Source organism: Dermacentor variabilis, chromosome 8 (assembly GCF_050947875.1).
Source record: "Dermacentor variabilis isolate Ectoservices chromosome 8, ASM5094787v1, whole genome shotgun sequence".
NCBI lineage: Eukaryota > Metazoa > Arthropoda > Arachnida > Ixodida > Ixodidae > Dermacentor > Dermacentor variabilis.
In genome coordinates, this window is record NC_134575.1 from 4,836,330 (window position 1) to 4,980,508 (window position 144,179).

General features: G+C 46.3%; 2 protein-coding genes across 3 annotated transcripts; both read left to right on the forward strand.

The window, feature by feature from the left end:
- The first annotated feature begins 7,057 nt into the window (after positions 1-7,057).
- On the forward strand, positions 7,058-80,629 carry LOC142590855 (uncharacterized). 2 transcript variants are annotated; one of them, XM_075703253.1, is made up of 14 exons: positions 7,058-7,255; positions 7,947-8,004; positions 17,333-17,450; positions 20,094-20,156; positions 33,310-33,474; positions 47,371-47,422; positions 62,740-62,874; positions 63,504-63,655; positions 63,791-64,046; positions 68,759-68,922; positions 69,606-69,697; positions 75,803-75,961; positions 77,459-77,528; positions 79,285-80,629. In XM_075703253.1, exons 4-14 carry the CDS (start codon positions 20,111-20,113, stop codon positions 79,434-79,436), a joined length of 1,443 nt encoding a protein of 480 aa, XP_075559368.1. In that variant the 5' UTR covers positions 7,058-7,255; positions 7,947-8,004; positions 17,333-17,450; positions 20,094-20,110; the 3' UTR covers positions 79,437-80,629. The 2 variants fall into 2 exon arrangements, with proteins under 2 accessions (XP_075559368.1, XP_075559370.1); XM_075703255.1 differs by lacking the exon at positions 17,333-17,450.
- Positions 80,630-129,352: 48,723 nt separating this feature from the next.
- On the forward strand, positions 129,353-130,405 carry LOC142590857 (uncharacterized). The gene has a single exon (XM_075703256.1). The coding sequence runs from the start codon at positions 129,386-129,388 to the stop codon at positions 130,352-130,354; it is 969 nt and encodes a 322-aa protein (XP_075559371.1). The 5' UTR covers positions 129,353-129,385; the 3' UTR covers positions 130,355-130,405.
- Positions 130,406-144,179: the final 13,774 nt, after the last annotated feature.

Below are 144,179 nucleotides of genomic sequence, written 5' to 3' on the forward strand. Positions count from 1 at the left end.
CCACCCACCACCCCGTTTCAAAGAGGACGCTCACAGCATCCACACCCGCGGCAGCGACGGCGCCTGCCGGGCGAAGGAAAGAAAACCAAAAGAGACAGAAAGCTCGCCTTCGCGCATAGCGTTCGCCGCAAGGGTTCCCGTAGAGATTATTTATTGATTTATTTTTATTTATTTATTTATTTATTTATTTATTTATTTATTTATTTATTTATTTATTATACATGGAAAAGCATAGAAAGAGCACTGGACATCAATGATTGCTAATATACAAAATAAATTCATCGAGTGGTAAAGATCTTGCGTAACCAGGCAGAGCGTTCTACAATTCTATAGAACGGACAAAAAACTGTATTTAAACGTACCAGTATGATCGTGAGAAGTGGACATATTAAAGTCATGGTGTTGTCTGGTGAGTGCGGGTTTAGCGAGTGCGATGTATTTGCTAAGTAGGGAAAATCGTGGGGAGTTCATTAGAGTATAAATAAACATCAACGATTCAGTGTGACGACGAGAAGAGAGACTGGTATGTTGAAGGCTAAGAAGATGGGAACTGGGTGAAAAGTAGCTGTCAAAGCGACGATAAATGAAGCGTACAGCTTTCTTCTGGACAGATCAATTTTGTTGATGTGAGATATTTTGTGTAGGTACCACACGACAGAGCCATAATCCAGTATTGGATGAACCAGTGTTTTATAAGTGAGGAGTCGTGGGCAAAGTGGGGCCGAACGTAATGTGCGTTGCAAGTAGCCTAACCTTCTAATCGCACGGTTGCACATGAGTTCGATGTGATGCGACCAAGATAAACCCTGAGTGAATAGAAGACTTAGATATTCATACTGTGAAACATCTCCTAGAGGGTAGCCGTTATACGAATAGGTAAACGGAGAAGGGAAAGAATGTTTGGTGAATAACATAGATACAGTTTTCCGGAAGTTTATTTGCATATGCCAAGTCTCACACCATGACTCAAATGATGCAAATGAATCATTAAAGATAATGCGACCATGAGGAGTCTTAATCATATGGTACAAAAACAATCATCTGCGTACATGCGGATTTTAACAAGAATATTACTTGGTAGACCATTTATGAAAATAAAAGCTAGAAGCGGACATAATATCGATCCTTGGGGCCCGCCAGACGTTACGTTGCAAGTGGAGGACTGAGAAGACCTAAAGAGTACGTACGGAGACAGATTGGATAAAAAAGAAGAACTCCAGTTAACTAATGCTAGGTTGTTAAGAATAACCGTGAGCTTTTTCAACAAGTTGGAGTGACAGAGTGTCGAAAGCTTCTGAAAAATCAATAAATATTGCAGCAATTTGATCACCTGCATCGAGGGCCCGGATGATATAATGGGTGAGTTCACTAAGCTGTGTTCTGGGGCTGAATCTGCGCCGAAAACCGTGTTGAACATCGGATCAAACATTATTAGACTCTAGAAATTCATTGATATGTTTGTAAATTGTGTGTTCAAGTATTTAAGAAGAATGAGATGTGATAGAGATGGATCTGTAGTTTAGTAAGGACTGCTTATTCCCAAACTTTAATAGTGGAAAAATTTTAGCCGTTTTCCTGGCAGAAGTAACAACAAATGTCGAGAGAGATTTTCGAAGAGAAATTATTAAATATTGGCTAGTCCATAAAGAGTATATGAAGAGAAATGCATTGTCTATATTGTCGGGACTACCTTTCTTTTTCGTATCCAGTTTTAAAATCAAATTCAGCACACTCTGGTTCGAAACCACCATGTTGTTAATAGAACTATGCCTCTGCTCTATAAGAAGAGGAACAACGGAGGTATCAAGTGTAAAAATAGATTTAAAGTAACTATTAAATGCATTTCCAATTATAGAAGTATCACTTGTAACTGTGTCGTTTACTTCAGAAGTATCAGTGGTCGAATCTTTAGCAGACCACAGCTCCAAAATTTGCGTGGATTATTTCTAATCAGACCTGGAAGTGTTACCTGGAAGTAAAAATCATGAGCAGCATTAGTTTAACTTCGAAGTTACTCCTTAAGAGCAATCAATTATGCAGTAAGAACAGAGTCACCAGTATGTTTAACGCCGCAAACGTCCAAGTCGTCGCGACAGGTGCAAAGTTTCCCATGTGATCCAAGGCAGCTCTGAATTCGTCTTTTTTGTTTTAACGGTACAAAACACGTGATGCAAAATGCAACGAGATCACTAAAATAAGTAGTTAAGGAAGGTATCTACATCATCAAAAAGACTAATTGCTTCAAAATGGCGAATGGAAGCACTAAATGTATCAATTAAACCAACATGATCAGCATGGTTCATATAACGAAAAGTAGAATAAATTTATCGGGCTTTCGGTATAGGGCACGAAATGGATGCAAAGACCGCTTCATGACCTTATATGCCATGAACGACAGCGCATTCGTAACCATAATCACAGACCCTAGGGCTAAAAAAAAACAAGATCTAAAATCGCCGTGCCTCCTGTGGCATCACTGACTATTTGCTTTAGGCCGGCAGTCTGTGAAAAGTTGAATGCATCTCTGTACAGTTGGGAATCATGGCCTAGCCGAAATTACGACGACCAGTGTATATCGGGGACATTAAAATCACCCATGCATATTAGAATTGGCGAATAAGGTGCAATTTCTTGGATGAATTCATTCAAGAAAACTAAAGGCTCTGCGATCAAGTTAGGTGAACGGTAAAAGACACCAACAACAAAAATCAATGACTCAAAATAAACTTTACATCTAACCCACTCAGTTTGAGAAGGAGCATCAAGCACAGAAAATTTTAAGTCGGAGTGTAAATATAAGGAAACGCCGCCACCTCTACCTTCTGTTCGATCAGTTCTTGTAACATTAAAGCCTGGTAGCAATACTTCGGCATTGTAAATTTCACTATGAGACCACGTTTCCGTGACTCCAATGATATGGGAGAAGTAGGACAAATTTTATGACAAGAAATCAAGAAACTTGCTGACTAAACTTCCCGTTAACGTTTAAAATGCGGAGGTTTTCGGGGAAGCCACGCAGGCGTCATAGACAGTTAGAAGCAGTAGCTGAAGGAGACACCCTGATATCGTGATTACGAGACTGCACGATCGTATTAATCTGCGCTTCCTAGTTACAGCGCACGTTATCAATAAGGTCGCATACTATGCGCGCGGAGGAGCCGCTGTTGCGGTAAGCTCTTATCGCCTCCCAAAGCTTTCTTCTGATAGATCGTATGTTGTCTGAATAATCCTCAGATATGTGTTGACCGGAGCCCTTTAGCTTAGACGCGTTTTTAAGAATTTGAGTTTTCTCCCAAAAATCCAGAAGTTTCAAAACAATGAGGTGGATGCGGCCTGTCTTACGTCTACCAATCCTATGACACCTTTCAATTTGTGGGCAGTCCATGCAAAGGGTTACTGTGAAAAATTGTATAACAACGTCGACTAATGCCCCATTATCATCTGGAGATTCGGGAATTCCGTGCAGAATCAAATTATTACAGCGCCGTCTACTTTCTAGGTTGTCGTTCTGAACCGAGAGCTTAATCACCTTCTCATCAAGAGAACTAACTGTACTTTTTAATTCATCCACCATTTTTTTGCTACACTAGATGCAGTACTGGATGACTCAAGAGCGGTAAGACCCAACTCAACAGCCTCGCAACGCGAATTAACAGGAGAATCAGCAATGTCCTGTGCTATTTTATTTTCTACAGCCAGCAGTCTGGAAAACATGGCAGAAACGGAAACTTTGCTGTCAGTGGATGCTGAGTCGCTATCGGAACCGCCCACATCTCCACTCGGTAATAGCGCAGGTGTTCCAGAGCCAGTGCCAGAATTTCCGCCAGAAGTACCCTTACGGTCCCACGTTTAGCTCAACGTCTCCACTTAAGCACAAGCAACTCACACAGTGCACAAGCCGAGTATCAAAGGAAACAAATAAAGAGACAACGGTATGTAGGCAAGTAAACAGCAGCAAGTGACGGTTATCTGAAGGGATACAATGAGCGTTGTCTAAGTAACATACCTGCACGGTAAAGAAGCACCACGTCAGCATTGTAGTGCTGCTGCCTCGCCCTGAAGCTGCACTCCGGCTGGGGGTCTTTTGTGTCCAATGCTGATGACGGCACCAAGTTGGCCTTGACAACGATTTGTTGACACGGTGGAGAGTCAGCATAGACGATTGAGAACAGCGCAGGCACAGCCAACAAGCCTAGATTATCACTCGGCAGAAAGACAGGAAGGGCAATGCGTATGCATCCACGGTGATCGGCAAGTTGGTTTGCATCGGTTGACACATTCCGGACCACCACGCTGTCCAGGCAGTGCGCCGAGGAATCCAGAAGGCTGGAAAAAAACGGCACGAACAAAATAGCACGTGAGGCCACATTGTCGCGGCCGTGCCGTGCCACCGTGTCAAGTGAAAATCGTTGCTGGCGCTGCCTCTTTTAAGCCTAAGAGCCGGGTAAGCCGGTATGGACCTCGTGACGTCAAGGTTCCCGTAAATGGTGCGCAGTAGATGCTGTCCGTGTGCAGATTCAGCCACGGCTTGCAGAAAATGGAGCTTGCGCCGTGAAGACGGCTGGGTTCGCTGTAGGAAGCCAAGACCAGCGGTGCATGCACGAAGCGGTGCCCGCCATCGGTCCCTCCGCCGGATCTGTGATCGATGAAGCAGCTCCCAAGCAGAATCTGCACGAAAAATAGTAATTGAGGCGACATTGTCAAGGCCTTGTCGCCGTGTCCACTCTGTCCACAGACTCTGGTTGCATAAGCTGCAGTTGTGGGGTAGCGGCAACTGTAGCATACGAAGCAGGTAGTGACGTAACTACGCTTTCGTATGCAAAAGAAGAACCCGCCTAGCAGCTGATTTCATTTGTGTTCTGACAGTGTTATAGAAAGGCCACGCATAGTTAGAGCTATGGGTGACGTTGATTCAATTACTATACATCCCAGGAACACTAGCCCTCTCACCTATAATTTTCCGAGGGCCCAGTGAATATCAACGTTTTAGTAAATGTCGCGATGGATAATCTGAGTCTTTTTTGATATCTTGAATCATACAGATAACAACAGACACCGATAAGAAAATGAACAATGCAGTATTGCATCAGCGTTACACATCTGTGTGCACTGAATGCATTCTTGCAGATTACAAAAACGCAGGCTGCATTTGAAACGCCGTGCTGGAAATAAAATCTGTATCCTATGTTGGCTATTATTGCCCAAACTTATCCTCTGCCAGCTTTACAAATTTTCAAGTATACGCGTGATCTCCAAAACGCTCTCAAATTTACCGTGTGTCAACGCCAGCTTCACGCAAGGCCGTTCAATCCTACCATCATCATCAGCGTATTTATTGTACACCGATTTTATTGTTCTTGCGATGCTTTGCATGAAGTATATCTTTCAAGCGACTATATGCGGGCTTTGTAGGTATGCTAGGCATGTAATAGTTATATAGGTTTTTATATCTCATGTTTCTGCAGAGAGTTCTCGCATGCTGAGCATCGTGTAAACATGACAAATCCCCGTGAATAATTTCTATTAGTCTTGACATCATTTCATTTCTCTCAGTTTCATGTCTTAAGACACAATAAAATGCGGTAGAACTACGTTTTCCACGGAGAGAAGTAATTAAATTTCATTAATATCACAGCTTAGGGCAGTGTCTTGCACATTTTTAGAAAGAATCAAAATAAGACAATCGGTTACTTTTTTTTACTTTCATTTGCAAGTTCTGCTGCGAAAATTCAGTATTTTAGCATCACCACTGCCGCAATTTATTATCTACATAAACAGCAAGGATACACCTCATCAACCCGCACTCATACCCGAGCCCTAAGTGCCCGGCATGCCCGGCCAGAGGTACGGCCGAACATCTTCTGTGGAGCTGCTCTGCCCTTGACACGGTCCGAGAAAGGACACTACGCTCCCTGGGCGGGAACCGACCTGGCACCCTGCAGGAGTGGCTCGACCCGCCATCGCACATCGGGCTCAAGGACTGAGTCCAGCTTTGGAGTGCTTTTTTGGACTTTTTCAGGGACAAGGAAGGGCCTGGCCGCCTCTTTGCAGAGCCGACCTCGGGACCACTCCACCTCGAGGAAGAAGAGAGCACCGGTCCCCCTCCCCCTCTCCCATAGAGCACCCATTTTCTGCCGCAAGGCTTGGCCTATTCGACGCAGAAATAAATACGTATTAAAAAAAAACTACAAGAGGCGCTGGTCTATTCCGCCAGCACTGTACAAAATAAATAAAAAGAAGGTGCCCCAATTTTGTTTGATTTTTTTCACCCATCATTGATCACCCGAGCGAGTGACCGTTCAAGATGAGGCACAACATAAAAGAACTAAAAAAAGAAACGTGCACATGAACTTCTGCTTTTTTTTCTTTTTCAACTAAAGGGGAGATTGCCGTTTAAGGGCGATATTTCATGCTCGTTGTACAAGGCTCACCTGCAGAAGTCTCGAGAATAGCTGTGCAGCTGTATCTCGGCATTGTCATCCGCAATGTCCTCTTTTTTGGCTCCGACCTCACTTCAGAAACACTTTAGTGGCAACATCCGCCAGACGCGTCAGCTCTGGCCAAGTGTTTCACGATGGCCATTTCGGAATGAGCTCTCAGACGCTTTGTGACCACCTCACGACTTCGCATATGGAAAGGCGGCTCCTGAAAAGGGCCATCCTAGCATTCGGAGTCACGGATTCCGAGAAAGAGGCCGTACAACTCCTCGAGCTGCTGCTGTAGACACTGCGTCTCCCCTGTCATGCCAGCTTCCGAAGGAGTAACTCACTGCTAAGTTAGTCGCACATATAGTATAGGTTCGTTAACACAAGGCAACGCACTGCGAACATTTTCTTGACAGTTTGTTTGTTTGCTTCCTCGGGCCCCTCCTTCGTTGTCAACTGCTCCCAACGCAAGGCAAAGAACAGGCAAGCACGCGCCTGATTCTATTCCCTCGCGAAATGTGCCTCAGAATGCGAGGCGAGTAGGACAAAGCCTCGCCACGAGCCGCAATGCTAACGCAGCTGTGGCTCCGCCAGGGCCGTTTTTCCCCGTCGCGTACGTCATGAGCGAATCGTGGCTGCGCCGTCGTGTCAGGACACCTGCACGCGGTTGCTGCGATGAACGACATCCCAGAAGCAACATCGTGACTTGATGGCATTTCATCGCCAGCTCGTCTCGCCGTTGTTTTCAACCCACGTGCTCGCTTTAAGTAGCAGAACAACGCGATGTATCGTCATTTGCATGGCACACGTACGCGACAACGAGGAAACTGGTGAGCGACTCTCTGCTTTACGAATGCGAAGCCTTCAATAAACGATTGGGCAGTTTAATAGTCGAGTAGAACTTGTTGCTGGGCGAGTTGGTTGGGATCAGTGTCAGATCAGATCAATGTGGATAGTTTTATGGCAACTAAACCAGGTTTGCTGATTGATTTTCATTTCGATGACGTTCACAGAAGTCCTCTCAGCATAAATTCTGCAAAATCATGTGCATTCCGTGTCAGCAGATCCTATTTCGCGATGTCATGCGTACCTCGAACAATTGTAGAACAGAGCGCGGTTTTTGATTAAATGTTTTTATTGACGTTATTGAAACGCATTTGCCCAAATATAGCACGAACAATGAGTGTTATGTAATGCAAATTGCAGAGAGGCTAGCTTTTCATAAATTTACTTCTACCTAATAAATTCCCAAAACTCATTCCCTTCGTAAATACTATTACATGACTCATTGCGGAACGTAACCAGTTTATAGCCATTGCACGGAGCAGAATTATAAGTACTTCATTCCAACACAGGGCAGTTTTAGAAACCCTGATGTCAAAATACTGACTGCCACAGGAAGGCGTAGAAGTGCACTGGCCTTCGCATGCTATTCGTTGAGCCCACACTTTCCCTCAACTGTAAGACGTGCATGCCTGTGCCAAAGCATGCTACGCATTGATTCTCAATTTTCAAGCGCAGGGTCTTCTACCATCTTCCTGGTCTGCATATGCACTTCTTGACAATTAAGAAACTTCGGGTGAGTACACAAGAATTCCATTTGTACTTTCACCTGTATTTCAATTCTTTTTTCTTTCCTTTTTTTTTTTCCTGCTATAGCCGATGTGCATGCGCTTGGTCGAAAGTTAAGGAGACCGATGCAGTTAAGAGGAAAAGAAGTAGCTGCAAAAATACACCCATAATAAGATTTCAATCCAAGGTAACAACGTTTAATTGGGTTCAAAGTTAATCGTAGGTTTTACACCGTTGTCCATCGCCTAAAGCGTGGGAAGCAATACCCGGGACCCGAGCGTGGAGGTTCAGCTTCGGACCATTGAAAGAGCAGAGGAGGTGGCTGTAAGGCATTGCCTGGTAGCCACCCCTCACTAAAACAATTTTATCAAATAAAGCTGTTTCCTCTTCCTCCCTTCACCGGTTATTTGTTAGAGCTAAAAGTTATAAGAAAACAGCGTTTAAAATGAAATTCATGAAGTGCACTTGCGCGCACTTCGGGATAGGAATTGATCCCTGTTGCGTATCATGCCAATTGCCGACGCCCGCTGACTGGCATTGTGCACGAAAAAGTCACCTTTTCGCGCAACAGCTGTTACGTGTAGTCCATTCAGTTTTTATGTCGGGTGTTACAATTAATGTCACGTACTAGTGACGGTGAAGAAGGCAGCAAAGCCGTGAATCCGGGCAGCTGGGGTGCCCTCATAACGCTTACTGGAATCTGCACGGCCACAATTACCGTTAATGACCCCAATCAAAGAACAACGCTAGCGGCGAACACAGTCGGCGATCGTCGAAAATTTGATCTGTTGGTCAAGCTTGTCCGCTTTTATACATATGTCATCGAAGGTTCCAGAACTATCGCTCATGTCTGCGTGTCTTCCAGAAAGTTGCACACAATTCTCGTCGCAGATGCAGTCAGATTACGCAAGCTTCGGTGACAACAGACGTCACATAGAGCCATCGAAAACGTTCGAGAAACTTCAACAGATGCAGGGGCGTCCTCCACTGAGCGATAAAATTTGTTAAACGGTGAAAAGCGGTCAGTAGGCGCACATGCCAAGAATCTATCTACGCATTGCCTTCTTGTCGACGGGCGGCTGTAACTTTGCGATGGCAGCTGTCTTCCGCGGATCGGGGCGTACTCCAGACTTGCTGATGACGTGTCCCATGAACAGCAGCTCTTCGCACCCTAAGTGACAATATTCCAGTTTCAAAGTGAGTCCGCAAGACTTTATTGTCTTTAGTACTGTTTCAAGGCGTCTCAAGTGCTCGTCGAAACTTGCAGAAAGAACGACGACGTCACCTAAGTAGACGAGGCAGGTCTGCCACTTCGACCCTGCTAACATCATGGCCATCACGCGCTGGAACGCTGCAGGCGCTAAGCACAGTCCGAATGACATGAATATAGAGAAAGGATTCAACAAGAGCGGACACTCCCACAGAGCCCAGCGGCCGAATTGACTGCAGTGCACCAAGCCGCCGGCGGTTTTGGGCGCACGCCTTTTGTACGCTAGCTGGTACGCGTTACGCCGGCTGTGCTGATCGACGCGTCCTTTTTTTTTTTTTTTTTGCTTCTACAGCATCGACCGCGCACGGTTTTCGTGCGAAATCGTTTTATCATTAGGTAAAAATGATTGCGAACGATCTTTACAAGCTTCCATTGAATATGTGCCACATGTAATTTCATAAAGACGCAAGACGCCTTGTGAAATGACGAAATTTTTATTTTAGCCTATATAAATGCTCGTTGCGGGCTTTTTGTGCATTCATCCAACGTTGTGGCACCAGGTAAGCAGCATTAGTTCCCGTACGAAGCTCCACCGAACGACGTCAGCTGAAGAAAGTAAATTACAAGCATGTACGTGTCACTTTTGTAGTAACACACACGAATAATGCGTGTAGAGGCGAACCGTGCGAAAGTGGTGAATGGGCGGCACTACGAACAAAAGCAGTTCGCTCTTACATATATGGCGTAAAATACTCGACTCTCATCCTAAACAATACCTCACACCACGAAAACATCCTATTTCCAAGCACTCGTCTCTTCCCGGGACTATACTTCCTGCACCTCAAGAGCACGAATACACGGGCTACTGCACGTTTCAAAAAGAACTTTGCTGCAATCGACGCGATAGTACGCTACGAATACACAGAGGTGGCGACAACACAGGCTCTCAACCAGACCATGCTGGACGCTCGCAGAATTCCTTCTACTCGCAGTCAAGACAAATGTGTGGGTGAAAGCCCGTCTTTACTCGTTCAGAAGACATAACTATCGATTTACAAGTTCCTGGTGTTTGAGCTCCTTCGCGTTATCTTTTGTGCGTTCTGCCGGCGCAAGCAACACACTCCCGTGTGATTACTCTTGACAATTGCTTGTCGCGTTTTCGATAAGCGTGAGTATCGAAAGAAGGTTCAAGTTGTTGCGGGGTAATAAATATTGTCCCAAACTTGTCGCAATAAGATTCAGTACACGCCAAACTAACTTTGTCACCATGACCGAGCTGCTTTCCGACGCGTCATGACAGGCGCGGTGAGTGTGCCTCAATATTATGCGAAAATGCAGCGAATTCCAGTCATGTTGGGAGTCAGAGAAAGCGTCATGAACTTGTCCCAGTAACATACAGTACGCGCGAAAAAACTGCGCCGTACAGTCGAGCTGCTTTTCGCTAACTGCGTCACAGGGCACGGCGTGGCGAACGTGCCTCATAAGTAACAAAAAAAACTACCCAATCTTCAACAATGTTGGGCGTCAGAGAAAGCGCCACAAACTTGTCTTGTCAGTGCATTAAAGCGCGAAACTATACGCGCTATAGGACCGAGCTGCTATTCGCTAACCGCGTCAGAACGCCAGGCGCGGCAACTGCACTTGAAAAGCACCCCAAAAAGTAACGAAATTAGTTACAATAATGTTGGGGGTTAAAGAAAGCGCCAAAACTAGTCCCAGTAAGATTCAGTGCACGCGAAACTGCGTGACACCGCCCGGTGCGACCAGCGTGCCCAACAAACTACCGAAATAAGTTGAAATAATGTTGGGTGTATAGAAAGCGTCGCAAACATCTCCCAGAACGAGTCATTAATTCAACTTAACTGTGCCACGACGGCCGAGCTGTTTTTCGCTGTGTCACAAGTCTAGGTTAATTGCTTGAAATGCGTCGCAGACTGTCGAGCAAAACTTCTCACCTTGCCGTAGCCCAGTAGTGCAATGGTGCCATGTCGAAGTTCAGAATGAACGCAAGAATTCGCCGGAAAGCCCCCAAACCAGGCTAAAGCCAAAAACAGAAAAACAGACAGACGGGTCGCCGAACAGGCCAAAGCTCAGACGCGCAGCCGGTCTCACTCGCTTCGGCGGTGTGCCTGAAGAATGACGCATGCATCCGGCTGATCATTCACCGATTCGCCTGTCGCTAGGCAACGAAAGTAAGCCGCAAAGCTTAATTTATTTTATACGCAGATATTTTTACTTTTGCCGGGAAAAAATAAAAAAAAATGAAACAATTTCTGTTAACATACCCCCCCCCCCCCCCCATTTCAAGTTCTGTTTCTTTTTCGATGCTCGCGGCAGCAAGCGGTCGGCGTTACTTCTAGCGGGACGTATTTTCTGTTGCCAGTTTTCGCCGAGTGTCCCCTCTTCTTGAATTTATTTCTCTATGACATGACCTTGAACTCATAGAGGCCGTCTGGCGTGATGAAGGCAGTCTTTTCGCGATCCCACTCGTCGACTTCTATTTGCCAGCGGCCAGTGTTGAGATCCATGGACGAGAAGTATTTATCCTTTCATAGCCGGTCCACTGCGTCGTCTATCCGTGGATACTGAGCCCGAGGTCGCGGGACCGAATACTGGCCGCGGCGGCCGCATTTCGATGGGAACGAAATGCGAAAACATCCGTGTACTTTGATTTAGGTGCACGTTAAAGAAACCCAGGTGGTCGAAATTTCCGGAGTCCTCCACTACGGCATGCCTCATAATCAGAAAGTAGTTTTGGCACGTAAAACCCCATAATTTAATTTTTTATCCATTGGAGGTGTATACGTCTTCGTAACCTTGTTCAATTGACGATAATCGACGCAGAAACGTAGAGTTCCGTCCTTTTTCCTTACCAAGACTACAGGAGATGTCCACGGGCTTTTCCACGGCTAGATAAAGTCGTCGCGCAGAATTTTCTCGACTTGTTCTCTTATAGCTTCACATTCTCGCGTCTAAACTCGGTATGGGCTCTGGCGGAGTGGTCGAGCGCACTCTGCGGTTATTATGAGATGTTTTGCCACTGGTGTTTGTCGAATCCTCGATGACGTCGAAAAGCAGTCTTTGTGTTGTCGGAGAAGACCTCTGAGCTGTTGCTGATTACTCATGGGGAGACTTGGATTTATGTCGAAGTCTGATTCGGGAACTATGGTCGTCGAGGTAGATACCGCAGACACCGAGGGGACAAACGCATTGCTGATTTCCTGAATTTCCTCGACGTATGCGATCGTCGTGCCCTTGTTGATGTGCTTGAACTCCTGGCTGAAGTTTGTCAGCAACACTTTCATTTTTCCTCCGTGTGGTCGAGCGATACCTCTTGCGATGCAAACTTCCCGGTCGAGCAGCAGACGTTGGTCAGGCTCGATAACGCCTTCTACGTCTGCAGGTGTTTTGGTGCTGACGGAAATGACAATGCTAGAGCAGGCCGGGATGCTGACTTGATTTTCGAGCACACTCAAGGCATGGCGATTACGAGGGCTCTCTGACGGTATCGCTTGGTCTTCAGATAGCGTTATCGACTGCGAGGGTTCGCCGTTATTTAACGCGCCGCGACAGCAGCTTGGCGAACGCCCTTGCGATATCGCCAACTACCTCGCCGCCACTCAGTGGAACCCTCGACAACCGTCCCGTTAGCCGTCACCAGGCCGCTGCTTGTAGCCGCAACGCCTACCATGCAGTGGCCCAGCTCGGGGCCGGTCTGCGAGCCCAAATCCGGAAAACTAAAAGCAACAACCTATGAACTTGCGGTTGCTGTTCTTCGAACTGACGAAGATCCTCCGCCACCGACAAAGACGCCGAAAAGTCTTTCTCGACAATATATCAACGAGACGCCGCCATTCCGACGAAGCTTAATTAGAAGCAAAGAATACGTCGACAAAAGAAGACCTCACGACGCCACGCTCCAGGCACACATCAACATGACGCAGCCGTGATCCGAAGCCAAGAGATAGCTGCAACGCATGAACCACCGACCTCAACATGCTTTTCGATGGCCACGGAGTCACCGCCTTAGTGGACACAGGAGCCAGCTACTCCATGATGAGCGGACCCTTGCCGCCCAGTTGAAGAAAGTTAAGACTGCATGGGAAGGCCCTCAAATCCGGACAGCTGGGGACATCTGATAACACCGACTCTAACCTGCATGGCCAGAATTACCGTTAATGACCGAATCTACCGAGCACTTCCGCCAGATGCCACGTAGTAGTGACTGTGAAGAAGGCAATGGAACCGTCAATGACGAAACTACCATTCTTTTCTTTTTATTGGGGGGGCCTGTGCCCTGAAAAGTAACCCCGAGGGTTGCAATGTCGGCTTGTTGGTAATCCATCTTCAAGGGGTGTACGGTAGCGCGATTAAAAGATGGGACAAAAGAAGACACGCAGAGGGACACACAGCGCTTTGTGTGCCCCTGTGTGCCTTCTTTTGTCCCGTCTTAATCGCGCTACCGTACACCCCTTGAAGCTGAAAAGCAAGTTACATTCAAAGAACAATGATAGCGGCGAACACAGTTGTCGATCGTCGAAAATCTTATCTGAAATCTGAAAATCTGAAGCGCGTCGGCTTTTATAGATGAGTCATCGAAGGTTCCAGAGCAATCGCTGTTGCCCGCCTGTCTTCGAGAAAGTTCTACACAATTGTCGCTGCACATGCAATCAGATTACATATGTTTCGGTGATAACAGACAGCACATAGAACCATCGAAAACATTCGAGAAACTTCAATAGATGCAGGAGCGCTCTGCACTAAGCGATAACTTGTTAAATGGCGAAAACCGGTCACCCGAAAAACATAAGCAAGTACACGTACCAACATCATCATCATGCTTCCGCGGCCTAAGAACATGTTATAAACGTGATTTGTAGCTGCACCCACCCATACAGTTTTCTGTAATTACCTAGATGCAAAACTGGCACTGCTGTGCTGTTGCATGCGTGGGAGTTATGAGATGTAATAGCTTCGGGTTTGAATCTTTCTCGGAGACCCAAGACACCATGAATGCGCGTCTAGCCAAGAGGGTTCCGTCTATAACAGCGGTTCTTTCTTTTTTTACATGAACAGCGTGTAAAATTCCGATGCTTCTTTATCATCTAAAAACCATTCTTTGTTCATTATGAGTACTCCTACTAGTTTCAGATACAATTATATCGAACGTGAACAATCCGGCGGCCATTGAAATTGAAAGAAAAACTATAGGGTCTGCGGTCCTTTTAGTTCCAATCGCCTGTTTTTGTTTCCTCTAGTTCTTGTTGTATTAAATATGAGTAAGCCTTACCAGAAGACGTATTACTGACAAATAGAGTATTTATGATTATTTCATTCTAAAAAAGCATTGTCTATGTTCCGATACGTTCCGTAGACGACGAGGTGAAGGGCTAAGCGGACAGGGACCTCTTAAAGGGACACTAAAGGTTAATATTAAGTCAACGTGGACAGTTGAAATACCATCCCAGAAACCTCGAAACGCTTGTTTCGTGCGAAGAAGAGACTTATTTTAAGAGAAAATGAGTTCTGAAGCGTCCGCGTACCTCTAGCGCAGTTCGAATCGCCCGCCCTCCGATCGAGCTCGAGTATTGACATCATGGTCTCATAGTGATGTTGCACCGTTGGTGAGTAAAACGGCTCCCGCAGACGGCGCTACGGCTTTTCTGCACAAAACGCAAACTCGCGGCCAGAAACAGAGCCAAGACAGAGCCGACAGCAGCGCGAAAGCAAAACTATGGTGGCTAGCGGAAGGGAAAGCGCACGACGATAAGCTGGTTCTTTATTTTATGACGTCAACTTCGATGCTCGTTGCAGTGGATGACCCTGACATCGAAACATTAGCTCGCGATGCTTGGCTCGAGTTCAGCTGTTTAAGCACTGATGAACGTGACCTGCTGTTGAGGGCTCGCGCTGCCGGCGTTGTTGCGTCGACGACGACGGCGTGCTTTGAAAGGCCCTTCACGCGACTTCAGTAAGTCGGCGTTGAACTCGTAATCCTCTGGACGAATGTTTAGCGAGCACACTAGGTTATCTTGCGGCTCTTTGCCAGCGCGCTGTGGCAGAGATACGGCACTTAACCACTTCGAACGGCGAGTTTCACTCGTTGGCACACAGTGATAAGTAACGTTGGATTCGCCGCTGCAACTGCCCTTGGCCAAGTTCCACGCACCGTTCGCGCATCCCACGACATCACATGGACGTGGGATTCTCGCTGCTTTTTCCAAATGCAAGTTTCGCGAGCCAGCAGAACCACCGCAGCACGACGCGATAAAGAAACGAATGAAACTCCAAAGCGCGCGCGGTGTGAAGTCGAGCGCGCAGAGTCGAGCGAAAACGAAACCTTTCGATCGCCCATACTACTCAAGGGTAACGTCAAAATGTTATTCTTTTCTTAGAATCGAATAGAAGTAGACAAGTAGCATTTTCTTCCGTCTTATAATCTAATGAAAGGATCTTTTTAATACGAGTAGTTGAGTTCTAGTGAGATAAATTATGATGAGGAGTGCTTTCGTCATCGGGCTAGTACCGGAATGTCGCTGGGGGGTCTCAAATCGTGTCATGCATTAACCTCAATTTCTCGGTTACTAAAGTTCACGATTATATTGACGCCTTACACGTTCTAGAGCATTGCTTTGTCACTTTAACTTGACTTTCTGGTAACCTTTAGTGTCCCTTTAAGAGGAAGCTTTAGCTCGGGCCCAACTCCGACGCGGCCTATTCAAATACATGTAAAACGCAAAAACGTTTTTATGAGGTAACCCCTGGACCGATTTTGATGAAATTTGTTGCATTTGAAAGAGAAAGTTAAATTCTAGTGACTGTTGGAAGCGGAATTTCGATTTAGAACTTCAATTTTCTTAAAACGTTTTTCAAATATTTGACCGTTTGAAAAAAATAGAAGCGCGAAGTTTACAAATTCATAGCTCTGCATCAAGAACTGATATCGCGGTTCTGTAAACGGCACCCGTTAGATCATTCAAAGCGGACAAATTCAATATGTCATTTTACATCTTACGTGAATGTGTTACGTTGGTTACAATGGTTTTGCAAAAGTTGTATTTCCCTATGATTACATTTTTTTTTATATTTATGTGTAATATATCAATTTTGTCCGCTTTAGATGTACTATTAGATCCAATTCACAGAATTGTATTATCATTTTTAGTGGTTAAGTTACGGAGTTGTAAACTTGATAGTTTAGTTTTTTGAAACTTTTCGATTTTTGCCAATTTTTAATAAAAAATTGACGATCTAACTCAAAAATTCGAAACCAACAGTCACTAGATTTTAAGTTTGTCTTTTAAATGCAACAAACCTCGTCAAATTTGGTGCAGTGGTTGCCGAGAAAAACGAATTCTCCTCTTACATGTATTTAGATAGGAGCACTCGAGCTAAAGGTTCCTCTTAAGCCTCGTTCCTATTCTGACAAAGGCGTTAGAGAAGACAGTTTTTGCGAAGCGCCGAAGCATATAATTAAAATGATGCCGAATACCTGGTTACAAACGAGGACAACTGAAGGCTACAAACGCAGGCTATTTTGCTACAGACAGCATGGCAACTGAGCGGAAGGCTAGACGAGATGGTTGTCTGTTTACAAGAAAAGGTAGCATTTTCATATAGGTTCGTACAGGTGTTAAAATACAGCTATGATATGCTCATGTCCTAGCTATAAACTCGTAAACATGAGGTCGCGTCACGTCGCAAAGACGTACTCCAGATGATTCCAGGCGCGCTCCATTACTTGGGCTCGAAACTGTCTTCTTAGCTGTCTACGTAGACTCTATCTGGTGCTGGCCAGAATTAAAACATACCCACCATATGCGCGTAAATGAGTATGTTTTAAGACAAATTACGTTCGAGGCACGCTTCGCACGCCCACGTAATGGCATTCCAATGGTGGCATAGTGCCCGTTAGAAACGCGCACAGTTCCTTCTAGGTAGAGTATTCTAAGAAACTCTGTATTCACCTAGGATGCGAACGCGGGTTGGCAACATCTTATGAGTCGTGCCATGACAATCGTTTTGTAGTCGTGGAGCCTTAGTGCCTATATAATCATCTACGTGCCGGTGTCATCAACGTGCTGTCGTTTCTGACGTGGTTGTTGCAATTGTCCTTATATCAAAGGTTGAAGTTCATCTTACAACACATGATACATTCCAAAATTGTACTTCAGTGGCAAAGACAGTGGAGGAAGAGCTGCGTCACCGCAACTTCACTGGCCGCCCCACCCCTTTATGAGAAGGCAAGTACAATCAGCAGCGAAAGAGCTTACACTTTCACAATATAGAGTATCAAACCGGCAGCGTTTGCAAATGCACATGAAAAACAACCCTATTTCTCTACAATATACAAGAAAGTCGCTAAACAGTGCACTTTCAACAGAGAAACATTATTATTATTATTATTATTATTATTATTATTATTATTATTATTATTATTATTATTATTATTATTATTATTATTATTATTATTATTATTATTATTATTATTATAGCATTTTTGGTAGAGCACGTAATGTTTCCTCCATGAATTTAAGACTCTTCACTGGGTAGGAGATACTGCAGCAGCTGGAAACCGTAATTCGCATGAGGTCAAAGGACCAGCCATTGCAGCTATTCGGGGCCCTCAAGACCTTCTTCATCGCGCTGCTCTAGCACTTTTCTCTCTGAACTTTCTCCGCCAGCGTAGGTGTCCTTCAGTTTCCGCTGAAGTTGTAAGCGTATGGGATCCACCTTCGAACAAAGTGGCCCTAACATGCTGCGAGAGATGGTTTATGTTATAATAGATTGCGCAGAGCTCGCAGGCGCCATTCAGCCGTTCTCACGTCTGCCACTGCCCGAAAATAGTGTGCGCCATTCGTTGGCTCGTTCATTTGGAAGACGAAGCCTATCGTCACGACGCGACCTTAACCGGAACGCGCGTCGCTCGCGTCAGGGCGGCAGAAATTGTGACGACGGACCCGTCGAGCACGGCACGCGCAGCGGCTGAGGCAGAAAGGAGGTGCATGCGTGCGTTCAGCACACCACGTGATTTACTCTCGCAAGCAAGAACGCAGCACTTACCGAAGCGCTCGCTGCGCGACAGCAGCGGCCGTTCCGCTCTCACGCTGTGCTTCGTTGGTGGCAGCTTGCCCGCTTTTGCTTGCCAAGGCGAGTGGTTGGTCGAAGGCGGCCTTAGTTTAATAGAAAGCACGCTTCTTCGGGCGTTCTTTACGATTATTTATCGATTATTTATCGATTTATCGAATACGATTATTATTTACCAAAAGTGCGTAAATTAGCGTAAGAAACCCGTTAGTATGCAGAAAAAATACTATGAATAACCTCATCCTTTAAGAGAAATACGCTATTTATTGACGCAATAATTTCTTCGAGCGTCGTAGACAATCGAAAATGCTGTTTTAGCGGAGTTTCTAGCGGGAGCACAAAAACAAGTATAAGTCAATAACTTTGACTGGTATTTAGCTGTGCCTAATAATGTCGTAAAAAGTGATAGAGAAATGTGCAGAATATAACCAACCCTTATATATAGCTTTCATTGATTACGAGAAAGCGTTTGATTCAGTCGAAACCTCAGCAGTCATGGAGGCATTACGGAATCAGGGTGTAGATGAGCCATATGTAAAGATACTGGAAGATATCTATAGCGGCTCCACAGCCACCGTAGTCCTCCACAAAGAAAGCAACAAAATCCCTATAAAGAAAGGCGTCAGACAGGGAGATACGATATCTCCAATGCTATTCACAGCATGTTTACAGGAGGTATTCAGAGGCCTGGAGTGGGAAGAATTGGGGATAAAAGTTGATGGAGAATACCTTAGCAACTTGCGATTCGCTGATGATATTGCCTTGCTTAGTAACTCAGGAGACCAATTGCAATGCATGCTCACTGACCTGGAGAGGCAAAGCAGAAGGGTGGGTCTGAAAATTAATCTGCAGAAAACTAAAGTAATGTTTAACAGGCTCGGAAGAGAACAGCAGTTTACGATAGGTAGCGAAGCACTGGAAGGGGTAAGGGAATACATCTACTTAGGGCAGGTAGTGACCACGGATCCGGATCATGAGACTGAAATAACCAGAAGAATAAGAATGGGCTGTGGTGCGTTTGGCAGGCATTCTCAAATCATGAACAGCAGGTTGCCACTATCCCTCAAAAGGAAAGTGTATAACAGCTGTGTGTTACCAGTACTCACATATGGGGCAGAAACCTGGAGGCTTACGAAAAGGGTTCTGCTGGAATTGAGGACGACGCAACGAGCTATGGAAAGAAGAATGATGGGTGTGACGTTAAGGGATAAGAAAAGAGCAGATTGGGTGAGGCAACAAACGCGGGTAAACGACATCTTAGTTGAAATCAAGAAAAAGAAATGGGCATGGGCCGGACATGTAATGCGGAGGGAAGATAACCGATGGTCACTAAGGGTTACGGACTGGATTCCAAGGGAAGGGATGCGTAGCAGGGGGCGGCAGAAAGTTAGGTGGGCGGATGACATTAAGAGGTTTGCAGGGACAACATGGCCACAATTAGTACATGACCGGGGTAGTTGGAGAAGTATGGGAGAGGCCTTTGCCCTGCAGTGGGCGTAACTAGGCTGATGATGATGATGATGATGAATAATGTCGTTCACAACACACAACCCAGCCTTGTTCTTTTTTTTTTCTTGAGATAAAAGTGAATAGAGGAGGTGCTGTCGCCGTTTGCTGGTAACGGCTATTGATACGCCTTCTCACTTTGTTAATAATGTAGGGTAAAAGATAAAGAAGAGTAAATTCGTTCATTAGCTGTCAACATAATTGAACAGAAGTATATTTAACCGTGCTAGGAATAAAATTCCCCATTAATATGTTCTCGCTGTAACAAAATCTTTTCCCGGTCTCTATTCTAGGTGGAAACATCAGCGTCATGACAACCCTTGCTTCGTTCATGGTGCCGGCCATCACCATATTACGTAAATGTGACTAAAATACCTCATCTTTTGGTGTTTGTACAGGCTTTCCTTAAGAAAAATAATGGCGTAAGAAATTGGGGTAGCTGACCAAGTCAAAGTGGAAAACACAGAGGGAGCCTGTGCGAGCTTTCTTTTTGGGTCGCATCCACAATCCTATGTATAGGAGGTGACCGAGGAACTCTGAAACGTCTCTGTGTTTTTCAATTTGACTTGGTCAGTGGCTGCAACTACTTGATCATCATGTTGCCCAAGAAGGCGAATTTTCGTCGAACACTTGAATAAATGAGAACTACTTAAGGAACCTGACTTCTGTTAACCTGTCTTTAATTGAGCAGTCCTTATCTCATTGAATTCCGTAATTCTAGCGACGACGTTTCATTTACGTCTTCTATTGTTTTGCTACCTCTATATATTACCATAACTAATATCCTATGACTCTGAAAAATATTTATCGTACTGTTAAGATATTCTTACTGTACTGAAGATAACGTTTACTGCATATATAATTAAAATATTAAAGCATACAAACTATTAGGAACACCCGAGCCACCCCAAAGACCTCGGTATAAAATCAAGACTACATTGAACGATTTTTCTGCCTCGCTTCTAAATGTTAAATTGCGTTCGAACGTGAATGCAGAAATCTAAAGAAATTTGTTTTAAGTTCAATGGTATCGGGATGCCTTGAGCCCATTTTGTCTCCTAATTGCTAGAAATTCACGTGTCAGTCGGTTTAAGTGAAAGCAGTTTTCAACTCGACATTTATTTATTTATTTTGTAATGCGGTTTACTGAACAGTCAGGAACGCGACCGTCTCAGTCGAGCGTCAGACAACGAGAGCGCGAGCCCCTCTTCGTAGGCGGGCCGCTGATGATAGTGCGTCCATAGGGCGCGCCAGTCTTCTTCGCTACAACTGCCCCCTGGAGAAGAAGGAGCCATCCTGGCGACTCAAGTAGAAGCGAGGACAAGGGGGGTCGTAATAGGGTTTAAGCCTCTGGACGTGCACTGTCTCGCGTCCGCGACGCCTCAAGTCAGCAGACAGCGTTAGCGGCTCGACGACGTAGTTGACTGGCGTCGTCTGTTGGACAGCGTCTGTTGACTGGCGTCGCCTGTTGGAAACAGCTGTCGCTGTTTGCAGTGCCGCAGTTTCTGCATAGCGGGTGAGGTGGTCGACAGCGACAATAATCCGGCGATTGCCAGCTGCTGTGCAGGGAAGAGGACCGTAGAGATCGATGCCGACGAGGTCGAATGGTCGGGACGGACAAGGAATGGGCTGTAAAGGACCGGAAGGACGAGGGGCAAGAAGCTTGCGTCGTTGGCACGCTGTGCATGAGCGAATGTACGTTGGCAAAAAATTATACATGCCACGCCAATAAAAGCGGGAACGAAGCCGCTTTTATTGCGGGTCTGAATGGAGAGCGGAGCATACATCTGTGCGCATATGGCGGAGGACGACTAATAACCATTTGCGGCCATCGGAAGCGTAATTTCGACGATAGAGAACACCATCTCGTAACTCAATATGACAAGCTTGGCGGCGGACAGCGCGTGAAGGGCGTGTTGTTGAAGTGTCAGAAACGCAATCCATAAGTGCTGCAATCCAGGGATCTTTGCGTTGCTCCACAGCCATGTTGACGTGCACAAGCGACGAAAACACCGATTCAATGACTGAGATGCAAGTCATGTCACTTGGTGTGGGCGACCGAGAGAGGGCATCCGCGTCAGTGTGCTTACGGCCAGACCCGTAAATGACGCGTATGTCGAAGTCTTGTAACCGTAGAGCCCATTGCGCAAGGCGGCCATACGGACCTTTAAAGTCGATAACCAACATAGAGCATGGTGATGTGTAACGACGTCGAAGGGGCGGCTGTACAGGTAAGGTCGGAATTTTCCAAGGCCCCAGATTATAGCCACCCACTCCTTTTCGGTGACCGAGTAGTTGGATTCCGCTTTCGTTAGTGTTCGGCTTGCGTAGGCTACTACGTATTCATCATGCCCACTTTTTCGCTGTGCAAGCACGGCAGCAAGTCCTACGCCGCTGGCGTCGGTTTGGAGTTCCGTGGGGGCCGTGGGGTCGAAAGGGCGCAGTACGGGAGGCGAAGTGAGCAAACGCCGCATTGTTTCAAAAGCATCGTCGCAAGCTGTGGCCCAAGTAGAAAGTCGTGTGTCGCCGCGAAGCAGCTGAGTCAAGGGAGCAATGATAGAAGCGAAATTCCGGATAAAACGACGAAAGTAGGAGCAGAGCCCGATAAAGCTCCGAAGTTCTTTCAGGGACGTGGGTTTCGAGAATTCGGCGACGGCGCGAAGTTTGGAAGGATCAGGTAGTATGCCATCTTTCGATACGACGTGTCCAAGTACTGCAAGCTGCTAGGCTCCAAAGCGACATTTCTTCAAGTTGAGCTGGAGGCCTGCCTCGGTGATGCACTGTAGGACTTGTTTGAGACGGTACAGATGTGTGGGTAAATCTGGAGAAACGACGACGACATCGTCAAGGTAACATAGGCATGTCTTCCACTTTAGCCCACGAAGGAGATTGTGCATCATTTGTTCGAATGTAGCAGGGGCGTTGCAAAGCCCAAACGGCATAACGTTGAATTCATATCGGCCGTCTGGGGTCACGAAAGCTGTCTTCAGGTGATCGGCAGGATCCATAGGCACTTGCCAATAGCCTGAGCGTAAATCGAGCGAAGAAAAATACTCTGCGCCTTGCAAACAATCCAGAGCATCGTCGATGCGCGGTAGAGGGTAGACGTCTCTGCGAGTTATGTTATTAAGACGGCGGTAGTCGACGCAAAATCTAATTGAGCCATCTTTTTTCTTAACCAGGACTACAGGTGACGCCCAGGGACTATAAGAGGGTTGAACCACTCCACGCTCAATCATTTCGCTTACTTGATTTCCGATAACACGGCGCTCTGTGGGTGATACACGATAAGGCATCTGGCGCAGTGGTGCGTGGGTGCCGGTGTCGATCTTGTGACGTACAGTCGATGTGCGGCCTAGTGGTGCTTGTTGACAGTCGAACGTAGATTGGTATTTCCGTAGAAGGCTGAGAAGCTGCGAACGCTGCATAGGGCTCAGGAGGGCGTCTACTGAGCTATGGAAGACGTCTTGCGTAGGCTGGGGACAAGGCAAGCTATTTATCAACGAGCTCACGCCTGAACAGCTGTTCTCAAGAGGTGCGTCAAAGATGGTCACTGAGTCGGCAGGCTCAAGACGTCCAAGGCACTCGCCACGACGTAAGACAAGGGACGTGGCCTTAGTGTTGGTAACGCACAATCGCGTGCAGCCACCGCTGACAGTTAGGACAGCGAAGGGAAGGGAGCCCCGTCGGCGAACAAAAATGACCGATGGGACAAACAGGGCAGTGGTGTCAGTGGCGAAAGTAAAGCAGGCACTCGCAATCACGGAAGAGTGCGGGGGGATTGTGGTGTCTTCTGCAACGGCCAGTTTGTCACCAAAATCGTCAAAGTCATGTAAACGGGTATCGGGAAGCGGAGAAAATTCAACTTCGGCGCGAGAACAATCAATGATGGCCTGATGATCGGAAAGGAAGTCCCACCCCAAGATGACGTCGTATGAACAGGATGAGAGGACGACGAACTCGACTGTATACGTGTATCCTTGAATGACGATGCGGGCGGTACATCCGGCAACAGGGGTAATGCACTGGGAACTTGCTGTCCGGAGTGACAGCGCAGATAAGGGCGTCATTACTTTTCGAAGCTTGCGAATCCGAAGTTCTTCCGTAACTACTGAAACGGCGGCGCCTGTGTCGACTAATACCAGTGTGACGACTCCTTCTACAGATACTTCGATTACGTTCGTCGGAAGAGAGCGAGGATTTGTGTGGTTGGACTGGAACGCAGTTCTCGCCTTTTGAACTGCGGTAGCTAGTTTTCCTGCTCCGATGGGCCCGGACGCCGCCGCATGGGGGAAAGTGAGCGGTTTCATTCATTGGCTCTATGTCATCTTCATCTCTCTGTTCTAAGGCTGCATATCTGTTAACAAATATGCAACGAATGTTGAGCGTTATCACTGGGCGCTAGAAACGGTGCCATGTACCAGAACATTCTCGATCATTCTAGGTGATTCTATCTATTGCCTGTGTTGTCGCCGAACATTGTAATCAGATTGTATTGTATACGCTACGTGAGTAGTGTTGTACTTTCTGGAAGGTTTGCGACCACCAGCGATTACGCTGGAACCTTCGACGAAATCATGTTTAAAAGCCGACGCGTTTGAACGGCTCGTCAGATTTCGACGATCGATGAGTGTGCTCACCGCTATCCTTGTGCCTGTGTGTTACTTCTGTCGCTGGAACCATGTTCTAAGGAACATGTAAACTGGTAGCAAAGCTTCCGTGGAAGCCCACATGTCAAGAAAATGGTGGTTCGTTGCAACCTTCACCATCTACGTATCAGGGGGACAGCCAACAGCAAGTAAAAAATAAAAAAATAAAAAGCGACGTCACAATCTGAAATGGTTGTGCCGTCAAGATTTTATGCTGCTTGGCGCGTATGTTTGTATTTCTTTAGCGTTAGGCATTTGGACCGCTACGCTAGCAGTTATTTTTCATTTGAACCTGAGGCGAGCTTGCAACTCGCCTCAGCTGAAGCGCCAGCGTGTCATTAAACTGCAGGAATGGTCCATCTCTTATTGTGAACATAACTGATGGCAATTGCTCCAGAAGGTCCCTTAGGAAGGTGAGTGAATAGGATGGAATTAAATGACAGTGCCACAGAAGTTTCAAAAGCAAGTTCACTTTTGTTCTTCTAGAATAATGCAACCAATATAACTGACCAAACAAAACATGTCTGAATTGATGAAAAGTACTATAGCAAACACACAGTCGAAATGTATAGCAACACATGCGAAACCTTTTCACAGAATAATTCGCAATTACGTGCTACATCGTGTATCCATATCCTACAGTGATCAGACAACACTGCCCCACATTATTCTTTAGAGAACATTTGACTTACTAATTTTACTGACCGTCGGACATTCAGAGCCTGTCTTACGGAGAGCAAACGAGCATATAGCACGACGTTTTCTCGCGGGGCGCTCCGCATTTATCGTCACGACGAGAGACAGCGCGTCGGGTGCCGCAGCGTGAACTTGCACGATAACAAAATGCCTCCACTCACGCCTTTAGCCAATGAATGCCTTGCGCTACGTCACGCAAAATTTGAAGTGAAGCGCAAGCAGCGCTTTGTGCAAACACGCAAGTAAATAAAAAAAAAATTCGGATGAAACCGCCGCGTTGAATTGAGAAACGCCATTCCGCACGACAGAATAGGTGGTTTGCACAGTATTGCTAAGCCTTGCGCCATGTTGCGTTTCGCCTGCGACACGTGGTTTTGCCGGCGCGACTGCGGCGGGCGGCAGACATTTTGGCCCGATCGTCGTCGCCGCAACACTCATCGCCAGGTGTTTCCAGGCGCGTCTGCGGCGATGCGACCGCCTAGGGATCCTCCTCGCATTCCAGTCATTGTGCCCGAAACAGGCGATGCCAAAGCAGGGATCTCATTCCAGTTATTGGGCCCGAAACAGGCGATGCCAAAGCAGGGATCTCGTTCCAGTCATTGTGCCCGAAACAGGCGATGCCAAAGCAGGGATCTCATTCCAGTTATTGGGCCCGAAACAGGCGATGCCAAAGCAGGGATCTCGTTCCAGTCATTGTGCCCGAAACAGGCGATGCCAAAGCAGGGACCAGCCTCTCATTACAGTCATTGTGTCCGACCGGCAGCGCCACGACAGGGTGCTACGAGATCGTGCGCAGCGCCACGACAGAGTGCTACGAGATCGTGCGCAGCGCCACGACAGAGTGCTACGAGATCGTGCGCAGCGCCACGACAGGGTGCTACGAGATCGTGCGCAGCGCCACGACAGGGTGCTACGAGATCGTGCGCAGCGCCACGACAGTGTGCGTCACCATTAGCCCATTGTACATTCACGTGCTCGTCTTTTGAGGGGTTCCTTCTTGCCCTCAACTGCGAGAGTATAAAAACAGCTGCCCCCGGACGCCAAAAGGAGGGCTCCGATTTCTTCTGTTGAGTGAAGTGCTCTCCCGTCTCTCTACTTCGGTCAAACCTGACCGCCAACTCTTTGCGTTGTTAAAATAAACAAGTTGTTTCGTTGTTACCAGTCGACTCATGCTTTGCCGGGACCTTCGGATGCTTCGAGTTGTACCCCAGGCCGCCAGGCCAACGCTACCCTTGGGGCTTGCGACCCAGGTACAACCACGGGCGTCAGCGCCGAGTCCCCAACAGATCGTACCAGCAGTCGGATCCCAAACATCTGGTTGCCAGCGGTGAGATCGCCTACGACTTCAAACAACAGTCTGCCAGCGGTGAGATCGCGACAACGGAGGCCAGCAGCAAAGAGATGCAGTTGACTGTATGCTGAGCAGCTCAACGACGATCCGGGAGCAGTGCAACGAGCCCTGTGTGACGACTGGTTGCCTGCAGCGGAACGACTGCGCGGAATTCCTGCCTGCGAGGTTTGGTGAGTGCGGGACTTTCTCCTTCTGAGCTTTGCCAGGCTTTTGTTAGTGTCAGAAACAGAGCTGGTAATTGTGGTTGTCGTTGCTGCCGGGTTAGTTTGCGGCAAGACAATAGTAAGCAGTAGAGAAAGCAGCATTCAGAGCAGCCATGGATTTGAAGTCGTTGCGCAAACCGAAATTGTTGGAGCTTGCAAGAGAGTTGGGTCTGGATGTCTCAGACAAACTCAGAAAACCGGAACTGATAACGGCTATTCTTGAGTTAGAGGCTGAGGATGACGAGCTGTCGGAATGCCTTGAGACTATTGAGGAGAGGTCAAAAAGACAGGAGCGCGAACTTAAAGAGCAAAAAGAGAAATATGAGCGCGAACTTAAAGAGCAAAAAGAGAAACAGGAGCGCGAACTTAAAGAACAGAAAGAGCGAGAGCAACAAGAGCGTGACCGTCAACACGCTTTGGAAATGAAGCGTCTTGAGGTAGAAATGGAACGCGCTCGTAATGGAAGTCAGGCACACGGTGCAGGAGAACGCGTATTGTTCAAAATGACTGACCTGATGCGGCCGTTTAAGCTTGGAGAGGACATTGGTTTGTTCCTGGTTAACTTTGAGCGAACGTGCGAGAAGCAGGGGTTCTCTCGGGAAACGTGGCCACAGCGCTTGCTCACTTTGTTACCCGGCGAGGCGGCCGACGTAGTCGCTCGCTTGGATAGAGAGGAGGCAGAGGATTTCGACATAGTGAAATCGAGTCTTCTAAAAAAGTACCGGCTGTCTGCGGAGGCGTTCCGTCGGAAGTTTCGGGAAAATGAGAAAGGCAAAAGTGAGTCATATACAGAGTTTGCGTATAGGCTTATGTCGAACATGCAGGAGTGGCTCAAAGAAGAGAAAGCGTTTGGTGACCACGATAAAGTTCTGCAGTGTTTCGGGCTAGAACAGTTTTATAATCGGTTACCGGAGAACGTGCGATACTGGGTCTTGGATAGGCCAGACGTTTGTACGGTGGCTAAAGCCGCTGAGCTAGCCGAGGAGTTTGTGACGCGTCGAGCTCGCGGAGCTAAGGACGGTCAAAAGGGTGAATTTGGCTCGAAGTTTGAGAGGCCGAAGTTCACACCCATGAGAGCAAAGGGGAACACGCGTAGTGCGGATGCGAGTGGAAGCAGTGCGACCGAACCTAAGGAGACGGCGGCAGCCGAAGCCGAACGCAGAAAGCGGTTCGAGATGAGGCGAGCGGGCGTTTGTTATTCGTGCCAGAAGCCGGGTCACTTTTCGGCGCAGTGTCCGGAAACAACACCAAAAGTTGTGTTTTTTTCAATAGGCAGCACTGACGAGAACATGAAGCTTCTCGAGCCTTACATGCGAGACCTCCTCGTAAACGGGAAAGAGTGCCGAGTGCTTCGCGATTCCGCAGCTACGATGGATGTAGTTCACCCATCTTACGTAGAACCCCATATGTTCACGGGCGAGTGCGCGTGGATCAAGCAAGCCGTGGAAGCTCATAGCGTGTGTCTGCCGGTAGCAAAAGTGCTTATTGAAGGACCTTTCGGAGCGCTTGAGACGGAGGCCGCAGTGTCATCTATGCTGCCACCCCAGTACCCGTACCTATTTTCAAACAGGTCCGATCACCTCCTGCGCGAGAAGGGGCTTTTGTTTGGTGAAGCTAGTGTTCAGGCCTTAACCAGATCGAAGGTTCGGGAGCTCGCTGCAAAGGCGGTAGTTGCGGGGCCGACGTTATCAAACAACGAAAAAGGGTCAGAGGCGCAGCAAGCTGATATTCAGAGCACGCCCGAACTGAATAAACTTGAGTCTGTAACGTTAAAGGCGCCAGATACTGGAGAGGAAAATCCCGATTCGGGAAAGTTAGAAGAGCTATCTACTGATTTGCTCATCGCGCCTACGTCAGACGGACTTGATAGGTTGCTAAAAGTCAGCCGGTCGGCTTTGATAGCCGAGCAAAAAAAGGATGGCAGCCTGGAAAACGTGCGCTGCAATGTCAAAGAAGGTATCGCCAGGAAAACTGCGCGTTTTGTGGAAAGAGGGGGAGTCCTGTACCGGAAGTATCTAGACCGCAGAGGAGTGGAGTTCGATCAGCTGGTCGTGCCTCAATGCTATCGTCAGGATCTGTTGCGCTTGTCACACGGGGGTTCGTGGTCCGGACACCTAGGAGTTAAGAAAACTAAGGACCGTCTCTTGCAAGAGTACTATTGGCCAGGGTGTTTTCGGGACGCAGACCATTTCGTGAGGACATGTGACACTTGTCAGCGGGTGGGCAAACCAGGGGACAAATCGAGGGCGCCGTTGAAATTGGTACCTATCATTACGGAGCCTTTTAGACGGCTCGTTATTGATACTGTGGGACCTCTGCCGGTAACAGCCACGGGGTACAGACACATTTTGACTGTGATCTGCCCAGCGACAAAGTTCCCTGAAGCAGTGCCGCTTAAAGAACTCAGCTCAGTTGAGATAGTTAATGCACTACTGTCCATATTTGCGCGAGTTGGTTTTCCTGCAGAAATTCAATCAGATCAGGGCACAGTGTTTACTAGCGCTTTGACGACAACTTTTCTCGAAAGGTGTGGGGTAAAGCTGTTACACAGCTCAGTGTACCACCCACAGTCGAATTCCGTTGAGAAGCTCCACTCCGTCATGAAGCGCGTGTTGAGAGCGTTGTGTTTTGAACATCGAACTGACTGGGAGCTGTGTCTGCCTGGGGTGATGTTTGCTTTAAGGACCGCGCCGCATGCGGCTACGGGGTTTTCGCCAGCTGAACTGGTGTACGGTCGCTCGCTTCGATCTCCGCTTCGCATGCTTCGAGAATCGTGGGAAGGTAGGGGCGACGACCCAGTCGTGGTGGAGTACGTGCTTAAGCTCCTCGAACGCTTAAGAAGGGCACAGGAGTTGTCAGGTGAAGCAATGACAAAGGCCCAGCAGAGGGCCAAGGTTTATTATGATCGGACAGCCAGGGCCCGTCGTTTTGAGGTTGGCGATGAGGTCATGATATTGCGCACATCGCTAAACAACAAACTAGACGTGCAGTGGGAGGGCCCAGCACGAATTGTTCAGAAACTGTCGGAAGTTAACTACGTGGTAAGTCTGCCAGGAAAGCGGAAAGCACAGCAAGTTTACCACTGTAATCTGCTCAAACCTTATAGACAACGGGAAGCAGTGGTGTGCATGATGATAAACGTTCCTGAAGAGCTTCCAGTCGAGCTTCCGGGACTAGGCTCAGTGACGAACAGGGAAGACACCGGTCAAGTCATTAGTGACCTTATCAGTAAAGCACCGCTGTCGCCCGAGCAGAAAACCGAACTACACCAGCTATTACAAGAGTTTCAGGGTCTGTTCTCTGAGAGGCCTGGTAGGACTTCTGTACTTACTCATGATATAGAACTTACCTCCACAGAGCCAGTACGATCCAAGGCGTATCGGGTGTCACCCCGCCAGAGCGATATTATGGAGGCTGAGGTAAAGAAAATGCTACAGCTCGGTGTTATTGAGGCAGGTGAGAGTGATTATACCTCCCCTTTGATTTTAGTTGAGGTACCGGGCAAGGAACCTCGTCCTTGCGTCGACTACCGCAGGCTTAATTCCATCACTAAGGATCAAATTTATCCGATCCCTAACATCGAGGAGCGCCTTGAGAAAGTTAGTAGCGCTCAGTTTATTTCCACCCTAGATCTTGTCAGGGGTTATTGGCAGGTTCCACTTACAGAAGAGGCTAGTAGGTATGCGGCGTTCATTTCACCAATGGGAACATTCCGTCCTAAAGTGTTGAGTTTTGGTTTGAAGAACGCGCCATACTGTTTTTCAAGCCTCATGGATAAAGTGTTGCGGGGACAGCAAGAATTCGCTTTACCGTATCTAGACGACGTAGCGATATTCTCCGCATCCTGGTCGGAGCATATGACACACTTGCGGGCAGTGCTAACCCGCCTGCGCGAAGCGGGCTTGACAGTCAAGGCTCCTAAGTGCCAGATAGCACAGGCCGAGGTTGTCTACCTCGGTCACGTGATTGGTCAGGGTCGTCGCCGCCCCTCTGAAATAAAAGTGGCCGCTGTGCGAGACTTTCCGCAACCGCGCACAAAGACCGATATTCGGTCGTTCTTAGGTGTCGCCGGCTACTATCAGAGGTACATCCCTAGGTACTCTGATATCGCGGCTCCCCTGACGGATGCTCTAAGAAAGACAGAGCCTCAAACAGTCGTCTGGGACGAGACCAAGGAAAGAGCTTTTAGCGCCCTAAAGAGTGCCCTAACAAGCCAGCCTGTGCTACGATCGCCAGACTATACAAAAGGGTTCATTGTTCAGTGCGATGCTAGTGAGCGAGGCATGGGCGTTGTACTGTGCCAACGGGAAAATGGAGAAGTAGAACACCCCGTCCTGTATGCTAGTCGTAAGCTGACCAGTCGTGAGCAGGCGTATAGCGCCACCGAGAAAGAGTGTGCATGTCTCGTGTGGGCCGTTCAGAAATTGTCATGCTATCTAGCCGGCTCGAGGTTTATCATTGAGACGGATCACTGCCCTCTCCAATGGCTGCAGACCATCTCTCCCAAAAATGGCCGCCTCCTGCGCTGGAGCCTCGCTTTACAACAATATTCCTTTGAGGTACGTTACAAAAAGGGGAGTCTCAACGGTAACGCCGATGGCTTAAGTCGAAGCCCCTAACGTAGGAATCAGCCTCAAAATTGTTTGTTACTGATGTTTTTCTTCCTGAGGCAGGATTTTTTTTTAACATATTGCTTTTGTTTAGTGTTTCAAAGTGATGATATGCTTTCTAGTGCAATTTTTCAATTTGTGGACGCGTTCTGAGTGATGCTAGACTACTGTAAGGAACTAGGCAGTGGTCTAAAAAGGGGAAAGAGCCTGGCAGGGCTTAGTGAGGGTTGTGCCGTGCTTGCTGACTGAGCGGTTGAGTTTTCAGCGTAGTTCTAACGCTTGCCGGGAACGAGAACAAAAATGTGAACTCTCCCGAAGTCACTTTGCAGTGTCCCGTGCGAACCTGAACGAGAGAACGAGGCCTTCTCTGTGCGCTGCGCTCAAGAAACGTCAAGGGACGCCCGACTTCGGTTATGAGCATCATCGAGCGACATCCCTCCGGACAGCGGATGCAGTCCCCTGTCCATCGGGATCTCCTTCCCCCGGCGGGGCGGTCTGTTGCGTTTCGCCTGCGACACGTGGTTTTGCCGGCGCGACTGCGGCGGGCGGCAGACATTTTGGCCCGATCGTCGTCGCCGCAACACTCATCGCCAGGTGTTTCCAGGCGCGTCTGCGGCGATGCGACCGCCTAGGGATCCTCCTCGCATTCCAGTCATTGTGCCCGAAACAGGCGATGCCAAAGCAGGGATCTCATTCCAGTTATTGGGCCCGAAACAGGCGATGCCAAAGCAGGGATCTCGTTCCAGTCATTGTGCCCGAAACAGGCGATGCCAAAGCAGGGATCTCATTCCAGTTATTGGGCCCGAAACAGGCGATGCCAAAGCAGGGATCTCGTTCCAGTCATTGTGCCCGAAACAGGCGATGCCAAAGCAGGGACCAGCCTCTCATTACAGTCATTGTGTCCGACCGGCAGCGCCACGACAGGGTGCTACGAGATCGTGCGCAGCGCCACGACAGAGTGCTACGAGATCGTGCGCAGCGCCACGACAGAGTGCTACGAGATCGTGCGCAGCGCCACGACAGGGTGCTACGAGATCGTGCGCAGCGCCACGACAGGGTGCTACGAGATCGTGCGCAGCGCCACGACAGTGTGCGTCACCATTAGCCCATTGTACATTCACGTGCTCGTCTTTTGAGGGGTTCCTTCTTGCCCTCAACTGCGAGAGTATAAAAACAGCTGCCCCCGGACGCCAAAAGGAGGGCTCCGATTTCTTCTGTTGAGTGAAGTGCTCTCCCGTCTCTCTACTTCGGTCAAACCTGACCGCCAACTCTTTGCGTTGTTAAAATAAACAAGTTGTTTCGTTGTTACCAGTCGACTCATGCTTTGCCGGGACCTTCGGATGCTTCGAGTTGTACCCCAGGCCGCCAGGCCAACGCTACCCTTGGGGCTTGCGACCCAGGTACAACCACGGGCGTCAGCGCCGAGTCCCCAACAGATCGTACCAGCAGTCGGATCAAAACAGCCAGAATCACTGGTTGGTAGGCGTCCCCAAGAACGAATTAATAAATTGTGAAATAGAAAAAAAAACATTTTTTTTTTTCGTACAGCAAAAATATTTTAAATGGAATATTTACTCGTATGACAGTATCCTCACAAAAATTTCTAATATTTATTTTTGACATACGCTTTTCTAGTTTCATTGTTCGTCCCCCCCCCCTCACCTAGTTGCGCTTAAATCGTGCACCACTAACTGACATCTCTGGCGATGGGCTTTGGCACGCTTTTCGTTCCAAGCTTCGCGATCTATTCAGATGGACTTTGCATGGTCCCCCATTAAAAGGGTTAGTTTCGTGACTTGCGTTGTGCCACTGTGACTGCTCACCGTCACTACAACGTGACAATATGATACCAGATATGGCGCTGAGACTTTCAAACTAATAATTAACCACACTTCAATAGCTCTTCGCCTTGCTGGGATTTATTCAAGCTGTTAACTGTTCACTTAAACTGAATAGCGTAGAAACCAAGCCATGCATTCGTGATGACTGCTGTATTTCAGATTCAGCAGGAGGCGGCATGTGCTATTCACCCGGAAGAGATTTCAAGAAGGCCCACGTCGCCGTGTACTATCCGGACGAATCTGAACTTGCTTTCAAGATGCCGTCACGCATATTCAGATGGCGCCCTTATGCTGCTGTCACTAACAGCATGACAGAAGCAGAGGGTAAGTGAATCCAAGACCGAAGACGTGCGACAAATCATCAAAAGTCGAGAAATTTTATGTGGAAGATGTCGACCGATACACTCTGTAGGTAACCTAAGTCATCTTTTTTTGGGGGGGGGAGGGGGAGGGGATTATTCAAGAGAACTGTGTCTGACCATTGTTCACGCACACCAAATCTCTAATTTGTTGATTGCGTATGCTACATAATAAAGGTTAGACCCCACAATAAATCTGCCTGCGCTGGTCCGAGGGGTTTGATGCGTCGATGAGGCTTTCGCGCAATCCTTTACGGTATATGGGGTTTGGATGAGGCAAGAAAAACAGGATTTCGCACTGCCATATATGATAACTTACTGATTACGAAATGAAGTTGTACGAGGGGCAAGAGCGTGCGCTGGCGGCTGCCACTTATTCTCAAATGCGGTGCTTTTTTGTGTGCATATCAGGTGGGCATGTATAGAAGTGGTACATCTCTGCCGGAGTTCGTCACGAGGCGGGTAGGATGTACGAACAGCCGCCCCTTTCATCGTCCTTTCGAGCTACGTATTTAGTGTCGGCTTTGCTAGCCTACAAACAAACCTAACTAGCACGATTAAGTGGGTCAGTCCAAAGGCAAATAGATATTCAAGGTGAAATCTCACTGAAAGTGCAAACACGCAATGAATGTTTCAGCTAAGGCAGAGTAAGCTTTAAGAAATGTTTCATTTCGGATTAACTAAGTCAGTGTGTTCTGCTGCATGCATTCGCGTGCCATTGCCTGCCGCATGCCACGGTTTCAAGGCTTGATGGAGCGAGAAATTGTGCGCGAAGCGTGAAATGATAAATTATGTCATTATTTACTTGTTTATTAGTTTATCATGGTTGCAGCCCGAGCAGGCATTACCATGGTTATTAACAGTATGATTGCAATCTTAATTAAACTGACTACAAACATCTGCGTGTCTCATCTCATCCGAGTGTCTGCTTTGGCCCTGTATATTTTATTTACCCCACAAAGCCCAGCGTTTCACTTTGAATGCACTGAATTTCAAGCTCTTATTTAAGCTCTGCCTATCTAAGCATATGCGCTCCGACATATCAAAACAGTCATGTTTTTCATATTTCGGAGGGAGTCTTTAGATGTGGATAGTTCAACAAATCAATTATCTGCCGTACTAATTAATGCTTAAACAATTATTATTTCACTGCTCTCTTCGTATAAATATGCCCCCCATAGTCATTAATAATTGTAAACAAACTGTTTTAATTTCTTTTTTTTTTGTGTGTGTGTGTGTGTAATGGCGTTTGGGCTTTGTAGGGTTGAGAAAATATACTTATTTATGATTGCCTTAAGGCTCTCAGGAAGGTATTGGATATGGGGAAAACTATATCTGCATAAACGTAAAACAAGCCTTATGCAACAAAGCAAAATAAGCATCAACGTAACAAAAGCTTTATTCGCAGAACGTAACAACACCCGCCGCGTTCGCTTAGCGACTATGGTGTTCCGCTGTTGAGCACGAGATCGCAAGATGACATCTCTTCCGCGGCGGCCGCATTTCGACGGGGGCGAAATTCGAAGACGCCCATGTCCCATGCATTGGGGACACGGTAAGGGCGTGCTGGCAGCCGAAATTAATCTAGAGTCCCCCCACCACGGCGTGCCTCCTAACAAAGACCTACAATGCGGCTATTTCCATATCAATTGCTGAATTCCCTCAAGTGAACTGCAAAAGAAGAAAAGAGAAATGAGGTGAGACAATGCAACAACAATTAAACTATGCCTCGGCACAAAGCTCCAGGTTCAGATGCAATGAATGGTGTGTGAACCCTAACATGATTTGTTAAGGAAAAGTATTAAACATGAGTACTAAAATACCTGTGGATAATAATACAGCGAAGTACTGGAAAAAATAAGGGCACTAGAAGACTAGATGGTTGAAGCATCAAAATGTACGAGGCAGAGCAGAAAAATTGCCTTGGGTATACTGTGAAAACCTTGCGTAACACGTGAACAGACAGGCAGGGTGCACGTTGAGATCTCGCGCCGTCTGCCTTCTACGGCCGCCGTCGCGTGCGCCGGATGGATGGATGGATGTTATGAGAGTCCCCTTTGGAACGGGGCGGTGGGTTGCGCCATCAAGCTCTTGCTATTATACTGCCTAATGTCCTACCTAGGCTAAAGAAAAGAAGCCCTATTAACTCCCGCAACCAAATTTTCTTACCCCTATTGCGAACTTTGCTTTTGTACGTTTCCGTTTTTTTGTCGTTTTCTTACTTTTCTTCCACCAATCCTCCAATCGCCTCTTACTAATCCTCATTCCTGACATGTTTACTTTTCCACTGCTCTCGCTGAACCCAAGGGCTTCAAGGAGGCCAGTGGTGCCTAAATCGACCGCTGGACAGACGTCTTCACGTTCTATTAAAACATGCTCCATAGTTTCCCTAGCTTTACCGCAGCGAGCACATGCTTCTTCTTTCTTCTTATATCTCGCTTGATAGGTGCGTGTTCTAAGGCATCCCGATCTCGCTTCGAAAAGTAATGAGCTTCCCTTTGACTTATGAATTCTTTCTTTCCTGATTTCGTTTTTTCCTCTTAAGTATAGTTACTCTTGGCAGGTTTCTTTTCCATTGCTGCCACCCATGAGATTATTTCAGCCTCTCTGACCTTTTGCTTGATGATCTTTGTTGCTGTGTTGCCCACCCTACAGGCCGCGTACTTGCTGGTAAGCTTCCTAGTCCTTTTCGTCCCCTGTGAATCAATGTTTTTCCTGTACAGATACGTCAACACTCTCCCAGCCCATTTACTTTCTTCCATATTCCTCAGTCGTTCTTCATACTCAATTTTACTGCGAGCTTCCCTCACTTCAAAACTATTCCAGCCCATATAACCCTGCACAGCTTCATTTGTAGCCTTCCCGTGAGCGCCCAATGCGAGGCGACCCACTGACCGTTGGTTCCCATCGAGTGCTGGTTGTACCCCTGATTTAAAGCAAACAACCGCATTTCCAAAAGTAAGTCCTGGAACCATTACACATTTCCACATACCTCGGAGCACCTCGTACCTATTGTATCCCCATAGCGCCCTGTGCTTCATTATGGCTGCATTTCACCTTTACTGTTATTGTTTTTTCCTGTGTTTCCATATATCTATTGCGTTCGTTTATCCATATACCAAGGTATTTATATTCTTTTACTCGCGGTATTTCGTGGCCCTGTATTGCCGCTGTCTGTTCACTGTTTTCATTGAATACCATAACACCCGATTTTCTAACACTAAATTTCAAACCTAAGTTCTCGCCTTCCTGTCCACAGATATTAGCCAGACGTTGCAAATGACTTTGCTTGTTAGCTAGCAACACAATGTCGTCCGCATAAAGTAAACCTGGGAGTTGCTGCTCTATTACTGTACCTGCCTGTTTGTATGAGCGATTAAACCCGATATTACGTCCTTCTAGCGCCCTCTCCATCCTCACCATGTACATCATAAACAGCAGCGGGGATAAAGGGCACCCCTGCCTCAGTCCCTTATTGATATGAACTTTCTCCGTGCTCCTCATCCCTTCCCATTCAACGCAAACGGTATTTTCTAGGTAAATCTCTCTCAAAAGCTGTAGACAATCGTCGCCTAAGCCTTTCCCCTCCAGAATATCTCACAAAATGTTGCAGTTTTCATTGTCATACGCTCCTGTAACATCTAAAAAGGCCACATATAACGGTCTGCTTTCTGCTTTTGATATTTCAATACACTGAGTAAGAACGAACAAGATATCATCCAAGCGGCTGCCTATTCTGAAGTCATTCTGAAGTTCTCCCAAAATGTCATTATTCTCTGCCCATGCTTGAAGCTTTAATTTGATTACCTGCATTGTTGGCCTGTATATTACCGATGCAATGGTCAACGGTCTATAAGAGTGAATTCTGTCTTTCTCCCCCTTACCCTTATAAATTAAATTCATCATACTTTGTCGCCAACTGTCTGGTATTCGTCTATCTCTTAAAGTTTTTTCCACTGCTTTGAACAGAGCTTCCTTACTTTTTGGTCCTAGTTCATTTATCAGACTAACGGGAACCTCGTCCAGCCCTGTGGCTGTGCGCTTAGGAATTTTCTCTTCCGCTTTCTTCCAGTTTAAATTTGTCAGCAACAGCTCCTTTTCCTCTTGGGTCTTTTTCATGCTCTTTTTTTCTCCAAATACAACCTCGTCATTGCCTTGGAAATATTCGGCTGTTATTTTTCGGATATAATTTATTGCCACTTCTCTTTCCAGTCTGTTTTCATATTCCTCTAATATATGTTGTATTGTTTTGACTTCCTGCCTAATAATTTAATGTGGTTCCAAAATATTCTAGGTGCAGCCTTCTTTTGCCTACGTATTTCTAACAACCAAAGTTCACTATCCCCTTTTAATTTTGCTTGCACCAGTATTTGAACCATAGACTTTTTCTCCCGGTATCTCTACTTTGTTACCACTTTACCTCCCCCTCCCCTCTCTCCCCAGTGTAGGGTAGCCAACCGGATCTTTTTCTCTGGTTAACCTCCCTGCCTTTCCCCTTTCCTCTCTCTCTCTCTCTCTCTCTTCTCCCGGTATATTTCCCCATTTACCCGTTACTTTATCCTGCGGCAACTGCGCCTTTGATTGTTGTGTTCATAGGAGGTTGTGGCCAAGTACTGCACCAGGGTGGCCAATCCTGCTCTGGTGAGGGAGTGCGTTACCGGTTCTGGTCACCGGGATCAGGCCACACTCCAGGCCTGTTTGTGCAATTTTATCAACACGCGGATTGTTTTTTTTTTTTTTTTAATCCGGTAGAAAATTGCCGGCACCGGGATTCGAACCACGGACCTCTTGCACGCGAGGCGGGTGTTCTACCTCTACGCCACCGCTGCACTGGAAGATATCTATAGCGGCTCCACAGCCACCGTAGTCCTCCATAAAGCAAGCAACCGAATCCCAATAAAGAAAGGCGTCAGGCAGGGAGATACGATATCTCCAATGCTATTCACAGCGTGTTTACAGGAGGTATTCAGAGACCTGGATTGGGAAGAATTGGGGATAAAAGTTAATGGAGAATACCTTAGTAACTTGCGATTCGCTGATGATATTGCCTTGCTTAGTAACTCAGGGGACCAATTGCAATGCATGCTCACTGACCTGGAGAGGCAAAGCAGAAGAGTGGGTCTAAAAATTAATATGCAGAAAACTAAAGTAATGCTTAACAGTCTCGGGAGAGAACAGCAATTTACAATAGGCAGCGAGGCACTGGAAGTCGTAAGGGAATACATCTACTTAGGGCAGGTAGTGACGGCGGATCCGGATCATGAGACGGAAATAATCAGAAGAATAAGAATGGGCTGGAGTGCGTTTGGCAGGCATTCCCAAATCATGAACAGCAGGTTGCCGTTATCCCTCAAGAGAAAAGTATATAATAGCTGTGTCTTACCAGTACTCACCTACGGGGCAGAAACCTGGAGGCTTACGAAAAGGGTTCTACTCAAATTGAGGACGACACAACGAGCTATGGAAAGAAGAATGATAGGTGTAACGTTAAGGGATAAGAAAAGAGCAGATTGGGTGAGGGAACAAACGCGAGTTAATGACATCTTAGTTCAAATCAAGAAAAAGAAATGGGCATGGGCAGGACATGTAATGAGGAGGGAAGATAACCGATGGTCATTAAGGGTTACGGACTGGATCCCAAGGGAAGGAAAGCGTAGCAGGGGGCGGCAGAAAGTTAGGTGGGCGGATGAGATTAAGAAATTTGCAGGGACGGCATGGCCACAATTAGTACATGACCGGGGTTGTTGGAGAAGTATGGGAGAGGCCTTTGCCCTGCAGTGGGCGTAACCAGGCTGATGATGATGATGATGAACTGCGCCTTCTTTGCCTGCATGCGCTCTTGGGTTGCTTTCTGTCTTTCGGCGATCGCTTCTCGTACCTCCCTGTTCCACCATCTTTTCGGTTTCCTTTTTTCTTTCCAACCCGAACATGTTTCTCGTTCCGTATTTCTGTCGTTATTACACTTAGAAGCTCACTAAATTCCCACTGTTTATTTGGCCATTTGCCGAGTTCTTCCTCGACTCTAGTGACTATATTGGTCATTTGTTCAACGTTCAAATTTGGACTGGCCATTTTGCACTCCTTGCTCTCTTTGCCAACTACATGTACCATTTTGAAAATAGCTAACAGCGGAGCTCTAGGCTCCGCTGTTAGCCGGAGCCCTCGGCTATCAGCGCCATCTGGGGGCGACTGCGCGTGCTCGCCGCATTTCATTTCTTTGTTCGGGAGCGCGTCGAATGGGACGGTCGGAGCAAAGCCTGCCAACACGCGCAGTCTGTGAGGCCATGGCTACACGAATTGCTTCATGCATGTAAAGCCAGAATACGCAACCACCGTCTGACCTTCGCACCATGCTCATGCTGTCGATACACTTGATTCTTTCCAAGATCGCGCCCCTAATTACGCGTATTTATCCAGTTCCTATGACGCTAACATAACAGTCCTAAAAGGAAAATATATCTCCTCAATTGTCACTAGCGCAGCAGTAATAGCATTCGTCTTTCTTTAATCCCGGAATCACGCGGCAGACTTCAGTAAGCCCGACCGCACGAAATCACAACGTGCAACATTGCACCGGTAAGCGTCTTCAAGTCACACAACAACGCTCACGCGCGACTCCCTTAAATAGCCTTCTTTTCTAGTTACATAATTTTTTTTCGCTGAAGGACATAAGACTGAAACATCTTTCCCGATCATATTTAGGCCATCGCCTGCAAATAAAGACACGCCTTTTATTTCTCTCCCTCAAATATATTACTCGGCGCTTCGAGCGAGAAGAATATGCATGACCCAGGGTTCGATTCTTTCTTAGTTACAATCACATGAAGAAAGCAGACTATGAAGCTAGTGAAAGAATGGGCGAAGTTAACTGTTATGTTTAGTTGAAATACAGAAATAATGAGGTATAAAGAGAAATGAAGGAGTACGAAAAGATAACTTGCCGCCAATGGGAGCCGAAAACACAAGTTTCGCATTACGCGTGCGACGCTGTGGGCACACCACTGAGCTAACGTGGCGGACGCATGTACTCACGTGCAATTTCCCGGGTATTTGCGCATGCGCACAAGGTTGCCCCTAGGAGTGTTAGTAAGAGCCACTCGCGGCGACGGCACTGGATCATCCTTTTAACCGCAGGCTTCACGTATAGTACACGACCTCAGGAGCAGGCGTCAGTCCAGTAAGCCCTCGTATATGCCACCTCATTGAGTTACCGCTGCCTGTTATTTCTTTTGTTCGTGGGGTTGTAACTCTGCGCTTAAGGGCTTTTTCTCGCTTTGCCCTCTTTTCTTAACCCGAAAATGTTTACGCCGGGCTTTACCGAAAATCTGACCCTTTATCGTACGTCAAGCCATCATCATCACGCAAATTCGCAAGATGACGATACTTTGCCCTTCTGTGTCCACCTAACGGTCAGGAAAGTATAGGCATATAAAGATTAGAAAGGTTCGCATTTTTAAGTGAACTGTGTTCTTAATGACGTAAGACATAATTTGTTGCAGCAAGGATATTAAAGTATCATTTGGATTGCCAATGAATAGTTTCGTTGAAAATGTAACCGGCAGACTAGCCACCTATAGGGGCAGTAAATATGGTAGTGCTTGAAAAAGTCTTGCGGCCATACCTTAGCAATGTGGCAGTCTGAGCACGTTGGTATTCCATTCTGAAGAACTGGTTCAAGCGCACAAAATACAAGGACGAAAAAAGACGATGAGCAAAACATGAACAAGGCGAATGCAGGAGCCAACGTTTCGACAAGTGGACTTGTCTTCTTCAAGGCGACGTGCGCTTTCCTCGCCACAGTATGTATAGGTGGGGTTCTTCTAAAGGGGAGAGGGTGTGAGGCGGGAGGACGCGGAAACGAGGGAAGGTGTGTTAGCGTGTCGAATTGAAAGTAAAGGAACGCTTTGCACAAGGTCAAAGCCGGGGCCACCCCTCCCCCCCCCCCACCCCATTTGTCAACGCATGCGTGTTAGCCGGCGTGTCAAGGGTGTCTGACACACCGGCTGAAGAAAAAAAGAAGAGGAAGAATGAAAAAAAAAGTAAGAAAAGAGGGGGTGGGGGGATGCGCCAAGAAATCAAACTAAGTGTTGTTGCCTATAGGCTGTTTCACATGGCGCGATTGGGGCGAAAAAAATCGTTCTGCCGCGCACGTCGCAGAGCGATTTTCGCTCACAGCTTTCACATGCGTTTGCGGCAGCGCGATATCCGTCGCAGCGATGCGCAAGGTTGCCTCTTGCTCACAAAGTATCCATGTCTGCATCGTTAAATAAAAACAACATGGAAACTAGTCAAATATTCGAATTTTCCTATTATTATTCGATAATAGAATAGGTACACCATTTGTAACGTTTAAAAAGGTTGAGACTTTACGGCAGCTTGCAGATACGGTGAGTGAGGCGCTGCACAACACCGCAAGTATGAGCGTGCGGCTTGCGCGGCGCCGGTGGGTGGTTCCGTTTAGTACACTCTAGTTTCGTTGTTACTATGGAAGCCGCAACTTTTTGCCCTGGATGATTATTTGCTTTTGCGAAGAACAAACTAATGTTGAGTGTGCATGTATATAAGCAGCTGGCGCGATTTGTAGGGATTAAGAGCTTGACGACGGCGGCAATCAAGTGGGTACGTGCCTTGTGTTGAAGTAGCGTCCTTCTGCCGATCTGGATAGCGTGCGGCTTCTCCTTTCAAACGAATTGTGTAAGCGAAAGAAAAAAATATATGAAGCTCCTAAGCCGTAAACGCTGGTGGGTACGCCCTTAACATAGCTAGAAATGACGCGGGACCTTGCTCCACAGAGCTACCAACGCGCTGTGAAACGCACATTGCCCCTCCCACATCGCGCCGATCGCTGCGACAGAGCGACGGCGCGACCAACTTGTTGGAATCCAGTCGCGGAGAGCCCACGACGTCGCGGCGGTCGCTGAGCGACGGAATTCGCTGTGTCACTGACTGAAAATCGCTCCATGTGAAACAGCCTTTTAGCTTGAAGTTTAGCATAGCGAATAGATTCTAAAGCTCCCTTTGAAACGTTTATGCCTATTGGTTGCAATGTCTTGAACATATGGATAAGGTATGATTCTCTGTATTTTCTTTCTCGTTCAGAACGGAAATTTGACTGTAAGATGTAAAGTTTAAGTTCATCAAAGTTATGACCTGGTTGGTTGAAATGCCCGGCAACGGCTTTGGGAAACTTTTTAGCTGTGTCCGCGCGATGTCCGTTTAATCTGACGTTCATTGATTGTCCTGTTTCACCGATATATTGTTTCTTGCAGAAGGAACATTCAAGCATATAAATCACATCCAAACTTGTACAAGTGAAGCTAGATTTGACTTCATCTGTATAACTATTTGCGGTGCTTTTAATTTTAATGTCACTTTGAAGGTGCCTGCAGGTTTTGCACCTAGGGCGACGACATGCTTTTATTACGGGGGAATGCTGTTGGCTGACTTTTGCGTGCACTAAGATGTCTTTAATGTTCCTGTTTGGGTGATAGGTAACCCTAGGTACATCCGGGAACGCTTTTCGCAGACGCTCGTTACTTGATAATATTGGGTGGTATTTTCTTAGGATGTTGTTTATGTTTGGGAGTGCATTAGAATATTTTGTTATAAAGGCCGCCAGTCTGTCAGATTCTAGTGTGGGCTTTCTCTTCGCCAATTCCGACTGTGTCTCCAATCTTGACGCGGCATCATAAGCACTATCGACAGCAACTTGGGGATAGTTTCTTTCTGCTAGCGTTGTTTTAAGGTCATTTAGGCGGTAGATATAATCGTAGTCTTCGCAGCCGATTCTTCTTATACGTTTCGCTTGTCCGACAAAAGTTCCTTGCTTGCAATGTCGCGGGTTATGACTGTTGTAGTCTAAATATTGCTGGCTATCTGTAGGCTTCCGGTAAAGTGTCGTTCTCAGTTTTCCGTTTTCTATGTAGACCGTCGTGTCCAGGAAGTTGATCTGACTAGGAGAGTGGTGAGCAGTAAATTTAATACTCGGGTGAAAGCGATTGAAATGGCTAATGAAGTCGGTTAAGGCGCTTTTGCCGTGTTCCCATATCATGAATATGTCGTCAATGTAACGTAGATAGGTGTGGGGTTTTAAAGGGTAGGATTTCAGCAGGTCTGCTTCAAGCTGTCCCATGAAAATGTTCGCATGCGTAGGAGCGAATGGCGTACCCATGCTAGTGCCGAAAATTTGCAGGTAGTGTATAGAATCGAATTCGAAATAGTTGAGCGTGAGAACTAACCTAAGGAGCGATAAGTAAACTTCAGGAGCGCGCGCTTGGGGATTGATTGCGAGGGATCTAGAAACGGCTTCAATTCCTTCACTCATGGGAATGTTGGTGTAAAGGTCAGAAACATCCAAAATGACTAGAATAGCGCGGTCGGAAAGGATTTCGTTGGCGTTGATGCCGTCGATAATTCGAAGGAAGTGCGGCGTGTCTGGAACGAAAGATGGGAGGGTGGTGAGTATCTTTGACAGGTGGTGATTTAAGAATTTAGATAGTGACTCAGTAGGTGTGTTGTTATTAGAAACTAGGCCGACCTGGGATTTCTGCTGTAAATATTTCTCCGACCGGAACTTTATGTATTTTAGGAAGAAGACAAAAGCGGCATGCTGTTTTGTTCTTGGGCATCATGAAGCGATATTCAGATTGCGTGATTAGTTCCCTGGACCGGAGCTCCACCATTGTGTTTATTACAATATTGCTGTAGTCTGAAGTTGGGTTAGAGTCGAGTTTTCTGTAATGGGTGTGGTTGCTCAGTTGTTTAGAGGCCTCATTCTTGTACTTTTCTATAGGCCAGATTACGATACTGCCACCTTTGTCTGTTGGTTTTATTAGAATATCATTCCTTTTCGCAAGTTCTTTAAGTATTTGGTGTTGTTCGGGGGTCAAATTTTTGCGTTTCCGGCAATGCCGCGTTGACTCTAGAATTTCCTTTGATATCAGTTTTATGTATAAATCGAGGTCTGGGCACTGTTCGGTTTCCGGTGTCCACGTGCTAGGTGGTCTAAGAGAGTCTCTGTCTTCTTTTCCTATATCTGGTCTATCGAAAAAGAACTCCTTGAAGGACAAAAAAGAACTCCTGGAAGGACGAAAAAAGACACACATACACACATACGAGCAAGTGTGCGTGCCTTTTCTTGTCCCTGTTTCCCGTGCGCTTGAAGCAGTTCTTAAAAAGGTCCTAATTCATCTTTTAAGCCTACCTACTGGTCAAGAATGTAGGCGTTGAAAGGTTAGCAAGGTCTTTTTTTTTATCAATTCTGGTCTTTGTGACGTATATTTGTTGCAATGGGGACATTTTGGTGTCGTTCGTTTCATCACTGAGAAAACGTGGCCGCCAGCCCGTATACAACTATAAGATCCGACAGGATGGCAGTGTTCGGGAGGGTCCTGCGGTCTAACCTAGTCGGCGGCCACGGGCGGATTTTCAAAGATGGAACCGGACAACGGCGCTGCTCGCTGGCACCACGGCGGTTCGCGACGCTTTAGGGCGCCTGCTAAGCTGTGAGCACATTTGTATGAACGCTCATGCGCGTTGGCACCGGAACTCTAACGATGCAGTTTTGTCACATAGGTACTCAACGTCGCGTCGGTCATCAACAAAGCTCTTCAGGGGCAAAGGGGTTGGAATAACCCCTTTCCCCCTGTAAGAGAGAGAGAGAGAGAATCTACTTTTATACTGAGCCCTTAGTAACGGCTGGTGCGCGCTGGCACCAGATGGGGTGGAACCTTCTTCTCAGGTCCCATATGTGTCCAGCAGTTCCTGGCCCCTAGCCGCCAGCGCGAGCTGGGTCGGTAGGTCGGGGCTAGACAGCAAGGTCTCCCATCGCTCGGGGGGGGGGGGAGGGGGGGGAGGGATGGTGGGGGGTTCTTAAGTTTAGTGAACTCTGCAAGCATGTGTGCTAGAGTACCTTTTGATCGTCTGCAAAATGGGCATGAAGTGTCATGCTCTGTTGGGAACATCTTGTGCAAGAGCACCGGATGCGCTAGCGACCCCGCTTGCGTGCGTCGCACGATCGTTTGCTGCGTTCGACTGAGTTGCGGATGCGGACGGGGAAGCCTACATCTGCCGCTTCTATACATTTGTGTGATTTCTTTGTAACTTGTAACGGGGTGCGATAGCTCTGGCTCGTCCTCGGCCCGGATTGACAGTTCTCGGGCATAGTGGTCGGCGAGTGCGTTGCCTTCCACTTGCGAGTGAGCCGGGACCCACACGAGCTCAACAGCCCGCCCCGGTGATTTGCATTTGGTGAGGATCGCTAGTGCCGCGGGAGAGACGTTCCCCTTGCGGTAGCTTGCGTAAGCGGTCTGGGAGTCTGTCACCACGGTGCTCCTTTTTTTTCCCCTGTAAGAATGCTATCTTATACTCGAATCTGATACGGTTGTCACACGGTGCATTTTCGGCATCGAATTTATAGGCGATTGATTCTTCCCTGCCTCGAAAGAAACAAATGTTCCGCTGGCGGTTTGTACGTGGCCAACGAAAAGTGCCCAGCGATTGAAATGCGATACTAGGAGCGAGTGGCTGCCGGCACTTCTTGTGCCAGCAAGAAGGCACGTCAATCGTTAAACCAATCCAACCAATCGTCAGAATGATCGCAGCGCCCGCATCTCCAGTGGTGGGCCTTGCGCCCAATACACGGAGCTGTGGATTAGCGGTTCCGAACATTCCATTCCATCTACGACTATGGAAAGACCACGAGCAGTGCGTGCTCCTGAGAAAGAAGCTGCCTACCGCGAGCGTCAGCGAGAGTTAGCGACGACAGGCTCGTCGTCGTTGGGCCGACCTCGAGCTGCGCGCCAAAGAGGCCGAGTTAAAACGCCCGAGCGCCGAGCGAGGTGAAAGAATGGTGAAGCAAAATATTTACAATATACACTGCTTGCGAAGTTTGACTTGCACTGTGTATAACACTCGGTGGAACTAACACAGCTTCGTTGTTCGACCATCTTCACGGACTGCAAAGGGGTCGCGATTTTTTTTTTTCATTTTGCCTGGATCATACAGCACGTATGCCAACTTGCAACACTCAGACATCATTCTTTTTTTTTTCATTACGGGGTTTTACGAGCCAAAATCACGATCTAATTATGAGGCACGCCATAGTGGGGGACTCCGGAGTAATTTGTACCACCTGGGGTTCTTTAACGTGCACCTGAATCTAAGTAGACTGGTGTTTTCACATTTGGCCCCCATTGAAATTCGGCCCCCGTTGCCGCGATTTGATCCCGCGAACTCGCGATTAGCAGGCTCACACCATAGCCAATAAGCAACCACGGCGGGGGACATCATTCTTCATTATTTTCTTATGTGTGTATAGAACTGTAGAATCGCATTAACAGAACGTGTTGCTGGGATAGTTGGTTCATATTTGCAGGTTTAATAAAATCACGCACCTTAGACGGGACAGTCGCGTGCCTATTCACTGTCCTGTTTAAGATGTGCGTGGTTTTTATACCTGCAAGTAGAGTCGCATTCCGATCAACATCACACTGCTAAATGAACGTATTTGTACTTCTTTTTCTTTTCAAATCTCGTCTGAAATTTCACCTCTGGATTGATATATCTACAATAAGCGTAATTGTTGTCAAATGCTTGTAGTTCCACGTGCATGTTAGCGCTTACCTTAATTTACTCGTTTACTTGCATCATGAGTTGAGCTAGTTGTTTACCTTAACATTAGCGTTGTCACGTGTCATTCTTTTATTATTATTCTCGTGCTTCCTTGTGACCTATATGCCGACTGTGCGGCTCTCAGTTGCGCACTGCGCTTGCAGGCACTGTGAGCGAAGAGACAGGGGTAGAAGTTTCACGGTTACCACGAGGCGGGCTGCTTAAACAGCTGACATTTGCCGCATTGCAGGCAAGCAGCCGGCCACTCCCGCCCATGACGTTGCGGTCAACCATTCCACGAGGTATGCGTAGTGGTAATGCAAGCCACAAAACCCACCCTACACAGAACTCACTGCCGTACGAGAGATGCACTCAATCTTCTGCGCAAATGATGCAGGCAACAAGCGTACGGACCTAAAATTATGGTCAGCTTAGTAAGCGAGAGAAAGCTTACTTAGGTGATATTCATTCAGTCTTCTTTTGTGCAATCCAGGCTTTACGTTCAATAGCAAATAAAATGGAGTAACCATAAACATGCCGCTACAAACCTTAGTTTTGCTCAACAATGCACAGGCCAGACCAAGAAAAATTTGCTCGAGTCAAAGGCGTACTTCTTCGGCTTCTATACAGGCCTCCAAAAGGACTAAATCGTCTATTTAATTACTTGCTGTTCAGTTCTCGTTTAAGTTATTTCCAACTGGTACGGGGTATAATGATGGTTATTAATCTTAATCAAGACTGTTAAGTTAAAATGGCCATCTTGCTGCTCTACAAACCTTTTATTTTATATTTCAGGAATAGTTAAGGCGATACCTGCCAACCTGCGACCTATGAAATTCGTAAACTTCCCGCAGATGAGACAGCAAAGAGAGAGGGGGAACAGGAAGGACTCCATTTTTAATGTTTTCCCTGGGAACACAACTTTTATGAGGTACATATGCACCTTACTTTATCCACATGTAAACGCCAGCACGACAGCAGCAGTAAACATTAAAGAGCCGACTCATAATGTGCACCTTGTTTTAGAAAACAATGCGACATTTTGCTGGACTTCGCAGTTGCCGATTTGACTTCCTGTAAGAACTTATCCGAATAACCTTTTCCAAAGGAAGTGCCCTTCTGGAAATATGACATATTGGGCTACCACAAAACAGCTCTAAAGTACCATCACAATTTTATATGCTTTTTTAATCGTCTGCCACGTAACCTTACGAAGACTTATTTTTCGTACAAGTTGACGTAACGTTATTTAAATCATAGAACGACTGCAAATGCGTGAGCTTTACGAAAACTCTGGAGATTTTGCATGTATGATTAAGGCACACCCGATACACAATTACACATTGAGTAGAACATTTAGCCTATAAATAGAAAGTCGTAAGAACACAAATATTTGCACACCTTAGCAGACTTACGAATTTGTCATTTAGGTTATCCCACTGGACAAGGAGAAAGTTTGGTGGCAGGCACAACACTTTTGAACTTGGGAAAAGAGCGTCTATTTTACACTCTTCAATTGCTCCTAACTTACTGTCATCAAACAATTTGCATGTCTTCAGTAGCTCATATGACGACCTCCGCAAATAATATAATGTAAACTCTAACGCCTAATCAGAAAGCACTTAGCATTTCGTGCTTTTTCATGCATTTCGTTTTGTTTCTTTCTTAAGTGTTTTTTTTTATGTATTATCTGCTCAGTCTCAGTTCTGTATTCTCCTTGTCCAATACATTGGTGGTGATGTTCCTATTAGTATCTATATATTATTTCTTTATCTGTCTGGCAAAAGACGTTGCTTGTCGTTTTTCATTTTGTTCATTACAATCTATTGATCGCAAGTCTTTATTTCCTGTAAATTTTCATATTTTAGTGTGCATCCACCCACGCCTTAAAAAAGTTTGGTGGCTGCTAAGTATTTGCTTTGCGAAGTGTTGCCACCACTTCTATATTTATTCATAGGCTTCATACCAGTCAAACAGTCCTTCAATCTGTACCTATATAAGCAGACAAAAAGAGAAAAGCAAAAAAAATATGAATTTCGAGCTGATATGCTATGAAGGCGGTGCCACAGGGCGACAGAGAACAAGAGACTACACTCACGTGCAAAGGCGAATAGCTATAGGGGTGGAATAATGGAACTTGCCCACGAATAGAACGCGAGCAGCAGAATGGCATAGTCTGAAATACTGGTCCAATTATGCAACATTTACGGTTTATCTTATTTTTATTTTATTTTTATGTATTTTTTTGATACTGCAATCCCCACTGGGATTTTAGTAGGGTGGGATACAATACATGAGAGAAAATACAACATAATGGCAAACAAAATATATGTACATGCCTAGGTCACAGTCAAGAAAGAACACACAAAAATTTAAGCAAAGCATTTATCATATAGCTATCATATATTATATAGCTATGATAGCTTAGGATTACAATCTGTGATGAAGTCATTATACGTTCTACGTGCCAGAGGTTCCTTGGTGTTACGTTTGAAGGAAACTTAAACTGGTCCAGTCATGTCGGCAACATTAAAAAAAGCATTGCGAGATCCACCGGTGTGATAATAAATTAAAGCCTCCATTACCTTCTAGATTAAAAAAACAATTATACTATAGCCTAGTGCATTCGCGCCTCCAATATTGTTTATCTGTGTGGTGTACCACGACGAAAACCAACATCCATAGTTTACTAACCTTACAGAAACGCATGATTCGGGTAATTGAGAATGCGCCCTATGGAAGCCACTCCGCTCCGCTTTTCAAGAAGAATTGTATTAGAACATCATAAAACCTTATTAACAAAAAAACAGCCATTGCAATATTTAAAGAGGTAAGACTCAATGAAAGCGCCTTTTTTAAAGCATACCACCCGAATGAACATAAGTAAAACACAAGGCAATTAACTTACAACAAGGGCAAGATCCGTACCAATTACGGCGTGCAAAAGCAGGCATTCATAGTTGCAGATTTTCTGAATCATCACCCTGGCTTACTCTCTATAATAAATGAATCAACGTCCCTAAACACTTTTAAAAAAAATTGAACATGTATTTGCTGTCGCTTCAGGTATGACTGTTCATTCTTTTGTACACAAATCAAATTCAGTATTTCTGTTACGTATTTCATGTACTTTTCATTTTCTTGTGTATGTATCCACTTTGTGCACCATGCTTGCCCTGTGTGCTTGAGTGTTTTGTGCACTGGGAACGGGTCGGGGAAGGGGACTGACACTTAGTCGTGCCTTTTTGTCAGCCTCTTTGACAGAGATTCTTTGTATTTTGTTTCTGTCAAAATAAACATTCATTGATTCATTCATTCACTCATATGTACAAATGAAACAGAGGAACAATCAACGGATATATCATATAGACAGTCACTATAAAATAACCAATTATGTTTCAGCCATCAAGAAGGGATGCGAAAGCAGACAAAGAGTCTGCTTGAACGATACAGCTGCTGAGGTTCTTCCAGTCTCTGACTGTTCGTGGAAAAAATGAATACTTGAAAGAGTCATTATGCGAACGAAAAGGTGTTATTGTTAGTTCATGTTCTTGGCGTGTTGAAGAACCGGAAGAAAATGTAATCCATTCGCTAACGGTGACTTTGTAGTGCCACTTAATAAATTGATATAAAAATTTTAGTCGTGATGAGCGGTTCTATCGGATAACGGGGTTAGGTTAGCGCGAGCTTGTAGTTCAATCACTGAGCTGCGTCGAAAACTGTTATAAATGTACTGTACAGCTTTTTCTTGGACATTCTCTAGTTTCAGAATATTACCTTTTGTATAGGGGTCCCATATTATAGCAGCATAATTTAAGACTGGGAGGACAGAAAGTGAGAGAGGCATAAGGAGAGATGCCTATGGCTTTGCATGCTAATCTTCTTACAGGAGGGGTAGCCAGAGTTAACGTTCTTCTTAAAAAGAATAACTGTCTATAAGCATTCGCTGTAACGTAGTGAATATATTTATTCCACCTAAGATTGTTTGAAATCCATAGCCCAACATATTTGTATTCAGACACTTCAGACAAAATCACATTGTTAAAATTATACGGAAACGATAAGGGCCCCTTCTTTCGAGTGATCCGCATGAAAACGGTCTTGTCGAAGTTTACACACATCTGCCAGAGCCGGTATGTTGTAGCGATGCCTTTCCCCATTCTATGCTTTTTGAGGCTTTTCGCGCTTGGCCAGTGGTCAGAGCGACGGCCTGCCCACATTATCAACGGGATCAGGCGGCCACGTGTGGTGGATGATAAGAATAGCATAGAATAAGGCATAAGGCATCGCTACAAGATAGCGGCCCTGCCACCGCTTACACCAAGAAGCAACACGCTGAAAATGATTGTTTAACAATGCCTGATGCGATTGATCATTAACCTCCGTATATAGGACACAGGCGTCCGCGTACAGTTTTACTTTGACAGATATCTTCTGCCATGTCGCTTATATACATAACAAAAAGGAGTGGCCCTAGGACCGAGCCCTGCGGGACACCTGATTTCACTGGTAACTGGTTAGATTGATGGCCCTTGAATGCAACAAACTGGTGGCAATTGTTCAAATACGCTGAAATCCAGTTGGCAAGTTGAGAGTTTCTAAGCAGGCTATGTAATTTAAATAACAATTTACTGTGTGATACCTTGTGTGATACTGTGTAATACTCCGATCTGCCTACTAATAATCATCGCCTATATAGTAACATACTTTATTTTAGAAATAATGACTTTCTTGGAAAGTTACCACCCCTCTTATGTATCGGTTGTTTGCCTGTCGCCTCTTTTGTGGGCCGATCCCGGAGGTAGTGCAGCCTAAAGCCAATCCTGTGATTATGTGCAGTCTAAAAATGTAGACCAATGCTAGTATTACCAGCGCTACTGATGACACCAGTCGTACCCGTGGCCCCTGTGGTACCGGTAGTACCACCGGCACCACGCAACAACGCCGGTACCACCGGTAAAGATGGTACCGGGGTAAGCAGAACGCTCTCGCATTCTAACCTCGTGACACCTAGCGTTTTGAGACGCGGTCACTGAGGCCTGCGCTTCTGGCCAAATTATAGTCCGTTTCACACATCAGGTGAAACGCTGTGGAAGGTGGGGGCGAAATGCGAAAACAGCCGTGTACTTCGATTTAGGTGAACGCTAAAGAACCCCCGGTGGTCCAAATTTCTTGAGTCCCCCACGCGGCGTGGCTCATGATCAGATCGTGGTTCTGGCACATAAAATCCCATAATTTATTGTATTCTTTAACGCTGTGCAAGCTGCGCAAGAAGTTCGGTGATGAAAATTTATCACTCCGCCCGTTCCGTCCATGACTCGCTGCACGCCAAAGCTGTATGCTCGCGCGAGCGAGCACGTGAGGCTACCGCAACGGGCTGCCAGCAAAAAAAAAAAAAGAAAGGAAAGAAAGAAACTGAAAAGAAGCGCAATGAAAAACAATTTCATCTAAAAGATCAGTGCCCTTTGACTTTGTGAAGAAGGATGACCAGCGAAGATGTGCATGGGCCCTTTAATGGTGAATTACACTTCCACCGCAGGTCGGCCCGGTATTGCACAATCTTCGGGATCGGCTCCCGTACGGGGAGTGATTAACGCCTGCTTCACCTCCGCCGCGGGTCGGCCCGGCATTGCACTATGTTCGGGATCGGCCCACGTATGAAAAATTGTTGGCCTATGTCCACGGAGACGACATCCGCCAGAACGTAGCCATAAGCAGCTTCGCTGTAAAACAACGCATTAGATAACCGTGCACCACCTTTTCTTTGTTTCTGACGATTAAAAAGTTTTTCATTCAATACTAAGCCTCTATAAAGAGCAGCCCCGCACAATTACGATCAAGCACATCAAGTACGCAGCCACTGCAAGAAGTCTCTCTAGCCGCCACAGCGTTGCGCCTGATGCCTGAAACGAAGTATTGGGTGCCTCGACGGTCTCCTCGTCCGCCGCTGTGAGGAGACACCTCCTCACGTTGCTGGAGGACACGGACTGTTGCCTAACTTGTAAATGCGCCGCCTGGCTACCGCGGAGTGCCACGGGCTCTGTAACCGCTTCCACCATCGCTCTCTTCTTTCTTCTTTATGTCCTCCTTCCCTAGAGCACTGAGCCGTGCTCCCTAAAGGGTTGCAGAAAATAGCGCGTCTTCCTCCCTACAGTCACTCTCTCTCTTTGTTTGCTTGCGTTCGTCTGTCTTGTCTGTCTGTCTGTTTCACTATCCGTGCGCACATACCCATTGTAAAATGCAGCAGCATTGTGTGTAGCTGCGCATAGCTGTGAGTTATGCGTCCGCCCTGTTTACTACCATGTACTCGTATTGTTTGGAGCTGCGGTGCTCAAAATGAATCATTGCCAATTAGCCAGGCTACCAGTTTTATTGCCTACAAGTTCTGTGGTTCTCACCCCTAAATCCCGCGCGAGGGCACTGCCTTTCAGAAGCAACTAGAGGTTGAATCGGCTTGCAGCTTTCTTAACGCGACAGCGTTAAGAAAGCTGCAAGCCGTGCGCTATCTGCAAGCTGCAAGCCGTGCGCTATCTGCAAGCTGCAAGCCGTGCAAGCCGTGCGCTAGCTGCAAAGCTGCAAAGCTGCAAGCCGTGCGCTAGCTGCAAGCTGTGCGCTATATATCTCCGGGATCGGCCCACGCAAGATGGCGCGTTTCTACCAGAAAACTCGCCTTCGTGCATAGCGTTCACCGCTAGCGTTTCCCGGTAAATATTACGGTTACATAAGGTGCAGTCGCCAGGAAGCGTGAGAAGCAGTCGGGAATCTTTGAATGCTATCGCGGCCCACTCTTAAAGGCGAAGCGTAAGCGTCCTCCATATTTTTTTTTGATACTACACCCCGGTTCTGGCTATCCACGGCATGCCCGCATCAGCGTGGCGAAACATTTCTGAAAGGAAAATAGCCATCGTCATCATCATCATCAGCAGCAGCAGCCTGGCTACGCCCACTGCAGGGCAAAGGCCTCTCCCATAATTCTCCAACTACCCCGGTCATGTGTTAATTGTGACCATGCTGTCCCTGCAAACTTCTGAATCTCATCCGCCCACCTAACTTTCTGCCGCCCCCTGCTACGCTTCCCTTCTCTTGGAATCCAGTACATAACCCTTAATGACCATCGGTTATCTTCCCTCCTCATTACATGGCCTGCCCGTGCCCCCCCCCCATTTCTTTTTCTTGATTTCAACTAAGATGTTATTAACACGTGTTTATTCCCTCACCCATTCTTTTCTCTCCTTACACCCCCCTCCCCCCTCTTAACGTTACACCCGTCCTTCTTCTTTCCATAGCTCGTTGCGTCGTCCTCGATTTATGTAGAACCCTTTTCATAAGCCTCAAGGTTTCTGCCCCGTAGGTGAGTACTGGCAGGACACAGCTGTCATACACTTTTCTCTTGAGTGATAGTGGCAACCTGCTGTTCATGATCTGAGAATGCCTGCCGACCGCACCCCAGCCGAATCTTATTCTTCTGATTATTTCCATCTCATGATCCTGATCCGCGGTCACTACCTGCCCTAAGTAGATGTATTCCCTTACCACTTGTAAATTAGCCAGCACATAGCGCTAAATAAAGCAAGTGTTCGTAAAAAATGACGATATTTAATGTTGAAGGACAACGTCCCCGCGGTGTGACTGGCGATGAGTCTCGTTCCCCGATTTCTCTTTGACGTATTGATTCTACCACTATCGATAGTCTGATCAACTGTACTTAACTAGTAGATTATCTTGCCACGTCGACCCATGTAACTTTATGTAAAGCCATGTAACGCAATCGCATAGTCGCTGCCGCCAAAGTGTTGATTTTACATGGCATCAACTTTTGTGAAAACATTACTCTTTGTATTTCCTTGAGCTGTAAAATGCTTTAATTCACAGTCGCGAAAAAAAGTCTAAAACCCACCGCATCAGCGAAAAATTGTACGTTTCCTCTAGCACAGCCGTGTAACGTGAATTGTCTGAATGCATTACGTTGGTCGAATAGCTCCCCGTGGTATTGTTGCGTTTCGCCTGCGACACGTGGTTTTGCCGGCGCGACTGCGGCGGGGCGGCAGACATTTTGGCCCGATCGTCGTCGCCGCAACACTCATCGCCAGGTGTTTCCAGGCGCGACTGCGGCGATGCGACCGCCTAGGGATCATCCTCGCATTCCAGTCATTGTGCCCGAAACAGGCGATGCCAAAGCAGGGATCTCATTCCAGTTATTGGGCCCGAAACAGGCGATGCCAAAGCAGGGATCTCGTTCCAGTCATTGTGCCCGAAACAGGCGATGCCAAAGCAGGGATCTCATTCCAGTTATTGGGCCCGAAACAGGCGATGCCAAAGCAGGGATCTCGTTCCAGTCATTGTGCCCGAAACAGGCGATGCCAAAGCAGGGACCATCCTCTCATTACAGTCATTGTGTCCGACCGGCAGCGCCACGACAGGGTGCTACGAGATCGTGCTCGACATGGTGCTACGGCATCGCTACGGCAGTGTGCGTCACCATTAGCCCATTGTACATTCACGTGCTCGTCTTTTGAGGGGTTCCTTCTTGCCCTCAACTGCGAGAGTATAAAAACAGCTGCCCCCGGACGCCAAAAGGAGGGCTCCGATTTCTTCTGTTGAGTGAAGTGCTCTCCCGTCTCTCTACTACGGTCAAACCTGACCGCCAACTCTTTGCGATGTTAAAATAAACAAGTTGTTTCGTTGTTACCAGTCGACTCATGCTTTGCCGGGACCTTCGGATGCTTCCAGTTGTACCCCAGGCCGCCAGGCCAACGCTACCCTTGGGGCTTGCGACCCAGGTACAACCACGGGCGTCAGCGCCGAGTTCCCAACAGATCGTACCAGCGGTCCGATTCCAAACATCTGGTTGGCAGCGGTGAGATCGCCTCCGACTTCAAACAACTGTCTGCCAGCGGTGAGATCGCGACAACGGAGGCCAGCAGCGAAGAGATGCAGTTGACTGTATGCTGAGCAGCTCAACGACGATCCGGGAGCAGTGCAACGAGCCCTGTGTGACGACTGGTTGCCTGCAGCGGAACGACTGCGCGGAATTCCTGCCTGCGAGGTTTGGTGAGTGCGGGACTTTCTTCTTCTGAGCTTTGCCAGGCTTTTGTTAGTGTTAGAAACAGAGCTGGTAATTGTGGTTGTCGTTGCTGCCGGGTTAGTTTGCGGCAAGACAATAGTAAGCAGTAGAGAAAGCAGCATTCAGAGCAGCCATGGATTTGAAGTCGTTGCGCAAACCGAAATTGTTGGAGCTTGCAAGAGAGTTGGGTCTGGATGTCTCAGACAAACTAAGAAAACCTGAACTGCTAAAGGCTATTCTTGAGTTAGAGGCGGAGGATGACGAGCTGTCGGAATGCCTTGAGACTATTGAGGAGAGGTCAAAAAGACAGGAGCGCGAACTTAAAGAGCAAAAAGAAAAAGAAGAGCGTGAACGTAAAGAACAGAAAGAAAAAGAAGAGCGTGAACGTAAAGAACAGAAAGAAAAAGAAGAGCGTGAACGTAAAGAACAGAAAGAGCGAGAGCAACAAGAGAAAAAAGAAGAGCGCGAACACGCTTTGGAAATGAAGCGTCTTGAGGTAGAGATGGAACGCGCTCGTAATGGAAGTCAGGCACACGGTGCAGGAGAACGCGTATTGTTCAAAATGACTGACCTGATGCGGCCGTTTAAGCTTGGAGAGGACATTGGTTTGTTCCTGGTTAACTTTGAGCGAACGTGCGAGAAGCAGGGGTTCTCTCGGGAAACGTGGCCACAGCGCTTGCTCACTTTGTTACCCGGCGAGGCGGCCGACGTAGTCGCTCGCTTGGATAGAGAGGAGGCAGAGGATTTCGACAAAGTAAAATCGAGTCTGCTAAAAAAGTACCGGCTGTCTGCGGAAGCGTTCCGTCGGAAGTTTCGGGAAAATGAGAAAGGCAAAAGTGAGTCATATAGAGAGTTTGCGTATAGGCTTATGTCGAACATGCAGGAGTGGCTCAAAGAAGAGAAAGCGTTTGGTGACCACGATAAAGTTCTGCAGTGTTTCGGGCTAGAACAGTTTTATAGTCGGTTACCGGAGAACGTGCGATACTGGGTCTTGGATAGGCCAGACGTGAGTACGGTGGCTAGAGCCGCTGAGCTAGCCGAGGAGTTTGTGACGCGTCGAGCTCGCGGAGCTAAGGACGGTCAAAAGGGTGAATTGGGCTCGAAGTTTGAGAGGCCGAAGTTCACACCCATGAGAGCAAAGGGGAACACGCGTAGTGCGGATGCGAGTGGAAGCAGTGCGACCGAACCTAAGGAGACGGCGGCAGCCGAAGCCGAACGCAGAAAGCGGTTCGAGATGAGGCTTGTTTGTTATACGTGCCAGAAGCCGGGTCACTTTTCGGCGCAGTGTCCGGAAACAACACCAAAAGTTGTGTTTTTTTCAATAGGCAGCACTGACGAGAACATGAAGCTTCTCGAGCCTTACATGCGAGACCTCCTCGTGAACGGGAAAGAGTGCCGAGTGCTTCGCGATTCCGCAGCTACGATGGATGTAGTTAACCCGTCTTACGTAGAACCCCATATGTTCACGGGCGAGTGCGCATGGATCAAGCAAGCCGTGGAAGCTCATAGCGTGTGTCTGCCGGTAGCAAAAGTGCTTATTGAAGGACCTTTCGGAGCGCTTGAGACAGAGGCGGCAGTGTCATCTATGCTGCCACCCCAGTACCCGTACCTATTTTCAAACAGGTCCGATCACCTCCTGCGCGAGAAGGGGCTTTTGTTTGGTGAAGCTAGTGTTCAGGCCTTAACCAGATCGAAGGTTCGGGAGCTCGCTGCAAAGGCGGTAGTTGCGGGGCCGACGTTATCAAACAACGAAAAAGGGTCAGAGGCGCAGCAAGCTGATATTCCGAGCACGCCCGAACTGAATAAACTTGAGTCTGTAACGTTAAAGGCGCCAGATACTGGAGAGGAAACGCCCGACGCGGGAAAGTTAGAAGAGCTATCTACTGATTTGCTCATCGCGCCGACGTCAGACGGATTTGATAGGTTGCTAAAAGTCAGCCGGACGGCTTTGATAGCCGAGCAAAAAAAGGATGGCAGCCTGGAAAACGTGCGCTGCAATGTCAAAGAAGGTATCGCCAGGAAAACTGCGCGTTTTGTGGAAAGAGGTGGAGTCCTGTACCGGAAGTATCTAGACCGCCGAGGAGTGGAGTTCGATCAGCTGGTCGTGCCTCAATGCTATCGTCAGGATCTGTTGCGCTTGTCACATGGGGGTTCGTGGTCCGGACACCTAGGAGTTAAGAAAACTAAGGACCGTCTCTTGCAAGAGTACTATTGGCCAGGGTGTTTTCGGGACGCAGACCATTTCGTGAGGACATGTGACACTTGTCAGCGGGTGGGCAAACCAGGGGACAAATCAAGGGCGCCGTTGAAATTGGTACCTATCATTACGGAGCCTTTTAGACGGCTCGTTATTGATACTGTGGGACCTCTGCCGGTAACAGCCACGGGGTACAGACACATTTTGACTGTGATCTGCCCAGCGACAAAGTTCCCTGAAGCAGTGCCGCTTAAAGAACTCAGCTCAGTTGAGATAGTTAATGCACTACTGTCCATATTTGCGCGAGTTGGTTTTCCTGCAGAAATTCAATCAGATCAGGGCACAGTGTTTACTAGCGCTTTGACGACAACTTTTCTCGAAAGGTGTGGGGTAAAGCTGTTACACAGCTCAGTGTACCACCCACAGTCGAATTCCGTTGAGAAGCTCCACTCCGTCATGAAGCGCGTGTTGAGAGCCTTGTGTTTTGAACATCAAACTGACTGGGAGCTGTGTCTGCCTGGGGTGATGTTTGCGTTAAGAACCGCGCCGCATGCAGCTACGGGGTTTTCGCCAGCTGAACTGGTGTACGGTCGCTCGCTTCGATCTCCGCTTCGCATGCTTCGAGAATCGTGGGAAGGTAGGGGCGACGATCCAGTCGTGGTGGAGTACGTGCTTAAGCTCCTCGAACGCTTAAGAAGGGCACAGGAGTTGTCAGGTGAAGCAATGGCAAAGGCCCAGCAGAGGGCCAAGGTTTATTATGATCGGACAGCCAGGGCCCGTCGTTTTGAGGTTGGCGATGAGGTCATGATATTGCGCACATCGCTAAACAACAAACTAGACGTGCAGTGGGAGGGCCCAGCACGAATTGTTCAGAAACTGTCGGACGTTAACTACGTGGTAAGTCTGCCAGGAAAGCGGAAAGCACAGCAAGTTTACCACTGTAATCTGCTCAAACCTTATAGACAACGGGAAGCAGTGGTGTGCATGATGATAAACGTTCCTGAAGAGCCTCCAGTCGAGCTTCCGGGACTAGGCTCAGTGACGAACAGGGAAGACACCGGTCAAGTCATTGGTGACCTTATCAGTAAAGCACCGCTGTCGCCTGAGCAGAAAACCGAACTACACCAGCTATTACAAGAGTTTCAAGGTCTGTTCTCTGAGAGGCCTGGTAGGACTTCTGTACTTACTCATGATATAGAACTTACCTCCACAGAGCCAGTACGATCCAAGGCGTATCGGGTGTCACCCCGCCAGAGCGATATTATGGAGGCTGAGGTAAAGAAAATGCTACAGCTCGGTGTTATTGAGGCAGGTGAGAGTGATTATACCTCCCCTTTGATTTTAGTTGAGGTACCGGGCAAGGAACCTCGTCCTTGCGTCGACTACCGCAGGCTTAATTCCATCACTAAGGATCAAATTTATCCGATCCCTAACATCGAGGAGCGCCTTGAGAAAGTTAGTAGCGCTCAGTTTATTTCCACCCTAGATCTTGTCAGGGGTTATTGGCAGGTTCCACTTACAGAAGAGGCTAGTAGGTATGCGGCGTTCATTTCACCAATGGGAACATTCCGTCCTAAAGTGTTGAGTTTTGGTTTGAAGAACGCGCCATACTGTTTTTCAAGCCTCATGGATAAAGTGTTGCGGGGACAGCAAGAATTCGCTTTACCGTATCTAGACGACGTAGCGATATTCTCCGCATCCTGGTCCGAGCATATGGCACACTTGCGGGCAGTGCTAACCCGCCTGCGCGAAGCGGGCTTGACAGTCAAGGCTCCTAAGTGCCAGTTAGCACAGGCCGAGGTTGTCTACCTCGGTCACGTGATTGGTCAGGGTCGTCGCCGCCCCTCTGAAATAAAAGTGGCCGCTGTGCGAGACTTTCCGCAACCGCGCACCAAGACCGATATTCGGTCGTTCTTGGGTGTCGCCGGCTACTATCAGAGGTACATCCCTAGGTACTCTGCTATCGCGGCTCCCCTGACGGATGCTCTAAGAAAAACAGAGCCTCAAACAGTCGTCTGGGACGAGACAAAGGAAAGAGCTTTTAGCGCCCTAAAGAGTGCCCTAACAAGCCAGCCTGTGCTACGATCGCCAGACTATACAAAAGGGTTCATTGTTCAGTGCGATGCTAGTGAGCGAGGCATGGGCGTTGTACTGTGCCAACGGGAAAATGGAGAAGTAGAACACCCCGTCCTGTATGCTAGTCGTAAGCTGACCAGTCGTGAGCAGGCGTATAGCGCCACCGAGAAAGAGTGTGCATGTCTCGTGTGGGCCGTTCAGAAATTGTCATGCTATCTAGCCGGCTCGAGGTTTATCATTGAGACGGATCACTGCCCTCTCCAATGGCTGCAGACCATCTCTCCCAAAAATGGCCGCCTCCTGCGCTGGAGCCTCGCTTTACAACAATATTCCTTTGAGGTGCGTTACAAAAAGGGGAGTCTCAACGGTAACGCCGATGGCTTAAGTCGAAGCCCCTAACGTAGGAATCAGCCTCAAAATTGTTTGTTACTGATGTTTTTCTTCCTGAGGCAGGATTCTTTTTTTTAACATATTGCTTTTGTTTAGTGTTTCAAAGTGATGATATGCTTTCTAGTGCAATTTTTCAATTTGTGGACGCGTTCTGAGTGATGCTAGACTACTGTAAGGAACTAGGCAGTGGTATAAAAAGGGGAAAGAGCCTGGCAGGGCTTAGTGAGGGTTGTGCCGTGCTTGCTGACTGAGCGGTTGAGTTTCAGCGTAGTTCTAACGCTTGCCGGGAACGAGAACAAAAATGTGAACTCTCCCGAAGTCACTTTGCAGTGTCCCGTGCGAACCTGAACGAGAGAACGAGGCCTTCTCTGTGCGCTGCGCTCAAGAAACGTCGAGGGACGCCCGACTTCGGTTATGAGCATCATCGAGCGACATCCCTCCGGACAGCGGATGCAGTCCCCTGTCCATCGGGATCTCCTTCCCCCGGCGGGGCGGTCTGTTGCGTTTCGCCTGCGACACGTGGTTTTGCCGGCGCGACTGCGGCGGGGCGGCAGACATTTTGGCCCGATCGTCGTCGCCGCAACACTCATCGCCAGGTGTTTCCAGGCGCGACTGCGGCGATGCGACCGCCTAGGGATCATCCTCGCATTCCAGTCATTGTGCCCGAAACAGGCGATGCCAAAGCAGGGATCTCATTCCAGTTATTGGGCCCGAAACAGGCGATGCCAAAGCAGGGATCTCGTTCCAGTCATTGTGCCCGAAACAGGCGATGCCAAAGCAGGGATCTCATTCCAGTTATTGGGCCCGAAACAGGCGATGCCAAAGCAGGGATCTCGTTCCAGTCATTGTGCCCGAAACAGGCGATGCCAAAGCAGGGACCATCCTCTCATTACAGTCATTGTGTCCGACCGGCAGCGCCACGACAGGGTGCTACGAGATCGTGCTCGACATGGTGCTACGGCATCGCTACGGCAGTGTGCGTCACCATTAGCCCATTGTACATTCACGTGCTCGTCTTTTGAGGGGTTCCTTCTTGCCCTCAACTGCGAGAGTATAAAAACAGCTGCCCCCGGACGCCAAAAGGAGGGCTCCGATTTCTTCTGTTGAGTGAAGTGCTCTCCCGTCTCTCTACTACGGTCAAACCTGACCGCCAACTCTTTGCGATGTTAAAATAAACAAGTTGTTTCGTTGTTACCAGTCGACTCATGCTTTGCCGGGACCTTCGGATGCTTCCAGTTGTACCCCAGGCCGCCAGGCCAACGCTACCCTTGGGGCTTGCGACCCAGGTACAACCACGGGCGTCAGCGCCGAGTTCCCAACAGATCGTACCAGCGGTCCGATTCCAAACAGTATGTACCACTGATTGCAGCCTGCGGGTTTGGCTGCAAAAAGAAAGAAATGTTTTTTTTTCTTTTCTTTTTCCTGTTTTTTCACGGCATCTTTAGTATCCAGACATTTGCACGTTTTCTTCGAATCACCCCTGCGCACTTTCGGCGCGCAGGATGCCGTACGCAGATGGTTATTGCGTGTTCAGACTACCACAAATGATTTTAGAAGCTGTGGCATCGTAATAATGACGATGATTGGAATAGTGCGATGAAATCGAGCGATGTCGCTTTATCGTGCGTGCTCTGGTTTGTGGTATGTTCGTATTATGACTCTACATGTCGGGCTTTAAATTTGACTTAGTCAGCCCGGTGATGAATGCTAGAGAAATGTAAACGTAGCTCCGTTCAGACGAACCAAATGACCGAAGCAACCTTCCAAGCTTAAACCCACCTATAATGTTACTCTACCACAAGCAGTGAAATCATACTTTGCGGCCGTATTGTGTGGCACTACCTATATTGACGAGGTTCTGACTGTAGCACACGAGCACAAATTCCTTGCAGAGACTTGGCTGCGGTGACCATAGCAGACATAGAGCGAATCGCCAACGCGAAGCTGGAGCCGGGCGTCCGGTGGTACTACAACAGCGGTGCCGACCAGGAGGAGACGCTCAAGGAAAACAAGGAGGCCTTCAAGAGGTCAGTAACCTGAAAACATTACAAACGCAAATGCTGTGTATTTCGCTGAACCATTGCTCAGAATAGAAGCCTGAATATGATTCCTGAATTTACAGCGCATTGCAGAGTTCTCGAATATACAATTAATCAGAAGATGTTTTGACTGTGTCTCTATTGACTGCCAGGCCACTCGTGCCAGCCGCCATTGTGCCATTCGTGCCAGCCGCAGCTGACCTTTGAACCATTGAAATGTCTCCCGAATCCCGTCAACTAGAGAGGTCCAAGTAAACAAGTGCCCTACAGCTTTGTCGTTGGTTTCACTTTTCGCACCGCCTGAGTACTCTTTCTTCTCAATTTTTACATGGTCCTGTAGTTTGGTCTCACACCTTGCCTTCTCTTCAACACGGGTGCACTCTTGCGTCCTTCAGCGAGCTCGTGCTTTGTGACATTCTGCATAGCGACATGTGTTCCGACTTGCGAGGCGTCATGCTTCCCCTTGCAGTCCTTGCAAAGCGAAGGCTTAGTACAGCCGCTGCAGCTTCCCGTCCCGTCACACGGTCATGAATCTCCCCCCCGACAGACGTACAATTCGCAACAGGTAGCACCACTTACGCGTCGCTCTCTCCCTCCCTCGCTCCACTCGTGTGCAGACTGCGCTTCAGGCCTCGCATGCTGGTGGACGTGTCTCGGGTGAGCACGACGACGACTCTGCTGGGACAGTCCGTTTCCATGCCCGTCGGATTCTCGCCCTCAGCGATGCACCAGCTAGCGCACCCTGACGGCGAAATTGGCACCGCTAAAGGTATGTTACACCTATCAACGCTGTTTTGCATGAGCTAAGCAGGAAAGTTAAGCAATCTTAGTCGATTTAATGGTTGCCTCTAGTGGCCCACTAAAGCACACCGATCAGCCAACTAACTTGTGCCCTGCTTCGTAGCCGCCGAAGAAGCTGGCACAGTGATGATACTGAGTTCGATGAGCACCATCTCTCTGGAGGAGATTCGCCGCAGCGCCCCCAACTGCATCCTGTGGCTGCAAACGTACCTCTACAAGGATCGCGCCCTCACTGAGTCTCTGGTGAAGCGGGCCGCCGCCGCGGGATTCTCCGCCATCGTGCTCACCGCCGATTCGCCAGTTTTCGGACAGAAGGTCATGGCCAACAAGTACCGCTTCCACCTGCCCACGCACTTGAGGTTAGCCTCGATCGTGCCTGGAAAACAACCTTTCTCTTTTTCACACTTGCGACAGCAAGTTGTACGACTAATCTTTGCGATAGTTAGGAAAGTGTCTTCTATGAAGCCTCTTGTCGGTTATAAGTGACTCCAAGTGTGCAGGGAAAACACGGGGAATGCGGGAGATGGAAATTCAAGACGATGAGCAAAACGTGAACAAGGTGAATGCAGGAGCCAACGTTTCGACAAGTGGACTTATCTTCAACGACAAGTAGACTTGTCTCCAAGTGTGCAGACGCACACAAACTCTCCTCTGTATGCTTAGTTGCACTAGCTCGCGCGATTCTGTCTAAAGCCCATTGTGTGTCGTAATCAAGCAAAATAGCATAAAGAAGGTTAAAAAAAGCAAAGATGTCGACTGTAATCGCAGCGGCAACAACCAACAACAACGATAACCACCACCCGTCGCCGACTGCATGCTAGGTGGCGCCGCGATAACGCACCACGGCAAAAACACAGCTTTTGCCAAAGCAAAACCTGTGTTTATTAAGTTCTTAGATTACGTTCTTTGATGCGCTCTTCACGCGACAATGTTGAGCGAGATCACATACGCCAGCGGTGCCTTATGCAAGGCAGACGTCAGTTGAAATAATGTAAGGTTTCTTTAGCACAATTCTTATGCTTTTCGCGTTTCACCATTAGTCCGAACGGCGCTCCGTCTACGTTATCACCAGAGATGGCGGCTTATGAGTGGCGCATGATAAGAAAGGAATAGATCCGAGCGATAGGAATGGTTGCCTTATGCCGGCACTAAATTTGCTATTCCACGCTCTTTCAGTCACGGTTAAACTGGAGGGCACACAAAAAGCAGAGGACAGAGGAAGTTAGCAAAGAAACGCTGACGCGCAGCTGAGTTTATTTTTGGAAAACATGGTACGTATATACCCCGGCTAACCGTAATTCATGAACATTCATGAACTGTTAAACCTAAAAAGAATTCGCTTTTCCTAATACATGACCCGGAAGCTCTTTGTTGATGTTGTTTAACTGTCGTTGAGTCATTCCACACATTGGAGCTCATTGTAGTAGGCTGGGGCATATATGTACCATGTTTTACAAAAAAATAACCTGATTTGTGAGTCACCGCTTGTTTCTCTTGTGCGCGTTGCAGCTTAACCATGAATAATATCAACTGTTTAGCAATACTGGTGATGAATTGCAACAAATTAATGAGGACCTGTGTAAGAGTAGGGTTGAAGAATGATATGCAGAAGACAAAGGTACTGTTCAAAAGCCTGGCAAGGAAACAAGAATACATGATTGCCAGTCAGTCTCTAGAGTCTGTACAGGAGTACGTTTATCTAGGTCAATTACTCACAGGGGACCCTGGTCATGAGAAGGAAACATACAGAAGAATAAAAATGAGTTGCAGTGCATCCGACAGGCATTACCAAATCCTGACTCGGAGTTTACCAGTGTAGTTGAAAGAAAAGTGTACAATCATTGCATTCTGCCGGTGCTAACAAATGGGGCAGAAACTTGGAGGTTAACAAAGAAGCTTGAGAACAAGTACTGCGCAAGGAGCGATGGGACGAAAAATGTTAGACGTAACGTTAAGAGACAGGAAGAGAGCGGTGTGGATCAGAAAGTAAACGAGGATAGCCGATAGCGTAGTTGACCCAAAGAGAAAGAAAAGTGCTGACCAGGCCATGCAATGCATAGAGTAGATAACCGGTGTACCACTAGAGTTACAGAATGGGTATCAAGGGAAGCGCAGTCGAGTCGAGGACGGCAGAAAATTAGGTGGGGTGATGAAATTAGGAAATTTGCAGGCGCAAATTAGAATCAGCTAGCGCAATACAGGAGTAATTGGAGATTGCTGGGAGAAGCCTTCGTTCTGCTGCGGACATAAATGGTGAAGCTAATTATGTTTATCAACTCATCCCACTTTCGGTGCTGTTGTAATTCCTTTCAGTCAGTTGTAGTTTTACTTTACGATCCTTTAACTTTTTCCTTCTTGTTACGGCTTGACTTCCGATAAGGTCGAACGTGGGTTGCCAGTAGATACATAATGTTAATGATAACTACAGATCCTGCACCGCCTAAAGCCTGGAACTTAATTTTGTGGAAAAAAAAGATTCGTCAGTGCCCTTTTTGAAGGTAAAACAATTTCGGTTCCACTTGAAAAAAACAATATGAATTGCCTCAAAATAACGCACCAGGACAGCGCATCACAGCAAAACGATGGTTAATTAATGGCTTCGCTGTTCGTCCGCTGCAGCGAGGCACCAGCTTTGTGTGGTTTCCCGTAAAGCAGCTGGCACCTTATTTTTCCTAAACGAACAACTCTTAGACAACCGTTTCAAATTCAATGCAGTCAAGGGTCTGCCCAACCACAAAACGCTTGATGTCAGCTGAAAGCTCGCCTGTGAGTGCAGCAGAACGTCACTAAAGACAGTAACCGACTTCAGTCGTGCAAATGACGACACTATTCTTGGTGTACTGGCAGCATCTTTTGATGAATTGTTATTCTCTAGTTATGATAGTAGTGTTGATGAGTTGGTTGATAAGTACTGCAATATACGCGCGCAAATGCATAGCTAAATTTGTCCCAAGTAAACGTGTTAAAGTAAACATCCATCGTATACAAAAGAAATTATCGAGACACTCCATCACCTTAAAGGTCTTCGACGACGTAACTAGACTGATAAAAGCCGTAGCTATTTGCTATTCTCGCTTAAACTCACGTTAAAAAAAAGACGCCTCAGGCCAAAGAATTTTACTACAACAAAACCTGGTTGTTTCCAGTGAGACAAATCCACCCAAATTTCAGAAATCAGCCAACCACCCCTTGTTCATCGTCCCCCTCATTTCTTATTAGCAATAAATCGTGCTTCAACCCTCTAATCATTGCCGACGCTTGTAATGAGTGCGTTAAATTCGTCTTTGGACGGGACAATGACAATAGCCCTGTTTTTAATGTTTAGAGTCTGCTCCTACCATTACCAGGCATTGTAGTAAATTGTGCGGGCTTAGAAAATTTTTAACTGGAAATTGACACGTCTAAATGTTGTGGACTAGACGGACTAGACGGAACTTTCACAACGCTTAGTTCGAAAGAATGTAGTGAAACTGAATATCTATAACGTTTCTGATACTCTGAACTGAAAAAAAAGGAAACTCGAACATTGGGAGACGCTGCCACTGCTCCACCTCAAAACCGTGGTCTCCGAAGCACTTTTTGACATGTTGCTTTTTCTGCGCTATTTCTTTTTTCAGCCCTCGGCCTGTTATGATACCTTTTCTCTACTACTCACACAAGTTATACACGAAAGCTTGCTCACTCACCAATGCAGAACCGGCGGTCGATGCTAAAAGTGCCTTTCTTTTCAAAACTGCGTGTGATTGCTGTAGCAAGATAGCAAAGTGGGCGAGTTGGTTAGGATTCATCGTACTTTTAGCAACAATGCAAAAGCAACGCGGAAACAATTATTGATTTATGGTGTTTTACGTGCCAAAACCACTTTTTGATTATGAGACACGACGTATAGTGGAGGACTCCGAATATTTTGACCACCTGGGGTTCTTTAACCTGCACCTAAATCTAAGTACACGGGTGTTTTCGCGGAAACAAGGAAGAAACACTCCAAAGAAACGGCGTTGTGTTTCTTCCTTTTGTTCGGGCTGCTTTCGCGCTGCTACCAAAAGTACGAGTAATTGCTGTGTTGACATAAGCGGGGGTATAAGTACATCATCGCGGATCTCGTAAATGCTTGCTTAGGCGTACAACTGAATAAATTATAATTGTCAGTTGGCTGAGTATGAAAGTTGTGCGCGGAGTATGGCGGTATTTGTTTGATTACTCGAGCATGCAAGCAGTACGCCTGTTTCACTTTGGCCGAAGCCGAAGGGACCGATTAAACGTCTTTATCTATTGCGAAATAAATAAATAAATAAATAAATAAATAAATAAATAAATAAATTGATAACACCTCCGCGCCTACGGCTGACATCTTATTCATACGAACGACCGACCGCATTGAAATCTAATACACATGCGTTCCAAGGCTTCCTCACCGAAGCGCCCCTCTCATTGTATGTGCCATCGCCCGAGCCCGGAGAGATCTACGCGGGCGCTGATTTTCGTGTCACCTTTTGTTACCTGAAAGTAGAATCGACGTGACGATAGGGTTCTGCAGGCTCACGTCACCGTCACTGACCATGTTATATGCTCTCTCACACAGCAACTTGCATCGTTGTTGGATAGTGTAACAGCTACTGCCATCGACGCTTAGACCTCACATTACTTTGGGTCTCCTATTCCCATAATATAGGGCAAATTATTTTTACTATAACCTATACTGAAAAGTGGAAAACGTGCACATTTGCAAATTTTCGTTACTGTGTCTTGGGGGTGTGCTCAGTAATTCGGTCTTTCGGGGACTTCTATGGGAGCCGAACCCGTCAAATATGTTTTAAATGTGGCGTGGTGACAAAGAGAATAACAGATGCCAGACAAGCGTCCGGTTGCGCCTGCGTGGCACTTCGGTTCCCACATGTGCACTTCATCTCGAGCATCCAGTTTCACTAAAGAAACAGCTTCTTTCAGTATGAACTGCATGTTCTTTCACATAAAGCTTGTTACTTGCGCCCATGTGTTGTCTTTATTGTCACGTCCCCTAGCGATGTTGCAAAAATGTTCGATAGAGAGCCTGCCTCCATTTGCCGCTTAGGTTCGGCACATTGGAGGGCTCGCTTCCCACGGCGACTGTCAAAAACCACCCCGACTTCGACGCATTCGTCGATGACCTCATCTCGCCCAGCGTAGCCTGGTCAGACGTTGCCTGGCTGCGAAATCTTTCCGGGCTGCCGGTTGTCATGAAGGGCGTCCTCACGCGTAAGTCGCAAATCTCCTCGCAGGCCGAGGGACTTTCTTCTTGCGTAGTCCTCAAAAACTACAGGCACGAACACACACAAGCATGCGCAAGCTGTGCTCTAGAAATTGCATGGCACCGCAGTTGTTGCAACATGCCGCAACTTGCACACAATACCAACACCAATATCCACTGAATATAAAAAAGCTCGATCACGGACGTTTAGAGCTATTATATATATATATATATATATATATATATATATATATATATATATATATATATATATATATATATATATATATATATATATATATATATATATATATATATATATATATTGTCACGAGCTCACTACGTGAGTCAAGCTGCCTCGGGACCGATCAAAGCGCGCCTATCAACCAGATTCATCTGGTTCTGCATTAAACACCGTGTGCGTAAATATATATATATATATATATATGTGTGTGTGTGTGTATGTATGTGTGTGTGTGTGTGTGTGTGTGTGTGTGTGTGTGTGTGTGTGTGTGTGTGTGTGTGTGTGTGTGCGTGCGTGCGTGCGTGCGTGCGTGCGTGCGTGCGTGCGTGCGTGCGTGCGTGCGTGCGTGCGTGCGTGCGTGCGTGCGTGCGTGCGTGCGTGTGGAGGTTTTAACGGCGCAAATTTACATTACGCACGTTGTGCCAACGCTGGTAACTGCCGTTCCAGCTGCAGCCGCCATAAAGTGCCACCAGAGCGGAGCTGCAGCCATCATCGTGTCCAACCACGGCGGGCGCCAGCTGGATGGCACCCCGGCTTCGGTGCGTTATTTGATAAACTACTGCGTAAACTATAAGTTTTGCTAACACCTCACGATTAAGAATCGATTAGGAATCGATTGCATTAATGAATAGTTAACAGAGCGAGCGAACAACGGCACAATTGTTGGCTCGGTGAGCACATACCGGAGGTAAAAAGTGCTCCTATGCGAGTGAGATGTGAAATTACTACCGACACTATTACTTTCTAACAGCCTTCCTAAGAAGATAAGGAAACGGAGAGGTTCCAGTTTTTGCTATAGTTAAAAGCAAAAATGCAGCCAGTAGACCAGACAGAACAACAAACGTCTCCCTCATTTCATTGCGAGCGTGTAGACCTTCGCAGACTCGATGCCATCAGGTAGCATAGCACCAATATACAGAAAGCCCCCTCAAAGGGACCCTAAACCACTCCTTGGGCTGAAAAACACGTTCCGCGGATAGCATGCGTCGTAGCCGTGACGATGTCAGCCAAATGTCGCAGCCTTGCGCGGACAGTGCAGCTCGCAGGGGGGACGCGAAGTTCTCTCCGATCCCGCCGTTTTCTAACAGAGGCGCTCTCCTGTCACCTTTGGAAGCTGCCGGTGACTTGCATATTTCTTCATATTCAAGATCCCCGTAGGTGCTTTGCTACTGACAGGTGACCCGCCGCGGTGGCTTAGCGGTTAATGGCGTTGCGCTGCTAAGCGCTGGGTCGCGTTATCAAACCACACGCCACTGCGGCCGCATTTCGACGGGGGCGAAATGGCCGAGTCCCCCGCTGTACACGGCTGCCTCGTAACCACATCTTTATTTTGGCACGTAAGCTTTTCTTCTTCTAATTCTGTTTTACATCGATCAAAAAGGGCGTTTGGATCAGTGCGCTTCTGCATACTGTTAAAGTGTATGGAATTGACGCAGCTAACTAAACAGGCCGAAGTTAACGGAAATCGAATTTCGAATGCGTTTTGAATTTTGACACAATTACGCACTTCCGCAAGGTGACTATCGTCATCGTCGCGTATATAGGAATAACTATTTGGCCGCATGGCTCATCACTGTCGCAACCATTTGGTATCGTTAATTTCGATTAGTTTTCAATTAAACCAGCCTCGAACCACATGAAACTTAAGCACAGCACTGCCACTCCTGGAGAGGAATGGCGGTTAGCGCTCACTCCTGGCTGCTGCTTACTGAACGCTTATAAGCGTACGTCGCTTCGTATATAGCACCTTAAGTGCGCGCTCCGCATTTGGCTGCTATAGCCGACGTAGCAAATGTTGCACTATGGCAGAATAGCGCGGCCCAGGGGGCATTCGTGGAAAACGGCCCTCAGCGCCTCAGGTGAGAAAGCGCCGCAACATGTAGTCTCCCAAACGAACGCGGGGCCGCAGTAAGCACGTTGCTTTTACGTTTTACGAAACTGCAACCTTAGCCAGGTTGGCCTGTTCCTTTTGTTTCTCTCAGTGAGCATATTGAAAACAGTGAGGAGGCTACGATCATCGAAGAGGAATTTACTTGTAAAAAACGCCTTAGTTGTGTCTTGCGCAGAAAACTGCAAGAGTATATACCAGATCGTTTTGCGGTACGGTTTGAAAAGTATCGATTCACTGTAAGAGTTCCTTTATGCAAAACAACTCGAGAAGGGTGAGGATTGCGTACAGAAAGTTGTTTGCTAGGCTGAGAAGACGATACCTGACAACGGCGATTCGTGGTTTCAGCGAAATGCAATTCACGAGTGAAACTCGCAACGCGTGCTGCGTCGCGCCAACAGGTCACGCAGGCGTTCAGCTAGAACATCATCCGAGCAGTTCAAGCTCAACTCCAAACCTTGCTGTCAAGAATTCACCCTTCGTGTGAAACTACCAAACTTTGAATAGTTTGCTGCTTTTGAGCAGTTAATTCACGTGCGGTTGAAAGAATGTCCTGGTCACCCAGGGTCGCAAGTGACACTGGCTGACACTTTCAGTGCTATATCTAGTACACGTTCACAGATACCCAGGAAAGTGGACGCCAGAACGTCCTCCGCGGTAGCTCAACGTTAGAGCAGTGCACGCGTAATGCGAAAGAGGCGAACATCGGCTCCCACCACCGCCAAGTTGTCTTTCCGTTCATGTTTATTTGCCTTTCCCCTATTATTTGCCTTTTTCAGTTAACAAACAGAGTTAATTTTCCCTACGCTTTCCTTGGCTTCCTGAGTCTCCATAACTTGACTTTGTATAGAACTGTTCGCAGTTAGCGATAGAACTAACACTTACAAACGTCGATGATCAGCCTACATTTAGCTATCTAAAGGTCGTGCTGTCACCTTACGAAATGGCCACCACCATGCTGCTGGGTTTTAGTCTGATTAGCTTTCGCCAGTTTTAAGGGTTACTTTGTTTGCAATAACATGCATGGAGCAACTGACAGGTACCTTCGGATGGAGTCGTCAGGTTTAACGTGTATGTTCACTCCACAGGTTGTTTGAGTTACAAAAGGGCAGAGTGGTACTTTCTTCCTATGACATTATCTACACATTAACGTAAAAACACACGGATGGCGAAAGAAGCAGACGGGACACAGTGCTAACAAAACAACTGAGTGTTTATTGCACGAGAACAGATATATTCCTAATCGCACAAAAGTATAAGGGAAAAGGAACGCACATAAGCATATCAACCCAGCCAGTTCAGCTGACACAGGCGGCTAACGCAACAAAAGATTAATTTTTCTGATAAAGAGATTGACGGGCAACTAACGCAACTCCTGTTCCTAATCTCTGCAGCTCCTACTATTTCTCTGGTCAGGGTTTCCGGCCAGCGAATGAGCGCGATTAAACAGAGGCCTGCATCCGCAGCGTGCGCGCAATGCGGGGCAAGGTGGCCTGATAGGACAAACTATTCAATGCTGTGCTCACGCAATTGCTCGTTGATGCACCTGCCTGTCTACCCGACAAACTCTTTGCCACAGGTCCACGGAATGCAGTAAGCCAACCTTTCAACACAAGAAACAAACGGATCGCGGTGCCTCTTGTCACACCCAGACAGGAACAGAGATTGCGTTAGTTACCCGTCTGTCTCCTTATCAGAGAAAGAAATGTTTTTGCCGCGTTAAGGCCGGGATACATGGCGCGTTTTTCTCGACGAATTTCACACAGCAGAAAACGCCGCAGCGGCGTGACGCCCAACTTCCGCTGGCTGGGGACACACGGAGCGAAATAGCGGCGGGTGCCGCCTCAGTGCTGCCAGACAAGGCAAAACTGCTTTAGTCAACATAAAATGCTCAAATAAAGTTTATAGACCTTTGCTCATTTTTTACAAAAGCAAAATACAAAATAAAAACCCTAAAACTTTGTCTAAAGCTCCTTCAGTTGCTTTTAATAATGTATCAGTATATTTTGGTGCCTGTTTAGCGGAGAGAGTGAGTTGTAAATAAGCGGTATATAGGCCACGCTGTGCGTAATCGGAAGCGATCGACACCGTGACACGTCTCCGTCTTCATAATCTCTACAATCGACCCTTCCACCATCCCACAATACGGGACGCTTCTGCACCGCGCAGATAAGCTTATCGTTAAATTCCACGGGAGCTGCCTTTTGAAGTCACGGCCATGTCGCTAACACAAAGTGCCACGCCCGCGAACAGAGAAGCGCGCACGCGAAAAGCATGTGCCGGCGAGGAAGACGGAAGTGACGGAGGTGTCGGCCAGTGAGCCATGATTGGCTGCCCTCGCTGGCAGCTTCCGGCAGCGTCCGACGACGCGAGTCAAATATCTGGCGGGTCCTGATCGGCGGCGGCGGACGTTTTTCTCGACACCGGGCGTCGAATGCGCGCCGTCGGGCGAAAACCGCAGACTTACCGCCGTAAAAGTGCTCCATGTACCCCGGCCTTTAGTCGCCTGTGTCAGTTGAACTTGCTGGGTTGATTTGTTTGTGTGCCTTCCTTCTAGCTTCCTTTTGTGCGATTATGTATGTATCTGTTCTCGTGCAATAAACACTCACTTGTTAGTTAGCGCTATGTCCCGTCTACTTCTTTCGCCGTCCGTGTGCTTATTGCGCTACTGTGTAAACGATGTTTGATTTGTGTAAAATCTGTAAAAACTAGCTGCTCGGTACGCAAGCGGAACCAGCCCAGTATCGTTCACACTCGCCTATGCGCATAGTAAGCATAACTTGCTATGTGCAAATTTCCGCAAGTAACAGAAGCTAATTGTCTCTATGCTGGTAAATTATTGTTCAAAATCTATAAAATTCAATGGTAGTGTTGTGGAGATAGAAAAATTTATGCATGGAAAAATATTTATCTGCATGGAACTGGCCTTCACACTTATATTTAATTTCATTTTGAGGCTATGCCGCGAGGCAACCCAAGCGAATAACTTTTTTTGTTTATACATTTGTACCGGGTTTAACTTTTTCGAAGTGCAAAAATAAAGTAAAAAGGAAGATAAACATTGCGGCCGAACCCCATCTCACGATAATAGTCGGCGGTAATGCATTTACCAATAAATATAGCGACAAAACTTATTTTCACCATCGAGACGAGTTATGCATGAGGCATGTACTGCGGCGGGACTCCTCTCTCACGTTTTCCTAAGAACACTGGGCGCCATCTAGCGCCGCCACCACGAAGCCCGCGCGTGGCCTCCGAAATTCATGGCGCGCCGGTGTATGTTGTTGTAGCCTGTCGCATATGTGGCTCCTACCCATGATGGGGGATTGGCCAAGAAATGGGTGGATTATTCCGAATTAATTTGTGGCATAAATTTCCTAATATCTATGGAATTAGCATTTTATAGCGTAGAATTAACTGGTAAAATCAGGAAGGTCATATGGAATGAGTAATAATAAATTTAAAAGTTAAAAAAAGAATTTATCAGGGCATTCGTTTAGATTCTGTAAGGAATGATTGGACAGCGACGCAAGCATCCCTGTGACTGAGTCCCAAAGCGGTCGCCCCGAACAAAAGAATAGCAGGCGAACGCTCAGAAACGCGTCATGCGGCGACCGGGCGCCTCTCTGCCTCTTTTTTTATGGACACGCTGCGCCATCTAGTGGCGCTGCCGAGTAGTTCGCGCCGACTCCGAGGCTAGAAGCGTGGCGCGCCGTTGCCTGTGAATGCTGAGAGGTGTTCCTTGGCCTGCCGCACCCTTAGTGGCATGTACTAAGCAGCCCAAGTTGGCGAGAGGTTCATTGAGGGGCGGCACATATCCAGTGCATTTGAACGGCAGCCTGATAATGCATCAGGTTGCTGCCCTTGAGGAACCCTTGTGAGGTGGGCTCAATTCCGCTCATCATCGGGGAAATTTGAGGGATGTTTCATTTTTTTTGGTCATTGCAGAGTGGCACATTTCCAGTATAACATACCTAGTTATCGAATTAGACGTCAAAGGCGTTTATTGAAGATTGGCGCACACATACTGGCACATACCCGGTACTCCAAGTAGGCGTCAAAGAGTTTCTTCCAACAGCGGTACCTTCCAGCCTCGCATCTACAGTGGCTCACATCGGCTGAGAGATGTTTATTGAAGAGTGACACGTGTGTACACATTGCCACATACTACGTGACCCAAGCTAGTCTTATGCTGGATTTCGAACCCTGTCCTGTCGGCACATCATCCCGATCGACCCATTAGACCTAGGTAGACGTGACCTAGATAGGCATGAAAACGGTTTGATAAAAACATGCTTACATAGAAACATAGCCCCCAGAAAGTGCCTGAAGTAACGTAAAACGCATTAAAAAAACGCAGGACATTTCAAATAAGTTATGTGTGACTGTTGTTACAGCTCCGAACGCGGTATTTAAGATGAAAATAGCGCAAAAAAATGAGGATGCTATTCTGGACATTGTTAAATTCCGCATATTTTCGAATGCGCCGTCCTGTCACTTCTGATTCGTTCAAAGAGTTGCCACGGCATCTCTGATTGTCTCGAAACGACGTCATTGCAGAATATGACAATATGGCAAAATTTTGATTGCGTCCAGTACAGGACACCGGGACAAAAAGAAAGAAAGACATGGCGTTGTCGGTTCCTCTTCCTTGTCCCGGATCGTTGCTCTGTTCCCGTTCTAAATACCGCGTACCAACTGTCCACACAGCAGACTCTCCATGAACGTGGTCCCCGACTCCGGGTGTCTCTCACAGATCGACGTCCTGCCCGAGATCGTGGAAGCTGTTGGCGGTCGCCTTGAAGTGTATCTGGACAGTGGAGTTCGTACGGGCGCCGACGTGGCCCGGGCGCTGGCTCTAGGAGCTCGAGCAGCCTTCATTGGCAGACCTGTAGTCTGGGGGCTCGCTTACAACGTAAGTCACAGCATGTGCACACGATAGCAACGGTCAGCGAGATTAATCTTTGCGTGTACGAATAACGACAGCCCACCAAGATAACGAGGCTGAAAATTGCTGCCGAATGCTTACGGGCTTTAGTGCAAGTCTTCGCATCATGATCATGATCATCATCATACTCGTGAGCTTAAGCATGCGGAAGGAATTAATCGATCTTCTAACTTCCAGATATACACTCGAGGGAACGCAGCCACGTTAGCATGCTAAATGTCAAGTAAACATATAGAATGGACATAACGCGGCCACACTCCAGCCATACAATGGAAGGCCGTTGCACAAATCATTGTAAACCGGCAGGAACCAAGTTACGAATACCGTGCTTAATCAGAAGCGTTAATGTTACTGTAGCCATTTAGATTTCACGATATCACAAAGCTTTCGCCGCAGAATAAATAATATCAAGATGAAAAGCTTTTCTTCCGCCGCGAAGATTTCTGAGGCCGTAAAAGATGTTCAGTCAGCAACGACCGTAGCCTGGGGTTCATTAAAGCGCATCCAAACCTCGGTACACTGGCAACTTAGCACTATGCTCGTTATCAGAGTACGGCGGTCGCGATCGGAAGCCGAGCCCCCGGCTTCGTGTTCAACAGCAGGAGGTTGTAGAGATAAAACCAATGCGGTGGGTCGTAACCTGTGTGAAACATGAGCCGTTACAATAAAAGCTAGTTGGCGTAGCAGTACGTCATGCATGATGGTGACGTGCATGGTGTGAACGTCTTTCTTTTGCACATTTGTCTTTTACACTGTTGCCATTTCGAAATGTAATCATACTGTGCTCTTTGGCCATTTCTGGCCCTTGAGTCCTGAAGCACCACGTGTCAATCAAACAAAGTTAATTATACCACTAAACCCACTAACCTATGTTCAGCAAACTCCCCTCGGCAGTATTGCAAGGTACTCTGAAGAGAGATTGGAACGACCTACAGGCTTTAACCACAAGGTTAATCATTTTTCTGCTATCAAAAGCCAAAGCTTATTCCACTCAGCAGATAAAAACAAAGAATATGACACATTTACTGAAATATTAAGCGGCGCAAGCTGATTAGCATGGTTGCTTGCAATATGTCCGTCACCCGCCGTGGTTGCTCAGTGGCTATGGTGTTCGGCTGCTGAGCATGAGGTCGCGGGATCGAATCCCGGCCACGGCGGCCGCATTTCGATGGGGGCGAAATGCGAAAACACCCGTGTACTTAGATTTAGCTGCACGTTAAAGAACCCCAGGTGGTCGAAATTTCCGGAGTCCTCCACTACGACGTGTCTCATAATCAGAAAGTGGTTTTGGCACGTAAAACTCCATAATTTAAAATATGACCGTCTGAAAGCCAATCAGGCGAAATTTCAGTGCCTCTCCGACCATAAATCCTAGAATATAATCGTTGCTTTAGTGCCTCCAAACGAGAATCCAGGAAGCTCCGTGTAATCATTGCACAACTTGGCGACTCGTCTCTCTGACAGGGCAAGTCGGGTGTGAGCACGGTGCTTGACATATACAGATCTGAGCTTGAGCGGACACTCAGGCTACTAGGTGAGTGTTTCTCAGCTAACCCTACATTCCTGTATATGCCCAGAGGCCATTCCATTCCTTCCACCAAGATTTGCGTAAATAAAACGCTTAATTTCCACGCCCGCAACGTGCGCAGCACATCTACACCTTGTGCTGGTGAAAGTAAAAGCTCAGCTATCCGTTTAAAATTATTCCTTTGAAGGGCTGACCAGGTATGTGTACGTATCTTTTTCTGCATTGCTGTCTTTATGCAGTTAATCGCACGAAGGACTCCACCCATATTTCTCGTTAAAGCTTTAATGTTTTAGCAAAGTATCCATCCCTTATCGCTCGTTCAGATCCTCGAACAGCTCTAGCAACGAGAAAAGAAAGCAGATGACAGTAGCGGAGCATCTTTACTGCTTTCGTGCTCAGTGTCTCACACTTTTAGAATACTGCTTGCATTTTAGCGCTCCTAGTGCGCACTAAAATTTGCAGATCAACTACAACATCCGAGCAGTTACGGGAATTCAACTGCTCGTTCGCGTTTCCTGTACGCCAGCAAAAACGCATCATCCCTATACCTGGTACAATGCGCTTGATCACAATCCCTGCCTTCTATGCAGCTCATCAATGGGAAGAATAATCCGTTTTTTCTCAGTAGCACATGGCAGCAAACTTCCCATGCCTAGTTTGTTGCAATTCATTATTTTTTTATTTTTTTGCGAGCTCTTACTTGGTTTGGGTGTCATCGGCATTTATTTTTGTTTCTATATAGGGCGAAAGGGAAGCGGTTGTACCGTCTCTTAAGGGCAAGATATACTCCGGCGTAACGCGCGCGCGCGGCCACGTGCGGCGCGGTTAAGCGACGTCGGTGAAAAGCGCGCAGTCTAGTCCGGCGTCAAGGCGTAGCCGGCGCGCTCAGGTGCGCTTGGCGAACTCAACGCCGCCGGCGCAGACATAGAGCGTGTTCTATTTCGCTCGGCTGCCGCTAGACCAGAATGCACTGCGCGCTGTAGCGGCAGCGAGCAGAAGGCAGAATGGCGACCTGCGGTGCGCGTACTGACAGTGCGGCTGTGGTTTTTTCAACATCCGTGTGTGATGACAGCGCGAGTGGGGACGCCTGCTTGAAGCAATTAGCAACCTTCCATGTGTATACAATGTGAAACGCAAGGACTACCGCGACACAGAGCGGAAGAACAACGCGTGGGAAGCTATACGAAAGCAGTGTGGTCTCGCCACAGGTAAGCTGCATTTCGCAGCTCCTGTACTAGCTGGTGGTAGTCGCCGAGTTGAGGGCGCTTGTCGAATAGCTTTCGCATGTACATGGTCCGCTTCCGTTTTTGACGTAGCCGAAGTACTAGCAATATGATTGCGATGTTCTGGCTGTCAGGCACGGCGGCCGCATTTCGATGGGGGCGGAATGCGAAAAACACCCGTGTGCTTAGATTTAGGTACACGTTAAAGAACCCCAGGTGGTCGAAATTTCCGGAGTCCTGTACTACGGCGTGCCTCATAATCAGTAAGTGGTTTTGGCACGTAAAACCCTATAATTTTTTTTTTTTTGGCTGTGAGGACAAGTTAACGCCATGCCGCAAAAGATTTAGGCGCACAAACAGCACTCGGAACACGGAGGAAGGAAACTAAGGAGAGGCCCTGACGTCACTCTTTGTGAAGCTAAAGTGAAGCCGGAAGTTGGCGTTGCTCATGGCGTTGCTCCGCTTATCGGGCCAGCTCTCCTCTCTTGTTCGCATTTCTCTTGTACGCATTGTTCGCATTTCCCGCGGTTCGTGCGCAGGGTGCCCCGACGTCACGGAGCTCACCCCCGAGTTGGTCGTGCATAGGAGCCACTCTGCGTCGCCTCACCACCGGCCGCCATTTCGTGCAGAAAGGGAAGGCAGCAGAAGCGGCGCGCCGGACTGGACGACTACGGCGAGTGAACCACTCTGAGGCCTGCAAACAACTGCGGGGCGCTCGAGCACTGGATCGGGGGCGGTCGTGCAAATCATGGCAGTGCTAACTTCAATGGGACACCGACTTCCACTTGCCCAGAAGTATTCTGAGAGGAACATTCGACAGCTATATTAAACGGGTTGAGGCTGATCGTTGAGACGTACTGTCTCAAAATACCGTGCGACACGGGCTGAAGATGGGCTGGTTGGGGCATGCTTTAAGGATTCCCCAGCGTTGAAAAGATATGGAACTTGACGAATAAGAAGGCAAGGGAGGACACGGGCCAACGAAAGTGATCTTGACAAGTACGAAAAGGTAGTTTCATTCTTTTGGGTGGGATGAGTTTTTTGACAGCGGAGATAATAAATGTAAAACTTAGCTTTCTTGAACATCACGCCAAAACCGCCACGCCCATCAGTGTGACGTCATAGATTTCATTTGTATGTTCTTTAATAGAAAATATTTTCCTAACATACCAGGCTGAATCTTAGTTCCTTTAGGGTGTGCAATGTGATCATCCTTTAAGGACAACTAATTAACTACATCCAAGCCGAGGCCGTCGGCTTCGTCCGAGGCCCATCACGTTCCATCGTTCCAAGCCGAGGCCCATCGTGTTCCGTATTTTGCGGCCCACCGAACGTGCTGTAGCCGACGTGGTCCCTTCGCTATTTCAGAAACGCAATTTATTGGTACAGATTAGCTGATGGTTTCGTCTCATGCTAGTTTTCAACTTATTTACACCGTGGCTGCGTAACAATAATTGGGCGTTCGAGTATAATCTACGAGGCTTGCTTCAGTGCTCGAAATTGACTAAGCGATGCGAACAAGCGGAGGGAACATGTATTAGGGGCACGTGCGTCCTCGCGATCCTGACTGACCGGCGGCGGCTGCCGTTAAGACTGCAGGGCCGCGTCGCTGTTAAACAGGTTCAGTCTACTGGCTTTTACCACGATATGGCTCTAAAGAAATAAAAATCTCTTTTCGAGTCCTCGTGACCGTAATCATTGTCGTTAGAGGAAACAGTGATATTGCGGCAAGGGGGATGACATACACAGGATATGCAAGACGCGGCTGTGGATACCCAGTGCCCCATCACTAACTGTTGGCTACGAGGCCACACGATTTCTATCATTTAAAGCGGGGGTGTTGTAAATTGTTGGGGCGTTGAAGGCTGTTGTCGGTAGATTTCAACGGGGGTGTCGTCATTACCACAATAATATAACGCGCCGCGGTATTATTTGGTGTTGCGGTTGGCAGCGAGATTGCCACTGTGTGCGTCTCCTGCTGAAGCCACGAGGATCCCTGATCCCCGGATAAAATTGGGGACATGCTGCACGCTACACAACAAAGATACTGATGACTTTGACAATCATCTTTAACGTTTTCTACCCCACTTTTTCGTATTGCAGTTTTTTCATAAAAGACAGGATGAAAGTAAGCGCCGAGGTGGCTCAGTGACAATGTAAATTATAGGTTGCTGAATTAAATATTTGCGAGGGCTTCCCTCCCTCTTCTCTGGATGACCCGCTGCTCGGCTAGATGCTCGTTTCCCAGACAGAAACCGTTGTCCCGCCTCTAGCCTCCCACTTGGCATCCAGGACGTCGTCAACATAATTAGAGTTCGCGTGACTTTAATTAAACATGAATCTCCTACGGAGAATAGATACGAGTATGTACACACAAGCTAATTGCATGATATTGTATTATAATAGGAGTCAAAATCTGGTAGACATTCGTCACTTACAAAAACTATGCAATAAACGTAACGTAAGGATGCGGAGAAGCACTGTCTTAAAATGCGCTAAATGTTATTTTTTTATTTTTTACGAAACTATGCTGCGTTGTCTCCGCCATCACAAGCGACACAGGACTGCATTCCGTGTCATAGTCGGTAATGAATCGCAAACTCCAGAAGTGAACACGACCCAGTAAAACAACAGAGCTCACACTGCTCCACCGGTATCGTAGCTGTAGAACACAATAACTGAGGGCTTCTGTTTCTCGCAGCGTTCATGACCGCTATTGCGGAACTAGCAGAAATAAAGTTCTATATTTTCATTAGTGAACGTACCAGCATTTTCCATAAACAAAGCATTTGCACAGACTAACGATTGCAGTAACGAAATGAGCTTCGCGTGAGGAGGAAAAAATAGAACTGAACTAGTGAACTTCCGCAGGCGATGCCTCAGTTTGCGTTATGCGGGCTAATAGGAACTGCGAGTCCGTCAGTGCTCGTGCTCCGAAGTCGGTGAGCTCAACGGCGAGAAGGAGACCCCTCCTCCCGGTGACGCAAGCGTCGGATGTCTCGAGCTGTCGATTCCGCACGTGAATGGACGCACCAGCAAGTCGTCGTCGCTTTCGGCACTGAGCAGCCCTGGCGACATGAACGCGTTTACTGAGGGCTTGCGCTGATGCCTGGACGCAGAAATGCCGGCCAACATCGTGTGAGCTCTACAAACAAGGCAACCTTCACACAAATGCGTGCCTCTCTGAGCCACTGATACATCAAAGACAGCGAATCTGCATAAGCGCGGCCTTAGAAAGTGCTGTGGGGTGCTATTTGTAAGCTCAGAGCCTCGCTAAAACGCAGCAGCACGTAGAAGAGGCAGCCACGAGCGCACTAAGCCGTTGCGGCAACGTTCAAATGCGGTTGTGTCTTGTAGCATGACGGCGGCGTTCACCGTCGCAGCCGTGTGCGAGAGTTGTCTGTTCGAATGAGACATATGCAGGGTAAATTTCATTTGTAAACAGTGATCAATAAGCTTGAAAGCAAATTCGGTGCTTCGGCACACGTTGCGTTGCGTGTATACATTTGGTGTCGACCGCCCCGTCGCACGCCGGCCTTGACCTCCGCTCGAAAAGCAACTACCTTTACCAGCTTAGCTGCACAATTTCTTTGTTGTCCACTACGAGGAGCTGATTTACGCGGAATAAGATTCACGAAGCAGGCGAGTGGGCGAGCTGACACTACCAGGTATAGCGATCTGGGGTGGCTCGCACGGACATTTAATAACGAATTTAAGAACGCGTTCTTAAGTGCTCCATAGTCAACGTCTGGTCCGCACGAGAACGCGTTCCCAAATTCGTTCGTATTTTCGTTATTAATTGTTCGTGCAAGCCGTCCCTGGTGCGCACGCACAAACACCCTAAAAAGTGGCCCGGAGGAAAGAAACCGCCGTATATCCCAACCTTGGGAACGTCGCGCGCGTCAAACGGAAGATGTGGGTTTGACTCTCCTTCTACGGCAAGTTGTTTTTTAATGCGCTTTCATTTCCCACTACCTTATTCTTTCTGCCATTCTAATTATAAAAAAAAGCTCGCAGAAACAAACACGTGCAGCCAGTTAACTTCCCCTATGCTTTTCCCGGCGTCGCAATTGACTGTTGGCGCCGTAAGATTGCGACCGAGATATCCTTGGCCCAGCCCCTGCATTCCCCTTTGTTTCGTTCATATAATAGATGCTCTTAATTTTACTCTAACTAAAAACATAGTGCGTAACACATCTTATGTAATAAATTACTCGTAATCAATTAATCTTTGTGAGTTCCACTAAATTTAATCGATTACATTATTTACTCGGTAACGCTCACTGTAATTCAATTAGCTTTTGCAGGAACCAGCGGCACGTAAGGAGTTACTCTGCCGTCGAGACAGGCAGGCGACGCCGATTTCAGCCCTTGAATTGGGCGGGAGCGACAGGGTGGAACGCCCGTCGTGCAGAGCAGCCTCTCCTCCCGAGCCTCGTCTTAATTGAGGGCCGCGCAGCTCTCCTGTCGACGCCTCGCGACGGTCCTCCTCTCTGTGCGGCACGAGTCCCACCACGGCGGAACGCTCACGTTCAGCCAGTTTAGATTTCGCTTCTTGTTTTTTTTTTTTTTTAGCGCGATTCAATAGCTGCGGACTATTGTTCGCTAATTTTCCTGTGCGGTGTCCGTACGCTACAGCACCACCCTAACCTATGCAGCGCGCACATCGAGCCAGTTTTTAACGTCGGTGTTGATGTCCTCTCGAGAAAACGGGGGAAATGACAGTCGAGTATTTTGAAAGAACAGGTGCCCGTTGTCGGTGAAGCTCAACAACGGGCGAAGCGCTGCAGAGGACGCATTGGAACAGGAAGGCCAGCTCGTCAAATCTTGTGCTCGTGCAACGTCAACAGAACTTGTTAACGAAGCAGAAGAGTAACGTAAAATAAATCGATTACATTTTATTATTTGCTTAGCCACTTTTCTATTCTTTCTTTTTTTCATCTTTCGGGGAGAGCGTGCAGTCGGCCACTAAATAATTACATTTTAATAAAATAGTTCTAATTGTAATTGTTTACTTTTTCTACACGCTGCAAAATAATTTGCACCCTTAAAAGTGAATAAGTGTGTACATCGATTTATAGCCCTCCTTATTGCTCCCTTTTTAAGGGTGTGATTTATGTACCGATTTACGCCTTTATGCACGCTTGAGGGTATAAATTATTTTAGTGTTAAAATCTGCTGAAAATATTCTTTCAACAATATTTCGATGCATTTGCATCAAAGGCGCCTTTCTCGTTTAACTGAACTACCGCCCTAGCCTTTTACGCTAGTATCGTCCATGTGCAAAGCACACTGCCTTGTGCCCGTAGAGCAATGACCTCATGCAGCTATAGGCATGACTTCTTGCTTTCTTCACAGAAAACCACATCTTTCAAATCATTAAACAGGTAAAAAACAGTACTGTCTTCCCCCTTTTTCTTTAGTACTCTTTTTCAAGCTTACCGGAGTCGTTACCTACGCCGAAACTGGACTGCATATTGACTAAAGGGGCATATCTCCATATGCATGGGTATCTAGCCAGTGCTTTTCAACGAATGCCCCCCACCGCACTGGCCTCTATAAGTTTAATATAACGCCGTAACAGTTTCCTACCATTATAGTGCTGAACAGCCGTAAGTAAGACAAATATGACGTGAACATCGAGTCCGTCGAATCCGTGAGAACGGCTAACGTCGCCTGCCTGTTCGCCTGTGTGTGCGCGCGTGTGTGCGCGTGTGTGTGCGTGCGTGCGTGTGTGTGTGTGTGTGTTTGTGTGGGTGTGTGTGTGTGCGTGCGTGTGTGTGTGCGTGTGCGTGCGTGTGTGTGTGCGTGTGTGTGCGCGTGTGTGTGCGTGTGTGTGTGTGTGTGTGTTCAACTTAAACTGCGCTAGGAACAAGACGCCAAGGTAGATGAAGACAAGACGAACGCAGGCTAACAATTGGTTTATTGAAATCACACAATGCTGAAGAGGCAGCATTGTCTGATTTGAAAAAAGAAAACAACCAATTGTTAGTATGCGTTCGTCCTGTCTTCATCTACCTTGGTGTCTCGTCGTTAGCGCAGTTTAAGTTCACAAAAAAATGTCTTACCAACGAGCCTCCCAACACACTGGCCTCGAGTTCAAAGCTTTCACACAATGTTTGTTTCCCAAGGCACATGATTTCTTATTTTATTGTTCCTTATTCGTACCTTGTTGGTTGTGTTACTATAGTGGCCGCGGAACGGATTAATCAAGTTTACCAATGAATCCAAATTAAATTAAATTATGAGGTTTTACGTGCCAAAATGACGATTTGATATGAGGCACGCCGTAGTGGGGGACTCCGAAATAATTTGGACCCCCTTGGGTTCCTTAATGTGCACCTAAATTTAAGTACGCGGGTGTTTTTGCATTTCGCTCCCCTTTAAATTCGGACGCCGTTTGAATTAGTGTATCGGGGAATTGATTGATATGCGACAGTGAGGCTTTCATTGTTTTTTTTTTCCTTTCTATACATTTGCTTGAGTATTTATGTCACAATGATTAGGAAACAATTTTAGTAGTCGTGAATGAAGATAGCTCGGCTAGGCGTTACACACATTTTCTGGAAGAAAAGCTTTCGCCAGCACTCTTTTGCGTAGCTGCAACCAAAAAGAGTAATTTAGTCAACTTACTCCGCCCACAGCCGAAGAAAAATCCTACTCACTCATTGGCACATGCCCCTGTTTGTAATTGACCAGCCGTAGGGTGTGGCACTGTCTCTTCGCTACTGCTGCTGCGAAGCAAATAGAAGAGCAAAATTATATAAGTGCGCCGAAACATAAGAAACGGCACGACGAGCGCTCACAACGGCGAAGAGCGCAGAGCGCATAAATTAGGGCTATTTATGATTACCACCATTCAAAAGCGTCAACATTTCAAAGAAAGTGCCAAGGGCATGATTGGCCTACAAACGCGTTTTTCTCTTGTCCTCTGTCCTAAGGTAGTTTTGCGTAAAGGTGAAACAAGTCACGACCATACAACGCCACCAATGCGCGCGCAGAGTCCACCGGAGTGCGCCACCGGTGACGCTGTCGGCGCAGGCGTGCACCGTCTTGCAGTGCCTCACGTGTCGGCTCAATGTCACCATAGAGTTAGTAGAACAACTCTAGAGGAAAAGCTGGGCCGGAAAAGTGGGAACCTCTAGGGCGCCGCCCTGTTGCTACTGGTCAATGTGGCCAGCGCAATTACTATTGAAAGAGCTGAAAGCAAGTACAGGTCACCTTATGCTTTCTCATCTAAAAGCGCATACCTGATGGCTTTATGAAGGTGGTACGTTAATATTAAGTTTACAGAAAGCGCTCGCTAAGTCCGCGACTTATGTAAATCACGATGTACGCATTCTTGCAATAAAGGATGACACGAATTTCGGTTTCGAATCTGTTTTTTGGATGCGTAGTAGTTTCGTACAGTTTAGGTTTGACATGCGATCGCGCGTCGACATCGGACGCTATGGCACACACACTCGTGCCTTGTGTGCCACCGAAGTGCTCTGGCATATACCTTGACATGTAAGTAAACGAATGTATCTCCTTGTTGAGAATATCACGCGAGTAGGCAGCTCTTGTGGTGCATCACAATCGTTTGAGAAGCGTCACAGTAGAGAATTTTTCTGCATGCGGAGCGGTGTTTTTGTTTGCAGGTTTCCCTTCAGTAGGAAATTGCTGGACAGGCGGACCAGCGCACCGGAATTGTACTGGCGAAGCCGCAAGCAACTCAAAGAATCTGTTTAATTGTTGCACTTTGTACAATCATGCTTCTACAAAGGCCACAGCAGACAAACAGTCTGATGCCGAGTATTTCTCTGCCACGAAGTAATCAAGAGGCGAGTGCCTAATGCGGACGAAATCGAGTGCATCGAGACTTAGAACGGCAGAAAGCTCAGCTACTTGGTAAGGATTCATTATGCAAAACAGAGGTGAGGCGTGCAGACAGGACACAAGAGTAGAGAAGTGGGCGGCGCTCGTGTTGTTTGCTTGTAAATACTCTACTCTTTGTGTCCTGTCTGCACGCCTCACCTCCGTTTTGCATAACGAGTGCATCAACCCAGATATTAATAGCGTAGGCGTTTTATTAAGTGTGCAATATTGTCAACACTTCCTTTCATGCCATTTCATGTGGAATATCTTTTCTGGTCAGAAATTTGTGCAGCGAATCTATTTGCATGATTGACTCCGGGCCTGCGGGAACGTTCACTTGCACTTGATGCTGAGTCTTTTACATGTATCCATAAACTGAAGATATGCACATCGGATCCCTGCGAGCATTTTCAAAATTTATTTATTTTAGACAACAGGCACATATGCAATACTGACATAATCCCGAGCACCACTAAGCAGCTGGGACACATTTTTGTTGGCCATACTCGCAGGTAAAATAAGTAGATCATGTGGACAGCTCCAGCTCATTCTCCTTAAAACAGTGTGTACAAGGGGTATGCAAAGATAATTTTTTTCTCGCGCACCGATTATTTTGCTGTATAAGCAAGAGAACCCACCACGTTAGTGTAACGTATCGTGCACATCACACTAATATGTGCTTTAATTTACCAAGTGAGATGAGTTACTTTTATGGCTCATTCAGTCATATCACACTGGAAGCTGCATTCATCAATCTTCAATTGGATTTTGGAAATGTTTAATGAAACATGTTTCCCTTTTATGCAGATATGCAATGGCAAGCCCTTCCGTGTGTTCCAAAGGTAAAATTTAAGTTCTAAATTAAAAAAGACATTTTTAGTCAGAAACAAGCAAAAATGGTGAATGCAGAGTATCGAAGCCCAAGGTACAGAAATTATGAGAAGTGTCGAATGTTTTTAAGGAAAGAGTCGTATTTGCAAATGCAACTCTTTAGTGGAGGTCAAGCAAGTCAGTATAGGTAGAATACTCTGCAAGATTATGCGAGTGAGGGGATGTCAAACAATGGGTCAGGAAATGCGTTGTTTTTCTGCAAAACAAAAGCTATGATTGTCATTACATAGTCATTTTAGCATCATGAGACTGGTGCTTGATAAATTCAGAAGTAAACCAAAAAATAAGACAAGCAAAAATAAAAAAACAATTTAATGATGCTCTCTCCACACTGGGATAAATAAAAATAAACACATCACATCTAATGTGGACATATCAGACGCCTTGTGAAACACGAAAGGAAAAATTCAGTTTCGAGCTATGGAACTTGCCACATAGATGTGGGGGCCTTGCACTAATAGTGATAGTTACCACTGCATTTAGAAATTGAAAGCATTTGTGCAGACAAGGATGATTCTTTATATTTTTGGCTACCACTTCAAATGCCTCCACCAAGTGTTACAATGCTGCACGCAGCCATACTAAGGATCTCGCAGCAACACCTGCAGGTAAAAAGCAGAAGCAGTCAAAGTCCTGGTGTGTACTGGACACCACATTTGAAAATTTTTGGGCAAGAAGAATGCAAGAAGCAAACATAACTGCATTGATTTCAATAATTTCCCATTTGAATGGCCTTTTCTTTTTGTTTAGACAATGCCTACGCCTAGCCACAGCAGCTCCCTCATACAGACTCCGCCAAGAGGCCGTGGAGGCAAATGCAGGTAAGAGGCAAGAAGCAATAGCACTGGTGTCGACATTCATCTAATTTCTTTCTTTTTCTTTCGTTTAGGCAGCCAGCACACCTCGAACAGCCGCCTTGACTGCGAGTATGTCATCCTAGTCGCCAAGGAAATATTTGAGGGAAAGCGACAGGCAATGTGAACAGCCACTTCTCCATGTAAACAGCACTCTTTCTCTCGGATGACTGCTACGCCTCATCACGCCAGCACACTTGTGCACAAAGATGCCGCGGAGGCATGTGCAGGTCAGGCAAGAAGCAGTGGCACTGGTGTCGACATTCACCCAATTTCTTTTTCTTACACTGAGGCAGCCAGCACACCTCGAACAGCCACCTTGACTGCGGGTGTGTCAGTAGATTCCTGTTGTACATATGCTCATAATAAACTTCAGTAAACTTGAACTTGATAATAAACTCGAAGGCAAATGGGACATGGATGCATTGTATTTTTGAACATATATTGTACACATACAATATATGTTACACTTTGCAGTGCTACAGAGCGTATTTTGAAGCTTCCCCCTATATTTTGCACCTTTAATTACGTATGTGTTGTGTGGCCCTCAATGCAGTTCATGTTGTAGCAGCTGCTTTGTCTGTGTATCGCACATTGGCTTAAGCTCGTGATATCCACATACTTCTCTCACATATACAAAATAAAGTTCTATGTAGGCCTCAGTGTTACAACAAAAAATGAAAGTAAACAATCCGATCGTGGAATTGTGTTTAATACAGTGATTCCTATGACAGTTACTGAGAAGTTGACAACTTGAACTGGTCAATTGGTCCATAGCGTCCTCTATTTTTCAAAAATAAAGGAGGCTATGGATCCGTCATGGCAAGGAATTGTATGTATACATAAAAAGAGGGGGGTATGTGTGTGTGTGTTTGTAGTAGGGGGTATAGGATTAGGGCGGTACGAAAAAATGTACCAACACCGTCCTCTAGACCCATTGCGTTAAGGTACCGTAACAAAGCGTATTATGCATAAAGTTCACACAACCAACTCTGATATTACTGCACACGCCAGACGACACGAGCTACATTTGTCATGACGCATTCGCGACTGCACCGGATGCCCTCCATATTATTCTCTTTAATCGTGCACACTGCACCGAGGCAAAAGAAAGATCATGGGCGCAGGTGCCTTTAAGGTATCTCGACCTTGCGAGGCTCTGCTGCGCGTGCCAGGGTAGCTGTCTGTGCGAACACTCCCTGGCACACACACCTGCCTCGGCGGCCCCAACCTACGTACCGTTCTGCTTCGAGCTTTGATCCCCCCACTGTCACTTCGATGCCCTGGAGTTCTTGCGCCGCCTGCTTTATTATAATCTCAGGTGCTCTCCTGATACTTCCGTTTGTCGGTTACATGTGCCCTACAGCTGGATCAGTACTCATAATAATAAAAAAAACGATCTATCGTCGCGACGATAGATCGCGAAAGCGGCTTTTGCAACGTACCGCGCCCGTGCGAAGAGAATTACGGAACGCCAACGAGGAATCTGACCACAGCTTCGAGCTCGTAACCTCGTCGAGTAACACTCCTGCAACAGGCGTGACCGCTGAAAACCGCATACCGCCGGAAACTTCAACAGGATCATCCCTCGGTTGCATAACTGCCACCTGTACGGCCAACATGGACCACACCCGCACCGTCCCGCAAGATAGAATAAAGAACCAACTTATAAAGCCCAAACACACGGCTGCACGCACACATCACGAAAGTACAAGCGAGACGCCATGCTGCTACGCTGCTACTGTTGCCGGATTAAAACTGACTACTGTCACCAAGTCTAGCAAGCGTCTCAGGAGCTGGCAACCTCGGCGCGTAGCAACATGGCGGCGCTCTTGCGGTTCCCGATTTCAATGCATGGGCCCTATGGGTAGCTTGTCCTCTAGAGTCAGTATAGTAACTCTATAAATGTCACCGTGACAAGAACGAGCGCCCGCATTGCCTCACGGAGCCTGCGCGAGTACGAGCAATGAGCTACACAAGCGTCGCTGCCGTCGCCTCGTTGGCATTTTACTGCGATAGCAATTATACGGACACCCCAGGCGCATTTCTGCCGTCGCCGTGAGGTTCCGTATGAGTGAAAGCATGAGAGAGTGAGCCGGCGAGCGTGGTTCAATCTCGCGTGCGCGAGCGAGTAACGCCGCCCTGCTCCGTGCCCTCTCCTGTGGCGCTCGAAGTAGGGGCAGTAGGGGAGTGAGGCGAGGGAGGAGGGGCGTTCTTCTCCGGCGGCTGCTATGGTGTCCGATTAAAGCCCCTTAACATTCGTAAAGTAGTGCCGCGCTTTGAAGAATGCCGCCTCCTCCTCGGGCGCTCTGGCCGAAGCCGAAAACGCGTCGCTATTGGCCTAATAGCATCACGTGGGCCCTCGCGCCATGCATCAGCGCCATTTTTGCTCGAGAAGCGTCTACGGAGTGGCGAGGAGGGCATTTTGGCGCCTTTGCTACGCTCGAGCAGTGTAGGCGACGCCACGCGTCTACAACGGCGTTGGCCACGCGAATCGCGAACGCCGTAGGGACGCGTTGCCGGCGCTCGTGTGTCTCGAAGGCGGCCTGCGACGTGGCTCAAGTTCGCGGCCGCGCAGGCCTCACCTTCGAAGCGATCTGCTATGCTTGGGGAGCGCGCGTAGCGCCGGTAGCTTCGTATTCGCTGTGGTTTCGACGTTTCGTTCGCGTTGAAGCGACAGATGTCCGGAGGTCAATTGGCTCGCGGCTTTTGCCGCAATTTCTAACTCCAGCGTTTTCACAAACAGTTTACGCCATCATCGAGCGATATTTGTTCATGTTTACCTGTGCACGCGTGACACCGTGCTGGTTATTTAGTTAAAACACGTAGATGGGCTAGTTAGTTTGAATCCATGATAGAATGTGTAAGCGCGACTGAACAAGGACGTAGAAAGAAGCAGACACACAAAGACAGCGCTATATCTGTGTGTCTGTTTCTTTCTACGTCCTCGTCGAGTCACACTATCATTGTTAATTTAGTTAGTAAGCGAATGTTTACAAGTTTATACCGCCGATAAAACTACTATGCTTACTTCGTACAGCTACCTAGTAATTTTCTATCGCAATCGGCGCTTCACCTTTCGGGCGGAACTGCGATTTTCTTTTTCTGCATAGAGTTTGGCATCGTCACGTTGTTGCGTTGTTCCATCTCCTCACCAACACTGTCAAAAGTTATAACCTGGGATACTAACTGGTGGCAGCGACGGCGCAGCAAGCACTGCCTCACGTATTTTCTCTGAATGTGCAGTTATCTTGGCCAGCTTCCTATCAACGTGGAAATCAAGCACTAGGTTCCGTGGACGCCCGCTTCCTGCAAGCCCAACAAATGTCATCGGCTTCGTTGAGCACCGCTCATAACAAGCAGGGCCATCACCGAGGCTTCACTGGTGGCAGCGACGGCACAGCAAGCACTGACTCACGTATTTTCTCTGAATGTGCCGGTTAGTTTTGTTAAATCTTGCCTAATTTTTTGCGTGTGACCTGTTCGCTGTCGCTGCTGCCACGTTTCTTTTTTTTTTCTTTGTGATCTTGTGTAAGAAGCTGTTTGGTTAGCGCTTTGTTGCGAAACCAAAATGTCCACAAATTCAGAGCTTGCCAAGAGGATTAAAGCAATTGGGGCTAAACTGGAAACTGAATGCAGCCAATTCGCGGACGACATTCTCGGTAAATTTCGGTTGAAGTTAGAGTCCACTGGGCTCGATGCTGTTAAACTAAAAAGGCAGGTTGAAAACATGGAAGCAAGTATCGGTGTCTTAAATAACATCGTTGAAGAAATGCGGGATGAAAAACTCAAGCTTACAGCTGACAACAAAAAGCTCATTTCGGAGAACAAAGCACCTCTGAAAGGGTGGCTAAGCTGGAACAATACTCTAGAATTAACAATGTTGGGGTCAGGGGCGTCCCCTGCACCCAAGGGGAGAACTTCATCGCAGTCATGCAAACCATTGGCACTAAAATTGGGTGCCCGGTAACGGCTGCTGACCTCGATGTCGCTCATCGGGTCACTACAAAAGTGCACGACAAGAAAAACATCGTGGCTAGATTCTGTTCCCGCACAAAGAAGGATGAATTTGTCAGCAAGGCACATAAGGCTAAGCTTCACCTAAGTGACATGAGTGTGAAAGCTTTTGTTGACAGTGTGGTCTACGTCAATGAGCACTTGACGCCACGAAATAAAGCGCTCTTTTCAAAGGCGCTGGCTTTGAAAAAACAACACAAATGGCAATTTCTCTGGATCAGCAACTGCCAAATCAAGGCTAGAAAAGCCGAGAAAACCAGAGTGTACCGCAGTGCTGAAGATTCAGACCTAGTTGTGATTAACTAATCGGCATTAAGTTCGTGCCTCCCTTAACCCCTTTCTTCCATCATGGTGTCATATTACACAACGGGCGAGATCAATGACTTCCTTCAGAATAGTAATCGCTCTCCTATTCATTTCAATGCGCGCAGCCTCCGCAAACATCACGATGGCTTCCAGAATCTGCTTGCAACACTTTCTTTCACGTTTTCAATCATTGCAGTCTCAGAGACCTGGCTTAGCGAAGATGATAAAAACTTGTACTGTTTCCCTTCTTATAAATCAGAGTATACACACAGACAGTCCAGTAAATACGGCGGTGCAGCTGTCTACACCTCGTCTGGAATCCCGTACAAACGAAGACTCGACCTCACGTTAGATATTCAAAACTGTGAATCAGTTTGGTTGGAATTCGATCCTAACTTTCTTAACACCGATGATAGAAACTTCATCTTTGGTTACCTTTACCGTTCACCTTCCTCTTCAGTTCCAGATTTCTGTATTTCTCTCAAAAAAATAATGGCAATGTTATCAGCGGAGACAAAAAATATCGTAATTATGGGTGATGTGAACATAAATTTAATGGAATCATCCCCGAACTCTGTTAGTTAGTCGTCTTGTTTCCAGAGTTTTGGTTACGAATGTCTTATTAATATCCCTACTCGTTCAGTTATTGCGGGCTCTAACACTCTAATCTACCATGCATTTTCTAATCTTTTGAATCCACCTGATACAGGAGTACTTGAAAGTGACATTACTGACCATTTTCCCCTCTTTCTGCTCACTACATCTGCACATTGTTCCTATTTCAACTCTTACATCGAACTTGTTTTTGATAAAAAATTGTTGTCAGAAGCTGTATCTCACATTTACTGGTCTTTCGCTCTTGACACCAATGACCCGGAGCTGGACTTCTCGCGATTTATAACAAAGTTGTTATCATACTATCATACCTAGGGCCAAATAATGAAATCTTCCTTACCTCAGTAAGGAAGCCTTCATTGCGGTGAGGCTACCTTATGTCACTCTGAAAGCTTCCTTACTGAGGGGCCCTCGGTGAAGGCTCCCTTAGTGCTTCCTCAGCATAAGGTAGCTCCAAGCTACCTTCATACGTCCTTACACCGCTCCTGGCCCTGAGCGAGCGCGTCACCTCACTGCTTAACCACGTGACCTTTGCTTGCGCATGCGCACTGTCGCCCACCTGCGAAGAAGCGCGAGCACGGTACGTCTTGCCAAGCATGTTCGTTTCAGTGACGCATGTGGCGTGAAAGCGTTGCTAGGCGTTTCTAGGCGTTGTACGACGCCGGCGTGCCAGCGTTGATGGAGCACATCAAGTTTTGCACTGTAATGCGCTACTTTTTTTAACTTTAGTAAATAAAACTAGAAGAAAGTGTCCACGCTTCTCTATATTAGCTCTTCAATTTAAAGATTGTGCCACGATACAACATTATTTAATAGAATAATGGTGTTCGCGTAAATATTTTAAGAGATAATCTCGAACCCAGGCATGCGGCAACCGCTCCTTACGTGAGGACGGGTGAGGGGAGCTTTCAGAGTACGCGTGCTTTCTCCATCGGTCCTTCGCTGTACGGAGGCCTCACGTAAGGTTAGGAAGCACTCGAAGGAAAGGAACGTTTCATTGTTTGGGCCCTACACTCAGAAAAGTAAATGCAAAAAAGAAGTAGCTTCACCTCAAAATCCCTGGGTCACCGATAGTTTGCTGAAGGCCATGCGCACACGAGAAAACCTATATAAATATAACTAAAAGACAACCATTCAATATACACCTACGTGTGTGGTACAAGAAATTCTGCAACACACGTTCTTCACGGCTTAATAAAACTAAAACCAAATATAATGAGCAAGAAATACTTAGACGTGGTTCTGATGTAATGAAAAAATGGCAAATAGTGAACGCATTTTTGAATAGGAAACAAGGATGATGATGTGTGGTGTTTTATGGTGCAAGGGCCTAGGAAACAAGGAGCTGATAGCATAACTAAAATATCCCACGATGCTAATACGTATTTTTAACCTCTTAAGATTGCGGATGATTTCAGTAATTCCTTTTTGATAATAACTCCACTCAAACTCAACACAACTTATATGCATCAAAGCGCCTTCCACATTCATTTTACATGTTTCCAACCACTCCTGATGAGGTGGTATCAGTAATCAACAATTTAAAAATAACTAGTGCTGGACTGGACAACATTGATCCTGGTCATGTTAAATTAATTTCTAAATCAATATCATTTGTACTGTCTGAAATTATTAACCTCATGTTTAAAAAAGGGACCTTTCCTCGCGAGCTTAAACGCAGTAAGGTTATTCCAGTTTTTAAGAAAGACGATCGCTCATTACCATCTAACTACAGGCCAATCTGTGTGTTGCCCTTTTTTAGTAAGGTCATCGAGAAAATAATCGAGAAACGATTGATCAAATACTGAAACAAATTTAATATTCTTTCACCTGACCAATTTGGATTTCGATCCGGTTACTCTACTGACCGAGCACTTGCATCTCTTACTGATCAAATAAAGAAAGCCATTGATAACGGTCAATTCGCAGCATCCTTATTAGTAGACTTTTCAAAGGCATTTGACAGCATTGACCACGAGATTCTTTATATTAAACTGGGTTCAATAGGTATCACAGGTTCTCCTTTACTACTATTACGCAGCTACCTATGACACAGGTACCAGGTCATTAGTGTTTCCGATGCTTATTCTAAACCTAAAATGACTAATTTAGGTGTACGATAAGGATCCATTTTGGGCCCGTTACTTTCTTTACTTTATATTAATGATCTACCTGACTGCCTCACATCTTCTAAATGTATAATATATGCCGATGATACAACAATTACTAATTCTGGCGAATGTCTGTCAACGGTAATAACCAGGCTTAATAGTGATCTTTATAACTTGTTAGAATGGTGCAAAATGAATAGACTTACCATTAATTCTACTAAAACTAAATTTATTTTATTCTCATCCCAAAATAAATCTTCACTATGCATTCCGCCCATTTCCATTGGTGACCATTTATTATCAGCAAGTGAAGAATGCACGTACTTAGGTGTCATTATTGACTGTAACCTAAAATTTCATCGCCATACAACTCATATTAAAAAGAAGGTATCACATGGAATACGCATTCTCAACAGGGCACGGCCATTTTCTTTTCACGACCTGTGTTGCTCTCACTCTATTTCGCGTTTGTACACTCTCACATTAACTACTGCATAACCTCCTGGGGTAACACGTACACTACTCACCTAAACCCGATACAAACCATCCAAAACCAGGCAATTAGAACAATCACGTCGAATCCACACACCGCCAATGCTAAACAGCTACTACAAGCAAATAACATTCTAGACGTTGCAGCCCTTGTCCAGTACAACCTTGCCACTTTTCTTTTCACGCTAATAAATGACAAAATATCCTTATGGCAATTTCCTATATGATATGCAACAAATACTAACTCAACTCGTGTCGCGCTGCATAATAACTTCATTCTGCCCGAAGTGCACGCTAATTATGGGAAACGGACAGTTCACTTTGCAGCCATATCATCATGGAATACATTACCATTTGTCACAATACTCCAGAAACCCCATCGATATTGTAATGAACTGAAAAATTTTCTGTTATGTCAAATGTAAGTGACACTATGCACTGTATAATCCGATTTTGGTTTTAGACCTGCCATTCTTATGTACTCCAACACGTAATTAACTTTTTCTTCTTTATTTTTCTCTTTCTTCCTCTTTTACTTTAGTTTTATCTAGTTTCGCAATATTGTTTACTGCCGATATATTGTCTATTAATTACCTCATCTATTATAGCTGTATCTCATTATTTATCATTACTGCAATTGTACCGATTGAGCTGCTGTTGCTTACTAAATGAACTTTTATGTTAACCATGAACAGGAGGTCACAATTGAGTTTTAACTATGGGATCTCTTTCTGTATACCACTATCTGTATAGTACTTTTATGTAATAATAAACATCGATTGATTGATTAGTGGGTGAAGTTGTGCCCAACGATAGCGGCGATTTGAGCTCTCGAGTCTAGGGTCAATCAAGTCCGTCCGCTATTTATGGTCCCTACATGACTGGCCGCACACTCCAGAAAGAGCGCTGGCACACGAGTGCGTTGAAGAATGTACAGCAATATATCCTTGTCGTGTGTGTGTGTGTGTGTGTGTGTGTGTGTGTGTGTGTGTGTGTGCGCGTGCGTGCGTGCGTGTGTGTGTGTGCGTGCGTGCGTGTGTGTGTGTGCGTGTGTGTGTGTGTGTGTGTGTGTGTGTGTGTGTGTGTGTGTGTGTGTGTGTGTGTGTGTGTGTGTGTGTGTGTGTGTGTGTGTGTGTGTGTGTGTGTGTGTGTGTGTGTGTGTGTGTGTGTGTGTGTGTGTGTGTGTGTGTGTGTGTGTGTGTGTGTGTGTGTGTGTGTGTGTGTGTGTGTGTGTGTGTGTGTGTGTGTGTGTGTGTGTGTGTGTGTGTGTGTGTGTGTGTGTGTGTGTGGCGTTTCGGCCTGAGGTTTGGCTGTATGTGTCATAGGTACGTGTCATAACCTTCGTCTTTCTTTCTCTCTTTTAAATATATTGTTACGGGGTTAAAACAGTCAGACGTACATTTACAGGATATTTACAATAATTCTAGCAGCTGACAAGATGGTAGACGACGCTCTGGACTTCGCGCGCTGTCTACCATCTTGTCAGCCGCTACGATTATTGTAAATATCCTGTAAATATACGTCTGACTGTTTTTAACTCCGTGACATTTTTGGTGGAGGTTGCCGGATCATTATCAAGACGGATTTACGCAGCAGGCGCTCCTTGGCTGCATCTACAATGCCAGCACAAGGCGAGGATGCTTTGGGCCCGTCGGCACCCACGCCCACCGTCATTCTAGCACAACCCCGCGACCCAGGAACCTTTTCTGGCACCGACGACACTGATGTTGAATACTGGCTTCAACTGTATGAGCGGGTGAGCTCCAGCAACCACTGGGATCAGGCCATCATGCTCGCTAATTTGATATTTTACCTCGTGGGCACGACGCGTGTCTGGTTTCAGACCCACGAGGAGGAACGTACCTGCTGGGACATTTGTAAACAGAAGCTGAAAGATTTGTTTGGCAAGCCTGTTGGACGTCAGCGCGCCACCCAAAAAGACCTCGCTTCGCGTTTCCAGACGTGCACTGAATCCTACCTCACGTACATCCAGGACGTGCTCGCTCTGTGCCGCAAAGTGGATCCGAAGATGTCCGAACCTGATAAAGTTGCACGTGTCATTAAGGGCATAGCAAATGATGCCTTCCACCTCCTTGTTTTCAAGAATTCTGCCACTGTGCAAGCCATTACTAACGATTGCCAGCGGTTTGAAGAAGTCAAGAGTCGCCGCATTGCCCAGCCATTACCCCGCACCTCCACCAAAAATGTTACGGGGTTAAAAACAATCAGGCGTATATTTACAGGATATTTACAATAATCGTAGCGGCTGACAAGATGGTGATGATGATGATGATGTCCTTGATGAGTTTGGCGCTCACCCACTCGCGGGGATTGGCCAAGAGTCGGGCAGACTTTGCTTATGTGTTCAGAAAATTGAGGTAAAAATCTATAATTTTGTTACATGAATTTAGGCGAGGAAAAATAGAAAGGGTTCAGTAGACTGTCATGCCATGAAGAGGAAAAAAAATAATTATCTATAATGTATAAATGAGGCAATAGAGGAGGAATGAAAAGAATAATACGGTCATCAATGAAATCGGTTTGATGCAATAATCAATTTTTCTAAGGCGAAGCACACATTCCTATGTGAGTGCCCAAGCACAGACGCTCCGAAAGACAGTAGTACCGGAGTGTTCAATGGCAGGCCAAGCTGTCGCACTGTAATTTCTAATGTCATTTTCCTCATGGAGGAGAAACGCCGGCATTCCAGTAAGTAGTGCTCAATCGTCTCTAATGCACTGCAAAAATGGCACAATGGGGATATTGCCAGACCAGACCAGTGCATGTAAAAATTTACAGATGGGACTCGACAACGTAGTCTCGTTATTGTAACTTCCGTTTGTTTCGTTTTGCAAAACTTCCTGCTCCAATGGAATTGTAAGTGGTGTAGTTCTAAGGATGAATTAAGGTTTGATTCTGATGTTAAAAGGATGTATCTTCTGAACCTGGCGGCCGTGATAAAACCCATCGTTGGAAGAAGGGGAAGCACTGGGCCGCTGATAGAAGCCTTGGCCAAGCTGTCTGCCACCTCATTCAAGAATATGTCTGTGTGCCCAGGTACCCATATTAATCGTAAACTTCTCAAATGACTTGGAGCCAGTGAGTACAAAGTTTTCAATATGTGTGACTCGCCCGGAGCAGTAAGTGAGGTGCACAGAGACCAAGAATCTGTGATTATTACCGCGGTTGTCCTGGAAGAATGTAGCTTTCGTAAAGCTAGGACAACAGGTAGGAATTCCGCTAGGTATATTGGAGTGAAGGCCGAATACAAAAAGGCCAGTCCAATGATGATGAAAAAATTCCAACTCGTGCCTTTTCTTCACTCTGCGAAGCATCCGTTGCTATAATTACGTTAGTGTGGCGTTGATTCAAGTGATCCTGGAGTAAGCAGTTAAGAATATGCGAGGGAAGCTGCTTTGCATTATTTGGGTATAGGTCATCATAAGTAATAACTAGTGAATTTGAGATGCTGTTTTCCGTGATTATATCATTTATATTTACGTCTAACGGATTCAATAACGACTGCGATACAATGACTTGTGGCGTGTGAAACCGTGGCCATCTGAATCCAAAAAATTGGACTCGTTGTTTGATGAAGATGGACTGGGATCTTCTTAGTGAGGATTCATAGAGCCTTATAAATGTTTGAACGGTAAGTATTTTAAATCTCATTTCAAGGGAAGGTAATCGTGATTCCTTGTAGAGCACAGCGTTGGCTACAAACTTTGGTAGCCCCAGACATAAGCGAAGCGCTTCCCGTTCCAGCAAAACTAGTGGGCGTAGCTTGTAAGCCGCGGCGCCGGAGAATAACACACAACCGAACTCTAGTATAGGTCGGATATACATGCGGTAAATCATTATGAGTGTGTCTCTGCGCATGCCCCATCGATAATTCCTTATCCTTCGTAATGTCCCCTTTGTAAGAGAAGCTTTTGAAGTTGTATGTTCAATATGCTGACGCCAATCAAGATTTCCATCATAAATAATTCCAAGGTACTTGACCTTTTCCAATTGTGGGATAGTGGAATGACGGTATGAAAGGGATATAGTAACTGAGTTTTGTAGGGGAAAGACAAGAACGGCACTCTTATTTACATTAAGGGACAAGCGAATACTGTCCAGCCATGCTTCTAGTTCGCATAAGTATTCCTGTAAGTATTCGTACAGTGGACTGAATATCACTTGCTGATGCGAAAAACGCTATATCATCAGCGTAAACGTGTGTGCTTACATTTTGATGATAAGGAATGGAGCTGAGTAGGATGTTAAACAACAGCGGGGACAAAACTGCGCCTTGAGGAACCCCGCGTGTTTGTCTGAATTTTCCCGATGAAATTCCGCTTTGTGCACAGTAAAACTCCCTGCCCTGCAAGAACTATGCAGTCCACGTCACGAAGTAGTCTGGCAATCCAATATCCTGCATCCTCTTTATTAATAAAGGGTATTTCACACTATCGCATGCTTTAGAAATGTCTAATATGACTAGGGCAGCATATTGTTTTTGGTAACGATCCAACTGAATTCGGCTTTCTAGGTTGATATGTGTGCACCAAATGGACATCCCTGGTCTAAATCCAATTTGGCAGGGGCTCAATAATTCTCTTGTGGTCACAAATTTAACCATACGTGCGTTTAATAATCTTTCTATTAATTTTACGAAATTTGATGTTAGAGAAATAGGCCGAATATTGTCAGGGACATACCCTTTAGTTTGGCCTTTCAGCAGAGGAATCACCTTCGCAATTCTCCACACAGGAGGTAACCATGCATATTGCACTGAGTAATTTGCGGTATCTAACAAGCCGTTAGGAGCGACTTCAAAGAGAAGTTTAATCATCTCGGTAGTGGCTCCATCGGGACCTGGGGCTGCAGCTGGTAAACAGGAAACGGCTTGGGGCAATTCTGCCATGGAAAACTCTTCGAAATCTTCTGAAGTGCCCTGTCCGTGAGGAGAGAAGCGAAGAGAGGTAGCGAAGCGGGTCTCTAATCCTTGCGCGATTACATTTAGAGAGTCAGCTTTTTCACTTGTGGTTAAAACTACCGACTTCCAGTTCAAGGGGCGTGGAATCATTTTTTGGGACCTTAAAAATCAAAATAATGCATGCTTATTATTTGCTTTTGAAAGGAATTCGAAATGTCGGACATTGTAATCGTCTTTTGCCTTGCACACCGTTCTTTTAAATGTTCCAGCAATAAATTTATAGTTGCTCCAGTTTTTCGGAGATTGGTTATGCATGGAGTTGTTTCCATGCAGCCTTGCGTCGCTTGTAGTCTCGCGAGCAATCGTCATTCCACCAATTTGTAGAAGCAGTGTGTTTGCATGCCTTTAACTGGAACTCTGATCTTTTGCGCGAAGTATCAATGATTGAGCAAATATCCTCAGCTTTCAATGGAGAATTTTCCATTGATTTGAAAGTGGTCCGCAAGCAATTTTTGAATGTACGGTAATCCACAAAAGAGTGGATTCGAGCCTCCACGGTGGACTGCGGACGTATACCACTTCAATAGGTCTGTCCTGAATCCCCATGATACATGATGAGAGTTGAAGTCACCTGCCAAAATTATATCTTTACCGCATTTTGCCATAACCGAGTCTAGTGGGTGTGTATCCTGCACACCCGAGGGAAAGTATATATTGACTATCGAGAAAGGCCTACTGCCAGGGAGAGTAATTTCTACTGCTGGAATTTCACATTTTGGAGACATCAGCTGGAATGATATATTTGCCCTGTGGCAAAACTTGTTTGAGACCATAATTAACAGTCCTCCACCTCTAGATGGGCGATCTAGGCGAAAGGACCTAAAATTGCGCAGAGAAAATTGTTTTTCAGGGGACAACCAGGTTTCTTGCAGTAAAATTACATCTGGAGAAACTTGAGAAGATAGAACATTTAAATCAGTATGAGCAGCGAATACTGATCTGCAGTTCCACTGCAACACCCTCATCTACCTTCCAGTGATGAGAGCACCGGAGATGCCAGAGCCTCCTCCGATATATTATCTTTCGGGTTGACTTCAGGGAGGATTTTCTTGGATTTACTAATTAACTGAGTGTGAAGTGGAAGCCTCAAGAGGAGAACACCTCCTTTTATGTGCCCTCACGTCAATATCCATGTTCGCGGTATCTTGATAGTCAGGGTTGTCTGGGCTATTAATTGCCTTGCATTCATGTCCGCATTCATGTCAGAGCATGATGGCAGGGCAGTAACACTCGGTAATAATTTTTCTAACTTTGAGGATACCAGTCCATTGAAGCATTCCGTGACGCTTTCTACTACGCGCTCCATAATTTTAGCCATAGACTTTTCAATAGCTTGTGCGATTACCTCTGGCAGGCTTCCATCAACGACAGCTTGGGTTCGTGCTGTTATACTCGCATAACCATGGGCTCTTTCTTTTACCGCCGTAATTGCCTCTTGGCGTGAGCAGCGCCTTTTGTCCATAACCTCCATTATTTGGACTTCTTGAGTTCTAGCAGGGCAGTTTGAGCAATCAGCTTTGTGGGCTCCACCGCAGAGGCAGCAAGAGTCAGACTCGGCCGAGCAACTAATAGCGGATTGGCTCCCGCCGCAGACGCAACAACGAAGGCTGGATTTGCAACCACCCATGCTGTGACCATATCGCCAACAATTTCGACATTGTAAAGGACGCGAGGCAAGCGGGTCCACTCTGAATATTAGAGGCCAGACTTTTATCTCAGTAGGGCAAGACGTACCTGCAAAAGTGGCAATTACTGACTCAGTAGGGACACGTGTATTGTCCACCATTCTGTTGCACCGGTACACAGCGATTGCTCCAGCTGCGGAGAGCTTTTCTAGGGTCTCTGTCGGACCTAAAGAGGAGTCTACACCACGAACTATTCCCTTAGTGCAGGCAAGATGCGGGGGAATGAAGGCGCTCACTTGCGTCGATCCAAATGATGAGCACTTAAGGAAGTCGTACACACACGCCTGGTCTGGCGAACGGCAAACGATCCCAGATGGTAGACAGTGCGCGAAGTCCAGAGCGTCGTCTTCTTCCGACCAAGCTGACAACATATTCTTCTTCAGCGTGTCACATGACCCCCGGCGGCGGAAGCACCTGCCCGGTGCTCGTTAGGAGGCGGGCGAGTGATACAACTTGGCGCGCGACATGGACCACGTCGGAGCGATGCTGAGCCACGGTTGGCTCAAGAGGGGCGATTTCGTACGTGACGTCAGTTACTTTACGCAAGACAATATATATATATATATATATATATATATATATATATATATATATATATATATATATATATATATATATATATATACTGAGAGTCCAGAAAGCAACATTTGTTGCTAAAGTCCCTAAAACTCGTTAAAGCTAGCGACGAAGTTGCAAAGTTATACCAAACAGGGGAGAGACTACGGCCTCTGATGCCTCCATCTCCATCACACCGTACTAAAGCGTGGCGGCCTACGCCACCCGGCGTCTCTCAGCTCAGCTGAAAATGGCTTCGTACGAGCCGTGTCCTATACCTGCTTGTGTCCTCGCTGGCCAGTGCGGTGACGACGTGCCTGGCCGGGTGCTCCGCTTGGCCGCCCGCCAGAGGGGCTGTCGGCCTGTCCACCTCAAATGCCACAGTTCCGGGCGCCGCCTTACCGTCACCGCCTGGCCCCCTGGCATGAAAGAGGAACAATGCCAACAGCTTTGTCATGTCCGCCGAAAAGAGGTGTCTGAACCTCGGCGAAGTCGTTTCAAGTTGCTATGGAGCAAATGTAACATGTTTTGCATTTTGCGCAAAAATATATTCTCTACAGTGGCGTAGCCAGGGGGCAGGCATAGCGTGCACATGCCCCCCCCCCCCGAAATTTGTGTTAGTATGCGGCCTGCCCAACACCTCCTCACCCTCTCCGTCCCCGGTCAAGTACGTAGACCCCCTCCCTTCCATCACCCTTCCCGAAAAGTAGGTTTCTGGCTACGCCACTGATCCTCTGTTGCCCGTCCGGCCAGAACAGTACACCTATACTCGTTTGTCTCATGGTCGCGAAGTCCAGTACAGCCTCAAATAAAAGCGTACGCGCTGCCCGATCTCCGAACTCATCTGTCGAGTGCCCATGGCGATGGCTATGAGAAAACAGGTGGACAGGAAAATCTCACAGTCATTGTGAATAAAATCGCTACAGACACAGGAAGGAGGGAGACCACGACACAGGGCGGCTCTGCGCTGTGTCGTCGTCTCCCTCCATCCAGTGTCGGTAGCGGTTTTATTCACATTGTCTCACCAACTGACCTACAACTTTACCTTGATAATCTCGCACAGTCACGTTCGAGGCGCCAACACTAGCACTGGCCACTCACGGTTCCTGGTGCGGTGTCGCAGAAACGCCGGCGACCGTCGCTGGTTGAACGGACGCCTCTGCTGCTCGCATGTACAGGGTGGACAAGCTGAGCGCCAGTACCAAGGCCACCACTCCCACAAGCAGGTAGGTGAGCAGACATGCCCACATGCTGTTCTGCGGAGACACACCGTTGCCAACATTAACGGCGCACTTCCAGAGCGTGGACACGGTATTCCATCAGATGTTCACAAACAGCAATTATAAATTCTTCCTCGACTCCATCGAGTGCGCGGCACCGCCGCCTTACTTGCACAGTAGGGCGAAACAACCCTCGTCGACTATGTTTCGTTGAGCATTCGCTTGAGGAAAGCCGCCGAGCAGCGTTGCAAGGGGCGCCAACGTCCGCTAGACCCGACTGAGCCTCACTTGTCACGGCGAAGTTACAAAACGGAGTGCAGTGTCAGAACAACCTGCAGAGGTGTCAACACTTTCCTCTAGGACACGCTTCAAAAAAAGAGAAAGGAATCTTCGCAGATGCATGCCAATCTGACAACTTATTAGCGAGCAGACAGTTGTACATGCGAGATCTCGCACCTTTCGGAAGTGCAATTGGATTGTCTGCGTGTTCACCGCCTTACTCGAAAGGCAGTAAAACTACTGCTGCGTTCTACCGCGGTCGCGCATGGCTGTTATTTTGCGGCTTACACACAGGCTGTGTGTAGGCAGCACAACGGCGTCAGCCATTCACCCCCAGAGCCACACGATTTTGTTTTCGATCTGTTTCGATGTTGTTTCCTTTCTAGAAGACAACCATTCACTAGCCGCCATTTTTTCTGTGGACGTCGAAAATTTGTTCACTCAACACCGCACGATGAACTATTTCGTAGTGTGATGACGTGCATCGAAGAAAGTGGCGAGGTAGATTTTCGCAATGCAACCGGGTTGTCCTCGGAAAATTTCATGTCCCTTCTCGAATTTTATCTAAGTGCAACTTTCATCAGGTTCGAAAATAAGCTATTTATTCAGAAAAATGGTGTTTGTATTGGTTCATCCGTGGCGCCTGCTCTTTGTAATATTTTTTACCATTTGTCGACCACGCTCTTAAGAGTGCTTTGAACAATGACTTGGTTCAAAGTTTTAGATATGTTGACGATTTTCTTGTGATAAAACAGACTAGCAACGATTGCTCCGTTACAGTAGCTGACATTTTAACTTTTTTCAATGACAATGGCAAGAGTTTAACTTTCACACATAAGCTATCTAGGGAAGTAAACTCCAGTTTTTAGATTTGCAGCTATCCTTACAAACAGGTCACGACTGTTGGATGTACTCGCCACGTGCACGTAAGGAGCTTTTACCTCATGCGCCTGCGCAGTCAAAGATTATGAAACGCGTCATTGCTTTGATGTGCCTAGAATCTTCGTTAATGAAATCCTGTCATCACACTGCGAGCCAGAGTTTCATTGCACAGTTAAATAGGCTGCAGGCAGCGGGTTACCCAAGTGTGATGCTGACGTAAGCCTCTGAGGAATTGCTTCAGAAACTGAAAGGGAAGCGGCACAAAAGTAACTGTATTACACAAAAGAAGAGGCCTGAAGTTGTGCCGTATTGCCATAGAGTGGCTCACAGTCTAAAGAATGTCGCCACTAGGTACTAGATCCCAGTAGTGTTTCCTGCTCCTCAGAAACTGTCAATGTTGTGCAGCCGTATTTCTAAAACAAGCAAAAAAACTAGGTTGTAAAAAGAACCATGCGAAGTTTGTAGATTGCAGCGTCGGTGCGGTATATAAGATTCCGTTTTCATGTGGCAAAGTGTATGTAGGGCAGTCAGGCCGCTGTGTTAACGAGCGCCTTAGACAACATGAGCGATCCATACAGACAGGCACAGGTTCTCATTTGGCTCAACATAGTAAAATATGCAAGTGCAAGGCTATGTTTCGTGATACTACGATTTTGAAAAAGAGCCGTGATACCACCACCCGGGAATTATCGGAAGCTTTCTTGATACAGTCATTGGGATCACAGTGCATTAGTGTGCCTTCTTTAACCTTGTACAGCTCTGAATAAGGCTTTTTTTTTATTATGTAGCATGAGTGCGCTCTGGTGATCGGATGTTGGTGGTTCCTGCACATGGTTCTCACTGCGCGTGTTCTTCTAGATTCTGCTGTCTATAAAGAAGTGACGCAATAAAGTGATGTCAGTTGAGAGTAGCGCCTGGCCCGGGGGAGGGGGGGGGGGAGGTCGTCTTTCTTGTGTCCGTTGTGTTGCGCTAAACAATGTAATCATGGATTCGCACCAACTAGCCCGCCAACGCATTGTGCCATACATACGAACCGCTAGCAGATCTCCTACGCGACATCAGAAACAAAAATTACGGATTAAAAAACTGTGCATATATGTTGTCTATTGGAATGAGATATATATAGGCAAAGCAGCATTTATAATCATTGAAAATTACTTGCTAAAATAAATTATGGTGGTTCCTGTGGCCGCTGCGTTGCATTTACATTCGAAATCGACCATGCCGTCGCATACCGGCGACTTCGCCGCACGGTACGCCATTGCGCAACTCCCCCTTAAGAACTTCGCTTTACCTAACGTACACTAACGTACGTATACACTCATATTTCGGCGTGAAACTCAAGAAATGAAACTTCGACTATGACAAGGTTTTAAAAGAATACGTCGTCAGTTTAAATCGATTTAATGTTTCTCTTTGGTGTTTCTTCATAAAGTGGAATAATGTGCTACCGACGCGTAGTAGCGACCGTTTATGTCGCGCGCGATGCAAGGCTCTTGACGCAAGCGGGTCGATGGCGTCTCTGCGTGCTCGCGGTGCCTCGCAGCGAAGCCGCGTGAACGCCAGTACTGCCGCTCATTGCACGGCGCAGTGCCAGCGCTTCTCTTTGCCGGCCGAGCCAGAGAGTCCTTTGGTTGCACACTCACGTATGGCGCCACCAGGTCCAGGCAGACTGTGTTCAGGGCCGACTCGTAAATGGCGTACGCAGGGCCACAGCGCCCAACGTCTTCCTTCACCTGCAGCATGACGTTGGCGTAAACTTACGTTGAAGCTGAGTGGGGGAGGGAGGGAGGGAGGGGCGCACAATTCAGCCTGTATTAGAAGGAAGCTTTGCCATGTAAAACGCACAAATGCTATTGTCAAACCTTCGCCGTACCAATATGAAAAAAAAATTGTTGCATTAGAGAGAAAAGGTTAAATTCTAGTGACTCTTGAAAAATTTCTTTTATTTCTTGAAATATGTTTTCTAGAAAGTGCCAAGAATCAGTGAGCTTTAAGAAACTGCATAAACGCGCAGTTTACCAATTGGGGACTCTGCGCCATGAACAGATATCGCAGTTACGTAAGCTGCAACCTTTATAGCATCCAAAGCAAATAAATTTCCCATGTGAGTTTACAACTTGCATGAAGTTATTACAATGTTTACGAGTGTTTTGCAAAAGCCCTAGTCACAAATTGCTGGTATATTTCAGAGCGGTGTATGACACATTAATTGTGTCCCCTTTAGGTTTATTATAAGGTGCTGTTTACACAATAATATCTTATTTTTATTGCCGAGTTACAGAGTTGTAAATTTGATGTTTATTCTTAAAATTATCGCGTTATTTATTATTTTTATGATTATATTGATGATCCAGCCATACAATAAATCTGATCCCTACATTCGGCAGATCTTACCCTTCTTTCTTTTAAATAAAAGACACCTCATCAGATATGGCGCACTGGCGCATGTATTTAAATACGACCTTCTGAGTTAATGCTTCATGACTACAATGAAAAATGCGCAAATACGCAAAGCCGCCGCGCTGGTATAGCGGCAACGGTGTTGGCTTAATGAATGAAAGTTCGACCTTAATTTTTTCTTCCAATAATTAACCCGCTACCGCAAAGTTAAAGATAATAAGTTTTGGAACACTTCAGCAGTCTATAAACTTATTCGATGTTTGTCTTTACTGTCCCTTTAAAGTGTAGCTTAGAGTGGCAGAAAGGCGAGCTGGTTGGTAGGAAACTTTGTTAGAAGAAAGTTAGGCGTGCAGACACGGGTACAAGAAGAGAGATGTCCGTTTCCCTCTTCCGCTGCACGCTTACCTTTTTTCGAACATAAAGTGCACAGACTATAGGTGGGCGAGCATCATCTTTGTCGAATACGAATTTAATACGAATGGCAAGTATAAGTTGCCCAGACCGAGCAACTTATCATCAAGCACTGCCACGATCATCTGAATATTGGTATCTAGCTGAAAGAAATTGAGCGCGCACATCGTCTCGGTCATCGCACAGGTACTAACCGCCACCGTCCTGTCATAGTAAAATTCACCTTGCATAAAACAAAAGAATTGTTTCTTTCTAATGGCCGCAAGTTCAAAGGAACCAGCTTCAGCGTTGGAGAGGATTTCACTCGTTCCGTACAAAACGCTCGCAGGCACCTCATAACTTTCGCGAAAAGCAAATCATTACCTTTTTCTTTGCGATTCAAAACACTGCATATGGGCCATAAGCGCTACGTCTACGACGAGCAAACGCAGTCTGTCAAAGAAATAATATAGCAATTTCCCCGTCGTAAAAATTTCTGCTACACTGTCAAGCCCAAATCTCACATATCGTTGTCTGTAATCTTTGCCAACGCACGCGGTTTCCTTCCCAAACGTGACGCTTTTTCCAACCTTGTTTTATCATCCGACAGTAATACAATGGTGATAACCGAAACGTGGCTTACAGAAGATATAACAGATACAGAAGTACTAGCCGACCTATCGGAATTTCATGTATACCGAAAGGATCGCAAAGGCATGCGGGGCGGGGGGGGGGGGGGGAGGGGAGGGGGGCGGTGTACAGATTGCTGTGCACCAGCAGCTATCGTGCTCCGTAGCCAAAAACATCACTTCTGATCTTGAAGTATTATGGCTAATTACTCATGCTTCCCCCCATACTATCATTCTAGGTGTTTGCTACAGGCCTCCGAATAATATTCCAGATCTCTCATTTAAACTTAACAGTTTGGGTGACCTTAGTAATCAACACCCGCAAGCAGAAGTCCTCCTTTTTGGTAATTTTAACTTTCCTCAAATAGACTGGAGCAATGACGTCCCCATAACTATGGGCAGTGAGCCTGCCAGAGATTTTGTGGATTTCTGCCTTAATTTCAATTTAACCCAACTTGTATCAGAACCTACACGCGTTGCACTGAGCACTTCTAGCATCTTAGATCTCATCCTAACCAGTAATCCGGAAAGCTTATCATCAATAGCATATCTACCTGAAGTCAGCGACCATAAAGTAATTCACGCCACATTTTCGTTTCAATCCGTGAAACGCCATTTAGTCAGCAAAACAATCCGCCTGTACAGTAAAGGTAATTCTGATGCAATTAATACTGATCTGAGCACATTTCTTCCTACTTTCGTGAGGTTATGTTCTACGCGCTCTATTAATGAAAACTGGTCAATATTTAAAAACAAACTAGGTGATCTCGTTGATAAGTTCATACCGAGAATAACGCTCCGCGGAAATCGTAACAAGCCATGGTTCACTAAAACGCTTAAGCGATTTGAAAACAAAAAGAGACGTCTCTTCCGCTCAGCCAAACTAAACGGACACCCCTCTGCTTGGGAGAAATATTTTGTGGCCGAGGACGATTATCTGAGGGCTATACGGAAAGCTGAATTCTCCTTTTTTCACGATGAACTGCCTAAAATGCTTACGAACAGCCCTCGTCAATTTTGGCAAATAATAAACCCTCAGGAGGCGCGCATGATCAGCGTGCTAAATGCACATGGCGAAGTGGTCAGCGACAGCGAGTATGCTGACATTTTTAACGCAGCCTTTTTCTCTGTATTTACTAACGAGACTTCAACTCCAGATCTTCCCACATCTACTAACATAACTGCGCGTATGTCGCCAATTACATTCTCGGCAGACGGAATCACTTCGATTATTGATAACATCAAGCTTTCATCGTCAGCAGGTGTAGATGATATTAATTCCAAACTCTTAAAAAATATTAACCATGTATCTGCTGCGTACCTAACTTTGTTGTTTTCGCAGTCACTCTCTACAGGCACCTTACCATCCAACTGGAAAGTGGGCAAGGTCGTTCCAGTCTTCAAATCAGGCAACAGAGATACCCCATTAAATTATCGTCCTATATCATTAACTAGTGTCCCCTGCAAAATCATGGAACACTCGCATATATACTCGCACATCATAAACTTTTTAGACTCAATCTGTTTTTTTTCACCCTTGTCAGCACGGATTTCGAAAAGGTTACCCTTGCGAAACACAGCTGGCAATTTTCCTTCACGACATGTTAACCTTGGCAATGACCTTCAGACTGACGCCATATTCGTGGATTTTGCAAAAGCATTTGACACAGTTCCTCATAAACGTTTGCTGCTAAAATTGTCTCAGTTAAATTTACACCCCGACGTACTAAAATGGATAGAAGCATTCTTTACTAACCGCTCTCAGTTTGTTTGTGTTTTATTCTAGCAGACTCCCCGTAACATCAGGCGTCCCCCAGGGATCCGTCTTGGGACCACTTCTTTGTTTAATTTACATTAACGATCTACCAACGCATGTATTATGTAACATTCGCATGTTTGCAGATGATTGTGTAATCTACTGCAAACTTACTAACCCATCTGACCACACACTCATCCAGAACGATCTCAATAATGTACAAGAATGGTGTAATCGCTGGCTAATGAAACTAAATCCTAATAAATGTAAACTCGTGTCTTTCACTCGCAGCCGTAACTCCCTCACATTTACCTATTCCATTGCTGATGTTCCAATAGAATCAGTACAATCATTCAAATACCTCGGTGTCATCCATCTTGTGATCTGTCCTGGCGCTTTCACGCTACTAACATAATCTCAGCTGCTAATAGATCACTGGGATTTCTTAGGCGACAACTGCGTCATACCCCACAACAAGTAAAAGCGTTGGCCTATAAATCATTTGTAAGATCGAAACTTGAATATGCATCTCCCATCTGGAATCCGCATCAGATTTATATCATAAATGCACTTGAGGCTGTGCAAAATCGTGCTACTAGGTTAATTCAATCTTCATATTCATACGATATCAGCATTTTATCGATGAAAGCGCAATCTGGCTTGGAAACGCTTTCTTTCCGTCGACAGGTTGCCACCCTCTCTCTCTTCCGCTCATGTTTTTTCAGTTCCCTAAATCGCCCACCGTACGTCACGCCCGCTTCATGCATATCTCATCGCACCGGTCATCCGCTTCAAGTTGCACGCGCACGTGCCCGGGCCACCACTTTTCAAGCGTCATTTTTTATTCGAGCATCAAGGGACTGGAACGGCCTTCCGCACGCCATCGCAGCCATCACGAGCCCATCTGCCTTTATTGAAGCTGTTGTCACCCCTATCTCAAAATGAACGCCTGTTTCTAATGTTTATTTTATTAACCACCCCTTATATAATACCCCTCTAATGGGGTTTTAAGGTAATAAAGTCAAGTGAAAGTGAAGTGAAGGAATATTGAATAACCAAACACAGACGGACATATTTACAGCGGGAATAACTATTTCGCTCTATTCAGGCATCGCGCCTGTACTCGCGAATGTAAAAAAAGTAATATAACAATTAGGCACAAAGAATCAGTTAAACACAAGGTCACTAACTGTAATTAAAGAAAACACACTGAACGATTAGCCTCTAAGCATCTTTAAAGCCTGGCTGCAAACGAGTTCTTCTAGAATGCTGTATGACTAACTTTCCAAAAACGCTAAATATATAGTTGGTGGAAGAAGATCAACACTTTCAGAAAAGAAAGAAAAGCTGCTGAAGGACTTGTACGGTGTAGACACAGGTAACAGAGCCCATTACAAAAAAGAAAGGAAAAAGAACATGAGTGGTTTTAACTTAAAGATAAGACTCCTACATGACTACACTGCAAGCGAGAATCGCAGGCTTTCACGTAGGCTTCCGCCGCGAAACGCAAAAGAAAGCTTGCATTAGTCATTTTGTTTCCACATTGCTTCGATAACTTCTTCCGTTGTTGCACATCTGATGACTTCCGACACTTTCCGACAGGCGAAGCACAGTTATCAGATTTTGAAGAGTCGGTTCTTGCGTACGGTTTGCTTAGTTTCGGATAATCGGAAATACCAAACAGTTCGTTTTCACATATGAATACGAATAGTTGGTGTGTAATAGTGTATGCGTACTCTAAATTTGGAATACTTGGCCACCCCTACTGCTACGAATGGTACAGTCGCTACAGCACTTGCCGTTTTTGCCATGTGAGACACGTAGGTGCCGACCAGCTGGCTCATCTGCTGCTTGTAGCGTCCCGATCCTCCCAGCACGCGGGTCAGAGCAGGCCACAGTCTGGTGGTGCGAGACGCCAGGTCGGCCACTTTCTCCCGGTTGTACTCCTGCACCACGTGCATGTACAAAATGACGTTGATAAGCGCGATTTATTTTTTTACACGACGAGCTACATTGTTCGAACACCTCTACAGAGTTTCGAACAGTGCGGGTGATGCGTGCTCACATCGATGCTCTTGCCTTCGACCATCTTCAAGGACACGATTTCCTCCAGGATCTGCACGAGCTGCTTCTGGAAAGCCAGACGCAAAAGAGAAATGGGATCGAGCTGTGCGCTTATTACTCGCTTTAAAAAGTGTTGCTCGGCACGATATTCATGCTCCGGGGAAGCGCTGCGCACTGACAACTCCTACTTTGAGACTGTGTGTCTCTACCAGTGTGATTGCGTAACATTACTATAAAGAATGGAGCAGAAGCTTGGAGGTAAACAAAGAAGCCTGAGAAGAAGTTGAGGACCGCGCAATGAACGGTGCAACGAAAAATGTTGGGCGTAACGTTGAAATAGATAAGGAGGAAAACGAAGAAGCCTGAGCAGAAGTTGAGGACCGCGCAATGAACGGTGCAACGAAAAATGTTGGGCGTAACGTTGAAATAGATAAAGACAGCGGTGTGGATTAAAGAGCAAATGGGGGTAGCTAATGTTTCAGTTCACATTGAGAAAAAGCAATGGAAATGGACAGGACGTGTAAGGCGCAGGGCGAGACCCCGTTGGTCTTCTACTGTTACACATCCGCGAGGCGGGAAGCGCAATCGAAGAGGGCAGAGGATTAGGCGCTGTGATTAAATGAGGAAAGGAGTACAAGAAAGTAGTACTTTGAGGTCACTGGGAGAGGAATTCGGCCTAGAGTGGACGTGGCTTATACGATGAGATTATAGAAAGGTTCCTTGTACTAAAGCAAAGCAAGAAGTTTGACAATTTAGTTAAGGTGGATGGTGGAAAAAGCGCAAGTTTCCCTCATACGGGCGAAAGAAAAACCGACCACATAGAAAAAGCAGATGCACATACGTACACATGTGTACGCATATGTCATATGCATAAAGATCTACGGACAGATGACACACATGCGGACAGAACGTGTTTGTCAGGAGACGCGAGCATGGACAAAAAATACAGAAAGGGACATGGACACGGTTGTGTGCGTTTATACAAAGCAGTGACAGCAGCAGAAACGCATCGAAAAACAAGGAACGACGAAGCGTTCATGCGTTGTTGGCACGAGTGGATTCTGTGGTCCTGCGTAAGCCGTCAGTATAAGGTAATGTAGCGCGCGAAGTTGCGGTGGCGCGTACAGCAGCGTTTGTTTCGTTCTCTAACGACGTGGTTATGAAGAAACTCGGTGAAATATACACACTGCTACAACACCTGCGTTGTGTGCCCCGCATTCTTCTTCGACAAAGGAAGGCGAGCTTCGTGCCGGGGAGGGCATGCGCGGGTTCGGCCGGGCTCGGCAGCTTTGCTTTCTGGGCTCGGTCGTTTGCACGCAAACGTCGAGCTCCGAGTTCTCCTTCTTCGTAAGCTCGTCCGTTTGCCGTATTTTATACCTAGCTTGTTTGCTTTTTAATGCGTCAGCATTAAGAGTGCAAAAGTGGAAAAAACGTCGGTTGTGTGAATTGTGGAAAACCAGTCACTTGGTAGAGGTAGACAGTGGACGGGAGCGCTTAGAAGAGCGTGTGTACATAATGCAACTGACGGTAGTCTTCTTCGGACCACGGTCAGCTGCACTTCGCTGCTCGAAGAGGCAGTGCGTGTGGCGAGTGAGCTCCCGAACAACACTTTGCAATGCGGTGAACGCGGTTTAAATCACGGATCCGGGCCCTCAAACAAGCGCGACGTAATACTTATTAATTTATCTCGCTTTTACCGCCTAAATCTCCACTTAATTTTTATTTTTTCATCTTCGGTGGCACATACAAATCACCTGCCACGAAGCGAATAAACCTCCTTGAACCAACGAAGCATTGGATTTCATGTGCAGAGCAGAATTCAGCTGCGCACGTTTTGCTACTGAACAAAAATTTGCATTTATATTTATTTACATCAATTGATTGCAGTTTAAATTTTCGGAAGTCAAGACATGCGTGAAATACAGGTCCCCCACCCATTCTTTTTCTTTTTTTTTTTTTTTGTCCTTCTAAGCTCCCAGCCTGCACTTCCCGGGGCGCACGCGTAAGTTTCGGAAGGCAGAGAGTCGCCGGGCGATGACCTCGCCGACAGGCGCACCTTCTTCGGTTCCCCCTTGGCGTACTCGCCCGTGGTCTTCTGGACCTGCTGCTGGATGTCGGAGACCTTCTGCTTCATGGTCGCCTTTCCATGCGAAAATACGAACGTTTCTGTTACTGCGAAACGATCTCGTGCATCAGCCCGCGTGCATGTCACGTCGCACTGATCATTGTCACTGATTGTTGTCACCATCTATAATCTTTCTTTATTTAAGATTTTGAGAGGTAAACGCAGATCACTGTACAGGCGTGGGAAAAGAAGACTGGTAAGGTTTTGCAGCAAGGTCGCGTTTTATGGCCTGGATCATTCAACATACGATTTACAGCAATCGCCAAGTTTTTCAAGAAACTGCGAATTTGCCTTCGTCTGCGCACCTCGCACTAAGTAACGAATTAAACGTACGGTCTATGTCACTTCCGTCATCTACAATACTGCAGAGGATGGCCTTCGAGACTCGCTTCCACTAATTTCTCAGGGGTCCGTACGAGAGGTGCAGACGAAGAAAATATAGGGACTTTTTTATATAAACAAGCAATTAACCCCGCCCAGTGTTACATAGAAAGGACAGGGTCACTCGCCGTGGTTGCTTGGCGGCTATGGTGTTAGGCTGCTAAGCACGAGGTCGCGGGATCGAATCCAGGCCACGGCGGCCGCGTTTCGATGGGAGCGAAATGCGAAAACATACGTATACTTAGATTTAGGCGCACGTTAAAGAACCCCAGGTGTTCCAAATTTCCGGAGTCCCCCACTACGACACGCCTCATAATCAGATTGTTGTTTTGGCACGCAAAATATCATAATTTAATTTTAGTTAACGATCAGTGTCATTGCATTGCAGTTGCCTTATGTTCTCCTAATATGTACTAATATTTTCTCTGTAATAATTGTGACCTAATTATCTTGTATATTACCTATGTTTCACTGTATTATTACTTCTGTTACACTCTCTTGTTTTTAGTATGTACTAACTAATGACCAGTGCTTGTGATTGCCCCCCCCCCATGTAATACCCTCGTAATGAGGGCCTTTGGGGGTATTTTGAATAAATAAATAAATAAATAAGATGCTATCTCTCCGAAGAACTGGAGCAGAACAGAGCCGCGGTAAGCGCAGAACCATTTTTCTGCGATTGTAAGTGTTCTTTATCAGATATCTAAGTTTCAGCGTAATAAAGGTATGTATTATTGTGAAATAAATTGGCATATTAAAATAAAAATAATGCTGGCCAACGAAGGCCTCAGGAGGGCACCTGAGATTGCGGTAAGGCGAAGGAATTCGGTTGCCATCTATGGACTGAGGCCGCCGAGGTCAAAACGCGCCAGGGGGCTGTTAATATGCATAAAGATCGGCTGCCCGCTTTTCTCACTTTTCACTGAAATACAGCGCCTACGTTTCAACGCCTCGCCGATGGTATTGCGGTGAAGGTACGTCTCCCGTGTTAAGCTTTTTGCCGGGTACACAGCATGTTCGCCCGCCACTTTTCTTCTTAACATGATCCTTTTTAGCGCCGGAACTCAAGAAAGAAAACAGTGAGAGGCCAAAGGAAAAGAACGACGAGCGCTACACTTCTTGTCTCTCTCTCCGTTTTCTTTTTTTTTTTTTGGAGCTTTTGCTCTAAAAAGCATCATGTTAAGTTAACACCAACTCCCCCATGAAGAAGAAGTCATCTTCTTTTTTCTATTTTTCTTTCTTTTTTTGCGGCATGCTGATGGCAGTAAAATCATCATAAAATGCTTGCCGAAGTTTCTGAAATATGCACAATAGCAGCTCGCAACCGACGAGCACAAAACGTAACTAAAAGCGTGAAAAAAAGAAAATCCACGAATATTCGCACGACGACTGTACATTCGCAATGGCGGCAGCTGCCCGTCTCTAGAGGACAAACGGCTCCACCAGGGCAAAAGTGCGGCACTGCGCGTATACCGGCTCGGCTCTTTGCAAACGGGGACAACGAAAGTGTACTTACGTCTTGCGCAGACTGCCGGATATCAGTCAACTTCGTCGAGAGACGTACGAAAGCATCCGTGTTGAAGCTAAGGCTGTCCACCTGTCACATTATTCAGTAAAGAGATGGTGGACAGCGAATTAGACGTGACCGCGCATTCCCGCAATTTGCAGGAACATCTCGAGAAGTAGCTGCAAAGGTGTTTAGGTCGCCATGCCAGTGAAACGATAAAATGTACAAGGACAATTAAGCGTGGCAACTTGGCTCGTGCAACATTACCCGACGTATTTCGCGGCGGTTTTCGACCAAACAACATTGGCACCGATTTTGTGGCGCAGATAATGCAGCCGATATCTGCTCTCTACACATTATATAAACTGTCCATCTCCAACCGCAGTATCAGTTGCACACGCTTGAGCCCTAATCTGTAGTTTTACTACAGCGCAGTTAGTTTGTAATTTAACTGATTGCACTAAAGTGAAACGTGGTCGGAAGAGGTGAAACACGACGAAAATTCTCATCCCAGTTTTAATTTCGCGGTCAGTTTAATTATACTCAATCAACTAGTCCGAACTTGCCTCGGTGTTTTTAGTGTTCTCTTCTTATATATCAGCGTTAGTTTGGTAATATTTTTGCATTTGCATAACTGCTTAAGCCGTTATAAGCTTCTTGCAAGTCTCTCGACATGGGCTGCCAGGTGTCAGCATTCTTCGTAATGCTTGCACGGAAGGTAACTTCGTGGGGCATTGCAGGAACAGCTACGAGGGCGGAGCTTCCGCACATGCGTTGCTGCGCCAAGCAGTCCGTCAGAGCTTGAGAGTGCTTTTTGTGTCGGTTTGTCGAAGCAGATACTCAATCAGCGTCGCTTACTACTTGCGATAGTTTCGGATTTACCAAAACGCGAAAGAACAGTGCGGAAACAAATCTGATCTGACATTGAGAGGCCCATCTGACGTCTTATTTCAATACAGGTGCTTTGATCAATAAGATTTCTATATTTTCTGCTTCCAAGCAAAAGCGCCGTCACGCGTGCACTTTGCCGTCTTAGCGTTGCCCTCACCGCGAGTGCGGCTCATCAGCTTGCAGTCGGAGCAGCGGTGGTTTCTATTCGCGAATCACTCACGTCTCGCAGGTAGGACGCCGCGTTCAGGTCCTTGAACTGAACCAACTTCACGTCCTTCATCTTGGACTCGAGGTCTGTCAGCACGGGCGCACCCTTGGGAACAAGCGGCGCCTTGGGGTCGGCGAAGTGCGCGAGCTTCTCGGTCAGCAGAGCGTCCGGCACATCCGACCAGAGCCACGAGAAGGCCCAGTCGCTGCCCACAGACCTGTACATTATTTATTTATTTATTTATTTATTTATTTGTTTGTTTGTTTGTTTGTCATTTTATTTTCTTAAAGTTTAAAGAAAAGTGAGAAATAAAGACATGCATACTTAAAAGGTTCCCTCTCTCACATGCAGTTCTGGCAACGCTTATCAAGGCACACTGCGATCTGTGGACCTCCGACACCGTGAACATGCTAGTTAAATAAAGAAAGGTGACAATTAAAAAGTCTACATTTTGTTTTACGGAAATATAACAATAGATTGGCATATATTAGACGAATGATACCAATGGCATATCAAATGTTCGTAGCCGTCTCGAGTTACTGAGACTATCTTGAAGCGCGGTAAGTTAGCTAATTAGTTAAGTTCATTTATACAAAATTTTATACATTTATTTGAGGGCATTAGTCGTATTTTTAAAGTTGCAGCGTGTGCTCTGAAAAGCATAATACAGTTGTTTACATGACCTTATCTTTTACGTAGTTCTTTCGTTACCAAACGCTAAAAAATCCCATGAAATGGTAAAGCCTATACTATTTGTAAACCAAGACGTCATGTTACTAGAACATTGCACTGCTGCCTGCGGCAGGGTTTCCCAAAACAAGACGTCTGACTTTAGCGAAACCATGCTTTTCTTCAATTGATTCGTTTGCGTAAGCCGTCGCGTCCTCAGAGAAAATTAAACACAGGGAAACGCAGAAGAAGGAATTCTCTTCCCTAATCAATGAAATCGAGAAATCAGGATGGTTAAACAAACACACCGTAACCAATTTATCATCGATGAAGCTTACGACCGAAGAAACTTCAATCCTGGCAAAAGGTAACAAATTCAACGTTACCACAGATAACCCACACCCCACCAAGATGATCGCCGCCCTTGAGAGCGGCATCCAGCAACTGGACCCCAAAGTGCGGGAACAGGTCAGACTGAAAGCAATCAGAATAATAAGGTCCAATAACAACCGCAGAAGAGAACGCAACTTATCTTCCGACGAAACAAGCGCAGTGAGAACACTGAAAGGAGATACAAGCATTGTAATCCTACCGGCGGACAAGGGGAACTCAACCGTTGTTTTGAACATACAGGACTACGAGGAAAAGGCGTCCGCCCTACTTGGCAGCCAAGACTACGAGAAACTAAAGAAGGACCCCACTACGAGAACCCTATCGGTGCCGAATACTATGACGCTGGTTGAAATATTCCGCAGCCATGCAAATTCTTGAAATCTCTACCAAACATTAATGTGTAGGAACGGATCCGCCCCAGCTTTCTACGGCTTGCCAAAGCTCCATAAACCCGGAATCCCCTTCCGACCAATCGTAGACTTTCCGTGTTTTCCTCTGCGATCACTATCCACTTACTTGCACCAGATTATATCACCACTCACCGGAAGGACAGCATCCCACGTGCGCGACTCCAAGAATTTCGGCAAACTCACATCAAAAGTACGTATCGAAGATGATGAATGTCTGGTCTCTTTTGATGTGGTCTCTCTGTTCACCAGAGTAGCCATTAAATTAGCTATTTCCGCAAACAGAGATGCCCTGGAACGCGACGATACGCTCAGCGAGAGAACCCCCTTGAGTGTGGACGAGATCTGCCACCTTCTCGAACTGTGCCTGTACAACACCTACTTAACCTTCCGAGGCAGCTATTACAGACATCTTAAGCAACTCCTATGGAGGCCTCAATTTCCATGGCCATGGCTAACTTGACTATGGAGAATATCAAGGAGAGAGCTCTAAGTACTATTTTTTCCCCGAAACCAAAAGTCTTCCTCAGGTACGTGGATGATTGCTTCTGCACGGTGAAGACGGGGCAAGTCGAACACCTGCAGACACTTAAACTCCATATACCCGGATATACAGTTCACATATGAGCAGGAACAGAACGGATCGCTCCCATTCTGAGATGTAAAAGTTACACGAACAGATGGCATTTTAAGCTTCTCAGTATACTGAAAACCAACCCACACGGGCCGCTACCTTCACTTCCAATCCGACCATCCGGTATACCACAAGGCGTCTGCTGTAAATTTTTTATTCAAAAGAGCCGAAACTAATTCCTCATCGGAATCGGATCAAAAGAAAGAAGAGAGAACGGTTATCAACGAACTTAAAACGAATGGCTACACAGATGACTTCATTCGAAAAACAACCCGACAAACAACCCGACAGAGAAGAAACAAACTGCGGGATCTTCAGCCGTTGACCACTCCTCAACCCCAGAAACGAGTGTCCTTCCCGTACGTCAGAGGTACCAGGGAAGCGCTCAGCCGAATGTTAAAAAAAGAAGGCCTCAAAGTCGCGCACAAACCCATAAACGCTTTCAATATCCTCCTTCCTAAACCAAAAGATTGTCCACCAAAAAAAAAGGCTCAAGGCGTCGTATACAAAATCAGCTGTGCCGACTGTATGGCGTCGTACATCGGGGAAACCAAAAATCTAAAAGAAAGAATCAGACAACACGAGAACGACGTTAGAACATTCAACATATACGCAGCACCGTCGCCGAACACTCTGAAGACGCCGACCACGAAATTGCTTTCCAGGAAACCCAAATCCTTCAAACAGAGACGAACTCGCGATAAAGACTACTACTGGAATCATGGCACATTCAGAATACGGGAGCGTGAATAAACCGCGTGAAGGGCAACCTACCCTCGGTGTATATACATGGCCTTGGCGACATGACGAAAAGAAGAAAAAGACGCCCAGCCAGATTTCACCAACGCCAAAACGTCGGCGCTGCCCCGTAACCTCCTCCCCCCCCCCCTCCCTTCAGCGGGACTCTCGCGGGTCAAGCTCCCCCAGCACCAATCATCCCAGCCGCCCAGCACCACGGCAGCCGTCTTATCCTTTTGTTCCTCCCCTCCCCTCCCCGTCTGTGAAGTGTCTGCCCACCTTCCGTACTCTCCCCTCATTTTCTTTACAAAAGAGCCTTTAAAAGCTGCACACCGCCACTCCCGAAGAATAACCCCTGAAGAAGGAGCCGAATGGGCTCCGAAACGTCGGGCTAATAAAATTCAGTTATTTGGTTGGAGTCAGTCTGAAAGTCCTAATAGGCGCCCTAAAAAAAGTTTCCGCTTAATTTTGCCCTGCGCACGACCGATTAGTGAAACTAAAGGTTTCGATTTAAGCTAGGTAACCATGCCGAAGGATGGTCAATATTCACTGTAGATAAGGAGTGTTCGCAGCGACTACGGTATTAGCTTACGAAAATATGCGGGGTCCTTTTTCAAGATCTTCGTCAGCAAAACAAATAAACGACAATGAAATAGGATGCAACACAGCGCACCGCAAATAGATTTGAACTCACAACTACCACATGGCTTTACTGTCACTTGCGCTGCAGCAGCCGCCGTATGCCTTCACTTTTTTTTTTGCTACTTCCTTGGACGTGTCACTGTTAACTCGCTTTCTAGCGTCAGCACCATTCAGGCGCTATGTAGGGGCCTACGAAACGTCTATTTTTGTTTTATTGCGACAGCAACTATATGGCCACTCCAGGGGAATTTTGTAGCGTAGCTCTTGGCAACCATTCCTGCAGGGAGTGTCGGCGTTGTCCCTCGTATACCGTGCGAACGAACACAGGGAAGGATGAAAGCGAATGCGGATAGCAGTGGCAGATTAAATACGGTGATAGCGAAGACAGCGTGAGGAGGAGGGTGCAGCAGAATGCCGTAAAGCCCCTTAAACTTCGTAAAGTAGTGCCATGCTTTGAAAAATGTCGCCTCCTCCTCGCGCGCTCTGGCCGAGGCCGACGCCGCGTCGCTTTGGCCTGACAGCATCACGTGGGGCCTGGCACCATGCATCAGCGCCATTTTTGCTCGAGAAGCGTCTACGGAGTGGCGAGGAGCGCATGTTGGCGCCGTTGCTACGGTCGAGCACTATAGGCGGCGCCATGGTCGAGGAGGGAGCGTGAAAGAGAGGAGAAACGAGGAGGGAAGGCGAAGGAGGAGACTGTCACTACTTTACGAAGTTTAAGGGGTTTCAGAATCACGAGGCAGAAACGGAGGAGGAGGGTATGGCGAAAATGTGAGAAGGGTAGCGTGGAGCAGGAAGAGCTTTGCGGCAACGACGGCTACGAGATGGCGACAGAGTATAGCGCGCGTCGTCTGTGTGGAGACAAAGCGCTGCATGAGTGGAGGTCTGTCTGCGGCGGTTGCTGTGAATCGCGCGCCTCTCGCGATCTCCCGATTAGAGAGGCAGTCCTACCCCATGTAAAGAGCTGCGCTCAAATTTCACATTAGGAAGTACCGCAAAGGTCGCTGCCTACTTTAAGCGTGTCTGCAACTCTTAATCTTCTCCAACAAATTTTCGAATTCATTTCAATTGAGCGGATTGTCGGCAAAGAGGCCAGAATGAAGTTCCAACATGAGAAAGCTGCACTCAAACTTCGCATTAAGGAGTATCGTAATCGTCGGTAAATTCTTTGCTGTCGGCGTCGCTGTGATGCTCCGTATACAGTTCAAGTTGAATAACATAGCGGACGCCCGACTGTTCTTTATGCTCCTGGCTGCATGAAATATATTGTAAACATGAACTATCGTGCTTTCTTACTATAAAATACGGCAAGCCACTAAAGAAATTCCGCACAACCCATCTCACCATGACTGCCATGGGTAGTGCGTTGAGCACTGAATCAATATAAAAAAAATTACGGGTTTTTATGTGCCAAAACCACTTTCTGATTATGAGGCACGCCGTAGTGGAGGACTCCGGAAATTTCGACCACCTGGAGCTCTTTAACGTGCAGCTAAACACACGGGTGTTTTCGCATTTCGCCCCCATCGAAATGCAGCCGCTGTGGCCGGGATTTGATCCCGCGACCTCGTGCTCAGCAGCCCAAGACCAAAGCCACTGAGCAACCAAGACGGGTCCTGAATCCATATAGCTACACAACGTATATTGACACAGTTAGAAAGAATTATGTACGACGCTTTTATTGCACCAAGACTCCTCTTTCGCGATCGTATGGGATGTGCTTTAAAGGAATTAATAAAAAGATAATTAGTTTAATGAAGTTAATTACTCAATTGCGCACTTTGCTTTCTCGTAGAGGTAATGCCCGCCTCACCGACTAATTTAGCGTTCAAGGGTTAGAAGTGCGCTATCTGCCACAGGTACTTTTTAAAATTTTGGTGCAGCTAAAGATAAAACTATACATACATACATACATACATACATACATACATACATACATACATACATACATACATACATACATACATACATACATGCATGCATGCATACATACATACATACATACATACATACATACATACATACATACATACATACATACATACATACATACATACATACATACATACATACATACATACATACATACATACATACATACATACATACATACATACGTGCGTGAAGTATCCTAAGAATGTCAACGAATTACACTTCGTAGACACTGCGAAGTTTCTCGCGGCGAGCGCGTACCCGGAGATGTTGCGCATCAGCTGGTCCCCGAGCAGCTTGTACAGACTGAGCGGCTGCTCGCGGCACCTCACGAAGCGCTTGAAGATGTCCTGCACCGTGTCCGCGCTGACGTGAGACAGGGCCTGCCGGGTGCCGTTGACGATTTCCCACTCCCGCGCAACTTTCATCCCGAACCTGGGCCGACGTTGAGCGCTGAAGTTTCACCTATTTATTCGGTTACTTGTTTATAGAGAGCTGTGTGCGCGCTTTATCATAAAGCCTTCAGCATAGAGTGGACGATTGTCTCGCAGAAGAAGCGCCGATACTTGTTATACAGATAAGCAAGCATTGAACGCTGAGCCTGAGACAAAAAAAAAATGATCAGAGCAAAGGGAGTACATACAACACCGTTGGTACATTTCACTCTGTGCGAAACTCTAGGACGACAAATTCCGCTAACGGTTATAGTTCAGGACAGTTTGCTGTTGGCCCATGATGTTACAGGGCAAATAACAGCGCCAGAAAACGGGCTCTTTTTCTTGAGACGTTTCTTGTAGTTCTATATTTTTTGTCTTCAAAACATCAGAATCATAATGCAATCATTATTAGTCCCGCAGTTAAGTAGTGCCACCATGATTTCCAGCCGTAAAAAAAAGACAACAAAAACGTTTGTACTTACTTAGGAACTGAATACTGGTAAGCGCGATTCCCAGACGGGACAGAAGATAGACACATAGGCACAGGACAAGCGCTATGTGTCTATATGTATATCTTGTGTCCAGTCTGAAAATTGAGCTTACCAGTATTCAGCTCCTAAGCATATACCGACTAGCCCAGCAACAAACTTTGGAAAACGTTGGTCTAGGTTCTTTCTCGTCTCTCTGACTTCTTCCTTAATTTTTTTTTACCACTGCAAATCCTGGTGCTTTACTCGATCGATACATAGAGTTTTCTACTAAAATTATTCTACAGGAAATCCGGCGCTGCGATGGTTCAGTTACTATGGCAGTGATGGTTAGTACAGGGATTTGTCTGGCCTTCATGTTTCTAGCTTTAGACGCTCTTGTGACGTCATATACTATGCGTCATCTGACTTTATTCACCGACCAAGTTTTGCTAAACGAAGACTGCAATAAGACTCGTTGGACAGGCACACTCGCTGCAAGTATTGGCATTTACAACGCAATATTTGTTGAATATGGTCAATTTGCAAAGCCGTAAGACCACTAGAAGTCTTTTCTTGCGCTGGCGTGAGGAAGCAACTTCAACGAGGTCGAACGTAAACGCATGAGGATGAACAGGTGGCGCGCTAACTATATCCACTCTGAGGTGCTAGTATGCGCTTCACCTGTTCCGTCTCGTACGCTTGTGTTCGTCCTCGTTCGTCCTTTCCTCGCGCCAGCGCAAGACAAGGTGGAACTTCACCAACTAGCCCAATTCGCCGTTAGAATCCACGAGCACGGAGTTATAAGGCAAGTTGACGTACTAACCATCACTCGCAAGCTTGCTCAACCACATTGCTCCCGCTGCACGTAAAGAGCGCTGTATGGCCCTCTTTCCTCTTGTGCCTCTCATTTATTGCGCATCTTGCGGTGTACATTTCGCACAGTACATTACGGATCCTGAGTAAATCCAGGTTCTTGCTTCCCTAAGCTCCACTTGTCTTCTCTAGGAACATATCGAGACATATCCAACACACGTGGGGGGCGAACTTTACATAAGTAAAGAGCACACAACGAAGGGGGGTACAAAATGTGCATGGTGGAAGGCAATCTAGGGCAAGGGGAATTATACTGCGGTTACTACACGCGAGACTCGCCTCGTCTACCGCAGGAAAGATCAACTCGCTTAGTATGACGGCCGTTTAAATACACAACATAACCTCCTGAGACCCGGGATGCATTTGGGTGCACAGATTTTTACCAAACTTTCAGAATAAATCAGGATGGTTATGAAGGTGAAAAGTGTTAAATGTTTTTTCAATAGCCGTGATAATTTAAGCTCAGCGCGATGTCCAATATATTGGACACTGGGATGCTACCCGGTCTTTCTTTACCCAGGGCGCACGTAATGACATACCGCGGATATTACGCAAAACTCATGTGCAAAAATATTTTAACAACTCAAAAGGCAAAGTATTCAATAAAGTACATAAAAAGAGCATTCCTCTGCTCAAAAAAGAAATTTCGCTCTTGTGTTCACTTCCCGTGGGCAATTTCAAAACACCTGTTTGTCCTTGGTGATGCAGAAGAAGTGCCGACATTTGGCGCAAAAGAACTTTGTTTTCATGTCGCAGCCCTGTAGTCTGCAACGGGCAGTGTTTGCAGTGTCTGCCAGTATTGAGTAGTGGGTAGTGCTCTTTTCTTGCGGTTCTCGAGGAGACAGCCGAGCCTGCTTTGATGGCGGATGTAACTCGGCTTCGTTCTCACTCTCCGTTTCATCCTGCTTCTTCCCTTGAGCCACGAGAGTCTCAGCAACAGATTGGTGGAACTGCATATATTTGAGTATTTATTTCCGCTGTTTCTTTACGGAGCATATGTCCCGCGTGTTCTGCACCCAGGAGTTGTTGAGGGCAATGTCGCAGAGGTGAAAGATGGCTCTGATTGTCCACTTGTTCACGCCTGCTTTTATCCTGTAGTAACTTATCATTCGGTCTGCCTTGTCAACAACGCCCATGTTGAAGTTGTACATGCAAACAATATCTGGTAGAGGGATATTGATATTTTTTGCCTTACGAGACCATCTGCGACAGTAGGTGTCTTGCGGATCGAAGCCATGGATTGAAAAAAGAAACGTTATTGGATTAATTCATAAGACACGCGAGGCCGGTCCCCCGAAGAAAAAAAGAGACGCAATTTCGTCCGCAAGCTGCTAAACGCCATCAGTACTCGCCTACTGTTCATAACAAGGCCATTGAAAAAGCGCGGTCAAAATAACCGGGTTGAGTCCTAGCGTCCAACGTAATGGACACGCGAAATCAAAGGAAGAGTAAAAAAAGGTAAGCGCGCGAATAGTTAAAATTTTGTATTCTGCGCGTACGCTGTTGTATCAACTTTAATATAAAATCAAAGATATGCCCTAAAAGCAGGTAGAAATACGAGAAACAGTGCTTACTTCTCCGGCAGCTGCCGTAAAACGCCGCGCCGCTTAATGCCGCCATTGTGGAACTGTATTTGAACGATGTATTTTCATCAATGCTGCATAGATGGCGCAAGCAGGTGTCCAATAAGTTGTACAGTGTGGTTTTATGAGGATGAAAGCCTTGTCACAGGAGTACTGTCTCATATCTGAATGTCCAATATATTGGACAAATCCCCATAGCGGGGTCTCAGGAGGATAAAGCGTGATCCGGAAACCTGCGATACTAACATCATTTCTTCGGTTCTTCATTGGACTCTCCTGATATCAATCGATGCACCTGATTTCAGGCATCAGCCTCACCAGTGGCTATTGTTACATCACTGCTGCATCACTGTGGTACAATATCTTAAGTGAGACAGACGAATGAGGTACGCGAATCTTATCAGTGTACGCCTGACGAAAAGTAAACAGGCAATAGGCGCTAATACATAAAAGTTCCATTATGAATCATAAGTGTATCGCAGTGTGATCCGCTGTCGGCTAAAGCAAAATCTGCCGCCCACGGTGCTTCTGTCAATAGGCTTTCATCTTCCAGAAGAATGGAACGCCTGTCCCGCTCATCACGCTGGTACCAAGAGGGTTTTTGACAACAGTGAATGCAACAAGAGACGAGGAGAAGAAGCCACAAGGCATGCAGGCTCGCCGTGCGCTCCGTTCTGCTCCGCAGACACAAATGCACCTGATCACGTCCTTGAAGGCAGGCGTTGTCGGGTCGGCCACCACGTCGCATGCGCAGCGCTGCAGCGTGAACCCCGTGATCACTCCGAGGATGGTTAGTACCATACCGACGGCGAACGGCAAGAGGAACACGTGTGCACCCAGGAACAGGCACCAGCTGCTTTTGATGCGACGGTTTCCCTGTAAGCAGTGTGATCACCGGGCGCGTAGTCGGTAAGCCTCATAGAGCACTCCTATGAAATGTGCACGGTTGTGCACTGCGTAAACTTCTTCTCCTACTTTCTTTTATAAACTTCTGCGTATAAAGACATCTTACGGTGAAGCTTTTCACCGTTAAAAAAATTTCACTTGACAGAACCACGTCCTGATTAAAGACATCTTACGGTCAAGCTTTTCACCGTTAACAAAATTTCACTTTACAGAACCACGACCTGATTATGAGGCACACCATAGTCGGGGACCCCCGATCTATTTTTACCTTCATAAGCTTCTTTGACGTTCACCCAACGCACGAAACGCGAGCGTTTCTGCATTTCATCATCATCATCATCATCATCATCATCATCATCATCATCATCATCACCGCCACCGCCACCACCACCACCACCACCAGTCGGGTTACGCCCACTGCAGGGAAAGCCCTCACCCATACTTCTCCAACTACCCCGGTCATGAGCTAATTGCGGCCATGTTGTCCCTGCAAACTTCTTAATCTCATGCGCCCACCCAACTTCCTACCGCCCCCTGCTACGCTTCGCTTCCCTTGGAATCCAGTCCGTAACCCTTAATGACCATCGGTTATCTTCCCTCCCCATTACATGCCCTGCGCATGCCCATTCTTTTCCTTGATTTCAACTAAGATGTCATTAACTCGCGTTTGTTCCCTCACCTAATCTGCTCTCTTCTTATCTCTTAACGTTACATCCATCATTCTTTCCATAGCTCGTTGCGTCGTCTTCAATTTAAGCAGGATCCTTTTTGTAAGATCCAGGTTTTTGCCCCATACGTGTGTACTGGTAATAGACAGCTGTTATACACTTTTCTCTTGAGGGATAATAACAACCTGCTGTTCATTATCTGAGAATACATGCCGAACGCACCCCAGCCCATTCTTATTCTTATGATTATTCCAGTCTCATGGTCCGGATCCGCGGTCACTACCTGCCCTAAGTAGATGTATTCCCTTGCCACTTCCAGTGCCTCGCTACCAATCCTAAACTGCTGTTCTCTTCCGAGACTGTTAAACATTACTTTAGTTTTATGCCGATTAATTTCTAGACCCACCCTTCTGCTTTGCCTCCCCAGGTCAGTGAGCGTGGATTGCAATTGGTTCCCTGAGTTACTAAACAAGGCAATATCATCAGCGAATCGCAAGTTACTAAGGTATTCTCCATTAACTCTTATCCTCAATTCTTCCGGATCCAGGTCTCTGAATACCTCTTGTAAACACGCTGTGAATAGCATTGGAGAGATCGTATCTCCCTGCCTGACGCCTTTCTTTATTGGAATTTTGTTGTTTTATTTATGGAGGAATATGGTGGCTGTGGAGCCGCTATACATATTTTTCAGTATTTTTACATATGGCACGTCTACACCCTGATTCCGTAATGCCTCCATGACTGCTGAGGTTTCGGCTCGATCAAACACTTTTGCGTAATCAATGAAAACTATATATAAGGGTTGGTTATATTCCGCACATTTCTCTATCACCTTATTGATAGTGTGAGTATGGTCTATTGTTGAGTAGCCTTTACAGAATCCTGCCTGGTCCTTTGGTTGACAGAAATCTATGGTGTTCCTGATTCTATTTGCGATTGCCTTAGTAAATACTTTGTAGGCAACGGATAGTAAACTGACCGGTCTATAATTTTTCAAGTCTTTGGCGTCCCCTTTCTTGCTTCACAAGCATTCAGCAGCAGCGGCACCGCAGGAGCTGCTATCCGGACCCTAAAAACTTCGCCCTAAATTGCAGGTTGGTCTTCTGCATTTTTTTTTGCAGTTTATTTATTTTTATTTTTTTTCTGGTAGCCGCTGCTGCTGACTGTTCGGTCTGTGACGATCGAAAAAATGACTAACACATGTCTTACATGCAACGAAGAGCTTTGTGAGGATGCAGTGTTCCTAACGTGCTTGGAATGTCATTTTGTGTATCACATTGGCACATGTTCAGGGGTAAATGAAGCCGCATACAAAAAGAAGACAGAAAGTGCAAAAAAGGCATGGAAATGCCCAACATGTAAAACAGCTAAGGCTCGAAGCAACCAGAGCGGTAAGAAAACAAGCGAGGAACCGGAAGCAAATCTTGCAAGTGAAATTGCGGATATTCGTCTCGTGCTCACAGAAGTACTTAAGATTAAGTCAAAAATAGATACACTAGGTGAGATAAAGGCCACTGTGGATGGTATTGAGCAGTTTATGCAAGAAATGGCCACAAAATACGACGAAGTTCTGTCAAAAATAAAACAGCAGGATGCAGACATGTCTGCCCTCGGAAAGCGAGTGGAAAAACTCGAGGCTCGGGTAACAGAACAAGAAAACCAGGAATTAAGGCAACAAGTTAACGAACTAGAGCAGTACAGCAGACGTCAAAATTTAGAAATAGTTGGGCTTCCCTATCATGATAATGAAAACTTGCTGGAAAAGCTTAATGTCTTGGCCACTGATGTCGAACTTCCACCCCTTTCCGAGGCAGATGTTGAGGCTGTTCATCGATTGCCCTCACGGTCTATCAATGACATTGAGGTCGGGGACAGTGCTAAGAAGGTTGCATCTGTTCTTGTTCGCTTCGTATCCCGTTCAACTAGAGACGCATGGCTTGCAAAAAAAGGACAACTAAAGGAAACGAAATCTAAAATTTTCTTCAATGAAAACCTGACAGCACAAAACAAGGCGCTCTTCTGGAAAATGAAGAAAATGGCGAAAGAAAAGGAGTATGTGTTTGCCTGGCTAAAGAATGGAAAAATGTTTGTCCGTCGCGGCCCCCGCAGCCGAGCTATCAGGATTAGGACGACAAACGATCTGGACAAGATACGTTGAGAAACGGGCGGTACGCGCATCGCAGTAACTGATATAACTGACACCCTTGAAAATGACAGTCCCGTTCACATATTCTTATCATGATGCTGATTCGTTCAAACATTCAAAGCACCTACGAGAAAAAAGAATTTCCTTATTCCATCTCAATGCTCACAACCTTCGGAAGAAACAGGATTCTGTGGAAATCTTCCTAAATGAATTAGACCATAAATTTGAAATTTTAGCTTTCACTGAAACTTGGTTCACCAACGATTATGATGTTATACAGTTTCCAGGATACAAATGCGTATCAATTTCAAGGAGGGATAAGAGAGGGGGAGGTGTGGCTATTTATATAATGAACTACCTAAATTATGTCACCATAGAAGAGTTTTGTATAATCAATCAACACTTTGAATGTCTCATGTTAAAGTGTGCTGGTACCATACTTGCCGTTGTATATAGGCCGCCTTCTGGATCACAGGCTACTTTTTTAGAATTTCTTGAAAACATGCTAGAACAGTGCATGCAGTTTAAGTTGCCCTTAGTTATTTGTGGTGATTTTAATATCGATCTTTTATTGCTTGATTGTAATCAACAAAGAATGCTTGATATTTTTTTCTCGTTTGGTTGTGAAAATGTAATACATATGCCAACTAGAGTGACAGACATGTGCCATACTTTACTAGATGTGTGTTTTACAAGTTACAAAAAAGATGATGTGCAAGCAGGTGTACTAATAGCTAATATTAGTGACCACTTACCTATTTTTATGTTCTTTAAACCCTACCATACACCACAGAGTCTCTCCAAAACATGTACACCCATTACATACAGAATCGTTAATGAAGCTAAGACCACAATATTTAGAAACTTAGTAGCAGAAACAAGCTGGGCAGATATTCTTCAACTATCTGACCCCGTCGCAGCATATGACGCCTTTATTAAAACAATTACTGAGCTCTACAATCAAGCCTTCCCTACCGTAGAAATCAAAAAGTGTAAAAAAGCCAGAAAGCCATGGATAAATGCCGACCTTCTAAAAAGAATTAGAGAACGTGACAGACTATTTGCCTCTTTTATCAGAACGAAAAATATGGACTGTTTGACTGAATACAAACAAATTCGTAATAAATTAAGCTCTGATATTAAAAAAGCCAGGACTAGTTATTACGAACACAAGTTTGCTGATATCTGCAACAACCCTAAACAAGTATGGAATACAGTAAACCAGCTAATGTCCAACAACAAAAGAGACGGCATCTCTGAACTCGTTATAAATGGAGTGCCTTACACAGGGGCGTCGCTTGCTGACAAACTTAATGAGCACTTTCTTATATCAGGGGCTTCAAGTAAACCTCAGGCAAGTAATTGTGATTTTACAACGTATATCACGTCCAACATCCAAAACTCAATATTCATGTTTCCCACTACTGAATTAGAAATCTGTACAGTAATCAAAAACCTAAAAAATAGCAGTGCATGTGGTGCTGATGATATTAAAGTTCAACCTATAAAATCCATCAGTCACATGATTAGTCAGCCACTTATGCATATATGCAACCTGATTCTGAGTACCGGAATATTTCCAGATAAATTAAAAATTGCAAAAATCTCTGTCATACACAAGGGAGGGGATAGAAATGACATAAATAATTATAGGCCAATTTCAGTCCTACCAATCCTCTCGAAAGTAGTTGAACAAGTTATAAACATCAGGCTACTAAACTTCTGCAAGCGAAACGATATCATCGCCGAACAGCAATACGGAATCCAGAAAGAGAAATCTACTGAAATGGCGCTAGTAAAAATTAAGGATAAGATAATAGACAACTTTGAGCAGAAAATATATACAATAGGTGTTTTCCTAGACTTTAAAAAGGCATTCGACTCCATTAAGCACCCTGTTTTACTGTACAAGTTATATAAATATGGCGTTAGAGGAACGGCTCTCACATTAATAAAGAATTACCTCCTAAATCGCCACCAGTACACGAATATTACGAATGCAAAATCCAGTTTAGGTCAGATACATTATGGAGTTCCACAAGGATCAATTCTTGGGCCGCTGTTATTTCTGCTCTATATAAATGATATAATTAACGTGCCCTCTACACCAGAAATAATAATGTACGCTGATGATACCAATGTATTCTTCTGCGGACAAGACCTAAAAGTCCTCCAAGTAGAAACCAATGTATGGCTGAAAAATTTGTCCACGTGGCTCTACGGTAATGAATTAGAGTTAAACACTAAAAAAAACTAAGTACATTATATTCCGCGCTCGTAACAAGTGTATAAAACAAGAAATAGTTATCCAATTTCGCGATGAATTTATCGAACGTGTACCAACACATAAATTTCTTGGTGTCATCTTTCACGAGCATCTTGACTGGTCACCTCACATTGAAAAAGTTCGCACTGGTATATCTAGGTCCATTGGTATCATGCATAAAATAAAGAGCCTTTTGCCTATCTGGCTAAAGAAACAACTATACTACACACTGGTACATTCGCGTTTCCACTATTGTCTTCTTGTCTGGGGCACAGCACCTAAAACAAGCATAGAAAACATATATTTATTACAAAAAAAATTTTTGCGCCTAATAGATAATGCACCATACCTTAGCCACACTGCCCCACTGTTTAGAAAACATCAACTGCTTACACTGTGGAATGTTATAAACAAAAAGATAGCGTTAGCTAGTTACCTACAAATGCATTCCGATCCTACGGCTTTTTTTCAACAATATCTAACGAAAGCACACACCTACAACACCCGGCACATATGTTACAATAAGGAAAAAATACGTACAAACTACGGCACCCAGAAACTTAGCTACAGAATTTCCAGTTTTTTAAACGATCACCATCCTGCTGTAAACATTCTCCAAGAAAGTAAATCATTCAAAGCTTTAAAATATAGCATCACTATGTATCTATTGTCACTGCAGGCATAACCACTCCTTTTTTTTTTTTTCTGTTGTCTCTTACAGCAATTTTCCCAATTGTACATACATATTCAATATGAAATAACTCTCGTCTCAATGTTACCAACCACTCTGTATTTCGATCATGTTTAGTGTTGATTTTATGCGCTGAATGTCTTGTGCTCTCGAATGGGAGCAAGGGCACAGACTCCTTGTCAGGCAACCACTTGCCTTTTGGTCTGCGCCCTAGGCAACTGTACCACGTTGTCTGAATAAACTCTTTGAATCTTTGAATCTTATGGATTAGGATTATGTTAGCGTTCTTCCAATATTCCGGTACGCTCGAGGTCATGAGGCATTGCGTATACAGGGTGGTCAGCTTCTCTAGAACAATCTGCCCGCTGTCCTTCAACAAATCTGCTGTTACCTGATCCTCCCCAGCTGCCTTCCCGCTTTGCATAGCTCCCAAGGCTTTCTTTACTTGTTCCGGCGTTACATGTGGGATTTCAAGTTCCTCTAGACTATTCTTTCTTCCATTATCGTCGTGGGTCCCACTGGTACTGTATAAATCTTTATAGAACTCCTCAGCCACTGAACTATATCATCCATATTAGTAATGATATTGCAGGCTTTGTCGCTTAACGCATACATCTGATTCTTGTCTATTCCTAGTTTCTTCTTCAGTGCTTTTAGGCTTCCTCCGTTCCTGAGAGCATGTTCAATTTTATCCATATTATACTTCCTTATGCCAGCTCTCTTACGCTTGTTGATTAACTTGGACAGTTCTGTCAGTTCTATTCTAGCTCTAGGGTTAGAGGCTTTCATACATTGGCGTTTCTTGATCATATGTTTCGTCTCCTGCGATAACTTACTGGTATCCTGTCTAACGGAGTTATCACCGACTTCTATTGCACACTCCTTAATGGTGCCCATTAGATTGTCGTTCATTGCTTCAACACTAAGGTCCTCTTCCCGAGTTAAAACCGCATACCTGTTCTGTAGCTTGAGCCGGAATTCCTCTATTTTCCCCTCTTACCGCTAACTCATTGATCGGCATCTTATGTACCAGTTTCTTCCGTTACATTGACCATACTATGGTCAATGCAACGCACCTTGCCTAGCACGTCCACATCTTGTATGATGCCAGGGTTAGCGCAGAGTATAAAGTCTATTTCATTTCTAGTCTCGCCATTCGGGCTCCTCCACGTCCACTTCCGGCTATCCCGCTTGCGGAAGAAGGCATTTATTATCCGCATATTATTCTGTTCTGCAAACTCTGCTAATAGCTTTCCCCTGCTTTTCCTAGAACCTATGCTATATGCCCCCACTGACTTGCCTCCAGCCTGCTTCTTGCCTACCCTGGCATTGAAGTCGCGCATCAGTATAGTGTATTTTGTTTTGACTTTACCCATCGCCAATTCCACGTCTTCATAGAAGCTTTCGACTTGCTGGTCATTATGACTGGATGTAGGGGCGCAGACCTGTACGACTTCCAAGTTGTACCTCTTATTAAGTTTCACAACAAGACCTGCCACCCTCTCGTTAATGCTACAGAATTCCTGTATGTTACCAGCTATATCTTTATTAATCAGGAATCCGACTCCAAGTTCTCGTCCCTCCGCATAGCCCCGGTAGCACAGGACGTGCCCGCTTTTTAGCACTGTATGTGCTTCTTTTGTCCTCCTAATTCCGTTTGTCCTTCTTTGGTGCTGCATTTCATCCCCACCCAAATGTATCCGCCATAGCCAGGTTCGAACCCGTGACCGCAATGCATGCACAGCCACCGAGCTACCGCGGCGGCCACGTCGCTCAGATGACAGCTTGCAGCGCGAAAAGACAGCGCTCAGAGAGTGGCGGAAGCCAAATACGATCAACGCGATGAACATATTCACCGTGCCACTTCCGATAGCTTATCGCGAGGCAGGAGGGCCCGACATATGAAAATGTCCAAGCGCGCACGCTTCGCATGATTGGGCATGCTTGCGATCGAGATTAGAATTTAGCGTGAGCGTACCCGCGCTTCTGCTCGGAAAAGATCAGTGCGTAGTAGAGAGTTTTCTACAAATAATGACTAGCGGTAACTCGGGCGCCAGTGTCTACGGGAGCTCAAGCGCCATGGCGCTTCCGCCAACACGTGGAGGAATGCTGATTAATTGGCGCGCAGATTTGCCTAACCTTATTCCTTTTTGCTTCAAACAGCTTTGTGACTTTGCAGCCTGACCACTTTCGACAAAACAGTGCGCTGCCGCAATTCCCCGTGATTATGCATGTGCGCCGTCTTATTGCCCTCTGCATTTGAAAAGTGGGATTGCCTCGAAATCTAGGTCAGTGAAGGCGGATACAGCCTAGCAGTAAACAAGGCCAAACGAACGTCTCAAGCCACAAGCACGAAGATTAGAAAAATTTGTGTGTTCCAACCACGCTGCCCGTGGCAGCCGAACGAGCGCAGCGCCACAGTTCCCTCTAGTGACTTTAGTAGGAAACTCTGTTGTGCATGGCACTCAGAAGAAACCGATGCGTGGCTCCCTGCCGTTTTTAGTTCCGTCTCATTTACATCGCAACTTAGCGGTAGGTGCGGCCGGTGCTGCAGTGATAAATTGCACAGCGCCCTCTGGCCGGTACGCGCAAGGCGCCCGTGACAAGACGTCCTCGGGCATTAGGCGTTAGCGGACGACGACGCAAGAACAGCATACGACGCAGGCACACAGTGCCACTTCCGAATGCTTTATCCTACACTGTACGAGGCCCACAAATACCGATGATTCTGCTGCTGAGGATCAGTGCGCAGTTGCGCCCAAGCTTCGCGCACTGATGCGCGAGACAAAATAACGCCGTGAGGGGGCACAGCTTCGAAAAGTGTAACCGAATGGCCAAAGGGATAAACGTGGGGAAATTTTCGCAAAGCTAGAAAAGCTTGAGGAACGCGTACGGATTTTCCGCCGCACACGTTTACAAATTTCATGCGAGAATATTTATATCACTTATATCATGTTGACCGCAAATAATGACTCGGACAGCGGAAGAGAACACATAAACAACACGGGTGGTTTTTATGTGTTCTCTTCCGCTGTCCCCGTCTTTATTTGTGGTCAGTATGATATGCAGTAAACACCAACTAGGCCAAACTGAAGTTCTGTTATAGCACTCATCGAGACACGGTACTGGGAACGCCGCCCTAGCCCATGCACTACCACATCGGAACCCAGCGACGGACTTTCTTGCGCACGAATGCTCCAGTAGCGGAGTACTGGAATGAAATAAAATATGAATATTTCAGATATGTGCGCTTCAAACATCGAACCGTACAACGACATGAATAAAGAAATAAGAAAAACACAAAGAGCGCGTATATATTATAGATAGATAGATAGATAGATAGATAGATAGATAGATAGATAGATAGATAGATAGATAGATAGATAGATAGATAGATAGATAGATAGATAGATAGATAGATAGATAGACAGATAGACAGATAGACAGATAGATAGATAGATAGATAGATAGATAGATAGATAGATAGATAGATAGATAGATAGATAGATAGATAGATAGATAGATAGATAGATAGATAGATAGATAGATAGATAGATAGATAGATAGATACGCGAAGACGTGTGTTCGTGGTGGATCTGCAACCAGGTTTTCCATCCACTTTCATTTCCATTGATGTATCATTTCTTTAACTGAATTAATAAGCACCTGTCATTTCCCTTATGCTGTCCTTGGTGTCTTTGTTTGTTGGGTTCTTATGATATGACTAATAAACATCGGGCCCTCGGTTTCCTTTCCAGGCCGAAACGTAGCAAATCAAGCATTTTTTTTCGCATGTGCGTCCTCAACCTACAAGTGCCTGTTTAGGTACCGGATCTCGAGAGACTCACTTTACATACATACATACCAGGCACGTACCCAGGGGGGGGGCCCGGGCCCCCCCCCCCCCCCCCGAGATCAAGTGGCATGCCCCCCCCCCTCCCCACCCACGCCACCACTCCTCACACATTCCTGAAGCGCCGCCAGATCAATGTTGAGACTTGGCAGCTGTTCATCGGTCAGCATTATGCTGCCTTTTTCACTCCTTTTAGATGGCGGTAGTTATCGGCATCTCTTGTAATGTGAAGGACAGTTTTCTCATAGTTAATCGCGCACCCGCGCGATTAACTCGACATGCGTTCAGTTGTCACCATCTAGTGAACCGTCACGCGCATAGCTGTTGCTTTTGTTAGTTCAACCTTCTTTGTTTAGGCTGATCCTGGGACCAGGAGAGGGAGGCGGCTGTTACTCAGCTGGTCTGTACTCTCATGGAACGAGTCGCGGCCGCGGAGAAAACGCCAATTGCGTTTAGCTTTTCCCTTTGCTTCATTATTTCCTTGAGTTACGGCTCGCCGCGACGCTGGCAGATGCTTGGAACCATATACACGTGATATGGGTTAGATAAGGTGGGAAATAAAATAATGTGAAAAAACGTCCATCATGAAACCCTGCAATAACCCTTAAGCCCATAAGCATAATGACTGTCGCCCGTTACCTCGTCTGTTTTTCCCTAATTCTATAGCACTTTTCGTGCCAAATTGGAAACTGGAAACAAAAATCGCAAGGAGTTGAGAAATTAAGCGATCTACTAAGGGAGAGAGCGAAGGCAACAACCAAACTGCAAGCAAAAGCGAATAATAAAAAAGTTAACCGTTATTTATGAGAATATTTATGGATCAACATCTTTTTATTTAGAAAGGAAGTAGAGAAAACGCCGCCGGAAGTGGAGAACAATTACTTGTTTTCAATGACGCTTCTACAGTTATCGGTCGAACCGCCTCACGTAGCCACTTCTCTGCTGTGCTTATGTGGGTGTTTTATAATCTTTCGCGGTGAGCGCAGTACGTCTATAATCGCAGAGTCCTGCGCTCTACGCGGTTGTATGGGACTGGCGGCCGCACTGCATTACGCAATTCGCGGAACTGTCAAAACTGATCAACAAGGCGAAAATAACTGATATTCGAAACTATAACATGAGAAAGACTGAAGAAGCCGTAAAAGATGAACGCAGCCTGAAATCAGTAAAAAAGAAACCTGGCATAGGACAAACTATGATGTATGCACTTAAAGATAAGAAGGATAAGATCATCAGCAATCTCAAAGATATAGTAAAAGCAGCGGAAAAATTCTAAGCTGACCTGTATATAGTACCCAGAGGAGCCACGATGCCTCACTTAGAAACAGTAATGAAAAGGATACAGAAACTTTCCTATAACTAGCGATGAGGTCCGAAGGGCCCTGCAAGACATGAAATGATAAAGATCGGGAGGAGAAGGTGGAATAACTATCGATTTAATCAAAGATGGAGGCGACATAATGTTCGGAAAACTGGCGGCTCTTTATACGAAGTGTCTATCGACTGCAAGGGTCCCAGAAAACTGGAAGAAAGCAGACATTATACTAATCCACAAAAAAGGAAACGTTAAAGAATTGAAAAATTATAGGACCCTTAGCTTGCTCCCACTATTATATAAAATATTTACCAAAATAATCTCCAATAGAATAAGGGCAACACTCGATTTTGTCAACCAAGGGAACAGGCTGGCTTCCGGAAGAGATACTTTACAATGGATCACATCCATGTCATCAATCAGATTATCGCGAAATTTGCAGAGTACAATAAGCCTCTGTATGTGGCTTATATAGATTACGAAAATGCATTTGATTCAGTAGAGATACCAGCAGTCATAGAGGCACTACGTAATCAAGGAGTACAGAACGCTTACGTAAAAAGCTTGGAAAATATTGCTACATGCGTGTGGTATTTGCTTGTTTGAACGAGGCGCGTGGGCGCCATCACTCCAGAAAAGAGGAGGAAGAACGAACTGGGCTCGCGCTGTGAATTTGACCGGTCTTCGCTGCAACCGTTGTTGTAAATATAATATGTAAATAGTTTCTCGTCTTACTGGCTCGTCCTTCGCGTAAGAATATCTACAGAGGTTCTACAGCCACCTTAATTCTACACAAGAAAAGCAGAGAGATACCAATAGAGAAAGGGGTCATACAGGGAGACACAATTTCTCCAAAGCTATTCACTGCATGCTTAGAAGAATTCAAGCCAATAAACTGGGAAGGCTTATGAGTAAATATCGACGGCAAAACTCTCAGCAACTTGCGGTTTGTTGATGTCAATGTTCCATTCAAGAACAATGCAGACGAGTTACAACAAATGATTGGAGACCTTAACGGAGAGAGTGTAAGAGTGGGGTTGAATATTAATATACAGAAGATGAAGATAATGATAAATAGCCGGGCAAAGGAACAAGAGATCAGGATCGCCAGTCGGCCACTAGAGACTGTGAAGGAGTACGTTTACCTAGGTAAATCACAGGGAACGCTGATTATGAGAAGGAAATTCACAGAAGAATAAAAATAAGTTGGATCGCATACGGCAGGCATTGCCAGCTCCTGACTGGAAGCTTACCATTATTATTAAAAAAGTAAGGTGTGCATGCAGTCAGTGCATTTTGCCAGAGCTGACATATGGGGCAGAGACTTGAGAGCAAGTTAAGGACCGCGCAAAGAGCGATCGAACGAAGATTGCTAGGCATAACGTTAAGAGAGAGAAAGAGAGCGGTTTGGATCAGAGAGCGAACGGGTATAGACGATATTCTAATTGACATGAATAGGAAAAAATGTAGCTGGGCAGGTCATGTAATGCGCCGGTTAGATAACCGTTGGACCATTAGGGTTACAGAATGGGTACCAAGAGAAGGAAAACGCAATCGAGGACGACAAAACACTAGGTGGATCGATGAAATTAGGAAATTCGCGGGCACTAGTTGGAATCGGTTGGCGCAGGACAGGGGTAATTGGAGATGGCAGGGAGAGGCCTTCGTCCTGCAGTGGACATAAAACGTGATGATGATGATTATGATGATTATGATGATGATGATGATGATGATGATGATGATGATGATGATGATGATGATGATGATGATGGAGGTGGTGGGCCCCCCCCCGAAAAAAATCCTGGGTACGTGCCTGATACATACATACATACATACATACATACATACATACATACATACATACATACATACATACATACATACATACATACATACATACATACATATGCGTTAAGAGACAAAGCCGGCAATATCATTACTAATATGGATGAGATAGTTCAAGTGGTTGAAGAGTTCTATAGACATTTATACAGTACCAGTTGCACCCACGACGATAATGGAAGAGAGAATAGTCTAGAGGAATTTGAAATCCCACAAGTAACGCCGGAAGAAGTAAAGAAGCCTTGGGAGCTATGAAAATGGGGAAGGCAGCTGGGGAGGATCAGGTAACAGCAGATTTGTTGAAGGATAGTAGGCAGATTGTTCTAGAAAAACTGGCCGCCCTGTATACGCAATGCCTCATGACCTCGAGCCACGGAGCAAGAAACATTTAGGAGTGGAAACTCTGCTGTTTGCAGCGACCAGGAAAGGTCACAAGCCCGCGGAGCCGTTATCGTGCTGGCGGCGCCTGGCGGCCTGGAAAGAAATTACCGCCGTTGAGAGCGCGCCGAAGCTGCCTGCCAGCGCGTTGAATTTTTTTGTTTTTCGCTGCGGCTCCTACGACGCGCCGCATGGCGCCGCCACTGTATACGGCCCCGCCAGCGCATACAACAATTGCGACCTTATCTGGTCGCCCGCGCTCGCTCGAGCTGACGGGAGGTTCACCTCCTAAATGTCTTACTCTGTGCCTCGAGCGTACGGGAATCTTCGAAGAACGTTAACATAATCCTAATCCATAAGAAAGGGGACGCCAAAGACATGAAAAATTATAGACCAATCAGTTTACTATCCGTTGCCTACAAAGTATTTACTAAGGTAATCGCAAATAGAATCAGGAACACCTTAGACTTCTGTCAAACAAAGGACCAGGCAGGATTCCATAAAGGCTACCCAACAATATACAACATTCACATTATCAATCAGGTGACAGAGAAATGTGCTGAATATAACCAACCTTTATATATAGCTTTCATTGATTACGAGAAAAAATTTGATTCAGTCGAAACCTCAGCAGTCATGGAGGCATTACGGAATTAGGGTGTAGATGAGCCGTATGTAAAAATACTGAAAGATATGTATAGCGGCTCCACAGCCACCGTAGTCCTCCATAAAGAAAGCAACAAAATCCCAATAAAGAAAGGCGTCAGACAGGGAGATACGATCTTTCCAATGCTATTCACAGCGTGTTTACAGGAGGTATTCAGAGACCTTGATTGGGAAGAATTTGGAATAAGAGTTAATGGAGAATTCCTTAATAATTTGCGATTCGCTGATGTTATTGCCTCGCTTAGTAACTCAGGGGACCAATTGCAACGTATGCTCACTGACCTGGAGAAGCAAAGCAAAAGGGTGGGTCTAAAAATTAATGTGCAGAAAACTAAAGCAATGTCTAACAGTCTCGGAAGAGAACAGCAGTTTAAAATAGGTAGCGAGGCACTGGAAGTGGTAAGGGAATATATCTACTTACGGCAGGTAGTGACCGCGGATCCGGATCATGAGTCGGAAATAATCAAAAGAATAAGAATGGGCTGGACTGCGTTGGGCAGGCAATCTCAGGTCATGAACAGCAGGTTGTCATTATCCCTCAAGAGAAAAGTATATAAAAGCTGTGTCTTACCTGTACTCACGTACGGGGCAGCAACCTGGAGACTTACGAAAAGAGTTGTACTTAAGTTGAGGACGACGCAACGAGTTATGGAAAGAAGAATGATGGGTGTAACATTAAAGGATAAGAAAAGAGCAGATTGGCTAAGGGTACAAAGTCAAGTTAATGACATCTTAGTTGAAATCAAAAAAAAAAAAAGAAATGGGTATGGGCAGGACATGTACTGAGGAGGGAAGATAACCGATGGTCATAGTAAAGTTTCGTTCGTTCTCTGTCCTCGCTTCAACGCTGGAACTTGAAGCTTCTGGGACGATGATCGGCAGTTGTTGATCAAACGCAGACAGGAAGCGATGCAGATCAGATGTACAAGAAATACTTATACGTAAACTTTTCTATATACATGACAGGTAAAACAAATACATTACAAACTTGAACAACTGAGAAACAAAGTCTCACTCTTCGACTGTCTCAATGACTGTTAGAGCCCAGACTCGTTTTAACGTACATAGTACGGAGGCTCACTGATCTATCAGCAATCCTGATTTCAGCCAAGTCTAACGTACATGGTACGGAGCCTCACTGATCTATCAGTAATCCTGATTTCAGCCAAGTCTGAGGGACAGCATGTCGTCCCGATTTTTATAGCCCAAATATACAAAGAAAAAAAGGCGGTAGGGCCGTTGGCCCGTCCCACAGGTTCAGTTGCCAATCAGGGTCAGTCAACCGTTTGTTAAGCCACAACCCACAGGGATGGGCTTACTCTTAAAATTAAACATATTGGAAAACAAAGCTCTTTTCCTTCTTCGCCAAAACTCCGTTGCCCTCTCATTTCTCCGTAGTTAGTGACGGGCTCAGCAAAACACGCCAGGCCCGAACAAGTTATCGCTAGACCGTTTCAAATCCCAACGGCGTCTAGGCCGCAAATGTCTCGGAAGCAGGGGCATCGATACCACGTAGTGCGGCCGTACTCAAAGTTTGTCCGCGTGGGAGACTGATGGTCCTCCTTGTCCTTCAAACTTATTGTCTACAAGACAAAGTTCTCCGAGTGCGTGTTTCCAAGACGCCGTCGTCCGAATGCACTTTTTACGTGTGCACCGCATTCCTACAGCGTGCACTGTAAGCTGGCCTTCGACACCACACCGGCAGTCGCACCCAACAAGGCTGGCGATTGCGTTCCGGACGCGTAGAAGATTAGGTCCATGCTCGCTGCATGCGGAACGGGGTCAGAGTTGCTAAGCCCTTCTTAACCTCGGCGGCGCCTCCAATTAGTCAGGCACTCGGGAGCCACACTCACAATACCTTGTACAGCGGTCCCTTTCAAGGCTGGTCTGTGTGGACTCGTGTGACCGTCGGCGGACTGCCAACACCGTGCGCACAATGCCGACTTCCCGGAATCGGCACTCGCCCACCTGGCACCTGCCGCGACGCGCCACCCAACACCGCGCGGTGCCTGTGACCCCACATAACACAGCAACTGTCGCCCGGCTGACACGGGGGCAAGTGTACCCCCTCTCTATGCACAAAGCACGTGGCCGATTCGTGACACTTAAGAACCCGAACAATCAGAGCGACCTTACAGTCATTAAGGGTTACGTACTGGATTCCAAGGGAAGGGAAGCGTAGCAGGGGTCGGCAGAAGTTAGGTGGGCAGATGAGATTAAGAAGTTTGCAGGGACAACATGGCCGCAAGTAGCACATGGCCGGGGTAGTTGGAGAAGTGTGGGAGAGGCCTTTGCCCTGCAGTGGGCGTAACCAGCTTGATTATGATGATGATGATGGCACACACCAACACACACACACACGCATATATATATATATATATATATATATATATATATATATATATATATATATATATATATATATATATATATATATATATATATATATATATATATATATATATATATATATATTGCCACAAGACAGAAACCATCCTTAAACAATGCGCGCAGCTTCGTGCGCCCTATAAGAGGGCAACGGTGTACAGGTGAAAAAGACGAAGACATATTGGCACGTGCATTCACTGCACGCACTCACATCGCATGTGACCGTTGTCGGGGTTATACCAGAAGAAGGAGAAGAGGTGAAGCGAAGCTCTAGAGAGAAAGAAAATGCGGAAAAACCGTACTTTTACACGCAACAGGAAAAAAATCTCAGCAAATTTGATTACCAGCTTAAAAACAAAGCTGTCACCGAAATCGAAAAATATAAGTATGTTGGCGTTAGTCTTACCAATAAGCTCGCATAGTCAACACATATATCGG

Coding starts and splice junctions, on each gene's coding strand:
- LOC142590855 (XM_075703253.1), top strand. CDS start 20,111: ATGACAACCCTTGCTTCGTTCATGGTGCCGGCCATCACCATATTAC. Junction 69,698..75,802: donor TGGATGGCACCCCGGCTTCG/GTGCGTTATTTG, acceptor TGTCTCTCACAG/ATCGACGTCCTGCCCGAGAT. Junction 75,962..77,458: donor TCTGGGGGCTCGCTTACAAC/GTAAGTCACAGC, acceptor TCTCTCTGACAG/GGCAAGTCGGGTGTGAGCAC.
- LOC142590857 (XM_075703256.1), top strand. CDS start 129,386: ATGACTAACACATGTCTTACATGCAACGAAGAGCTTTGTGAGGATGCA.